Raw genomic sequence first — 139,331 nt, 5'->3', positions numbered from 1 at the left:
CAGAAAGTCACAGCAGGCCTGGGGTGGAATATCCAGCACCCCTGTGGTGAGATACCCTGCTCAACCCCTCACACCAGACCGAACTGGGAAGTTTGTAGTGCTGTGCTCGCCTGTGGAAGCAGAGAGGCTCTGAAGATGGACAGAGCCCAGCTCAAACTGCCACAGCAACACAGCACCAGGGCCTGGGACTTGCACTCAGCTGGGACTGGGCATGGGATGCCTTCAGCAACGGAGATGGGCTCAGACAGCAAGATGGTGCAGCATTCAGGTCCCTTGGCTCCCAGTGTGTGCTGGCCCCAGCAGATGTGTCCCTCCAGGATGTCCGGCACAATAGCTCCGCTCCAGCAGCAGAGTTTGTGTTGATGTTGCTGTTGCTTTGGGCAGCCCTCGGCTTCCTGCGGGCACGTACGCTGTGAGCAACATCCGACTGGGAAGGGATGTAGCTGGGAGCTTCATGTTTTCCGTGCTGGGGCCCGCAGGATGAGTAACAAAGGCAAATGGAAGGAGCGAGTGTGTGTGTGTGTTCAGTGTCCCTGCTCAGGGCTGGCTGGTGTGTGCTAAGTCCCACAGTGGGTCCCCCACTGACCGAGAAGGGACCCCGGCTCTCCTGACAGTGCCTGCTCTGTCCATGACCCTCCCAAGTCTTTAGGTGTATTTTGCTCTCCCTGCAGTTCCAGGGCTGACAGCAGCTGTAGCATGGCTGTACTCGGCCAAGGCTTCTGGGCACCCAGGACAATGAAGGTGTTGGTTTTTGCTCCAGCTGCGTTTTAGGCCTCTGATGATTTAGCAGGTACCTGTTTATCAAAGCATGGGATGACAATTCCCTGCTCTCCCGCCTCTCTGGATTTCAAACAGCTCTACTCTATGCCACAGAAGAGCACTTGCCACTCCCAGGCCTTGAAAAGACCTGGAGCTGGTGCTTTGGTCCTTTAAAGAAGACTTTTTTAACAAGTGTGTCAGACGATACTGCTCTCCTACTAGGCAACTCTTCATTAAAACTTTATACTTTAGCAAGCCTTTCACTGCAGACACACTCCAAGCATCACACCCGTCAAACAGCAGCAGGCAGGACCAATTTAGTAACTCAGAAGGTTTTCCTGAAGGCGGAGAGTATCCAGTCCTGAACACGCTCCCAACTGAAGGACGTGGTGTGCAACCAGATCCCTCTGCAGCTCCAGGATGCCCAGAGCTGAGCCCAGCCTGGCTGCAGGGGATGTGTGGGGATCACTTAGCTCTAGCTGGAGCTCTGCAGGACTCCTCAGGGCACAGGAGACAACAGAGCACAGGAGATGTGGGCAAACTTCCAGCTTGGGAGTACTTGGGCTGCTCCAGGGCAGGCACTCTGCGCTGGCAGCTTGGCCAGCTGGGCTCCAAGGAGGCTCCACAGCTTATGTGGGCTGGTTACTCACACTTTTTGCACAGCCTTAGCAAGCTCATGTGAACCTGGAAAACACTTTTGTTTCCAAAAAAAACCCAGAGCTTTCATAGGTTGGGAGAAGAGGAAACTGAAGAGTTGTCGAGACTTTGATTGTGCACGTTCCCTTCCCCACAGCAGTAATCTGCTTTTCCTCTCACAACATGCTCCTCTCCTTTAACCACCCACTGCCCTCCTGGGTTACTCCATGGTCCTTCTTCCCTCCCCACTCTTGAGTGTGCTCCATTCCTGGGTGGGAGCATTGGTTTTGCAGAGGGACTGACATGAGGCAGCATCAGTCTGTATTTAGAGCTCTGATACAGATCATGGACACTTCCAAAAGCACAAAACCTCGGTCCACAAAATGCTTCTGAAGTGTGACAGCCTGGTGAAAATCGTAACTCCTGGTTTTTTTTTTGTATGGGTCTCATTTGTCACCCTGGGCTTGGCTTGCTTATTTTTTTGACACCATCCCTTCTGATCCACCAAAGTCTACCCGGTTCAGCTGATGCTGACACCAGGGACACCTGCATTCTTATGGGACTATTTCTGCTTTATTTCTCATCACTGAACCTTACAAAAGAAATTAAAAGAGCCAAGAAGAGCCCCAAAGAGGACACCTGCTTCTGAAGGAAAACCACAGGGCATGAAAAATTGGAAGCAATTCCTAAGAGGGGGCAGAGAGAGAGAGGATTTCGATTTAGTGAGAACATCTTGATTTGCCTAAATACGTGAGTCCCTTATTAAATTACTGTCCTGTTGAATAATAGTGTTCAGCAAAGGGTTCAAAACTGTGTCATTCTAGATTGTAAATGAGACTTGGGAATTCAGTGGTGAGGGCTAAGTCAGAAGCCTGAAATGTCCCAGTGGGAGAATGGCAAAGTTCAGGGGGTACAGAGAGACCTTCTCAGGCTGCAGGGATCAGAGACTGGGCTTGTTGGGGTGGAGGCTGCAGCCTACTCCTGAAGAGCCAAAAGCTTCTATGGGAGCAACTGTGTCACCACCAAAACATTCTTCCTCCTGTAAAGACACAGCCCCCTGGGGCCCTGGGCAAGCAGAAGTGCCTGTCCCACCACCGGGATGCAGGGCTGTGCAATCAGGTTTCACATCCTCACCAAGGCTGCCTGGCTCTGGGGCTGGGGCTGGCTAGGGAAAACCAGCAGTTTCCCAAAACTGCAGATTTGCAATGGAAATTGAAGCACCACAACTCACTGGACTGAAGAGAGCAGTGGCCTTGCTGTCCCTGGGACTGAAGAGAGCAATGTCCCTCTTGCCCCTTCTGTCTCTACCATCCCTGCCACTGGCCCCACCAGCAGCTAAAAGCCACCCCAGAGAGACCTGCCAGCACAAAAGCCTTTTCTTCCTTTAGGAGTGGTTTTCCAGTCCCCTTTCTTATAGCAGGACCAACCCAGCTCAGTTGTTCCTCAGATTCCTCTGCTCCTCCCAGCAGCAGCCAGGCTGGGACAATGAGGGATTCAACCTCTTGAGCAAAAGCCAGTAACAGTCCAACCACCAAATCCTCCCAAGCATCACGGTGATGAACTCTGACCTGAACTCATACTTCCACCACTTATTTACTTGCTCTTATATTTTAAGCTTGCATGTTTCACAGACCCAACACACCACCTCCCTTCACAAAACTCTTCCTCCCACCCAGCCCACGTGTGCTGCTTTGAGCCCTTCCAGCCACCTGCCCCGAGGGAGGAGACACCCACGTTCACCCCGCACAGCATCGCTGTGGCTGCTGCAGATTATTCACAATTTCTTGCCTGGGGGAATGCAAGACCTGTCAAAGGTGCAGCTTTCCAAACACAGAAACCTGTGAGTGTGCTGCAAAGCCTTGGCATCCTCCCTGTGTTCAGAACTAACAGCGCTTTCCTCATCACCTGGGAAGAGGATATGGGGAACAAAGTCCTCTCCTTAGAAGGGGATTTAGTGACCTTTTTCTGGAGGAGCTAGGAGACAGCTCCAAGCAGAAGGACCACTGGCTACCAGCTGGACAGTGCCCTGGCTGAGCAGGAACCCAGAGGCTAAATTGGAAGGACTGGAAGCCAGCTCTGAGCTGATATGAAATCCATCCCACAGGTGGGGACACCTGATCAGAAAGGACTGGTTAATGTTTAATCAGTCGCAAAAACATCCTGTGGCAGAGGCTGGGGCTCTTCCCGCCTGCCGGGGGGACTCACCGTCCTCGTGGCCGTGCAGGTTCTGCGGGCTGCGCATGCTCTCGTCCTGGCTGGGGCTCAGGCTGGAGTTCAGGTGCTGGTCAGCTGAGATCCATGTGGAGTCGTTCATATCAAAGTCCTCGCTGCTCACCGAAGTCTCATCCTGGAGGCAAGCAGGAAAGGGTTAACTTGTGGAGCTATTTCCTTTCCTCCTTTCTCTGGCTTTTAACATCTCCTCACCACACTCCTTCCCAAAAACAATTGGGTGGGCAGCTCCTGTTCCCCGCCCTGAGAAGCCTTGCTGGCCCCTTGGGCTTCCCAAGGCCACAGCAAGCAGCCCTTCCCTGTGCAGGGCGAGGTGGCTACCCCAGCAGGGACCAGGGCTCTGCTTCCTGCCTGAAGACTTGCCTGAGCAATGGCACTGTCTCTAATTGAGGACAATTAGAAAGAGCTCACATCCTGTAGGAGCGGATGGCTGAGCCCTGGAGTTTACCCTTTAATCTCCATCCACCCCAGTGTGCTCCTGGCGAGGCAGCTGCGTGGGGGAGCTGAGGACAGGCAAGAAATGGCTCCATAAAACAACTTAGACTTTTCTGAGATCAAATCATCAGCTACACGAGGAATCAGCAGAGCACTGGCAGCAGCAGGAGCAGCTTCGGGGGCCTATCTGCTCACAGGTATGGATCCCCAAAGATCTGCACTGCCTGATGCTGCAGAAGAGGCTCCTCCAGACCTCTCCAGAGGGATATTGCCTCTGTACCCTGATCAAAAACAACAGCACACACCTTGGGAAGGGGCTGGGGGAGTGAGGTCCCCAGTGGGACAAGGACACCCCAGCTCAGGCCAGGGACCCCAGCTAGCCGCCTGTTCCCTGACGATGGCATAGATGACATTCCTCTCTCCCACTTCTGCAGCTCAAAGGACATTTTCTCTCTCCCTCTCTCCCTTCTCACTAACCTTTACAGTACTTCGAGACACAGCCCTTGGATCGCTTCCAGTGCCGGAAAGGTCAGCCACAGGATTTCAAAACCATCATCATAAAGGCAGCACTGAGATCCTGAATGAGAGGAGGGGCTGTGGGACCTCCCCAGGCTGAACTCTCCCAATGCAAAGCTTGGGAGGAAGCAGATACGTGTTCCCTTATGGACACGGTCCTGCTGGTGATCCCTTTATCTGCCTTCCTCTCCCTGCTCCCCTCCCAAAGCCAGGGGCACAGACAGCCCTGGGGTGCAGGGGAACACCGAAAATGTTTCCAGAACCGCTTTCAACTCTGCTTTCCTTTGATTGAAACATTTCAAAGGCTTGTAAACCTCTCTGCTCTTGTTTTTTTTAACCTCCCCCTGGTCCTGAGATAAAATACAATCCCTGCTCCCTTTCCGTGTAAGCAGTAATTGGCAGCACCCCTCCAACCTACGCCTGCTCCTCATAAAAACGGCCCTGTCTGGCTGCCGCTGGCTGATAGTTTTTATTGTGAACAAACAAATGTCTTTAAAGACAGGTTTGTGCTTTTTCCTCCCAGCTCCTCGTCCCTGCAGACACATCTGCTGGCTCAGGGCTCATGCTGGCCCCAGCCCGCTCCCTCCATGTGCCTCCCGGGGAGTTTCCTGGAATTTACGGCTTGTGAAACCCTGCACGCACCAAGGGACGGACTGATGGACAGACGGACAGGGCTCGGCAGCCCCATGCATGCCCCCCACAGGGACACCCTGATCCCAGACCCACCAGGTGTCCCTGAGTAGCCCCCCTGTGCCCAGGTGGAGCTAAGCAGGAAGGCAGAAGGTAGGGACAGGCACATTGTCCCTGGCTCAGCACAGCTCCACTGCCACACCAGCCACAAAGCAATCTTGCCTCTCCAGAAACTCCATCTTGTACGTACAGGAACAGAACTGCAAAGGTCTCCCTGTTGCAAACTATAAATAGTCTCTTTATTGTAAGCATTTGCAGGGAAGCAGCCACCCTAATATCTGGCCTTCTTCACAAGGCTTACTCAAGATTACTGTCAGGCTTAAGAGACAAATGCAAATGCCAAGGTCCTTGCTGCCTACAGCCTCTCACCTGTCCGGTGAGGAGGAGGAGCCCAGGGAGTGACCCATGATGTTTTCAGGTTGTTCAGGCTCAGGTGCAGAGGACATCCAGCCTCAGCACCCAAACCAGAACCCAGGAGACATCACCTTCTCCATGCACTCACACATGGGGGAGAAGCAGGGACACGAAAGATGCCTCACATGCACATGCAATAGAAAGTGCTTTATAAATGTGTTCAGTTCTCTCGAGGTGCAATAACATTCACCTATTATTAGAAATACTCGGGCTATCAAACCAGAAACTGATAAGCTATAAATGACTCAAGTTAAACAAGGCTGTGACATGTCCACCAGTCCAGGATTCAGCCACCAGCAGAAAGTCACCCCCTGCTTTCCAGCCAGAGCTTTCTGCTTTCCAGCACTAATACCCTTGGCCAAACTGCCAACAGGATGAACTTCCCGGCATCTCAGAGCTCCCACTGCACAGCCCACCCCAACAGAATGCAATGCCAAACGTGCAGGTGGCAGCAGGAGAACCCTTCCTGGCAGTGGGAACTGTGGAGAGAGCATCCACTGCCTGCTGAGTCTGGGCAGCCACCCGGCTCTGCCCACACCACAGTACCCCAGGAACTCCTCACACCTTTGTGCCTCTTTAGTAAAGAAAGAGAAAAGCCCCAGCCTCAATGTGGCTCTGGCCGTCCCCATCACTCCCGCTCTGGCATCCTGCACTTGCCCTTGGCTGCATTCCTCACTGCTTGTAGGGACACCAGAGGCCACCAGCAAACTCCTGCCTCAGCACACCCCTCAGAGACCAAAGGCTGAACACTGTGACCTCCAAGAGCTGCCCATGAACTGCTGGCACTGCCTCCTCATACCAGGGACAGTCCCAGGGACAGGAGGCCCCAGCAGCACTGTCTGCCCAGCCACAGCCAGGAGCAGAGAGACAGCAGCACAGCACAGCACAAATCCAGCCTCAAAGCACAGGACACCAGAGCAGGATCAAAATTTCTGGCTAAGTAGGAGCTCTGAATCTCCCTGGATGCCAGTAACCTGGCTGAAGGCTGAGCCTTGCAGGGGGCTCCCCATCCAGCCAAACAAGGAAGCGTTTCTCAACAGCAGCAACAGCCACGACTCGGAGCAATACGGTAAATGTAATCTACCCTTCCACCCTCTTTTGGCTTGCAAGTCAGGCAGCTCATTCTTTTTCCTCTCTGGGTTCTCAGGAGAATTCCCTCTGCTAATTTCTTCTTTCCTGTAAACAAACTTCAAATGAAACTTTCATTAGAAAACAGAATGCAATCCATTACCAGTGCCTGTCTCAGGACCTGCTGCCTTTTCCCCAGTTCCACACCAGTCGTGGCAGAGATGGAAGTGCCAGTGGTGCCCCAAGCAGCCAGCTCAGAGCCAAACCCTGAACCCCAGCACTGCTGCTGCCGCCCTCCTCCTTCCTGCCTTTCCCAGCTCTCCGGAGAGATCTCACCCCGCAGTCAAGTCCCATCGCTTTGTTTCCAATGTTCAAGGGACTGAGCGATCAAGGGTCAGGCAGCAGAGCTCCTCTCTGCAAGGGGAAGTCAGATCCTGCTGCTGCACTCACAGGGCACACCCAAACATTGGAGCAGGGCTCCCGGCACCACTCAGGGTTTGGAAAACAAAATCCTTGCTTCTCTCCTTATCTACAGTCCAACATTCACAGCTGCTCTACAGACATTCACAGCCAATATTTTCTACTCAGCAGAAGCAGACACTCACATGTGCAGGGCTCACACTCCACATTTCTGTCCCACTTTCCATTCACGATCTTCAAGCACTGCGCCTGCAAGTGTCCGCTGAGCTTCCCAACTTTGCTGCGAGTTAGAAAACTCCTCCTCGTACTATAAATCTGCAAACCCCGGGTACCGACAGCCACCCTGGCTGGTCCAAGAACACAACGAGTCGCCGGCAGATCCAGAAACCTCATCAAGCCCCCCGGACTGCAAGGCTAGACAATGTTTCTTCAACAAAGCTCTTCCTCCTGGAGAGCAACCTCCCACAGCACGGGCTGGAGCAGGGCAGGGGGGGAAGCTACTCTTATAACCTCGTAAATATATGCAAGACTATCGGTAACCTGCTTATTTTACAGCCAGGCTCAGTTTCTCGGGGACTGCCTTCCAATCTCTCTCCAGTCATTTACATGCTGTGCCTCACGTTTAATATGCCAAGCTCCGAGTCTCAGGACGGTTTATTTTCTCTCTTTAAGTCCTTTTATTTTAAAGCATGTCCTTTCACGCCACAGCCTACTATCCCGATGGGATTTCCTTCCGCGGAGCAGGAACCGAGGATGTGTGCCGTGCAACCTCCCCAGCACACAGCCACGCTCAGCTTCCCACCACAACCAGCCGTGTTTTTAGAATCAACAAAAGGCAACGCGTGACTGCCAGCTCCCAGAGCTGCTCCACTGCCACGCCGGTGCCGTGCACGACCTGCCCGGCACAGGCAGCCCCCGGACCTGCCAAACCTGGCCAGGGCAGAGCTCCCCACGCCCTGACCCCCGGCAGCGGCGCGCAGGGACGAGCTCTCAGGAAGGCAGCCTCATCTCCGTCTCAGCCACTGTTTAAACCCAGCCCTCTGAGCATGCCAAGAAGGTATTGAACCAGATTTGACCCTAACTTAACCAGTTCCGCGCAGAGAAAGGCTTACTAATGGAAGATAAAACACTCCGGGTCAAAGATTGGTACTGCAGCCGCAAATACTGTGGTGGACATCGCCTCAAAGAGCCGAGCAGCCTCGCAGCACACGGGTGTACGCGGGCTGTGGCGGCGGTGAGCTGTGAATGCGCTGCCTACTCGTGTGTACAATTCCCACACCAAAGAGAACATCCCCGGCGCTCTTTGTCAGGTCACTTACGTCCTTATTTACCGCGATTGCCGCCGATTTCTACGGGACCCGACAAAACCCGAGTAATTTCCTAGTTCCCGAAAATGGGCAAAACAGTTAATTTTAACGGCAAACGGCAAATGGAAGAGGAAGGGAAGCTTATCCCCTTCGCCCCCTCCCCCTTCTCTAAGAGCTCTTCTGGGAACCCCCCGAGCATTCCCACAGCCCCGAGGCGCGGGGAGCTGCCAGGGCGGGGGGCGGCCCCGCAGCCCCTTCCCGGAGCCGCTGCCCCGTTCCTGCTGTTCAGCGGGGAGGTGCTGAACGCGGGGCAGGGGGGACCCGGCTGCACGACTCCCACCACCACCACCCCGGAGCCCCGCACCTGCCTTCCCCGCACCTGAACTTGCTCACAGGCGTTTGCTTTTCCATGCGAGGTGGGGACGGTGACTGATACCGCGCGGTGTGAAAGGGCACTTTGCTCTTTCCCCAGCACCGGGAAGCGAGTGTCGGGGGGGGACGGACCCGGTTTTGGAGGCGGTGGCCAAGAGGAGCAGCGCTGTGGGCTGAGCGGTCGGGGGTCCCCCTGTCCCCACCCTCCCCGACGGCCGGCCATGGGACCCCGCTGGGACGCGGTTCCCACGCGAGTGTCCCCGCGGCACCGAGGTGCGAGGCGCCGGGCGAGAGTCCCCGTCCCCGTCCTACCCCGCCCGCAGGTAAACAGATACACCCGCGATGGAACCCTGCCCGCGCGTGTGCGGGGCTCAGCGTGCGGCGAGGATTGACACGTAAGTAGGGCTTTACCTCCAGGGAGGCGGCTATTTCCAGCACAATCCCCTCCCGGGGTCGGGGCTGGTGGTGATGGCGGCGCGGGGCCGGTGCCCGGGGATGGCCGGGGACGGAGCGCTCCCTCCGCCGCCTCCTCCCACTTTCTTCGGCGCTTTTGTGCTCTTCCGGGCGCGGGGGAGCCGCGCCGGGCGCGGGGAAGGACGCGCCGCCCTCCCCCCCCCACCGCCGGGCAGCCGGGCGGGCGACCCGCAACTTCCCGGGGCCGCGGGGCGGCCGCTCCCCCCGGAGTTGGGGCCGGGCCCCGCGGCCACCGCCCCCCCCCGCCCCGCCCCGCCCCGCCCGCCGGTGGCCCCCCCCCTCCTCCCCAGCCCCGCAGCGCCGCGGCCGCGTGGAGCCCCCGCGCATCTCCCCCCGCCCGCCGCCCCGGGGCCGGTACCGGAGCCCTCCGCGGGCGGGCGCCTACCTGGAGCGGAGCCCGGGGCCTGCCGGCCTGCGCCAGCCCGGCGGCGCGGCGGGGAGCGCGGGGCGGAGGGACGGAGGGACGGAGGGAGGGGGCCCGGGCTGGCGGCGCTCCGGAGAGGCTGACAGCCAGCTGCTGCCCGGGGAGAGGGGCCGGCGCTGCGGAGCGCGTCACTCCCGGCTCCCGGGGGGGGGGGGGCCGGGGAGGCGGAGGGGGGCGAGCGGGGCCCGGCCGCGGGCGGAGGGGGCGGGGGCGGCGGGGGAAGGGGAGCGGGGCCGCGGGGGGCGGGCGCGGCGGGGGGCGCGGAGCCGCGCCTGGAAGAGCACATTGTGGAGGGCCGGGAGGGCCCTTCCCCGGGAGGAGACAATGTCCAGGGCCGGGCGCCTGCTGGAGAGCGCGAGAATGCGCGGCCGGGGCACGGTACGGATGGGTTCGGATCGGCCGGGAGGGCCGCTACCCGCCCGGGCATCCCCTGCTCCGCACGGCCTGGGGGGCTGCAGCCGATCCGGGGACCCTCCGCTCGGCACAGCACCGGGGGCTGCCGCCCGTCACAGCCCGGCCCGGGACCCTGTGCCCGCCCTGCTCGGTGCGGCCCCGGGAGCTCCGTCCCTCGTCCGGCCGTGCGCGGGTGTAAGCGCGGGGCCCCTGCCGCGAGCCCCGGGCACGGTGGGTCCCTCAGACCCTTCCCCGCGCGCTGGGTGCCGCGGTGCCGAATCCTTTTGTTCCCGAGGATTCTCCCTCGCTCCGCGGGAGCAGAAGGACCCCGCGCTGCCGGCAGCCCCATCAGCCACCGCCGCAGCCTCCGAAGGCTGGAGCAGGGCTGTTGGGAAACCAGCGACTTGCCCAGCACAGCTCTGGGCAGGGCACTGGCTGCCAGATCCCTGAGAGGATGGGGATGCTGCGCCCCAGTTCTGGCAGGGCAGTGCTGGGGGTCCCGGCATCCCCCAGGCTGGGACCCGCTCCCGGACTGGGCTGCCAGGGCAGTGGGTCGGTGACCTGTGTCTTAATTGAGATCACCATGATGGGGTGGTGATCCCCACCACAGTGATGGGTGCCAGCACTGCAGCATCCCCCTCCCCAGCCCACCTCATGTTTCACTATTTAATGGTTACAAAGGAAATGGTTTGTGAAATAAACCAAGTGTAGCAGTTCATTGTTGAGCCTGCAATAGGCTGGTACCAGAAATGGTGCCAGAGCCAGGATGGGAACTGCCAGCTTTGGGTTAGTGGGGATGTCCAGTTGTGGTGTTATCTGTTCCAGCGTTAACCACCTCACTGCCAGGGAAAAAGCAAGGGAAGAGGGTGGCTTAGGAAAATCTGAGGCCAGAGGTGAAAATGGGCATCACTCACTACTACATTTCCATCTCCTCCAGGCTGGTCACAGAGCCAGAGGCTGAAATGCAAGAGCGGGAGCCCTGGGGGCCTTCTGCAGGAGGCGGATGGCTGGGAGGCCAGCAGGCTGTGAGCCCCCGGCCACAGGGACTTCTCTACACTCCATTCCAGCTCCATGGCTGCTGCTCCTCCCTGAAGCTAAAATAAAATCCTGACCATTTAAGGTGAACAGGAGCCTTGCTGAGAACCTCAGCAGAGCGGGCTTTAACCCCTTCCCATTGCTGGGCTTTGTTTACTCCTTGCACTTCCTTTGGCTTCAAGCTAGACCGGCTTAAAGCCATTTGAGAGAGCACATCCCCTGGGACCAGAGTGCCTGTCCCTCCATTTGGTGAGCTTGCAGAGGACACAAACTGGCCAGGATGTGAGTTTTGAAGCACAGTCACTATTCCGTGCTGCCTCACCATGTGGACACTCTTATTTTATACTAAGTGCCTTTGTGTGGGTTAGCTTAATCCACTTTGTAAATGGATTAACCTAAATTTCACATCGGCAAACTTAGTGTGGAACAGCCGGGTCCTCGCAGGGAGTGAGGGAGGAAGAGCCATTCAGCAAGAGCTGCTGGGCAGGAGCTGTTCCCTGTGCAGGAGAGGGGTCCTGACCCCAAGGGGGGTCACCGCCGTTACAAGTGGGGTCATGAGCCCGACAGAAATGCAATTGTTTGTGCCAGCACACGGGGTCACGAGGCTGGCAGAAGTGGGGCTCACCAGCGGAAGAGGGGCTGCCTCCAGAAACAGCCAGGGAGGCTCTGGGAAACAGCCCACCAAGCGCCTTTCTAGTGGGTACTTTTCGGATTCAAATTGTCTAGGGGGAAATAACTGGCAATTAGATATAGAATTGCTAATAATAATTTATCGAGTTGTCAGGAACAGGGGTAAGTGCCTTATGAGATTACACATTAAAAAAAAAAGCACACCATAACAAACCAGTGCTGCTGTTACTATATCATATATATAATATACATCAAATATATTATTTATAAGTCACTTCCTTCCCTCTCTCTTCACAATGTGTTCATTACCTCTGGTACCTGCCAGCCCCCTCACATGGACACAGATCTGCCCATGCAGAGAGCCTAGGGCTCCCTGTCCGACTGTGCTGGTCCAGCAGGGTCCTGCTGGATTCCCCCAGAGCTGAGCTGCAGGTCCTGGGAAGAGCCATGTCCCAGCTGTGACAGCACCCACACCACAGAGCCTGCCCGAGCACCAGGCAGTGATGCTTCCAAGGGCATCGCTAACAATGACCTGACCTCATCTGTTGTCATTTCCTAAGGCAAGGCTCCACAAGAATGCCAGGACTGCTGTCAAACCCAGGAATACACGACATTTAAGGCGCTGCAGGAGCTTAATTGAATGGTTGTGGTGCTATGGATTGTGGGCATAGGGATCTAGTGGTGGGAGCAGGGACTGCAGGCTCTGGCCATCACGCCAGAGGAGTCACTGACTCATGGACGACCTTGTGCGAGTCACTTGATGTTCTTGTGCCTCTGAAAAGTAGGTTAAATAACAAACGGGACCTCCTGCATTGGGTCCTCCATGACCATCAAACCCTGCTGAGGAATAAGCAGTGAAATGCGATTCTACCGGGGGTGAGGCCAGGAAGGAAATGGGCAGGAGGGACTGAAGGAGGGCATGGCATGAGGGGTAAACGCAGCTTTTATCCACACTGTACCTTGTCTGCTATCCAGAGCAGAGTCAGGAAAAAAATGGAGGGTAAAGATTTGGGAAACTTCCTTATAAACAAGTTTCCTTGTGGGCTAAGAGCTGTATTCTCACTTCATCCTGATCACTCCTTCCTTAGAAGCAGCAGTAGTCAGCATCTGGCATGGGCATGAATAAAAGGGGTTTTCTCCTCCCAGGAGCCAAGATCAAGAGAAGGAAAGGAAATACAGCCCTGTATTTCACAGGGTACACCAGTCACTGCCAAATACGGGAGCAAGAAAGGAGTTGTTTTTGTGGATAGAATTTTCTTCTCCCGGAGTACAGGGAATGGGTGTTGGGACAGGTCCCTGACAGTCAAATTTCCCCTAACATTCCTTTCCACTGCCCAAATCGACAGACCCAGCACCAATGTGTGCACTACTCTATACAGTGAGGACAGCCCTCACAGCTTATCTCTTGGCCCCCCAAATCAGAATTGAGTAACCATACACAGAACCCCCACTAAACCCATTTCTGGCCATTCTCAAGCATTCCACACAATTCAGAATCCATCCTTGTGAGTAAAACTGACTCCTCAGCTCCTGAGCTCACACCACTCCTGGTGTGGGTCTGAGGGGTGTGTGCAAGCAGACAAGGTGCAAACCTGCCTGTGCAGGTTGAACAGCAGCAGAAACAAAAGCAAGCACACAATTCAAGGTTAAAAAGCTGAACCACACAGCTTCATCTTCTGTAATAACGGAAATCATTAATAACAGTTTGCACTCTCAAAGTAGTTGCCATCCAAGCTCTTGAAGAGCTTTATTAGTGAGCAAGACCTCAGAAGTCTCTCTAAGGTATTATCCCCTTTTTAAAGGGAGAAGGCAATTAAGAAACAGCCATTTGTGTGACTTGATCAAAGTCAGTGTACAGCACATCAGCACCTGAGCTTTGAGATGATGCAGAACAGCCCACCATGCACAGCTTTCCACAGGAACAGGACAGATCCAACTGGATGCATGAGAGTACTCCATGGATGTTGCAATTGTGTTTTCCTCACTCTGAGCCTGACATCTTTACTTTTTCCCCTGGAAATATTTCCCAGCCCCACTTTAGAGGACCTGAACCAAAACCTTGTTTCCAGTTCTACTGGGAACAGCTGCCTTTGATGCTGGTTAACACATAAGGGAATGGGCAGCAGCTCTCCTTACCAAACAGGGAATGTACTGGGAAGAAATGAGCAATTAAAGAGAAGTAGAGGGGCTTCTGGCCCTGCTTATTCAGTGTTCCCAGACACAAGCTCCTGCAGCTTGGCTGTAGCAGGCTTCTACAGGTAACAGGTAACAGGCACCAGGAAAGGTGTGTTTGGTGGAGAGTGATCACTCACAATTTCCCATGGGTGGATCTGCATGACAAAAAGCCAGAGAAACTTCTAAGCACCCCCCAGCCGCTTCTCCAGGACCTTAGCTGAGCTGCACAACACCATAGGGAAGTGAAGAGTGAGTGGGTAAGGGACCACTGGTGCATGAGAACGGACTAGAGCTGTCACATGGAGCAACTAAATACACCTGAGTACCTCAGGGGGGTGAATTGTCTCCAGCACTTCTACAAACAGGCAATGCCACCTCCTTTCTTATAGAAAACAGCATGATTAGCCCCAAAACAGCAAAATGTCAGAGCCTTGGCATCACTTCTCACTGGAAGACAAGAGCTGCAGTGGCAGGACCGACCCCAGCCAGCCCACGTCGGTCTCACTCTGTTTGCTCACAGCACACGTCACTCTGAACAAACACAGAGCTCACCTGGAGCACTGGGAAAAGTACTGACACCTCCACACAGTGGGAAATAAAAGCTGCCGAGTTTTTACTAGCTGAGAATGCCAGTTAATTCCCAGTAAAAAAAAATGAGTTGCCTTTTACTGAAAGCCGCCCATTCACACCAGGGTGAAAGCAGGCTAAATAAATCGGTCATCTGACCTCCTGCATCTCATGAGCCTTTAGGCCAAGGATGAAAGTTTTGCTAAAGCATCTTTGCCAGTAAAGAACGCTGCTGTGACAGCTGGATCTGGCTTTGCCTGGACTAACTCTGCGGTTAAGAGCAGATCCGAAGTTTCCCAGGCAAAGCCGGCTCCCGGCGGCAGAAGCTCTGTCCCCACTAGAGGGCTGTGCAGCCGAGCAGCGAGGAAATCTGCTCCTAACTCGGTGTCTCCCTGTGCCTACGGCCAGGGCTCCCTTCTACGCCTAAGGGTGTGTTTAAGGAACTTCTCTCTTGCTCAAAAATGACTTAAAAATTAGCAGCAGGAAACAAAGATCTTCCCAAACCATAATAAAACTTCTTGGATAAGAAATATCTAGAGCTCAAGTCAAGTTGATCTAGAGGTATTTCTTGTCCCAGAGATGTTTAACACCCTCTTTAATGGACTGGGAAGTACCTTATCATCCTCATGTGATGCAAAGCCATCATCCCACTTCCTGTCAAGTACTGCCTGCTTCTGCCTTCCTCACCTCTGTGAACACACACAGCTCTTCTTCAGGATGCCTTCGTGAAACACTCAGCTAAATCCAGGTCCCAGGTCCAGCAGCTGCCAGCTCTGCCAAATTTGCTCCTGGTCTCTGGACTATGTGGAATGAGATGTCTGCAATTCTCACTACTGAACTTCCAGGCTGAAAATAAAAACCCAGTGTGCCTTCCTGTATGGCTGCAGGCTCCCCTCCCTGCCTTCTGCACCCGCAGGACTGGCTGGAGATGGCTCCAAAGCAGAAGGAAGTGAGTGAGCTGCCAGGGGAAGATGCATCTTAGCTGCTCTCAGAGCCTCTGAGACACTGAAGTGAGCAAGCACGGTAATGGGCAGGCCAGGGAAAAAGGAGGAGGAATTCACATTGCCAACCAGCCTCTGGTGATGAGGCTCTGTGAGCTCTCAAATCCTGCAGAGGCTTGATCCTCACCAGCACCAGACAAGACCAACTCCATGCACATGGGTGGGATTTAAGCCCCTGCACCCCCTTCCAGGATGATCTAGCTGTCTGAGCTAAAACATTGCTTGAAATAGTGCTCTGAAAACCACCTCACATCCACGCACTGTCACACACTCCAGGCTTACAGGGAAATTACTGGATGGATGGGATGTGTGATGGTGCAGGACAAGGCTCTGTCCCTCTCGAACACAAGTCAGTGCAGCAAAGCCATAGCAACAAGGAAAACACTCTTCTTATTTCCCATCCAAGAGCAGCTCCTGCCATTCACTGATTGCGTGACCTTCTGCCAGCAGCCACTGAAGCAATCTTTGAAAACGTTTCTGTATCATTTAAACCTGCTTACTTGGCCCTGGACTGTTCCTGCCAAGGTAGCAGCAACAACTCTGGAGCAGAGACAGAGAGCCTGGCATTTCAGTGCTGAGATCTGTCCTCTTAAAATCTTTCTATTCCTCCTGTCACCAGTGGAAACCCTGACCAACAGCAGCATAAAAAATAAATCCAAGGCTGAGGTTGAGTAACACAGAAAAGATTGTCTGAAAAATGACTGCAATAGAATAACCAATCATTTAAAAATGCTAATATTTAGCATTTGAAAATGAGGTGGAAGGATCATTATAGATAAATATCAAATATCTTCTATTAATTCCTTTTTGCTGCTAGATTGGGAAGGTCAGGAGTTCAGAGATGCTTTAATGCCTTAGTGGATGCCATGAAATGGGGCTAATTCAGCACCCTGGAAAGGGTAAGGGGCCTGTTTTTTTACACATGTGAGAACTGGTAAAAAAATGGGGATAAAGGAAGATTGCCACCCCAGAAGAACCTGCATGTCCTACTGAACCCAGTATAAGCAACACGGGTGTCTGCTGTTTTCCACTGTCCCAGAACAGATGTTCTGACTCCAAAGAACACATAGAAATATGTTCTGTGGGAACTCTTCCTTTTGTGAGCAACCATGTAAAGAGCTTCTCTTCTGACAGTTTTTTGTCCCTAAGCAGGGATAAAATGCTTTCCCTTAAGGTTCTTCTGGCTATGCTTCTTTCTGGAGACACTGGTGCCCTAACGTGCTTAGCAGCACTAATAGATTACACTTACACACACTATTTTTTTTTTCCCTGAATAATGAAGTTAAAAGGCCACTTTGGCATAAATTCACTCATTGTTACCCCAAGTGAAGTGAGTTTCTCCTGGTGCTGCTGCATACAAATAATTGCTTTTGGCCAAAGCCAAGGGAAACACGAGTCCATTGCTTAATTTATTTCTATTAACACCATCAAATGTTAGTGAGAGGGAGGCAGCAAAGTGGCAGCGCTCAGCGAGAGCAGCCTGGATATGCTGGTAGATAAAACCCTTGCAGAGGGTATCTGCATAGGGCAAATTTTAGAAGCAGGTTGTATTTTCTGCCTGTTTTGCATTTGCATAAAAGTCAGAATTATTTTTACTGTCTTTAGAGGGCTCTTTCAGTTGGCAAACACCTGGAACTCCAAAAGCTGCAACACCTGAACTGTGCAACCCTAACCCTGGGGAAGGAAGGGACAGCAGACTGTGTCACACAGCCCTTGTCCCATGGACCATGCTCCACACAGACTGCCAGGTTCCTTCAGAAAAAAAAGGCTGGCACTGTTTTCTTTCCAGAGCAATGTATGAATAAATAGAATGAAACTGGCAGGGGAATGCTTCTGGAGGGAAGTGACCCCTGTTATTTGCATTATTACACACATTATCTTCAGGTAGCCTCAGCATTAGCAGCTCCAGGTCCAGCCACAGCTGCCTCAGGAGTGTGGCACTTGTTTTCATTCAAGTTAACCAGGGGAGGTTTAGGTTGAATCAGGAAAAATTTCTTCACCAAAGGGGTTGTCCAGCCCTGGAAGAGGCTGCTCACCATCCCTGGAGGGATTTAAGCCATGTCAATGTGGCACTTGGGGACATGGTTTAGTGGTGGGCTTGGCAGTGCTGGGGGAATGGTTGAACTCAATGATCCTGAAGATCTTTTCAACCTAAATAATTCTATCGATTCCCCAGGGGAAGACAGGGAATGTCCCATGTCAGAAGGGACTGCACTCAAATCCTGCTGGATTTTCCCCAACCATCTGAATCCTCTCCAGACTTTTGTCATGATGGAAAATTTCAACGCTTCAGAAGTCTGAGCAATAGCACTGATCCTTTTTTTACTTTGCTCTCAGGAATAAGTTTCAGTAACACAGTGAACAGCAATTTTTACTTCTTCCAAACAGGTTTTTCCCTCGGCTGCTGAGGCTTGAAAAGCTTCAAAAGCTGCGCTGCAGTGTAACGACAGGAGCACAGGAGAAGGAAAACTTTAGAGGCAGGGAATAACATCAAACCATTTGATTTATGATCTAAACCAACAACTGCTGGTTGCCTCAGCTGGTCCCTTTTTGTTCCCACATGACATATGCTTCTATTCCAATCTCTGCAAGCTTCAGGAGTATTCATGTTAGCAGCACGTTATATCGATCTAGTGACAGTTCCAGTGCAAACTACTGCACCAAAATTCAGGGTATGAACTCTAAATTACCAGCCAAAGTTCTCAAAACAAGCATCCCTAAGCAGGCAGCTCAAAAACTCAAGATCCACTACTGAAGCCTCCCAGCTTCTGGGTGGTTTGCTATCCTGGGAGTAAGATCAAACTGCAAGGTCAGTTTGCTACCTGGATAAACTGGGTACAGGAGTTTAATGAAGCTTTGTAGCATACTTCCCTTAAGCAGCTTCAGAGCCAAAAGGAACAGGCTGAAAATTCAAAAATGGCTACAAGTCAAACCACTCAGTCCTCTGTATGCAGCAAACTTAACTTGAAGCAACCACCTCAAATGCTGAAAAGCACAGCCAGCTTTCATGAGTCCCTGACCTTGGTGAAGAACAGGACAGCAGGGTCTGCCACACCAATGCCACTCTGCCAGGAGCTGCACCAAGAGCCAGCAAACTGTGCACAACCCAAAGGAACATGCTGGCCTTTTTATCCAGAAGTGGTCCCAAAGTAGCAATCAGATGGCACAAAGGGGCACATCCATCCACTCCATGTGCACAGCCCAGTTCAGCCCAGACCAGTTCAGCCCAGCTGCCCCCCAAATTGTCCACAGTTCTAATGCCTGATCCATCATGAGCACAAAACCTGGCACATCAGCCTTTCATCTTTCAAAACCTGAAACAAATCCTGAAAGTCACTCAAGTGTCAAACAAGTGCAAAGGAAAAAGCTCTGAGATGCAGAAGTGCTTCCCACCAGATGCCATTTTGTCCTCCAGCAAGGTTTCATGACAGAAGTGACAGAGGAGCTCAGTATCCCTCCAGCAAACCCACACTTGGCACTTTACACCCTGGCAGTGATGCTCTAACCCACATCCCTTTAGGAAGTTGCTGGATAAAAGCCCCCATTGGGTGCTCAGGCTCCCAGCAATGTTTTCCACCACAGCACCATGCAAATGCTGTCACATCTTGCCACTGGCAGCAATGTGTGAAATCAGGTTCAGGTTTCAGTGTACTGGAAAGAAAATCCTGCACTGGCTTCCAGTGCAGATTGTGGGGAGCAAGTAAAACATACTTTTCTTTTTATAGACTGTTTCCATGGTGCATAGAGGTTCCCATAGCTAATTCTGCAGCTGCAGAACTTCAGAAAATTGCACAGCCTGGGTATAATCCTGTGGCAGGGTGCCCCATACATTCCCAAAGCAAAATCCAGTGGCTTAACACTGTCACCAAACAACAGAGCCGTGTCCCACTTTGACGTGGGAGCGGAGCGGCTGCAGCTGAGCCCCTCAAGTTGCTGAGCAGTTTAAGAGAGCCCCAGAGCAACCAAAGACAGGTCTGGGCTTCAGACCCCATCTGCTAAAGCTCCCAGACATCAGTGGGAGATAAACAAATTACTACTTGCCATATTTATTTTTAAAACAATTTCATAGAAGAACTGTATGTCTGAAGAACAAGCAGACTGTTATAAGCAATAACTTAATCAACCCCATCTCTGCCTCTCTCCACTGGCACAACTCTTAAACAGCTCAGCTTCCAGGAGACGCAGGATACACTGCCTCCCAACTTGCAGTGCTTGGTCAGAGCCTCACAAGCTCAGACAAACCAGGCATTCCCAAACACATCCTCCTGGAATCCAAGTGCCCCTCCCCATTCTCCGTTCAGCCCCTCAGCACGGGCAGATCACTCACCTGCTCCTGGGAATTCATCACCCGCAGCTTCATCTGCTTCAGGTAGGTCGAGGTGAGGGGCATGTTGTAGTCAATGATCCCAGAAACCAAGGAGGAAGGTGGCTCACTCTCTGAAGAACAGAGGAAAAGCTTTATTTAGATGAGGGACCTGCAGGTACGTTCTCATAACTCAGGGGTATTCTGGAGAACTTCAAATCCCTGGCAAGAGCCACCTGCTGAGAGAAGGTTCCTCTAAAAACAAGACCCCACCAAGAACATAATTACAGAACAGATGTTGTCTTGGGAAAAAAAAAAATAAAGAAAGAAAAAAAAAGCATTGCTGTCACCTGTGAAAAAAACTACACATAATGTGTAATTTTTCAGTGTCCCCCAAACTTGAGGAAGAAATTGAGTCTTGCTGAAGCCTTAGAAGTGCTTCCATGCACATGGGATTTATGCAGGGGTGCTGAACAAGGATCTATTTCCAGCTTGCTTCAGCATTGCAAAGTCTTGCCAATTTTGCTGGGATTCCCTCAGGTAGGAGTTAACATTAAGGCAACGTATTAAGTATCTCTATCTGGTGATGAAGATTATTTTTAACATCCTCATTAAAACACAAACTTAATTTTAGAGATCTTTAATTTAAATTGTTCCTGTTGATTCCTCTGGCTGCTTCACACTGAACTCTAGAGATGGCTCCAGGTTTGGATGCTCCTGCAAATCACTCTGTCTGGCCAGGCTGAGTCCCCAGAGCAAATTCTCAGGGATTTCTCTGAATTCTCAAAGACTTTTCTGCTCTGCCACCACCACTACAGATCCAGCAGGACACAGAACATGAAGGCTGCTGGAATGATCTGTTCTAACACTGAATTTGCAGGCTCACACAGTGGGTTTGTCCAGGAGGAAAGTTGCCATTGTCACCAGGGATGGCTAATGGCTACAAGCAAGATCTCTTTGCCCTCAGCACAGGCAGATGCAAGTCTGGAGAATTAATCCAGCCTTCCAGCACAAGCTGAAGGGATGTGTGGTACCCACTGGACAGTGAGCCTAAGCAGCAACAGGGGAAGAAGGATTCCCAAGAGCTGAAAGTGAACTTATGGTGAGAGATTTCCATTCCTGGTTCTGAATCTCCCTGGCTGGCTTGCATTTTCTGGGGTCACTGGTTTCACAGGCATGTGTGACAGAGCCCCTTGAAAAAGAGCCTTCACAGAATGTTTTACAGCACCTCAGAAAAGCCATCAACCCAATCCTAATGGGCCTGCTTCTCAGAAATGCTGAGTGTAAAAAAATCCTGCTGGAGCTCAGCAGACCTGAAGATGCTCCACACCTCTGGAAACACCACATCTATCATGCCTGATTAGGAAATTACCTGACCCCAAAACTGCCTGTAATAGACTTAAACATCACAAAGGTCTTTGCAAATCTTCTCTATTGAGACATTGACTGGGTCCATGGAAATACAATGCTTTTTTCTCAGGTTCATCTACTCCATTCCTGGGCAGATGGAGCATTCCTGCCTGTGGGTGCAGGGAAGGGTGGTCAGTGCCACTCAAGCCATCAACTTGCCCAAATATGAAGGTCCAAAGCTTTTAGGAACCTTGTAAACTGATTCCTTCAACTTTTCTCATGGCTGCATGTCAGCAGCCTCTGTCACACTTTGACCTACAGATCAGGAGCTCTTATATGTCTCTATAACACCCAAAATAAACCTTTATTGTGCTGTGATGAAAAGATGCTAAAATCCCAGAGCAAGGGGAGCTTTTCACAGGAACTAAACCTGCCACCTTCCCCAGCTGGCTGAGTCCCTGAGAGTTGGGGAAAGCATTTGCTGAGGGTAACAGGGATAGAGCTGCTCTCTGCTGAGGCACAGGCACGGTGAGGTGAGGGTTTGGGATCTCAGGATGATATGTTGCTCTCCTGCCATTCCCCACTCCACTGCTCAGGCTGCAGAGATGAATGAAGCTGAACAGGAGCAGCTCAGCGACTTCAGATGGGGGGGAAGAGGGAGGAAAGTGATCTTTTAGTGCTTAGATTCTCCCTGAAACCATTCTGATGCAAATTTGGAACAATCCCATTAGAGGCCACAAATTTAATGTGAATTTGTGCAACTGCACCACAGAAGGGCTTGAGCCCAAGAAACCAAACCCTTTTTTTCCCCCTTTTTTCTAAGTATCTGAGAAAGAAAGAAAACCTTTGTTTTAAAAGGCCTGGGGGGCTCCACGGGAACAATCCTCACATCCTACGTCACAAGAGGAAGCTCCTGGAACCCTTTAGCTCATTTTGCAGTTATCTCTATCACATGCCCCACATGTTGGACACATAGATGGAACAAGGAGAAATGGTTTTGATCCTGGCTTCACATTTTTATCACTCCACCAGCATTCCTCCTAATTTAATAACACTGTAAAGAGATCCCAGTGAAGTCCAGTGACGTTCAAACTTTCCCACAAGCAAGACAATTTGCTTTTATGAATGATGTGGGTGCCCTGCAGGGTTTGATGTCAGATATGTTTAATTAGGGATTTTTGTGATCACAAATTAAATGTGTTCAGATTTTTTTTCACAGACAAGAGAAGTAGAAAGAGATGGGAACTACTCAAATTTTGTCATCTTCCTGACATAAACTTTACCTGTATGTGCCTCTATGTGTGTATGCATGTGCATACACCTCAGTAATTCTTCTATGACCCCAGTGGTTTTTTTTAGGTGATTTGCTCCTGATAAATTCCTGAATACGTGTTAGTGAAATCAGACACCCTTCCCCAGGAAAAGTAACCTTATCTAATCTACTCAATGCATTTTCACATGTACTTAGTCACTATTTAGGTGCTATTCAGGCAGAGAAGCACTTCTGTCCTTTCATTCATGGTGGGTGAGACTTTTTACCTGTGGGATCCTTTGTATTCCTGATTGATTTATTTTTAAGAGAACTGCTAAGGGCAGAAGCTTTATGAAAATAATCAACTGATATAACTTAATTTATAAATCTGTTCAGGACAGATGGATGTCAGCCTTGATGATGATTCCCACAGCCAGGACTACACTGGGGGGGCTATCCAGGACACACTGGGGGGGTATATCCAGAACCAGGGGCTCCTTGAGCTGCCTCTGCACTGGGATGGGTGTGTGCTGTTGGGAGAGTCACAGGAGATGCAGGATGATGGGTGGGTGGAAGCCCCTGAAGGAAAACCAGGTAGGGCAGGGCTTTGAGCAACCTTTTCTAAAGGAAGGTGTCCCTGCCCTTGGCAAGGGGTTGGAATGAGATGGACGTTTAGGTTCCTCCCAAACCCAAGCAGCCTGTGAAGCTGCTCAGAACATCACCCATGATGGATGCAGTGCAATCCGTGTGAAGGTCAGGGTTGCCCCCAGCAAGGCTAAAGGCCAAAATTTTCTGGATATAATTGGAAAGAGGGATCAGGTCCTTAGCTGGCAGAGTGGGAAGTGCTGTGGTAATGGAACTGCAACTAATAGAATTCACATGGAGCTGTTTGGGAGAGTTTTTGAGAGTTTTAAAAAGATATAACGAGTGCAAAGCATTTCAGTCACTACCTTTGGATAGATGGCACATGATCCACTTACACAAAACCTCTAGGATGTCCATAGCTCTCCTCCCAGCAGTAAACAGTTGGCAATCAGTATTTAATACAAGAAATTCTCTATTATTGGGCCTTTTGTTCCTTAAATTCTGCTTCCCTTCCTGATAAGAGCTGCCAAATGAGCCACTTTGCCTTGCCACCTTTGAAACAGACCAACTCCCTGCAGTTTGCTTGTTTGTTTTTTTTTTAAAGAAGCAATTTTAATGGCTGAAATCAACATTACTTTGATGTTGGTTTCAGCGCTTGCTTTGCACTCGATCATGACAACAAGTTTGTAATTCGGAAAACAGCCACGCAAACATTTAACCAGCTACTCTGGAAGAGAACCTGGTCCCATCTTCTTCCCACTCCTGCTCTCCCTTAGACCTAAGAAGCTGCAGATTGGATCTGTCCACAAACGAACCATAACGAGTCAACCACCTCGGTGGCCACACTAATTGTGTGTGTACATAGGCACAGTGTAACTGTGATTGCCAAACACTTGCCACTATCCAACTCAGGATCCTGTGCTTATCTATTAATTAAGTGTAAATTGCTTCTTTATCAGAAACTTCAGCTATTCAGACATACTCTGTGTCTTTCAATACAAAATTATCCTTTCCAAGGAAAAACTTTAGGTTGTTTTTATGGACATTGAGGTTTCCACCCTCACATATCATGGGTTGATTGCAGCCATATCTGAGGTATTTCTGACCCATGTTTTGGGCGGCACTGTGGAAGGCTCAGAAAGAAAGCCAGGCTGCTTCTGCTCCCTAAGCTGAAAGAAGCAGCTTTAAGCAATTCCTTCAGCTCGGCTATAAGGTGTAAAATATCCAGGTTAGGAAAACCCTTAGGTTACGATGTATCTCCTGGGCAGGACAGTATCTGGCAGCTGTTGGTGGCACTGTGCTGGTGCAAAATGCAGAGTCAGCTCTGCTGGCAGAAGCCTTTACCTTTGGGCTCCAGGCCGTTGGAGTTGAAATGCATCCTCTTCTGGCACTCAGTGCAACTCATCAGGAACCTGGTCACAGCCTCTCTCGGGAGGAAAGCATAGGTCTCTGCAATCTGGGGAAACAACAGAGAGCTGTATGTCCTGGGAGGTGGAGAGAGAAGGGACCAGTAGCCAGGCATTGTCCCCTCCAGTCCTAAATCCCTCCCTCCAGAGCAGCTGTTGGTGGGGGAACACTTTGGGAGGGTAACTGGTGTGCCAGTGAGGCACCAAGACACAAATGAACAGACCTCTGGTATCCCTGCACACCCACACCTTCCCAGAAACTCCTTCCTGTTCCCCCTTGGAGTCTGGGAAGAGCAAAGCTATGAACATGTAAGAATCAAATGTGAAAGTAAGGCCTTGTCAGCTCTGTTTGCATTGTTAATTACCATCACACCAGTAACCTGAAGAATCCATTAATCTTTTGTAAGGGCAGGTCACTTTTTCCCACAATGACAATCAATTACTGTTAATAATACTTTGCACTTCTGTGACATATTTTATCTAGGGAATTGAAAACATTTTTCCAAACAGCAATGAATTAAGTCTCCTGAACCCTTTGTGGGGTATGTATTTTACAGATGAGGAAAAGCTAAGGATAAATATTTAAAACTTGAATGCTTGAAGTTAAACACTAGATCCAGACCTAAGCACCCACAGAAGGCGTCTGGCGATCCCTGTTATTGCAATTAATTCCTGCCAGCAGTAATTTTACAGTATTCCTAAGGACTAAGACTCGGTTATTTGGAGAAGGAATGAGTCAATTTTAATGTAGACTTCTTTAAGGCCATAAAAGACATCAGTCTTGGAGTCTGACCTGTGCAGCACAAGTCACAAAACTTCACCCAGGTTCTCCTGCAGCCCAGTGGCCTGTGGTTTGCCTAAAACATCATCCAGGAAGACATCTGGTCTTAATTGGAAGGCATTAAAAGGTGGAGAGCCCACCTCTTACTTTGGGCTGGCTCCTATGGCTAATCACCCATCCTGTTTGGTCTAAGTGACTTGTCCCAGCACTGCGGTTCCCAAACCCGGGGCCGTGACCCCCACAGGGGTCACAGCACTTACAAGTGGGGTCATAAAGCAGACAGAAATTCAATTGTTTGTGCCAGTCCTCGGGGCTGTGAGCCCGGCAGAAGTGGGGCTCAGGACGGGAAGTGGGGCTGCAATCAGACACCTTGTGGGTGACAGGGCTGAGCTGGGAGGATGGCCCAGGACGTCCTGATCCCCCTCCTCTGGCCACATTGTCCTCCTACCTGACATTGTTTATAAATAACATCTACATTCTAAAAGTCCACATTAAATACAAAAAGACCTAAATTCCAGGCATTGTTGTACCCTGGGGGGTGCTGCTGTGGAAGCAGAGCAGCGGGGCAGGGGCTTTGCTGGATCATGGCTCAGGCAGCGCCGTGCCCGGCTCTGCGGTGGGAGGGAGCCGCATCCCTCTCCACTGCGCGGCAGCAGAGCCCGGGCTTTCACACGCACAGAATGCCAGATGGGTGGAAAGTTCAGGCGGGGACCTTGTCCCAGCGCTCAAATGGAGGCTGCAGTGCCTGGTCCTCATGGGATTCTCCTCCTACTTAGCTGCAGCCCCAGTGAGCTCTGTTGTGGCCGGGCGGATGCCAGCTCAGTCTTTGCCTCTGTGTGGTATTTATCGATGCACAAGCACAAGGGATTCCCGCAGAAACGCTGAAATGAGGGGCCTGGAAATTGCTGGTGGCAGCCGTGATGGGGTGTCACAGGCAGGGAACTGTCCCCGCCTGCTGCCTGCCGGGCTCAGCCGTCTCCCTGCCTCTTTTGCTCCAGCAAGCCCACAGTCTCTGCTGCAAATGTTCAGCTAATTTTAGTGATACAGTTGTTATTTCTCAGCTGATTTGATGCTCTGCAGAGCAGACAGCTTCCTTGATGAGTTATCTCCCATCCAAACTCCCTTTCTGATTGCCTCCCTCCGGAGGTCATGGACAAGGGCAAACTCTCCAGTGTCTGTAATCAGAAGCGGTGGGGAAAGGGAGCAGGAAGAAGGAGGCAGGGGACCCCAGAGCCTCCCAGCCGGCCACCCAGCAGCGTCCCTTTGTGCACGGTGCCAGGCGCAGTGTGTGCTCTGCACCATTTCACCTTCAGCTCAGGCTACAAAGGCGCTCCGGAGAGCAAGGGCAGCGGTGAGGGCAGGAGCCAGGCTGGGCAGCCCAGCCAGCAGCTCCTGCCAGGTCAGGAGGGGATACACGCTGCTAATGTGATGATCTCAGCTCAAGAGGGAGATGAGGGGTGGAGCGTGAAGCTCTCTGACTGCTGTGAGCAGGCCTGGGAAAACAGACGGATCCAGCCTGCTCCCCTGGGGCTGTGCAGGGCACAGATTAGTCCTCCAGAGAGATGAATTGAAGGAATTAGGGAAGGGTCGGAGTGGTCTGCTGGGGAAATGAGCAGAAAGTTTTTGAATTGTGGTCATGCTGGTGGGGCTGCCTCCCCTGGACTATAGAAAGGTCACTTGCCACCAGCCAGGGAGGGTCAGTGCATGCCCCAGCCCCTGGCCCCACGCTCTGCTGCAGGGACAGGACTGGAGTGCTCAGGGCAGGGAGAGATGCCATGAGCTCTGTGTGCATAGCCCTGCTCCCTGGGGACTCCCACCACATGTGGGAGGCTGCAGGGCACTGGGCTGTCTCACCAGCACTGCCAGCACCACAGCATGGATGGAGCAGGGACACAGGCACACAGGACAGACTCCAACCCTGTGCTGGCTCTGACAGCACAGAGCTGTGCAGAACCTCAGGCATCATCACCGAAAGAAGGGCAGCCTTCGAATACCTCTCTGAGACATTGTATACACCAGAGAGATGTGCTGCCAGCAAACCACTCCTCTCTCTAAGAGACCTGGTCCTCAGGGCTGCGGGATTCAAGGGAGTAGCTTGGTCTTGGACAGTAAATTCAGCTCTTCTTGTAAAAGGAGAGCCCAAACGTTTGAATCGAAGGGCTGTGCAGAGTCAGGAGAAACAGCAAGCTCCCTGGAGAAGCACACTTCAAGCTAAATTATTCCTGACCTAACTAGAGTGGTGTTTCAGGGTGGATAGAGCTGGTTCTTGGCATCCACAGAACCAAGAAGCCAAGACAAGACTTAGCTTGGTGCCTGCCTCCATTTTGTAACTGAGGAAACCCAGGAGGGGCAGGAGAGGAGAGAAAGGCCACGGCCATGCCCCAGTCCCCCCCCCCGCCCCCCGTCTGGCTGCTCCTGACCTTCAAGGCCCACAGGAGACATTTCCCTCTGGCTGAGGCAGACCGGGAGGCAGATGACCCAGAGCAAGCACGGGACCGGACAAACATTCTCTCAACCATCACTAATACTGAGTATTTCTCTTCCTTTTCCCTTCAGACATGCACACTGTCTTTGTATGATTCCCCTGCTCTCTCCTCTCCCAGCAGCCGCGCTGTGCTGCTGCTGCAGCCCGGATTCCCCGAGCACAGCTGCTCTGCCTTTAAACCCCTCCTTCCTCACGCCTCCCCGCACAGGCACACTGGGCTCTGCCTCGCCTCTCCTCCCGCCAGTGGCTCTGCTCCTACCTGCCCTGCCATCCCCATTCCCGAGGGACTCTCCCTCCGCTCCAGTGCCCGCCCTGCCCGGGGCACGGGGGGACTCTCACCGCTCGGTAGGTTTTCTTCTGCCCGGCATGTTTGGGTGCTTTGCCCGGCTCCGACGAGCTTTCCACATGCATCGAGTAGATGATGTCAAAGAAATCTTCCACCACAGCCACGCGTTTCAGAGAGATGCCCTCGGGCTCCGACAGTCCATCTGCCCCCTACAACAGTGCAGGCAAGTTGAGTTAGTGTCAGCGATGGGTGACAGGGGTGACGAGATCGGCCCGGGGCTAATGTGGTTGGAGGGGGCAGAGTGGCTGTGCTCCTGCCTCGGGCTGCCTTGGGCACGGGGGGATGTGGGGGATAAATTAAACATCGCTTCAGGGAGGATCCTGCTGTAGCCAGGGCAGTGGCGGCTGCTGCTGTCGTGCTGCTAAAGCTGGCAATGAAATTGGGCCAGGAATAAAAACAAGGGAAGAGTCCAGAGTGGAGTCACAACCGATCAAGAAATTCAATTTCCGTAATGTGGGATGGTTTTGCTAGGCGGGGAACAGGCGGGGGAAGCTCTTTGGACCTGCACATGGTGCTAAACCATCCTGGGAAGCCCTGAGATGTGAGGTACTCTTGCTGGCTGCAGTCCCCGTGGACATGGATTTCAGGAGGACAAGGTTTCACTGTGATGCCAGGATACAGCCCCTAAAGGAAGGAGCCAGCATCCCCTCCTTCCCTGCACTGACCTTTCCAAGGCTCCCTCCCTCTCACAGACGCAGAGCAGCTGAGCGCTGGCAGCAGCAGCACAGCTCTTTGTGTGTTCGGATGTGCTGGAGAGCAGGAGGCAGTAATTCTGCCACACGACAGTGGTGACAGACTGATGGGAGTGGGAAGTGTGGGGAGCAGTGCTCCTCCGAGCTGACTGGCACCAACGGTGTCAGCTCACACTGGCAGGGTATGCCGTGGGAAGGGGAGGCAGCCTCTGGGACCCGGCAGCTGCTATCGGCACTTGGCACAAAGCACCAGGGCAGGAAGGGCTACTGGGAGGTGGTCAGTGGCTACTGTAATGGCAGGGGGGACTGGGAAAGGGCCAGGCTTTGGGAGGTCACTTAGCTTGCTCCTTGAAAAAATGCTATTTTTGCATAGACAAAAAATTTGAAAATATTATATCTATATATACATATATATATATGTATGTATGTATATGTATATATATATTACATCCCTTTAAGGGCTATAATCCAAAAGGAATGCATGGATGCTGTCCAGTGGGTACCCACCAGGCAGCTAAGCAGCAACCTGCACATCTAAATTACCTGCAAACTACCTTTTTCATGTGCATTCACACATCCCTGAGGGCAGGCAGAAGCTGGCAGGGAGCTGTGGGTAGGGTCTGTGGGCAGGGCCTGGCAGGGGTCTGCATGCAAAGGGAACAGCCAGTCTCCTAACTGCGTTTGTGCTGTCCTTGGTTGGGCTCTGTGTATCTTACACAGTCTATAGATTGAATAAATGCTGTTCTTTAAGCCACCAGTGAAGGGCCTCTCAAAAATCAATCACTTAGTGGGCCCACCTTCTGCTAAAGCTACCCAACATCTCAGAGGAGCAGTCATTTAATGTACAGCACTGCCTATGAGAGTTGGCTCCTCACCCCAATTTCAGAACAGAGACTGCCTGTCCTGGGCACAGGCTGCAGTGGGATGGTGGCTGAGCTCACCCGGGACACGGGCACGAGGATTTTCCAACACAAACCACCTCTTCCCTCCCTGGGGAGCCCCAAGCCCGGGCTGAAGGTGGCTGTAACAAAGAGAATATTGAGAGCGAACACAAGGGGCAGGGTGGCAGGGCTGCGTGGTGGGGGTCGGGAAACTTTGCCCCAGGGAGTGTCTTTGAGGAATATAGATCTAATTTCTTCTGTCACCGTTCAGAGAGTTTCAGTTTAATCGAGGGCATGGGTATTCCCCTGCCAAGGAGGAGCGGGCATTAGGAGGCTTCCTACTGACCAATAATCCTCAGAGCAGGGTTGAAATGAGGATAATTACAGAAACAGGACAAAGGGAAATGCAGCAGGGGAAAAGCACAGTCAGATCTAACAAGCAGAGCCCTCAAAATTAAGGCTGTAACCAACCCTGTATGCAAATCATTGTTTCCAACCAGCTAATATCCTCCTCCCTGCACGGCCAGCCAGTCCCTGTTTCCTCCCCGGTTTCAGAAGGAATGCAGTGAAGGTAACCTCAGGGTCTGGGCATTGCTACAGCCTCCCTGCACACCCAGCAGCGCTCTCCTCTCCACCCCGCTGGATCCGGAGCTGCCTCCTCAGCATCCCACTCCCTGCAGCGATCCTCCCCTGACTCCTTGCAGCGATCCTCCATCCCCTCCTCAGCCTTGTGACTGCTCTCCCCGTGATGATTATTTAGATTTGGGAAGCAGGTGAGATGCAAGCAGTATCAAAGCCACTGGGTATAAGAAGCAGTATCAAGTCAGTGCCTCCAGGATTAGGGAGGTTTATATCTGGCAATATATCCAAATGTTGACCTAGGATTTAAGAGGACACGTGTGCTGTAAAGTACCTCTCCGAGGGGCCCACGCCCCTCGGGTTCCTCCTTCCACACCCAGCATTGCTCACCAGTATTCAAGGCATGAGTCAGAGCCCATAATATCTCAGAAAGGCTTAAAACCCCTCAGGTTTAAATAGCAATAAAAATTCAGTTGGGAAGCAGAATGGGAAGAAAGGATGCTTTTACCCTGTCCCGGTGTTGGGGCTTTATTAGAAGTCACCTGCCCCTACAAGGAGTAAAAGATTTCAGGAGCAAAGCTCAGCCCTAACACAGAGGTGCTTGGAAGCAGGTGGCATTTCAGGCGCTGAGGAGTCCCTCTACCACCTTCCAGCCATACTCATTTTCCCTATATTTGCCCAGCACGGCTCTGTCTCTCCCCCTTTCCAGTCTCTCCTTCTCTTTCTCTGTGTACTGTGCCCCACAATTCTCACCACCCCTTTTCTTTCATCCCCCCCACCTTCCCAGAGCTGTGAGCACTCTCAGCTCCTCTCCTCCATCAGGTCTTTTTCCTCCCCAGTGTCCTTTGTCTATTTCCACATCTCTGAGCACCGGTACCCCCGGGACCCTCTGCCCAAGGACCACTCTCCTGGGCCTCGCTGCCCCTGCACCTCCTCTGTCCCTGCTCCATCCCGCCGACCCCGGCCGCCTCCAGCACCCGCGGATCAGCGCCGGGAGGCGCCTCTGCGGCCCGAGGTCGCCTCCGTGCCCGGCCCCGGGCGGCGACAGCCATTTCAGGCAGCAGCGCTGTCCCGGGTGCGCCGCGGGCCGGGCAGCGCTTCCAGGGCCGGCCATGGCGCTGGCAGCGCCCAGCCCCGGCACCTTTGTTCTCGGCAGCCACCCCGGGCACGCTCGGCCCCCGCCCGGCCCGGGACGGGGGCGGTGCGGCGGGAGGGGACAGGGAGCGCCCGGGCAGCCCCGAGCGGCGGCGCGGGGTGACATCTGCCGCGGCGGGGAGGGAGGGAGGCAGGGCCGGGCGAGCCCCCCCGCCCGGGCCGGGCTGGGGCCCGCCGGCAGGTAGCGGGTAACCACGGCAACCGGCGGTAATCCGCTCCCCCGGGCCCGCCGCCGCCGCCCCGCGCCCGCTGCCCCCGCGCCCCGCCCGGCGCGGACCGGCCCGGGGCAGGCACCGGCGGCGGCGGGGCCACTGCGGCCGGTCCCGCACCTCGCCGAGCCTGGGACGGGCGGCCAGGGGCGGGTTCCTACCACCCCCAGGCACCGCCATCCGGCCGGAGCTCTGCTCACTTCTCGAGCCCCACTGCAGCCCTGCCGCGCTCCCACAGCCCCGCCACACCCCCGCATGGAGCTGCCCCGGCTCCCGCAGCCCTGTCAGGCTCCGCATGGAGCTGCCCCGGCTCCCACAGCCCTGTCAGGCTCCCACCCGGACCTGCACGGCTCCCCTGTGGACCTGGTATGTTCCCACATGGACCTGCCACGGCTCCCTCAAGGACCTGCCATGGCTCCCAAAGCCCTCCCATGCTCCTAGGGCGCTGCCTTGTTCCCACATGGACCTGCTGTGGCTCCCACAGCCCTGCCATGGCTGCCATAGCTCTGCCATGCTCCCACACAGCCCTGCCATTGCTCCTACACAGCCTGGTCCTGCCTTGGAGCCTGGCAGCAGCACCCACACATCCCCATGACCAGCCTCCTCCACCCACCCAGCTCCCTCTGCTCTCAGCAACCTGCTGTGTCTCCACTAGTCCCCGTGGCCATTCCTCAGCAGCCCAGCCTGGGTGTGAAAACTGCCATAGAGGGAGATTTTCACAGCCAAACTGCAGCACTGATGAGCTAGCCCTGTTTTCTGTGGGGCAGCAGATCCACAGCCAGCAGCTGCCACCTGATCCAGCCCGTGCTGCCCGCGGTGACCTCCACCCCAAGCCCCGGCGAGCTGCCACCACCCCAGCGAAACCAGACTCCCAACCCAGGCAGCTCCACAGCAGCCTTCGTGCACAGGACTTCTCAACCCTGCAAGCCCTTCCCCAACTTGGAGTTGGGTTTGGGGAATCTGGGAGCATTAAACCAGAGCTCTCCACAAAGCCTGCATGCTCCCAGCTCCTCTTCAGGCTGACTGGGGTAGACGCTGCCAGAAGAAGTGGAAACTGCCCGTTCTGGGCTCAGCAGCATGAAGGGTCTTGGCTGTGCCCTTGCACTGGCTGGCAGGGCAATATCTGCCTTCTCCAGTGGGACTGGCAGTTCTCCTGGGCCCAGGAAGCTTCACAGCTCTGCAGGGAAGCATCCCTTCTCCAAGGGGGTTATGCTGCAGGTCCATCAGGCTGGGACTGCTGAAGCAGGAGTGGGATGGGAAGGAGTGCCGACTGCTTCCCCATCTGCTGTGTTCAACAGCAGATAAAACACTGCCCCGGCCCTCGCGCCAGGGGCGATACCAGCCCAATTCAGCTTCCTGTGAGTCAAAAGCAGCTTCCTGCCAGCAGAGCCCTGCCTGATAATGGCTGTGTTCTGCTCTCTGCCCGGGAGCAGACCCTCTGCCCTCGCCTCTCCTTGCACTTCCCACATGAAAGCGTTCCCTTCTGTATCTCCCAACCACAGCATCTCCCCGCCCCAGCACAGAGGCGCACGTTAAACTAATTTCCTGCTGCTGGCTGGAAGGGCCACTGTCACCCTCATCCCTGGGACAGCCGAGCTGGATGTTTGGGGCCAGCCGTATCGAGCTGTCCCTCAAGGTCACCTCCCTTGTACACAGAGAAAGGCCACGTCGCTCGCTCTGCCTGTGCTCCAGCTGCTGCTGCCTGTGGGACACAGCCACTGTCCCCAGCCAGCTCAGGATCAGAGCTCTCCTGTCCCCTGCTGGAGTCACCCCATGGCATGACCATGGGTTCCCCAGCTGACACTAGCAGCAGTGCCATTCCTGTGGCACTCACCCATCCCTCGCCCTTTGTTCCAGCCCTGCTGGTTCCTTCTGCTGCACAAAGGAGGATCCCTTTTTTGAGATGAGCAAAGGTGAGGTTTGGGTTTTATCTAAGCACTCTCCTGCTCTTTCCTCTTTGAAGTGTCTTTCTAATTTCTAATTAGAAGGGACCTTAAAAACCATCCAATCCCTCTGCCGTGGGCATGGACACCTTCCACTAGACCAGATTTCTCCAAGTCCCACCCAACCTGGCCTTGAACACTTCCAGGGACAGGGCAGCCACAGCTTCTCTGGGCAGTCTGTGCCAGTATCTTGCCACTCTCACAGGGAAGAATTTCCTCTGAACACCAGGATTCCTCTAGTTCATCTCCCTGGGCAGCCCATGGCCCCCCAGTGACCACCTGTGCTGGCACTGTGGCCACCACCGGCACACAGCCCACAGCCCACCTCTGCAACTACTCCTCCTGCACAGGCTTCAGCACCAAAACAGACACTTTATTTCAATATGGACTCTTACAACTTTTGATCAAGAAACTGTTCTTGGTACTTCTCATCTCTGGGAAGTCAGCCCTTGATTGGCTTCTATATTTAGACTTCTCCAGGGCTTTAGGAAGTTCACTCCTCATGGTATTTAGGTGTAGGATGAAAGCAGCTTTTGCGGGGGATATGTTAAACCACAGCAGGCTCCCTCTGCTAATGCTGTGAGGAGAAAGAGGAGCTAGATTCCTCGAACTTCCCTCTTCCTTTTGCCCCTCATGCCAGGGGCACAGAGCATGCCTTAGAAATAGGCACCAGGGAGACACTGGGCTGAAAACAGTATCAGCTGTATTGCTCATAATAAAAGAACCCACAAGAAGACCATGGGAAATACTCTGACAGATTTTGCTCTTTTTTCTCCTGCTAGGAAAATTTTCAGATCATTTCTGGTTTAAAAATGGGAGAAAAGCAGTTGCTAAAATGCTGATGGTGCTTCCCTGTGCTGAGCATTTTGTGTTGTGTCTTGTTGCACCAAGCATACACAAAGCCCCATCCTGCACTTAGAGCTCCAGCTCCTCACTGCAGTGAAAACAGCCCCAGCCCTCCTGAGCATCTGAGCATCCCTCTGGCCCAAGAGGGCTCATTTCTCCTGGGGAAACTGAGGCACAGGAAAAAATAATTTTCCCAATACTCTGTGCTGACTCAGGCCGACACTGGGGGCATTCACATTGTTTCTCTAGCCAGAACTGTACACAATACTTTTTTTTTCTCCCAAAGTAAATACTTCCTCATGAGGGGAGCCGGGTGCTTTATTTTTAGCTGGCAAACACAGCTGAGGTGTGTGTCTTTCACGGGGCACAGGCACCTCCTCAGAGCGAGCTGCTCTTGCTGCAGCTGAGCCATGGGGATGGGTCCAGGCCTTTGCTCTGACCTCGGCTTATTCCTCTCCTGGCTTCCAGGCCTGGAAATGAAAACAGAGCAGCCTGGGAGAGGCGAGCCTGGAAATGGCAGCCCTGCCTCCAGCTGCGGAGAGGGCCCAGGTGCAGGGTGCCAAGGGGAGGTTGGTGTGCTCAGGGTCTGGTGGGCGGCTGGGGATGGGACTGTCATCCATCCCAGGGCTGCCTGAAGGACAGAGGAGAAGCCCAGCAGGAAGAGATTCTTGCTCAGATGCCTGCTTAGAGACTCCTTGGATGCCTGCTCTGCCCGGGAGGCAGAGGACATTTTGCACGGCGCAAGAGAGCAAAGCTGCCTCCCTGCCAGCACCAGGCTGTGCGCCTGCAGGGAGGCTGCAGGAGCAGCTGGATCTGGCAGGCAGAGGCAAGCACAGGGCTCCCCAGTAAATGTGACCCTGCACCTGCTGGACGGGAGCAAGGGGGAGCTGGCTCTTTCAGGGATAACAAAATACTGGGTGCTGTGGGGCAGCCCAAGCACTGTTTCACTTGGGTTTGGTGAGAAAGTTTCCTGCATCCTCATGAATGGAGCACCTGATTGACCTTCCTGGGAAATTGTTCCCGGGGGTGTGGACTTCCCACTCCCTATCAACTGGTGAGAATCACCCTCCTCTCTGAGGTGTGCAGGACCTGGGTGGGAGAAGTGCCACACTGTGGGTGCCAACAGGGAGGAGATCATGAGCATTATTATATGGGGATTATTATAATGTTGCAGTGTTTCTTATTATTTTGAAATAGGCAGGGCTTGCACAGAGGAACTGTGAATGCTGTGTCCCTGCATGTGCTCAAGGTCAGGTTGGACAGGGCTTGGAGCAACCTGGTATAGTGAAAGGTGTCCCTGCCCATGGCAGGAGGTTGGAATGAGATGATCTTTAAGGTCCTTTCCCACCCAAACCCTTCTAGGATTTTGTGATTCTAAAAAGTGAGTTTGGTCTTTTTTTAAAAATATATCTGCAAAGGTGGGCAGTGATTTCTTAATATTGTTTGGATCTTGGTTTTGGTGATTTGAGGGAGAATGCTATTGGAATGGAAAAAAAAAGGGGGGGGGAAATGGTGGTAAACTTCATTAACAATCAGAAGAGTTTTTATATTCCATAGCATCCTGGAAAAATTATAAAACTAGGAATATAAAGAATATTGGCAATATGTAGCTGTAACTCAAACTCAGAACATGTCTAGAGGTGGCTCTTCCTTGAAGTAACTTATCACTGTGAGCGATCTCTCCAGCACCAAGCACTAATCTAATAAGAATCACAAGCAAAGCAAAATCCTTGGAGTCAGAGTGGGGCCAAGGCACTGTAACAAGTGATGAGATGACCTGTCACAGCAAGGTGACCCCCCTATGCCTAGGAATAGACCCAGCAGTGTCAGGGCAGCCAGGTGACATCATCACACCTACAGTGAGAACGTGGTGATGTCAAAATGAAACTGAGGAGGAGGAGATACGGAGCAATAGCAGTTCAGCTCGTCAGTGGTAAGAAAAATTATGTAAAATCAGTTACAAATGATGCTACAGTGAATCAAGGTCAGGCAGGGCTGAGAGGCTGAGCCCTGGATGTGTGGCATCCCGGTGCCAGCTCCCTGTGCCCTGGCAGCTCCCAGTATGTGGGCCACTGTCGGAGACTCCCACAGGAACAATGTGATGTGCCTCTAGGGAAATGCTGACAGCTCAGTGGATGTTGGAGGGGGGGTAAAAGGCCTGCAAGCCCTCCCCTTCCAAACCAGCCTCCTCTCCAGGTCAGGGCACAGCAGGGATTGAGCTGCACCACACCACAGTGGCTTCAGCACAGCCTGGCCCCGACGCCAGAGCCTGGAAACACCGGCTGCCACAGCCAAGCACCACCATGACTGCTCCCTCTAAGCCCACGCTGGGTTTGAGAAATGGGGACATTGTGGAACCATAAGGGTCATGCTGGACTCCATCATACCCTTTCCCAACATGGGAACCCAGGAAAACAGATGTCCACTGTCCTCAGTGAGAGCAGGCACTTGTATTTACCCTGGGCTCTGGCTCTGCAATGCTGGAGGGTCCTGTACATGCAGTCAGGGCAGGGGCCACAAGGGACAGACACAGATGGAACTCTGCTTGTTCTCCCCTTGCATTTAGGTAAACCCCCTGTGTTTTCTGATTTGTGTCCATCATAACCACTCCAGGTGAACCCCAACCCTTCCAAAAGCCAGACTGAGACTTGTAGATAAGCCCAGGAATGATTCCCCACTAACCTAGGATGACCAAGTGGAATTTTTTTGAGCTCTTAACTGAGGCTACATGTGGGGGGGAGCAAAAGTCAAGCATGGTCTTAAAAACTCTGTCGTGGTAATCCATCCACAGAGATCCCCCTCCCAGGTGTGACACTTCATCCCATCACATCTGGTCTCAGTGCCACAGCACTGCAGGCTGAACACATGAGGCATATGGAGTGGCCTCACATCTGGCTCTCCCAGGTCTTTTGTGAGTCTGTGTCTCCAAACAGGGATGCTTTTGGGAGGAAAAGAAAGGAGGGGCAAAGCAAGCGGGGCAGATAAGCAAGACAATTAATACAACCTGCCCTCTGTGTGAGGAATAAATTGGCAGCTGACAGGTTATAATCTGTGCAAGCAGGATCTTCACAGGAGAGGTGAAGGCTCCATTGGGGGCCAATTGGATGGTTAATTAGGAGGACAAAGCAGAGGATTCGTGAAAATGTTTATGAAACAGTGCTTGGCAAGGGAGCCCCTGAGAAACGCACAGCAGAGAGGAGCTGCTTTGGGCTGGGAGAGGAAACACGAGGGTGAAACAGCAGAACGAGCACTGAGAGGGAAAACAGCCATGCAAATGTCTGCGAGAGGACGGGGATTCCCAGGTGCCCTGTGGAGGAGTTCAGGGGAGGACCCGAGGACACCTCATTTTTCTAGAAACACACGGGCTGTGTCCTCCCTCTCGCTCCTCCCTGTGCCGTCCCCACCCCGGTGCGGTGGGGAGCGGGCTCTGGGTGCCGGCAGGCACCGCTGCCGCAGCCAATCGGCGCCGCTGGCCGGGCAGAGAAGTGCACGAGGAAAGCAATTAAACCGGAGCTTTGATTGGGCTCACAGATGACTGCTTGTGCTGGAAATGCCTGAGCTTCTTTAAGCGCCTCGGCGGTGGCTGGAGCTGGCCTGATCCCCCATCCCCTCCTCGGCGCGTCGCTGCTGCGGCAGCGGGAGCGTGACTGATGCTCTCTGTCCCACACACGGCTCCGAGAGCTCAGAGGTAGGAACCAGTTGCTAAGAGACAGGACTGTACTTTCCAGCCCACATCCAGACCTTTGTCACCAGCTCAAGGGCTTTCTGCCGGATCCAAACGCCGGGTGCAGGTGAGCGGGAGAAGCCAGGCCTCCTCCCAGCCTCCTCCCAGCTCTGGGAGCCACACCACCAGCGTTCAAACTGAGGATGAGGAAATGACAGACCCAAAAGCATCCCCAAGGGAGCAGCTTCCCTGGATTGGCTGCTTGTCCCAGTGCTGTGAGACTGCAAACTGGAACACCCTGCGGCACCTGGAACCAGTGTGGGTGGTACAGGCAGCACCGACACCCAGGAGGTTTTGGATGTCACCACAGCGTGGATGAGTGAATGACTCGGTATTTGCTTTGAGATCCCTCCTTCAAATGCAAGCCAGCAGAGGAGTCCCAAACTTTAGTCTCCTTTTTCTGGGGGGGTTCTTGATGAGTTTGGATTCTTAGCCCAAAGACTCCCATAAAAGCAACCCACTACCCACTGGAAAGCCTGAACTTGAGCCACAGAGACTGAGTGACCCCATCTTTTCAGAGCACTCCCTCCCTCTTGGTGAGGAGCAAATCCATCAGAGCCTTTGCCCGTCTGTTGGAAGGGAAATACATCCTCTGGGGCTGCCAAGCCAAAGAAGAGCAAGGACAGAGAGAAACCACTCACACAGCATTGTCTTCCTGGCTGTCACTCCATGAAGGGCCCTGCACCATGCCAGGAAGACACAACCAGGCTCCGCTCCTCTTCCAGAGGCTGCTGCCTTAACCTCAGACATGGACACTGTTACCCAAACCTCTGCTCTGCTCTCTGCTCTCACACACAGCACAGACTCCCTGCAGTTATTTCTCCTCAAATAAATTGCTATTCTTTGGCACCAGCCATAAAAGTGGAAGTCAGTAGCTTTCCAGCAAAGACAATGATTTTGGCCAACAGGTACCTGCCCTTGCTACAATCAGCTAATTAAACCAGACACTGAAGCTCAGGGGTGGCTCTGGCCCATTCTCAATGTGATTCTGTAGAGGTGGGCACAGCTGATGTGAGATCAGGGAAAGATAATTAATGATTTGCACTAAAGAGACATTAATATGCATCCCTCTGTCACGACAATGCCAGAGCATCCATGCTGGCCAGGCAGGGTGGATGGACACTCCACCAAAGCTCCTCCACACCCCTGGGCTTTCCCTGCCATTTGCTTGTCCACAGTGTAAGTTCACAGACTGCTCATATCAAGCCTAACATAATGATAAAACTAAAACTGAACAAGTTGTATCAGAAGGAGATTATTGCTGAGAATGGTCCTGAGAAAGTTCCCACTGAAAGGACTGTGGCTGCCTCTCTGGGCTCTGCTGCAGACTTTAGTCACTGACTGAATTCCCCCTTCTGCCTGTGGTCTGAGCAAGCCCCTCTGAGCAAGGCCCATGAGGAGAGCTGAGAACAGCCATGTACTACTGTCCTTACACCAGTCCTCTCTGCTCCTCATTAACAAGGCCCTGACTGCTCAGACCCTCTTCCTGTGCAAAGGTGGGACATAACCTGGAGCGTGGGAACAACAGCCCCTTGTCAGACCTGGGGTTCTTTACATTTCAGCCTCATTGACCAAAGCCTGGCAGAGCTGTGCTTTGGTTGTTTGCTTTTGGACCTTCTTCACAGTGACACCCTTTGAGAATTACAAATATGAAAACAATTGTAGGTGAAAGAGATAACTTTCAAATACATCTTATCCGAAAAACACTTCTCCTCTCAGATCAGCAAGGCCATGCCTGTTTCTGGAATCATGTAGGATGTGCTGTGTAAATGGCAGAGAGTTATTTTTTCACAAACTGTTTGGTCAGATACGTATTGGGAACTGGAACCTTTGCTGGTGGAGCTCCAGGTCTCACAAGTGCTGGTGACCACAGCCAGCACCCAAGGATGAGGGTGGCTGGGATGATGGGATCTCTGAGGCTGGGACACACAGACTAATGAGCACAGTGGGACTGCCTTTAATCAGGTTTGTAGGCTTGGCAGAAATAAAGCAAGGACTGAATGAGATGCTGGTTTTCCCCTTATCATTAGAATTGGCTTCAGCAGGCTGTCCTGAAAGGATGGAAGTGAGCAGGGAGTGGGCTTTGCTACCAGATCGGCTTCCAGCAGTGAGGAACTTCATCCTGCCAGTCTGTGTAACTACAGATCATCAGAGCTCTTTAAATTCACCTTGCTAAGGCTTTAGCTACTGCCTGGTGAGGCTAAGCCAGCTCTTGGGCCCAGGGGATTGGGTGTCACTGCCCTCTCTGACTCTTACCACGAGCAGCTTCAGATGTAAAATCTGTGACTGATGCTGTGCAAATTTGGAGCTGAATCTGGAGGGGATGCTAATGTGGGAGATTTTCTTTAGATGGGGTTGAATGGGACCGTGCACCCAGGCCAGAATTGTTCCATTCCCCTAAGGGCACATTTAAATGTAAACCTGCCATCGGTTCAAAGCTGGTGCTGCCCCGTGTGCTCAGGGTGGAATCTCTCCACAGGTGAAAGCTCTGCATGCTCTAAGTAAGGCTGGTGCAATGGGAGTAATAGACAATTTCTCAGATAATACCCTCAGGCCCATCTGCCTTGTCTAAGGCTCTTCTGAATGGTCTTGATTTATTTTTTTTATCACTTGAAGTCCCCAGAAAGTCTGAGTGGTTATTCACGCCGTGAAAACCTTCTGTTGACTGATGTTCTTAGAGGTTATAGATGTGCAGCTTTTTGGGGCACTGAATATGGGCATTGAAGGGTACTTGTATCAGGAAAAATGTAGCCTCTATTAGCTGTTGGAGCAGCATCTTTCTGACATGCCTGGCTCCTCAGTTCCGGCATTCTGACACTGTGCTGTGCTGTCCCACGGCCTGGCACCGCAGCTTCCACAGCACAACACTCCCTGTCTCTGGAGCTAAAACAAATTTAAGGGTAGGCTGTGCTGTGAGATTTATCTGCTGTCCCGCAGGATAGTTTTCGGGCTGTCCACTAAAGCCTCCATCCATTTTTGCATTCTGGACTTGCCAATTGTATTTCCAGTGCTCCCCCCACCCCAGCATCGTTCCTCGGATTAGTTTCACCAGGCATCATCATGAAATAATTTTGAACGTCTGGCTCCAGGGGAGCTGGCACAGGTGAGCTGTACCTGTACAACAGCTGCAACCCACTGGAGCAATGCCCTCCTCCTGTCAGCGATGCCTACAGAGCCCCAGAGCCTCATGTCAGCGCTGCGGGGGACGGGGAGAGAGCAGCAAAGCAGAATCAAACGTGGGCAGTGCTGCAGAGGCTTCCTGGTCCCCACGGCTCCACACAGCCCCCGAAGGGCCGGGCTGACTCCAGGCTTGCCCCGCTCATCCCACAGCCCCCCAGCCTGCAGCACGGCCTGCCAGCACCGATCTGTCCTGGCCGCCGTGCCGGAGTTGTGACAGGCTCCCACCACACACGGCCAAGTACAGCATCGATTTAGAGAGCAGCTAACGCCCGAGCACAAGTCTGAGGAGAAGCCTCCCCTGCACACCCGCTGCTCCGGCCACAGCCATCTGCTCCGCCGCTTGTCACCGAGCGCTGTCCATTTCCCTGCACCCTGACTCCATCTCGCTCCACGTTTGTCTGGGAAAGACTGTCTAAATGATGCTAAATGCTTAGGACAAGAGGGACATGAGATTATAATGAACTGCATCTTAGCACCTTGTCATGGACAAATTCTCCCACAGTTCTTAGCAAAGATGGGGAGAAGGATGAGTGCTGCCCATCCAACACCAGGATTTGGTCCAGCCCATGGATAACGAGGGGGTTCACATCCTAGAGTGTGTCAGCCATAGGAAAGAAGGGCAGATCTGAGCACTTTGGGCTGTATCCATTGTCTGTGCTGCAGCAGCACACAAAGATACCCTCCTCCTCCTCTTCAGTACAGCCTAAATGTATTTTTTTCCAATACCCTGACCTAAAGGATGCAGAGTCCAGCCCAGTGTGAATAGGGCTGTCAGGCAACAATGTCCTACACCGCTAAACTGCCTGTGTTTATCTGCGTAGGGCTTTTTTAATTGTATGTGTTAAACGTCCAGCATCTTTGGGACGTTCATCTGGGAAAAAGAAATGTGAACAGTCTCTGTGCCAGACATCCGTCCGCACTGCTGTTCCTATTCCCAGTGCATTCTTTGAGAAGACCACCATCTGCTCTGACCACCACCTAAGGCAGATGCCCCCTTCTCAGTGCACAGTCCCTGCTCTCAAGCCACCCAAATCTGATTAGGCCTGTTCTGATGAGAGGCCTGGAGGAGGGCAAGGGAAAGTTACTCAGGAGAGAAAATAATAACCACATGTTAATTAATTTTTGACTACGGATGCACAGAAAATACACAAACCAGCTGAGGGTGCACAAGCCAAAAGGAACAGCTCAACTGGCTAGCTGGGGGGGGGTGGTGGGTTGTGATTATTTTGGAGGTTTGGGATTGTCATTATTATTATTTTCCAGAGGAGGAGTGGCCCCAGCCCTGTCAGGGAAAGGAAATCTTATCCCCCACTGCTGCCCTCTATGCACTCTTTACCACCTCTTTTCCAGCTTTCCCTCCTGGTCCCTTGGATTTCCTGTGGCGTCCTGCAGTGAGAGCAGAGCGAGATGCACCCCCTGCCACCCCCTCACTGCACCCGGGGTGGGGCTCTGCCTGTCCCTGCAGCAGGGGACATCCCCAGAACGGTGCTCGCCCGGCAGATGTGCTTGGGGAAGGGTGAGCGGACAGGACGAGCGGGATCAGATTGCTGAGGAGCACAGCCAGGGGAAAGCAACCAAAGCACCGCTCGCTCCAGAAGTATTTGGGAAAAGCAGCTGAACAGACATTAGACCAGAATCCAGGCATTACTGTCCAGCAAAAGCCTCATATCAGCTTCATGAATTATTTGACTGTGTGCCTGAGAGCAAGGGAATACACCCCAAACCACCAAGGATGCAGAGAACACTGAATTGAAAGGAGCTGAAGAAAATCCCCGACAAGTTATCTCTAAATTTGAGAGCCACTTCAGGCAAAACCAAACTCTCAACTGCACTAATCTGAAATGGTTCATGGGATCCCTGGCCAAGGGGAGCCAGGGAGGCGGGGACCAAAGAAGCAGCAGGCAACAACTTCTACAGACCCCACTCTGGAAGGTTTTGGGGACGGTGATGATTGGTCTCCCTTTGCAGTGGCTCTGCAAAGCACCCCCAGTCCTAACATCTGGCTGGCATCTAGGCACTGGCAAATAAGCTGTATTGCCCCTTGGAAAATTCGGTTGTCCCCTAGGGTATATCTGCTTGTGTTTGCTGGTTTAGGGGAGTCTGGGTGTAACGCCTGTCTGTAGCCTGCAGGGACTCTGCCAGGGAAGATGCGGGGGCCTAGGCATGCTCCTCGCTGAAACTTCATCTGTGCAGAGGCCCTTTGGGAATATGAGGGCTTGTGCCGGCCTGGTTGAGCCGCTGACCCTCGGGACTCCCTCCCGGACAAAGGGGAGGGGGCATCTAGCGAGCAGCGGGATCGAGGGAGTCTGGCTCGGCCTCTCTGGGGTACCATGACTCTGCAGCATTTGGAAGATCTGGGATAGAGTCTCTGACTGCATGGAGAGGACCCAGGAAGGAGTGCAGGATCTTTGGAAGGGGGTACAGCTCCTAATCCGCCCTCCTCAGGGGCTCCTGGCACAGGGGGAGTGATAGAGGAGGGCTGCTAAGAGGTTTTTAAAAAAAAAAAAATTGCAAAGAATTTTTTTTGGGGCACTGCATGGGGGAGGGGGGCTGAGAGGGGAGAAAGAAAGGAGCCTCAGAGCACCACGAAGGGAGAGGGAGAAATAATGACCCTTCCCCCTCCCCCCAATAATCAGGCGGACCAGATGGGAGGTAAATAGTGCGTTTAGAAGCATTTGCCACAGATGGGCTGCCCTCAATGGAAGCATCCTCCAGCCACATCAATGCTGGAGTCTGTGTGCACAGAAAACACTGCACCCTTCAGAGCAGCAGCAGCGGCAGCAGCAGCAGCAGCAGTGGGAGAGGCGGGGAGGGACAGGGGGAAAAAAAATCCCTGCCAGAGCCCTCCGGTGCCCGCGGTCCCGGCGGGGCGGAAAGGGGCGCGGGGGATGGCGGGGGGCGCGGGGCCGGGGCAGCCCCACCGGGCGCTCCCTGCTCGGGTCCGGGGCCGCCAAAGTTGCGCGTTTCCCCCCGCGCCGGGGAGCGGGACACGCTCGGGACGGGAACAATGGGGCGGCGGGGCAGCCCCGGGCGGCGGCGGGAGGAGGGAGGGAGGCGGCGGCCGGTGCCCCGCTCCCCGGCCCGGCCGGGCGCCGAACAATGAGGCTCCGGCGGGGGAGTTCCCGGGACAGCGGCCCGCGAGCGGGCGGGGGGAGCTGCCCTAATCCGGGCTCTGCCTCTGCCCGCACCCCCCAGGGCACCGGCTGCGGCGGCCGCGCCGGGCGGGCAGCGCCGCGGGACGCCGGGGCCGGGCTCAGCGCGGCGGCCGGGCTCGCCCCGCTCCGCTACGCTCCTCTCCGCTCGGCACGGCGCGGCAGCGGGGCGGGCAGGGCGCGGCGGCGGCGGCGCTGGGGGGCGGGGGGTGCCGGCGCCCCCTCCCCGCCGCCCGCTGCCCTTGACTGCAGCCCTGTCCCCGGCCGTGGGGCGGATGGGAAATGCCGGGCGAACGTGATCGGACAGGGCGGGGGGGCGGCGGGGCCCGCACCGGGCGGCGGCGCGGCCCCCCCGCGGGGGCAGGTGCACGGCGGCGGGCGCGGGGCACCGCCGCCCCCCCCACCTCCCCCGCGCCGGCAGCGCCCGGGGAAGGCGGCAGCACCGGATGGGACGGGGACGGGGATGGGGATCGGGGGGGCAGCGGAAGGTGCGAGGCTCCGGGAGGGCGCCTCTCCCCATCCGCATCCCGGGCGGGTCGGGGCGGCGGGGGCGCGGCGGCTGCCCCGGGAGCGGCGGGGGCTGCGGGAGCGGCCGGGCCCCGCGTCGCGCCCCGCATGGGGCATGCGCGCTCCCGGCGGCCGGCGGGGCTGGGCCGCCCGGTGCTGACGGGACAGGGCCGGCGCGGCGGTGGAGGGGACCGGGGCCCCGGGGGTGCCCGCCCCCACCCCGGGCATTTCCCCCCCCCCTCCCCGCCCGCACCCCCGGGGAGGACAAACAGACACGGACAGGCAGGCAGACAGACAGACACAGAGCCCCCGGGGCACGGAGCGCACTAACCGTTCCCGTTTTCACCGGCACATATACCACCACTTGACCCATCTTCGTCGCCTCCCTGGTGCCGTTTCCCAGGCGGAAGCCCTTGGACCGGACCCAGAACTGGAACTTGCCTTTCTCCCCCCCGCCGGAGCCGCCGCCGGAGCCGGTTCCCCCCTGCAGCACCTCGGCGATGCGCTGGTACTTGCTCCGGGTCACCGTCTTGGTTTTGGCCGAGTCCCCGTAGGTGCGCAGGCACCAGTCCCGGAACTGCCGCCCCAGCTCGCTGTCCCCGGGGCGGCTCCCCCGCAGCAGTAACGGCGGCTTCGGCATCGCCCGACCGGCGGCGGCGGTGGTAACGGCGGCGGTAGCAGCAGCGGCGGCGCCCGGCCCCGCGCCCTGTCCCGGAGCGGGCGGAGGGGCAGCGGCGCTCCCGGGACGGGCTGCAGGGGCGACGGGCGAGATGGAGCGGGGAGCAAGAGGCGCAGGAGGGGTGGCGGCCGCTGTAACGGGGAGGAGGGGGGGAGCACCGGGGCTCGGACAGCGACCGGAGGGAGGTACCGGCGGCGCCAGCAGCAGCAGCAGCCGCTCCTGTCACAGGATCACAGGCGGCTCCGGCTCGTCCCCCTCCCTCCCTCCCTCCGCCCGCCCGCCCGCCCGCCCGTCCCTGCCTCCTCCGCCCCCCTCCGGCCGCCTCCTCCTCTCAGCGGGATCCCACCTGTTAGAGCGACCTCGCCGCCACCGACGGGTCGTTCCCCCCCCACTTCAACCCCCGGTCCCGGGGCAGCTGCTCCCCCACGCCCCGGCTCCGGTGGGATGCGCTCCCGTGGCTGGGCCGCCTCTTCCCCTCCCGCTTCCCCACACCCCGGCCATACGGCCCCGTACAGCCGGGGAGCGGGATAGCGGAGCGGGGGGGCGAGCGGCCGAGGCGGGGTAGGGGGTGTTGGTGGCCGCGGGTCCCGGTGCCGGTCCCAGACAAAGGGCCGGCGGGGCGCGGGCGCACGTGTGCGGCGGGACGGGCCGGCGGGGGCGGAGGCGGGCACCTGCCGAGCCGCCGCAGAGCCGGGGAGGAGCCGCGGGGGCAGCGGGAGCGGCGGTGGGAAGGTGAAAGGGGGGGGGTGGTCCGCCACCCGCCGCGAGGACCGGGATCGCCCCGCAGCGCCCTCGGTTGACCGGAGCGGCTGCGGCTTGTCCCGCCGGACCGGGAGAGCCGCACCCTGCCCCAAGCCCGGCCCCGGGGCAGCCGCGGTCCTGCCGGCCCCTGGAGCGGGAGACAAAGGCCGGACCCCGGCCCCGGTGCCTCGCTCCGCTCCCCCGCCCTCCGCATCCGCCGCGCGCCCCGCAGCCGCGGCTGTCCCGCGGCGGGACCGAGCGCCGCCACTGCGGGGCGAGCGGGGTGGGGGGGGGGGGGGTCGGGACACGGTCCTGATGCTCCGGCCCCGAGGGGGCGGAGGCGAGGGCGGCCACGGCGGGCCCCGGGGGGGTGAGATGGGGCGGCCCGTCCCGGCCGGCGGCTGCGGCTCGGGCTCTGCACGGCTCTCACACGCATGTGCCGAGATGCTGGTGGTGCCACACGTGTGCTCGCGGTCTGTCCATCGGTGTCACATGTGTGCTCCATGCCCACCTGGCAGCGCCACGCGTGTGCTCCTGGTCTGCCCATCAATGCCACACATATGCTGCCGGTCTGTTCGCTGGTCCCATGCATGTGCTGCTTGTCCATCAGTGCCATACGTGTGCTCCTGGTCTGTCCGTCAGTGCCACATGCATGTTCCGTGCCCACTCAGCAGTCACATGTGTGCTCTTCTTCTGTCTGTTGGTGTCATATGTGTTCCCTGTCTGTCCATCAATGCCATATATGTGCTCCTGGTCTGTCCATTACTGCCACATTCCTGCTCCATGCTCACCCAACAGTGCCACATTTCTGCTTCTGGTCTGTCTGTTGGTGCCACCATACCAGTTCCTTGCCTGTCCATCACTGCCACACATGTGGTCCCAGTCTGTCCTGAGTGCCACACGTGTGGTCCATCTGTCCCATACCTGTGCTTCCTGTCCATCAGTGACCTGCATGCTCCCAGTCTGTCCATAATTGCCATACATGTGGTCCCAGTCTGCCCATTGGTGCCACCTCTGTGCTCCATGCCCACCGGGCAGTGCCATTCCTGTGCTCCTGCTTTGTCCACCAGTGCCACACATGCTCCATGCCCACCCAATAGTGCCACACGTGTGCTCCATGCCCACCTGGCAGTGCCACACACTTGCTCCATTCCAAGTCAGGGGCACAGTAGGGGTCTATACGAGGGCTCCCTGCTTGGTCAGGAGTTGTATGGCTGGCATGAGGATGTAGGAGCAGGAGCAGGGAGACTGTTGGAACATGGAAGAGGAATTTGATGTGTCAGGGAGTTCTCTGAGGTCAGTACTGGAGGTGCTGGGCATGGCATTGGAGCAGACAGGGCACAGCCAACAGCAATGCCATGTGCCAAGGCTGGAGACAGGGGAAGGTGAGGGCACTTGATAGCTGAAGGGCAGTTTTCTTCACTGTCCCTTGCCCTGTGCCAGTCAGATGGTGCCCATCCAAAAGATCTTGAGGTGAGAATGGAATGCTGCTGGAGCTGAGCCATGGGTTGGCCATGCCAGAGGGGGTATGGTGAAACCAGGGGATGTCCATGACGCCAGAGCATTGGCATTGCTTGTTGCAATATGCCAGGGTAGATCCTGTTGACTGTCCCTATCCCACTGAGTGTGTGGACAATTCTCAAAAACTTCTCAGTGCCACCATCCAGTTTGCTCTGGACCTAACTGGATGCCATTGGAGAGGGGCTTGGGCAGCTCAGAGGGTCTTCCCTGTTGTGGATTTTCATCCCCAGGCACATTGTGCAGGATGCCCACAGGAACTCACTGGTGTGCTGCAGCCTCTGGAGCCTCAGCCAGCTATGGAAGCGTGGCTTTTTCCAGAGATGGCCGTGAGGAGCAGTGAGTGGATGGAAATGGAAGAGAAGAAAAGGATGTTCTGCAGAATTTGTGTTCAGTGGTCAACTTTCTGGCCATGAATTTATGGATAAAGTAAGGCTCAGCTCTCAGCCTGCTCCAGCCCCTGGGCATACACTTGTCCCAAACAAAGCAGTGACTGGCTGAGCTGTTGTTCAGAGCTGGCTGGCACAGGAAAGCCTATGGGGGATGCTATGAGAACTTGAATCAGCATTGTGAGAGATGTGGGGACCATTGGATGGTCAGGAGAGCCAGGGTAAATCCCATTTCTGGAGTCCAACCACTTTGGAGGAAATGTTGAGCAAGGAAGGGAGTAAAAGAACATTCTGCTTCTGCTGAGGAGCTGGTTCACCTGGGAGGGATGCTGCATTTTTCACCATGCCCAGACTTCCTCACTGAGGTCACCACTGAATTCCTCACCTTGCAGTTGAACTGCTGAGGAGCCAGTGCAAAGGGACTGTCCTCTTGCAGCACCACAGGGGCAGAAGTCTTTTCCTACCTCAGCCCAACCATTGGAAGGTTTGGGGTCCACTTATAAAGCAATGCAGAGGGTCTTTGGTGAGCATGGACATGAGTTTCCCCAGTTTGTGGATGCAAGATCAATCACACCAAGAACTGATGTCCTCTTCAGATCAGTGTTTTAGATCAAATCCAGCATGGATTCAACGAGGGCTTAACTTGCACTGCATGAGCAATCTGATGACACTCCAGATTAGAATGCATGATGTTGAGGCACTCTTGTCCTGAAAGGTAGGGGAAGAAGAAAGTGGAATTGTTTGGTGGCACTGGACCTTCAGCTGTTGGTTCAGGTTGTCAGGTACTGGGTGTGTTCAGTACAGGGTCTCTGCTGATGGCTTTTTTAATAGACAAATGTGGTGACTCCAGGTCCATTTCCATTTATACTGCATTAAAAAAAAAGTTGGATTTGGTTTCTATCTAAGCACTCCGCTGCTCTTTCCTCTTTTATGTGCCTTTCTAATTTCTTACAAGTTGTGTTTTGTTCTAAAGAAATGTTTGGTCTTCTGACAAAAATGCTCAGCTGGACCAGGGATTGGACATGCACAGGACAAAGCAGCTGGGACCTACTGAGGTCAGCACAACATACAAGATGGGAAGAAATCCTGTCATGCTGCCAGAGACATCCCATCAAATACTCCAGCAACCATAGAAACATGGAATGGTTTGGGTTGGAAGGGACCTTAAAGACCATCTTGTACCAACACCCTGCCCTGGGCAGGGGCACCTTCCACCAGACCAGGTTGCTCCAAGCCCTGTCCAGCCTGGCCTTGGACACCTGGTCTTGTTGGCCAGCATCTGGACTCGTACTCAAGTAGAGCCAAAACTGGAACTATTTACTGGCTGCCCCTGAGAGCTGCTGGGTGGGATCAGAGCCAGGCAGAGGGGAGGGCACAACAGCACCCAACCCATCCTTAGACATTGTCAAATGCCAAGCCCCACAAAGGGAACTCAGGTGCTAATAACCATCCCTTCTGCTGGCATCCAGGAGTGCTTCCTTGGGGAGGGACAGAGAACATTGAGGTACTTATGGCATCACCACAGATGATAACTGGTCACTTTACATTCACAGCTGGACAGCCAGTGGTACCTGGGTGTCTCAACTGTCTCTACAGTCAGCACACCCACAGAAACCATTCATCCCCATCCTCTGAACACTCCCTGTGGAGTGAGATGAATTGCTCACTGGAACTGCCTTATTCTTCCCATCAAACACAAAGGAAGCCTGTGTGTCTCTGTCTGCATCTGAGATGCTCACCTGCCCAAGGCTGGGTGGGAGATCTGTGATCCACCAACTGGGTAGCTGTGATCCACCAGCAGGATGGAAAAGGGAAATGATCCCAAGTTGTCTTGGGAGAGTCATTTCAAGGGAGGCACAGAAAGTATGAGGGCTCTGGCAACACTTTGGACTGCCACCTGGTACTGGTGAGCCACACTGGGAGAATTTAGTCTGAAACTAGTGCAGGGAGAGTTTGCTGGATTGTTCAGGAGAGAGGAGAGTGTCTTACAGAGATGACTCAGCTTCCTGATCTCTGAGAAATGGATGCTGAGAGAAGACACATTTGTGGAAAACCAGAGATAGACACCAGGGAAGGACATGGGCTAAACCCTGGCAACACCTTAGGGCAAGATGAGTAAGAATGAACAGACCATGAACATCCCTGTGTCTGAAACAAGGAGATGCTGACCAAGCATTGGAGCCATCAGGGCCCACAGGAGTGACCTCAGAGAAGTATTGGGAAGAGAATCTGGTGGCTGCAAAAAAGAGCTTGGTCAGGTTCTAGGTGACATGGCCCAACGTGGCTGCCTCTCACAGTGGGCACTGCCAGGGGTCCCATCGGAGTCTCTGTGCCCAAAGTGAGAAATCTGATTTAATTCTCCTGTAACTTTTGCTAACTCTGAGCCTAAACAATGAGGTTTCCCCAAGTAGAATTATTCTTGACTTTAATCAAAACCCAATTTAGATCCAGGTCAGATAATAAGTCAAAGCAGCTCAGGGAAGTCAGCAAGGAGCTTGGATTCCTTCTGGAGTCTCTTGGATTTCTGTCTGTATCACAGCACCAACATCATTTGGTCAGACCTTCTGCTTGGGAGAGGCCTGGGACTAAGAGAAACAGAGCAGCCAGAGTCACAGATTGAGAGGGGATTTGTGGAAATAATAGACAATTTCCCCACCTTCCTATTCAGTCTCCAGCGTGCCTTCAGCGGGCTGGGAATCCAACCACGTGGCCACTGGATTGATGTGCTTGGGGGAAGAGCCACAGAAGGAGTGGGGTAGCCTGGCACTGTGGGGAAGAACCGAAATACCCAGCAGCTGCCAGAGCTGTGTGGGAGCCTGGGCAGGAACAGCCAGGGAGCTGCAGAGCAGGGCTGAGCTCCATTCCCAGAGCTGCGTGGGGAAGGCTGATGGCACCTGCCCACATCCTCTGTGACTGCACATGATGCCACGTCTCCCTCGGTTTCAAGACCAGCAAATTCACCCTTCCCTGCTTTTTCTCTTCAGGAGAAAGAAGGGGGGAAAAAAAACCAACCAGGAGACCACAGATTTGCAGGCTGGGCTGTGCTAAAGCGGCACAAGCTGTCAGCAGGCGCCGGGAGCAGCCAGGAGGAGCTGGGGTGCCCTCAGCAAGCTGGAGATCTCATTGTCTGCATGGCAGAGGACAAGAGGGAAGGAATATGAACCAAAAATAGTCTTATAGTTTAAGAAGTAAGACTGTTCCTGTGACCTCTCACAGTTGTGTTGGGTTAGCAGTTGGACTCGATGATCTTAGAGGTCTTTTCCATCCTTTGCGGCTCTGTGGTTCCTTGATTCTCTGATTCTGTGCTGGGGGGGCTGACTTCCTGCACCAGTCTAGAGCAGGGTCCTCTCCATTTTTCCAGGTGTGATCTGTTACTCCAGGCACATCTGCTCAGGCTGTCCTACCCAGCCCCTTCACCCTCCTTTGAAATCCTCGCCATGGGTACACTCCAGCAGCATCTGCAGCTGCAAACATCTGGATGGAGCTTTCCAATGAGCCTGCTCTGAAATCAGGCCATTGCTCTGCTTTCTGAGGAATCCCTGCTGCTTCTGCAGGACCCCTGGGCACAGCTGGCACAGGAGAGGAAATCTGGGGTGGGCAGCTCTGATCCTTCTGGAAGACCCCTCCTGAGGGTCTGGCCTTTACCTTACAACATTTAAATGCCAATGCTGGCAGGAATTCCTGGCAGGTGGAGAAGACACCTTGTGCCTAGGGAGTGCTGCCTGCTCAGCAGGTCCCAGGAAAAGTTGGGTTTACATTTTTGGTGTGTTGGGGGACACTGTGGTGGTATTTCTGGGTGAGATTTAATGGTCTCAGGACAAATCCTGGGAACTGGTACATCAGCAGGATAATGAATTGCCAGCTATTCCTCAGTCTGGCTGCATCCCACCTCTGAATACTTTAAAGACTTTGACCCAGCTGTTAACTCAGAAGTGGACACTGGTCCATGTGGCTCATCCATCCCTCCTGCCTAGCTGGCTGCCCAGCAGGGTCTGTGCAGAGGGCACTGTGTGACTGTTGATGGCAGAGCTGCTTGTGGCTGTCCCTGAGCAAGTTCCTGGTGACATCCATCCCTCTCCAAAGGCTGGTTACCAGCAGAGCTGAAAAGCCTCACCTGCAGCATCACCCCCAGAAGATGGTGAGCTTCAGCCAGGCTACTTCCATGTGGGACAGGAGACAGCAGGGCCCTCCCAGAACCATTCCCCATTCCATGGGATGCTGCTGATTCTCATCCAACTTTCTGTGTCAGACAGCACTGGGGCAATTTCTCCTGGATTAATTTGGGCACTGTGAGATTGGGTTTTTCCCTGATTTCCTCAGGGATGTCCCAAGTGTGGGATGGTCCCAGGATAAAGTGGATTCTGTGCCATCCTAGGGCTGAACGGGTTAATTTTTGTGCTTCCCTCCCCAGCTCGCTGCGGACTCTGGCTGGGACAGAACATCTGTCTGTTGCTATGGCTGCAGTACACTTGAAGGGGATGACTGGATAATTATTGCAAACATCCATCCTGCCTGGTGTGCTCCCGGACCCTCCCTGCCCCAGCCAGGGCAGCAGCCGCCGCTGGGGCACAACTTCCCTAGCAGGGACCCTGCCGAGGAATGGTGAGTTGGCATCACCTTTTCATTTGCATAATTAATGTGGCCGAGGCTGCAGGGCTCCTGGGAAATCCGACGCAGAGCAGCAGAGATGAAATGGCACGGAGGGCTCCAGCCTTCCCTAGGCTCGTTAGAACTCGGCTCGTTGCTGACGCCCCTCTTTGGAGCTACCGGGGAGTGGTTCTTCCTTTGCGTTCATTTACCACCCACCTCTAACCGAACAGATTGCTCTGGGCTCAGCCTGCCTGCCTCCTCCAGGCACAGGATCCCAACTGGCTGCTGCTGAGCAGGACCCTGCCAGCTCAGCACAAACCAGGCTGCAGACCCCTGGGATTGTCACACCATCAGGGGCTTGGGGAGCAGCAAGGTCCTGGGTCACAGGGTGGACCCAAGGCTTTCCCTGGTTCTCCCCTAGGTAGGCTGCAGCTGCTGCTGGCACTGTTGCCTCTGTTCCCTGCCTGCACACGCTGCCTCTGTTCTCCTGCTTGTGCTCCCTGCCTGGGCTTCCTTCCTGCTCTCCCTGCCTGTGCTGCTGCTGCCTGCAGCTCAGTGACTTGCTGGTTTCAGCTGTGCCCAGTGCTCACCCTGCAGCAGCAGGGCACTGTCCTGTGTGGACTGTCCTCTGGCTGTGGTGCCAGAGTTGGATCCCCAGCCTCCAGCAGAGCTTGCTGCCAGTTGCTGCCTGGTGATCCAGGCAGGATCCCTGGCCTCTGTGGAGCCCATTGCCACTCAGTACCTGGTGATCCACCTGGGATCCCTGGCCTCACCTTGCAGCTGCATGTGCTGGAACATGGCATGGCCCAGCCCCACTTCTCCCAGTAACTCCTTCCCCTGCTCCTAGGAGTCAAAATACCCATGTCCCCTTTGTTCCTGGGGTTGTTGCTGTTCTTCTTCCTGCTGACATTTAACCCTGCCTGTGATCTCACACCAGGGGTGTTCAAAAATCCAGATCTTGCCCTGTGGATTGTCCCTGTTTCAGGAACTCCCACCTCTGAATTAAGAGAGCAAAAGATAATGCAGAAGTTCCCCTTCTGAGCAGCCACTGCTGTTCTGTTTAACTGGGAACTTCAATGCAGCCATTGTACATTTTTTTTTTCTGTTTATCAACATGTGGTGGGTAAAAAGCCCAAGTGGAGCTGGGACCAGGATGAGGGCAGACCTCCACAGCCACTGGTCAGCAAACTGCACCACAGCTGGGACCCTCTGCCATGCTCACTTTCACTCTGCAGGGATCCAGGTAGGCTGGGCAGGACAAGGCTGCCTCTTGCTTTTCTCATTACCTGTAACATTGTCAATAAATAATACTAATTTCACACAGTGCTTTGGATCTGCAGAGCAGCTGTCAAGCACTCATTGGTGTGGAGCATTCCCAGAGGATCCATAGTTAAGGTAGAGAAGATGGAGCCAGGTCATGGGAGCATAGATAGATAGGGATGGAGCCAGGTTGTGAGACACTCCATCAGGCAGTGCTGCCTCTTTAAAGCAGGAAGGAGAATGGCACAGAGATGGAGAGATCTGTGGGCTACTCCTGGGTCCTGTCTGATCCTTATCATCCCAACATTTTTGTGTATGATTCAACAAAGTCCTTTGCTTGCACAACTTACTTGATTCTCATCTCTGTGACTCAGGTGCAAATGATCTGCTCACATTTGCAGTGAAAGAGTTGAGCCCTGTGGCTACAAAACCTCAAACACAAAAGAGAACCTCACTTTGATTCAACCTGGAGGACAGGGCCAGGTGCTTCACTCTTGGAGGCCCTTGCAGAGAAAATGGGGTGAATGAGGGTGGCAGGTGGGTAGGTGCTCTGTGACCTGGCTCCCAGGCACAGACAAGGCTGTCATCTTCTTGCCACACATGCAGAAGGTCTGTTAGAGTGTGAAGGGCTCCTGGAGTCCCCTCTTCCCCCAGGAGCTCATCATATCCTGCCCCCAAGCAAGCTCTGGGATCTGCTCTCCTGAGTCAGGCCTTGGGCAACCAGGGCAGACTGGGTTTTTGGAGGGAGGTGCTCTGCTCCACAGAGCAGGCTGTAGGGAATTGCAGGCGCTCAGCACCTCTGAAAGCCCTGCCATAGGGTGCCCAAATCTCCTGGGAGGTACCTCACTGCTGGGTGCCTGTGCTTGGAGGTGACTCTCCTGAAAACACACAGGGGATCAGGAGCTGCAGGGCTGTGGGAGGATCCAGGCAGGAGGATTGCTGTGACAGGCAGAAAGATGGTGCCACTTTCTTCTTGCAGTGGGGTATCTGTGGCATCCTGGAGCAGGTGGGAAGCTTCTCCTCCAGCCCCTGTGGGGACAAGCTGTCTGTGGTCCCCACTCCTGTTGGTAATTCTGGGGGAGAGGTAGCAGAATGCCCTATCCCATTGCAGGGTGCAGGGCATTATCTCCTGACAACAGTGTCAGTCCAGCGGTGACACCTGTGTCCCCGGGCCAGCCCTTAGAGGAAAAAATGCTCTCGGGGACAGCTTTGGTTTCTGTGCTCCCCCAGGACTGCAGGCAAAGCCATGGCTGAAATGCAGAGCTGTGCCTGGCAGCGGGGCAGTGGCTGCAGGGGGAAGGAGGAGGAGTGGGCACAGGGCTCCCCCAAGGACAGCCCCGGCTTGGAGCTGGCAATAGGGACTGGTGTGGGGATGGAGCCTTGCCACCTCCCCTACCTCCTGGGCTTGGCCCCATTTCCAACGTGTCTTGGCACCATATGGCGCTTGCTTTATTTGTTCTGCTGCGACTTGGGAAGGAGGGCAGTGTTTCATTGTCTGGCAGAGGAGGTGGGACGCAGGCACAGGAATATGCCCGTGTCCCGTGGGATCGCTGCCTGAGCCAGGCGCTCCACATCTCGTCCGAGCCGCAGGTCGGTGTCCTCATCCTTCCAAACAGAGGGGTTTCCCCGGAGAGTCGCTGCCGGAGATTCACCCACCCACGTGGCGTCGGAGCTGAAGCAGCACCGCGTGTGCGGGCGCGTCCCGGTGCGGAGCACGACCGACCCGCCACGGGACGCTGCCTGTAGGAGGAAAACGTGGCAGCGCTGCTCCTGACTCATTGCACAGGCAGCAATCCTGCGACAGCGATGCCGGGCTTGCCCAGCACCAAAAAGTGACAGCATGCTCCACCCACCCCGGCTGCGGGAGCCGGAGCCTTCTCCGCATGCCCGCGGTCTGGAGGAGCCGCTATCCCGTGCACATCTCCCCGTCCTGCTCCGTGACACACCAAATCTCATCCCACTGCTTCGCCTGTCGCCCCCGCGCTCCCCCGGCTCTGCCTTTCCCTCCCCTCGGTTGCCCAGGGCTCAGCTCGCCCCACGGAGCTCTGGGATGGGGAGGAAGGGGAGAAAGGCTTCTCAGAGGCTGAGGCCCAGCCCTCCCAGATTTGCATATTTTTTACTGGCTCCCAAACAACACATTTCTCCGGGGAAGTGAATGCGTCGCCTGCCGTCCCCGAGGGTGCGGTGTGCTGGGACAGCAGCCGCTCTGCGTGGAGGTGCCGCGGTCCCGGCACCCACAGCGATCTGCTCCACACGCCCGCACTTCTCTGCTGCCGCAGAAAAAGCCTTTTCCTTGGTGGTTTCAAAATTCACGGGCTTTAATGCTGCTGGCCTGGGACTCGGTCCGGTCCCTCTTGGTTCACAGGAGTCCCGGAGGCGGCCGGGCTGCAGCCGCCTGCGCAAATCTGCTCATTTCTATTTTGTCACTAGAATTTCCAGCATGTCCCTCCTCTCGTGTATAATTTAGTCTCATGAAAAAGAACCGCGCGAGGAGGAGAAGAGGATGGGGAAACTTGCAAAGTCAGCCATGGAGAGGGAATCTGTGTCAGGAAGCATCACAAAGGGAGCCGGGGGATTGGCTCCGGTCGCTTCCAGCGGCTGTGTGTGTGCCAGCCCCTCAGGAATCGCCCGGCGGCTCCTTCCCTCCCTGCGTCCCTCTCGCCTTCATGCGCTGCGGCCGGGCTGGGACAGCCCATCGCCGTTGCCATGGCTGCGGTGTGCGGAGGGGGGGCTCGGCCGGGTGCCCCCGCCCGAGCATCCCGCGCCTTCCTCCCCGCCGGCCCCATCGGGTACGCTCCGGCCCCGCCACGGCCAAAGCCGCACCGTGGATTTGACACCCGTGGGATTAGACAGGGCTGTGCCCGCGGGAGGAGGAGAAGTAGGAGAGGAGGAGGAGGAGGAGGAGGGAGCAGGGCAGCTCCGGGCTGGGCGGCCGCCAGCCGCCCCGGGGAGGGCCGGGAGGGCGGCGGGCAGGTAGGGCGGGCAGGGCGGGCGGTGCGGGGGGAGCCAGGGCCGCTCCCCAGGGAGCGGGGGGGGCCCGGCGGGGCGGCGCGGGGCACAGCTGATTCCCGGCTGCAGCTGATCCCGCCGGCCCCCGCCAGCTGTCGCAGCGTGGGCGCAGCCGCGGTCCCGCGTGTCCCCGCCGGCACCGCGCACCCCGGCCCGGCCGAGCGTGGAGCCCCCGCGGCGGGGGGAGCAGCGGAGCCCCGCGGCGGGGAGCGGGTAGTCCCGGTGCCCCTGCGCTGTGCCGGACCGGCGGGGCGGCGGCGGGAGGGACCGTTCGGTCCTGCCCGCGGCCGGGGCCGAGGAGGAGGGAGCGAGGGCTGCTCCGTACCCGCAGCCCGGACCGCTCAGCAGGGAGCGGCCGGAGCGGCTCCTGCCCGAGAAAGGGGGGCCGCGGGCAGCAGGGAGGGGGAGGCCCGCGCTGCGGGCAGCTGCCTCCAATCCCGCCAGCTGCGGCCCCGGGAACGGCCCTGCCCGGCTGTGCCCTCCCCGAGCTCTCCTTGGGGCGGCGGCTGCAGCCCGGACACCGGCCTTGCAGCGAGGAGGCTCGGGGAGCGGCCGTGGGACCGACATCTCCCGAGCCGGGACGCCGGGAGCGAGGGCTGCAGCAGCACAGCGGGCCCAGGACCACGGGTGTCGGTTCACCGAGCCCTCGGTGGGAGCCATCCCCCACTCACGCCCACGGCTGCGGGGGACGGGCAGTGGTGTGCCCCAACGGGGCTGCACCGAAGTGCGGTGTGTTCCCTGCCGCGGGGACCCTGGGCACGCACTCGGGGATAAGCGAGCAGCGGTTCCGCCGGGGGCGGGGAGCTCCCGTTCTCCCGGGGCGCGCTGGGTCGCTGTGCTGTGTGGGGTCGGGGCGCAGCGAGCCTTGGCAGTTCTGCAGTGCAGGAAGGGGTGTCATGGCCCCTGCGGTGCCACCAGGCTCCCGGTGCTCCCCGCTGTGCAGGCAGGATGCAGGCAGGGTGCCTCCGTGCTCCCGATTACCATCTTGTTTGGAGCCGAGGCAGCGGCTGTAATCTGATGCTCTCAAAGTTGGTGTTTACAAGGGACATGGCAGCCATCAGAGGCTCTTCTTGTTCTCCTGGTGAAAGCATATTCCTGTCTCCGCCGCGTGTGGCTGCTCCGTGTGCCAAGCACTGCCCGGGTCACACTGAGCATCCTGCAGAAACACCTTAGAGGGTCAGAGCCTCCAGAGCTGCTCTGCTGTCCAGCCCGTGGGGTCGGGGCCCCCACACTGGGGGCTTTGGTGGGACGGTGGGTTCAGACCCTCTGGTGCAGTCGGGCACTCGGGGCCAGCTTGCTCTGGTTGCCTGCAATGGCCGTGTGCCGTCAGGAGCCCACCTGCTGGACAGGGGGTGCTGGGAGGAGGGCGAGCTGGCTGCCCGAGGGACTCATCAGCTCCCTGTTGACAAATCCTTTCACTCTCGAGCAAGCAGAGCGGGACAGCGCTCAGCCCGAGGCTTCCCAATGCCACTCCAGCCCTGCAGCTACTGTGTCCTTGCTGGGAGCCCACAGGGCACCCATCTCCCCAGCTGGGGGGTGGTCTGGCGAGATGCCCCCCACCTGAGCCCTGGCACCTCCCCCCAAGCTGCCCCCACAACCCGAGCACCCGCAGCCCCACCCGACAGGGCTCATCTCCAGAGCCAGGAAACGCCGCTGGCATCTGTGCCCTCCTCTTTTCACCGGGGCTGCAAATCGCATCGGTCGCGGCACTCAGAGCCTGGTTCCAGTGCGGGTGCTCCAGCAGGGTCCCAGAGCTTTGGCACAGCTCCCACAGCACAGCGTGACACGGGACTGTGCCTGACGAACAGATGGCACCAGTGCAGCCACAGCCAGGTTTGGTGGCAGAGGAGAACCTGCTGCCCTGTATCTGGGCTGTCTTGAGAGTGGGGACCTGTGCCCCGGCCCTGGGGAGGGCCCCGGGGGTGCTGTTTGCAGAAAGCTGGATCCAAGGGAGGCTCTGCTCCAGGTAGGTCTGGGGGAGCCATGCAGGATCAGCAGCAATAAAAGCTCCATGAGCCTTTTGTGCTTCACCGTGTCTGGGTAGCACTGCCTGTCACAGGGCAGCAGAGTCCCTGTTTGGGGATTTTGTGTCCCCAGTCTGTGGGGGTCCTGCTGGGAGGAGAACACTGGTCAAAGCGAAACCAGCTACAATGGGGGAAGTGCTGATGGGAGCTTGTGGGTGGGTGTGGGGACTGCGGATACCTAGGCCAAGGCAGGAGGTTATAAGGCAGGTTGGAAACCAGGGCACGTCATGGCAGGGAACAGCCTTGGGAGGGGATGAGGCTGGAGCTGGAGCACACTGAGCTTGGAGGCCACAGTGAGTGAGCTGTGGTTATTCACGGCGCCATTATTACAGCCACCCATCTCCAACACCCTCGGCAAGGCGGGAGCACAATGTGCTCCAAGGAAATGTGATTGTGGGTCCTGCCCCTTGGCCCGGTGCTCGCTGCACTGTGCAGATGGAGCTGGCAGCGCCTCGGCTCCGCTGCCTGGAGGGAGAGCGAGCGAGATGGCGGAGGGGAGGCAGGACTCGTCCTCACGGGCACAGGCAGAGCTCTGCGGGAGGGGGACAGAGCTGGTGCCATGGGGGACAGAGATAGCGGCAGAGAGAGGAGAGGCGAGGCAGCCCTGGGCTGGCCACTCTCACTAATGATCCCTGCCCCAGCCAGGAGTGCTTTCTCCTTCTTCCTGGAGTGGAAGGAGTGATGGGCGCATCACCTGCACAGGCTGGATGTGTCACCTGCCAGCTGCTATGGTTGACAGTGCTGTGCTTGCATCTTTGTGTCCCACAACTGTCCATGGCTGGCCTGGCTTTCCCCTCCGATCTCTCTGCTCCTGGCTCAGAGGTTGGTTTCTAGGCAGAGCCTTAAAAACCACATGCATACAAGTACTAAAAAAAGCATAATTTTATTCAATAACTGCATTGTGTGCTCAGAATTCGCTATATGTGAGATGGAGCAAGTAGAAAAACTGGTGGAAAGGTGGGTGCTCCCCCTCTCCTTCACCTGCTCTGCTCTGTCGAGCTGCTCCACGCCCGCAGCCCAGGGAGGGGGGGCTCTGGCTCCCCCCCAAGTCCCACCCCATGCAGCCGGGCCAGCACGTTGTGCTCTGCCTCTGCCAGAGACCGGGTTTTTCTGCACCCAGGGGGGCTCCAGAGAGCCCAGCATCCCCTCCTCCTGCTGCCTCCCTGGAACCTGGCCCTGCTGAGGCCACCTGCAGTGGGACGGGCACCCTCCGGCATCCCCCGGGATGTGTGGGGGGGAAAGGGGGGTGGGCTCACATCGATAAATCCATAAATACAGCTAATTCCTCGGGAGTGGAAGCTGAAAGTCCCAGCCTGCCTGGCTGGGAGCAGGCGCCGTGAGATGCCCCCCAGAGATGTGACGGGTCTCCTCATTATTGTTATGATTATTTTTAATCTGCTCTTATCACAGCCAGCCCGACTGAAGAACTGCCTGACCCAGCGCAGCACAGGGCGTGTGCGGTGGGACGGGAGCTCGCTCCAGTACGAGCCGCGTGTTACAGAACGGAACAGGAACGCTTGGGTTCAATTTTATTGCTTTTGAATAAGTCCGGGGGCCCCGGCCCCCCTCCCGGAGCTGAGCCCTCGCGGGGAGATCTGCCGGAGGCGGTGGAAGCCGGTGCTCGGGGCTGGGGCTGCTGCAGGGGCAGTCCAGGGGCGGCTGGGGTGGAATGACGGGGGTGACGCCCGGCTTTGGGGTGGGCGAGGAAAAGTGTGGCTCCGGGGCTCCCGGCTGGGAAAGCGCTTGTGGGAACTGCGGGGGAGATGGTGCTGCTGGCAGCGAGAGGTGGGGGGGGTTGAGGTCGGGGGGCTGCCTGCCGTGTGCGGGGAGGGAGGGTCCGTGGGGCCAAGAGGAGGATTGGGGCTGAGGAAGGGATGAGGGAGAGGAATGCGTCGAGGAAAGGGGACGGGGGAGGGAGGGATGCTCGGGGATTGAGGATGAAGGGAGATATCCTGGAGGAGGGCGGGCAGGATGCCCCGGGGAGAGAGGGCGGGGGACGGGAGCGGTGGATGCAGGAGCGCAGCCCGGAGAATGGAGGGCGCGGGGCGGGGTGTCCGGAGGGTGGGACCGGGAGGGTGCGGGGAGCGATGGGGGTGTCCGGAGGGTGGGACCGGGAGGGTGCGGGGAGCGATGGGGGTGTCCGGAGGGTGGGACCGGGAGGGTGCGGGGAGCGATGGGGGTGTCCGGAGGGTGGGATCGGGTGGGTGCGGGGAGCGATGGGGGGGAGCGCGGGGCCCTGCGCGGTGCTCTGGCGCCCTCTGCTGCCCCGCACGGCACACCGCAGCGGGGGCGGGCCGGGGGACCCCGCCCGGCGGTGCCGTGAGTTTATCGGGTCTCAGCAGCGGAGGTGGAAAGAGAGGGGCCCTGCCTGGGGATCCCACCTCAATCCCCGCCCCGCGGGGGTTGCTGAGCCGGACGAACAGGGCTGCCCGCGTTGGTGGTCCCTGGGGACCGTTGCCAGCACCCACCCGTGTCCCAGCCAGCCCTGCAGATGAGGGGCAGTGGGGTGAGGGTGTAGGGACAGTCCCCAACCCCGCGGGACGGCCGGTCGGGCCACCCGGGTGCTGGCGTGACGCCGAGTTCCAGCAAGGGAAGGGCCCTTGACCTTGCTTGCAGCCTTCACATTCTCCCGCAGGAATGTGAGTGGTGCTGTGTCCCTGTGGGCAGCAGTGGCCTCGGCCCCCCAACGTCTCCTGCCTGCACCCTGGCTGCGCCCTGCTCCTTATCCACATCCCAGCTGTCGATGTGAAACAAAGCTGAGGGATGGGGACATGATGGGGGTCATGCACCGTCCTTTCTATGCTGCTGCCATGGACACCGGCTGCAAGGTGTAGCCTCAGGGCTTGGTGCTGCTGTCATGGATATGGGGCTGCTCCGAGAGGAGGGATGCTGAGGTGCTGTGGCTGGCATGGGAATGGCACAGGAATTCTCCCCTGGTGTTTCACAGCTCCCCATCCCCTCTGGGGCTTGTTAAAATCTCGTTTCCTAGCAAAGCTGTTCCCCAGTGCTGTGGGATGTATTGGTGGCACAAGGGTTAACCCTGCTTTCCCTTTCTGTCGGTGCCTGGTCTGGGATAACCTCGTTAGCGGTGGCAGTGATGCCCCTGGGACAGAGCAGCCCTATAAACTGGGGCTGAGTGCTGGGAAATGGGCTGAGCTGCCTCAGCGGGGGGCTGGTGGGTGCTCCCCCCGCCAAGCACCAGCCCGTGGCTGCTCAGGGTGTCATGGAGAGGAGAAGCTGTATCAGGCTCTTGGAGACAGGATGGATTTGTCACTGCAGGGCCTGGCATCCTTTGTGAAGCTGTGCCTGCAAGGGAGTAAATGCCATCAGCTCTGGATAGGACACCCCAAAGGCACTGGGTGTTTAGAGGAGCTGGCCAAGCCCTGATCCCACAGCTTAGAGGCTCCTCTCTGTCCCCCAGCACCCAGCTCTTCCTCCTCAGCCACTTGCAGTGCAGGACCACACAGGGACCTTGTCACCATGGCTGTGCCAACCGTGCCACCCCCAGCCCCACGTGAGGCCTGGGGATGCCCAGCCACTCCCTCCCGTTGGGCTGTTCCTTGGATGGGCTGGGGAGCACTCACCCCCTTCCCAAGGCTGGCACTGGCGTGGGTGCCCGGGCATTGTTTCTGCCTGTGCTGTTGTGCCACAGGCTGGTTTCTGGTGGCCACCTCCCCTTGCTGTGGGAGAAGATGGGATCCGTATGCTGGAGCATTCATTCCCTCTGCTGATCGACAGCCTGCGGTCTGGCTGAGCAACCCCAATTGTTCCCAGTGTGCTTGGACAAAGAACTGCCTAGAGAGATGGCAAGGCTCGGTAGCAGACGACATGCTAGGAATATTTCCACTGCCTTGGACACCACCAATCTCTTCCCCCACCTCCTGCAAGAATGGGAAGCAGCAGCTCCATTTTGCAGGCAGGGTGGGATGCCTTCCCCCTGTTCTGAGCAGAGTGGGTGCAGAATCCTGTCCCAGGAAGGCTGAGGACTCGTCCCTGGGAGTGTGTCCTCAGCTGCATGGTGCTGTGTCCAGTGCCACCCTCGCCTGTCTGCTCTGCTGAGGAGACAGCAAGTGCCATAGGAACCCCAGGGAGCCCCACACAGCCCCTGAGGGTCCCTGTCCCCAAGGATCCATGTGGCACAGCAGGGTGGTGCTGCTGCCCTGGGGCCCTCCAGTGTGCTCAGGGCTGCTGTTCCCAGGCAGACAGAGCAATTTGGGGAGCTGCAGTTCACAGCTTGTGTTTTTGCTGGGTGCTGCATGACCCCAAAACCTGGAGGAACTGGGGAGTAGGATGGCATAGAGTGAGGAAGGGCAGGATTGCCTTCAACACTGGGTTGATCTCCAGATGCCTTGGGGCCCTCACCTGCCATTTCTGCTCCCTGGCTTGTTTCACCTGCTATGGCTCTCTCACAGCTGCTGGTCAGCCTTGAGATTTGTCACTCTGTTTTGCAAATGGGAAACTTGGGACAGGGATAACACCAAGCTGAAAGTCCTCGGCACGGAGCAGCTCCTGGTGAGATCTGTGGAAACCAGGATATCTCAGGGGAGCCCTGTCAGTTCCCACATGACCTGCTCAAGGTTGGGCAGAGCCAGCAGTGAGGAGCCCCAATTCCTTCCTTCCCTGCCTGCCCATGGGCTCACAGGCATGATCAGAGCTCACATCTGATCTGCTCCCTCAGAGCAGAGGCTTTTGTTCTCAGGGTTTGGAGGATTCCTTCACATAGGAAAGGAGCAGCAGGATTGGCATTTCCAGAAGGGAGAAGATGTTTCATTTGAAAACATCCCAATTCCCTTGGTCATTAGCATCTGACATGGCTGAGAATCACAACAGCATTGAATCCATGCTGGGAACTGACAGAGCCCAGAGTGCAGCCCCTGTTCTCTGCTGCCTGCTGGTGCTGGTGGGGGTGAGCAGAAGGATGCCTGGGAGCACAGGATCCCCACTGCAGCCTGGCTGCTGGGGCCACTCTGCCATCTCCTCTGCGCCCAGGAGACACTGTCTGGCAACCCAGGGTGTGCTGAGGTGGCCCGAGGCAGCAGAGAGTCCATAGTACTGCGAGAGGGAGGCTGCACAGGCAGGGAGGTGACCGCGTGTGGCTTCGGCACGGCCGCACTGCCCCTGCCCTGCTGCAGCCGGGAGGGCCCACGCGTCCCCCGCAGCAGGGACAGGGATGGGGGGCTGTGGCAAGGCCGCCCCAGAGGAAATGGGCTGAGAAAGGCCTCGGGGAGGCAAACGGCCGTGGGAGTATGGTTAGCTGCACCCCAGGCTGGTGAGAGGCCCCTGTTTCCCCCGCGCCCGCTGTCCCGCCGAGATTAGCGCTCGGCTGGCTGGGCTTGACGGGCAGGCGGAAGGGGCCGCGCACATGAGCACGGCGGGGCCGCCCGGAAACACGGGCAAAACGGGCACGGGCCGCTCTTTCCCTCTGCAAAACAGGCACGGGCCGCTCCTTCCCTCTGCAAAACGGGCACAGGGCCGCTCCTTCCCTCTGCAAAATGGGCACCGGGCTGCTCCTTCCCTCTGCAAAACAGGCACAGGCCGTTCCTTCCCTCTTCAAGGGCACGGCCGTCCTTCCCTCTGCAAAATGGCACAGGCCGTTCCTTCCTCTGCAAACATGCACAGGCCGCTCCTTCCCTCTGCAAACAGGCACCGGCCGCTCCTTCCCTCTGCAAAAGGCACGGCCGTTCCTTCCCTCTGCAAAACAGGCCAGGGCCGCTCCTTCCTCTGCAAAACAGGCCACTGGCCCGTCCTTCCCTCTGCAAAACGGCACAGGCCGTTCCGTCCTCTGCAAACAGGCACGGGCCGCTCCTTCCCTCTGCAAAATGGGCACAGGCCGTTCCTTCCCTCTGCAAAATGGGCACAGGGCCGCTCCTTCCCTCTGCAAAACAGGCACGGGCTGCTCCTTCCCTCTGCAAAACAGGCACAGGCCGTTCCTTCCCTCTGCAAAACAGGCACATGCCGCTCCTTCCCTCTGCAAAATGGGCACAGGCCGCTCCTTCCCTCTGCAAAACGGGCACAGGCCGTTCCTTCCCTCCGGGCTCAGCCCTCCCTGTGGCTGTGCCAGCTGTGCCTGCTGCCTGCCAGCTCCCAGCGCAGGGCTCTGCACATTGGCCATCACCCCCTGTGTTGGTGGCGAGGCCGGGGCCATGCTGTGCAGGAGGGCCATGGCTGCCACGGCTCTCCCAGAGCCGTCCTTGCTCCTGGCCGGCCCCATGGGGAGAGTGACCCGATTCCCTCACGGTTGGCGTCACCCCGTGCCGCTGCCACCGGAGCCATCTCCCCCTCCACCCCTTCACCACAGGGCTGCCAGCTCAGCTCATGCACAGCCAAGCGCGGGGGATGAAAGGGCGCTGGCGGGAGAGCTGGTGGCAGCAGTGAGGTCAGGCCGCGGCCCAAATGCCGCCGATCAGAGCTGCCCGTGGGGACCGCGGAGCAGCACGGAGGTGACCCCTGCACTCGGGGTCAGCGGGCTCGGCGTGCGTCAGCCCTGAGCGGCTTAATCCCAACCGGGCAGGGGGAGGAGCGCGGGGGGACGGCGGATTCCTGACCCACAACCGAGCCTGGCATCTTCCCCTCAGCGCCGTGGCCGCTTCCCGACAGAACCGGATAGGGCTGAGCGGTGCCGCCCTGGCACTGGGAGGGTGAGGAGAAATAATGGGAGCAGGCAGCAGAAAATGTAAAGCAGAAAAATTGCTTTTGTCTTGAGAGAGCAGCAGCCATTTGGACTGCTTCTTCCTCCCTGAAATAGCTCTTCCTGCCACCCAAAAGGAGAAGGAATATTCTGTAGAACATTATTCCAGAGGTTTTTGGTTTTGTTTTTTCATTTTTACAGTAAGCATATGACAAAGATTGAAATGCTTGTGATTGACGTGATATATGGGAAAATAAATAAATCCGTTGGCGGGTTTGCCAGCAGGATTCCCCAGTTCCCAAATATATGGCTCAGCCTGTGCCCGCTGTTGCTCCCAGTCACTCCTGCAGCACCGCAGGAAATGCAGTGCAGGGACACTCAGTGCTGGGTTTGCGGCAGCTGGAAACCCACGGGTGAAGCTGTGAATTACAGGGAGCTTTGTGATGCTTTTCTCACAGAAATGATCTGTCTGGGATGGTTTTAACTGGAAGCAGCTGCTGCTGCAGGGAGCCCCACAGCAGACTGGCCAGATACCATGGCACAGTGAATCCCTTCAGGTGGAGGCTGGAAACACAGTATCTTACTGGGATATTCCCTGGTAATGTGGTTTATTTCCTTCTCTGGAACTGCTAAGTGTGCCAGGGACACAGAGATGCTTTGGGACGTGTCCTGTAAGAGGAGCTTCCTTCATCCCTGTTCTGTGGGAGAGGCTTCAGCCAGCTCAGGACCACTCAACAGTCTGGACATGAGAGGAACCTCAGTGACTGTAATAGTGCCCCAGGTGGGTTGGAGCACCCCTCTGCCTCCTGATGAAGAATTCATCCCCACCCTCAGACAACTGAAAAGTGGAGCTAATGGCACTTCATGGGGTTTGGACATATGTCCAAACGGGCTGGGTCTGACTGTGCCATGTCACACAAGCTGCAGATTAAAGAGCAGCACATCCAAATGAGATTTATCTCGTCACCCCCTGAGATGTCCCCCCACCCCCATGCACAGAGGCAGCTGTTTGGTTAAGATTTAAAATCACCTACCACTGAGATACTTTCCCGTAATGAGGCACAATTGGGAAGAAGCTAATCAGCGTTTCTTAATACAAGAGAAGGGAGAGGCTTGAAGGGAGCACTAAGTGATTCCCCACACTGGATGCTCTCCTTGCTTTCATCATCCTCTCTGCTTAATCCTTCCAAGTTTCAAAATGATTCTTTGCTCCTGTTTTTCTTTTTCTCACAAAATCAGATTCTTATACAAATGGAGAAGGATGGGAATGGGTTTATTTCTTTGCTATTTTAGTAAAGGTATCCACATTACTTCTGACCACAGTTTCTCATAATAGTATAGTAAAAAAAAAAAAAAAAAAAAAAAAGATGAGTGGACTTGTAGGTGCTTTGAAAAAGCTGAAACTTAGCCCAAGTTTCAGGTTCTAAAGGACTGATGGGTCCTGCTGGGCCATGACACCACTGCTCATTGCACAGCTTGTCTTCTCTTATCAGGGTGTGAAGAGTCAGCTGGGAAAGAGCAGATCTGCAGGCCCACGAGGAGGAATTAAACATCCCGGACAGATGTCGGCTCCGGCCTGTGCAGTTTCAGCTGAAGCTTTCCAGGCTGGCTTTGACCCGTTCCATTTCATGCAGAAAACTGTAGAACTGGGGCAAAGTTAACTCTGCAGGGAAAAAAAAAAAAAAAAAAAAGCATCAAATCTTAGATTTCAGGTTACATTTCCAACATTGGCAAAGCTGTTCTGGTGCTACCACGGAACAACTCATGTTCACCTAAGCTGGCAGGATTAGCCACTGTGATTCCCAGCAGCTGGTTCCTTATGCTAGCCAGGCTGCCAGGGGGGCCAGGCTGGGATTTCCCCCTGGAATGGGATCTCCCCACAGCACTCCATGCTTGGGAATAATTTCTTTTCCTCCTCTGCCCTGCTGCTCTGACTTCTCAGTGTTTACTGAGACACAGATGTGAAGCTGCCCAAAAGTCAGTGTTCTAAACAGTTCTGGAGTGCCTGTGGGGCAGGAACAGCCACAGTGCTGGAGAGGCTGAAGCAGGAGTAACACAGTGATGCTTTTGCAGTGACCTCACCCTGGTTCTGCCCCCAGACTCCCCTGCCCCCAGCAACATCCCAAGCCCCAAACTGCAGCTTTCCCATCCTTCCCTCTTGTCAGAACTGTTAACTCACCAACATACACGTTTTCCAACTGGCTCCCTTTTTTAACCACCAGCTTCAGCTTGGGGAAAGGAAAAGCAGAAGTATTTTAGTTCAGAGACCTGTATCTGAGCACCAGGAGAGGACAGCAGAGCAGGAGTCTGCTGTGAGTTTGACTGCTGCACAGCACACGCATCTTTGACAGGCTTTTCAAGAAGTGTCACTGTAGGAACAGATACCCTGGGCATTGGGAAGATCTCTGGAAGTCCTTGATCCCACTTTCCCTCCCTCCCCAAGAAGGTTGACCTTTGCTAAACTGAGCTTTTTGAACAGCTGCTCAGAATGGGCCAGGTTCCTGTGATACCTCATGTCTTCAGAGGAGAAACAAACAGCAGTGTGTCTGCTCTCTGCTGGCAGCAGCACTTGGAGACTGACGATGCAGTCACAGAGCCTGTTCCTGTGAGACCCACAGAGCTTCCCTCTCCTTCCCTCACAGCCAGTGCTTCCCACATGCCTGGCTGGAGCTTGTTCCTCAACTGCCCTACAAGCTGAACTCTGTGATGTGGGAGATTTACCTGTAAGAAGATACTTCCCACTTTTTCCAGCTCGCTGCTCCCAGCAGTCACTGTGAGTCAGAAAGAAGAGAAGGCAGATAATCTGTTAGTTAAGTGGTGAAATAAAACGTTATTTAGCCAAGAGCTGCTGCTGGGTTTCCCAACCCCTCCAGTTTATGCTGTAGCTCTGTTACCTCCAAACTTCCACTCCATGTCTATCAGCTGGTTAATCATCAGTGTCTGACCCACAGCCAGGCGTGTTAGGGTGGGGGAATTCACCTTCCACTACAAGAGCAAAAGACACACTAGTAATTAATTCAGAGAGGCCTCTGTCTGTACCTGAAACTTCAACAAGAGTCAGAATGAAGGCAGAGGATGGCAGAAGCCCAGAGTAAAGAGAGAACTAATGTGGCCAGGAGGGCTTTCAGAGGTGTTTTGAGTCCTGCTAGGATTCCCATCTGCCCTGTCACTTCTGTAAACGAAACTCACTGGTTTTGTTTTAGCACTGGTTCAGTGTAACAATATCTGTGCAAAAGCCATGTGTTCATGTAACTGCATGACCTCAGGGCTCAAAGCATGGGAAGCACAAAAACATCACATGAAAGCCACACAGCAGTGCAGGAACTGTGACACTGATGGGGGAGAGGCCCTGGCAAACCAGAGGTATCATCAGACAAAGTGCTCCTTATTAGTTCTCTGAGGATCTTCAGTTCTAAATCCCAAGCTGGTTTTGAAGAAGATACCCAACGTGCTGATGTGTCTCAGGAGCACAGTGGGGTTTTATGAGTTCCCACTCAGAGAACTGACATTTTGTTAGCTTAGAAACAAGCAAAAATATATGAGTACCTGTTCTGCAAAATAACTGGCCTTCTCTTCACTGAGGCCTGTGGGGGGAAACCATATGAGATTACTATATGTGATAAATATTAATTATCTTTTATTTAGTGGAAATCATGTGACATACCTAGAGCAATGAAATCTGCTCTGACTTGTTCAGAAGACAAATTCCTCTTCAGGGCACCTGAATAAACACCACAAAGAAGAAAAGAAATCACTTTTTAATGAGTCAAACCAATTTTTACTGAGTCAAATAGAGGCAGGGACGGGACTTGACGCTGGAAAGCCTCTGTTTCTGAGCTGTGTTTTGAAGCAAACCACAGCTCCTCGGAGATTGGAAACCCAGTCGTGCCTGCCAGTATCTCTGCAGATGCCCGGTGCTTTAAAAGTCCGGGCTCTGGGAGTGCCTGGGAGAGGGCGAGATCCCATTGCAGGTATCCATGGGAACAGCGACAGCGGTTATGTTTTGAAGCTGCTGCTTTCTCTCCTGTAGCCGCTTTGCTTGTTAAAGGAGAACTGTTAAGGCTGGCGGGCTGCTAATTTGACCTACCTGCTGTGTTTGGGATGATGGGTGTGAACGTGTGCATATAACACTTTCCCCCGCTGCGCCTTCCCCCTTTGTTCTGGGGCCCAGGCAGCACAGGGACCTTTACAAGGATTCTGCTCTCTGAAGCCAAGAGCAGGAATCTCGTAAATTCAAGGAGACTGCCAGCCCTACGTGGCTTTCCGGCTGTGTAGCACAGAGGCAAAGTTATCTGCTGTGATCTGTTCTGATCCCTGATATCGTGGCATCCCGGAGCTGAGGAAAAGTTACAACGGGATTGAAGCCAGTGCGCACACACAAGAACGACAAGATGGGGGCACCAAGGCCTGAATCAGGATGGGAAAAAATGCAAAATCTGCATTAAATCCCCACAAGACGGTTGCAGGAAAGAAAATTATTGTACTCCTGGATAGGAAAAGTTGCTTGAAGCAGTAGGACAAGTTCAAAACAAATTCTGAAAAGAGTTGTGCTCAGCATCAGGGCTATGAAGGAAGCTACAGGGAACCCAGGGCTGAAGGGTAATAGCAAGGGACTATTAATAACAGGAAGGATCAATGGGATGAACGTGCCGTGGAGTGTTTGATGCATTATTGTGTCAAACGGCAGCCACAACATCACAGTAATCCTATAAAGTGCTGGAGTCTGGGGTATTCCAGTGGAATCCCCCCAAACCTCTTCATCACTGATTCTGAACGAGAAAGAGCCGGACACGGTGAGTGTTTCTCTAGAACTGCAAGGTCAGCTGTCTCCTTCACATGACCTAGAACTGCAGCAGTCCCAGCCCACTCCAAACCCCTGTGCACTGTCTTATTTGTCTCCTACAGCCCTTGGCCTTGGAGGAATTACAGCACTGGGTCACTTGGGTGGAAGTTCCTGCAGAGACTCGGTGCCAACACGAGGCTGCCCTGATCTGGCAAAAGGGATTTACTGGTCCTGCTTAAACCAAGATGTTGTGCTGCATTTAATGCACAGATATTTGAGGGAGTTTACTTAAGCCCGTGAAATGTGCATGCAGGCAGGGTATAAAGAATACAAAGAGTCACCAAACAGGAGAACGTTTGATTCTTAAGTGCTAAGCACTGTATTAGCTACCATTAACACATTGTGCAAACCAAGCCCTGCGGGAATGGCTGGGACAGATTGCCCTCAGGGCAGGATATGCAAATACATCACTTACCGTTGGGTACCAGAAGAATACTTTTGACAATGTTTTTCAGAGGTCCCAAGCTGATTTTATTCATGGTGGCAAAGTCTGAGAGCTGCGTCAGAAATCTTTCTACCTGCTCAAGAGAAAGAGCAGTGATAAAATCTTTTCTCTGTTTCTGACCAGAGCTGCACTCACACATCTCTCCAGTTCTGCCTTACCTCCTTGGGCTCTGTCAGAAAGCGGAAAAGCACTTCAGTCAGCGCTGAGAATTGCTGTGAAGAAACAGGAGAGTGTTAGACTCGGACATGAGCACCTCACCACCCCACCAGCAGCAAGATGAGGCGGTGATGTACCCCCCTGACCCAGCTCCACCCGCCTCCAGCACACTGGTCCCAGAGCTAGACCTGTGCTGGTGCCCTGTCCTTGGCATTATGTGATGCTTGTAGATGGGATTTGCCCAGGATGCTTTTCAGAGCCTCCCAAGGGGTCTGTGCAGCTGGTAGCTGGCACTGCACAGGGCTTTTGTGACTTGTGGCTAATCGGAAGCTGCTGTTCTATCTTGTGCAATCCAAAAACTGCGAGTGGGAAAAGTTGTGAACATCCAGCCTCATGTTTCACAAACCCCATAGGGTAACCAGAATAACCAGGGAATGGAAGAGAACTGGTTAAGGGTCTAGTTGCTGCTTTCAGCGTTTTGGGTGTGCAGCTGGCAGGCAGGGATGGAGAGGCTGCTGGCAGCAGCACCAGCGCTGGCAGTGACCTTCTGGGCATGGCCAAAAGTGGTATTGGCTGCTTTGTGGCTGCAGATCATGCCCTGCCCTCAGCCTTGGCTATGTAACAGAGATGGCATTGGGCTGTCACCAGGCTGTTACCAGGCTGATATCCTCAGTCCTGGCAAGCTGGGCTGGAAAAACCTCAGCGTTTCCAATAACTTCAGTCCAAGCTGCACACCCACAGTCGGTGACCTGGAGGCAGATGGTACCAATGACCAGGACCATTCAGCTTGAGGCAGGAAGTGCAGGGTGGGAATCTGGGGTGGGATCACAACCCGAACACTGTGTGGTCCCACCACAAATCCCAGTGCTTGACAGGACCCCAGTGCCCACCAGGCACGATCTGAGCCCTCCACCAGAACTCCATCAGTGTCCCTGCCCATGGCAGGCGGGTGGAACTAGATGGTATTTAAGGTCCTTTCCAGACGAAACCGTTTTGGGATTCCATGATTCCATAAACATCCTTCAAACAGATCCGGCGTGCACGGGACTCACCGGGCTGGATCGGGGCTGAACCGCCGTGCCCCGGGCACTCTGCCCGCCCTGCCCCGGGCACCGGGCCCAGCAGGGACCCGGCCACGTGGGCCTGGAGACGCGGTGGGACCGGCACACCCGGGAGCGCTCCGGTGCTGCGCTGCCGGCCGGGTCCTGCTCCCGGTGCTGGCCCGCCCCACCCGGCCGCCGCCGCCCCGCCGGTTCCGTGTCCAGGCGGCCCCCGCCGCCAACCGCGCCCGTCCCCGCCGCGGCGCACCTGGGCGCTGAGCTGGTTGAGGTTGTGCATGTCGGCGCTGACCGCCTCCGGCACCGGCTCGCGGGTGAAGTTGAGCAGCCCCATGGCGGCGGCGGCTCCGCCCGCCTGGCCCCGGCTCCGGCTCCAGCCCCGGCCCGGCCCTGCTGCCGCCTCAGCCTGAGCATTGGCGGCCGCACTTTCCGCACCGCGCTCACGGCATCCCGGGGGGCCCGGCCGGCACAGGCAGCGCCCCGGAGTGGCCCCTTGGCCCCCGCAGCGGAACCAGGGGTCGGTTGAGACGGGGGCTGGAGTGCTGGCTGGCAGCTGAGTACTGTACGATTTTTTACAGTACAAAAACCTTAAGAAAAAAAAAAAAAAGAGAGAGCTTAAAACGATGGTTTATAAGGTGAATAATGGGGTTTTTACTTTTTTTTTTTTTTTTTGGTTGGTTGGTTGGTTATTTTTGGTTTTTCCTCCAAAAATTCCACTTGGGAACTGAAACTTCGGCATGCTTTTCCCTCTCTGACTGCTGTTCCCAGCACTGCTCACTGCCTAGCTCGGCGTGATGGGTGACCCAGGGATGAGCAGCCCACATCCCAGGACTGGGCTCCGTGGAATGAAGAGATGTTGGGCAAGGAAGCAGCAGCCGCGGGATGAGCCAGCCTATGGGCAGAAAGTGCCCAGATGTTCATGGGTCAGGGTTCCGTAGGGAGATTTCAGCTTGATCTCGACATAATCTGTATGCAGGAGGTCTCCTTGACTCAAAGATGAGTTGTAGGAAGGCAGAGGAATTGCCTTCTCATGCCCTGTTACACAATCTTGTTTCTGTTCAGTCTTGGGAGGAAGGCCTTGGTCCAAGAATATTGAAACTTGATTTATTTCTGCAGAGGACAATGGAACTGATTCCATCCTGAAGGACTCTCTTGCCTAAAATTGCTATTTCACAGCTTCCCTTGAGCAGGAGCAAGAGCTCTCCAGGATTCCACTATCAGTGTGAATGTGTCTGATCCATTTTATCAGGGAAGGTGTTCCCTGTCTGTCGGGCCAGAAGATGGTGTGTAAAAACCTTTGTGGGAGGTAAAACCTCGACAGCCCACAGGACTTCTGGTTTATTACTGACACTTGCAATTGCAAATGAGAATACAGGAAATTTTATAGTGTTTTCATGTGAGCCTATCCTAGCAGTGATTTATAAAAAAGGAGATAAGCAGCTAAGTAGCACTAATGATGGGGAGTTAAGAGATATTTCCTGGCTGTCTGGATGGAAATAGCTTCCAACTTCCTTTTCTTCCCCCTCTACCTCCCAGACCAGCTGGGAAAATTTCTGTTTCATAGATCCAAGGTGGGGCTGTGCACCTCCTAGATTTTTGGGGGTGAAAAAATTTGATCCTAAATATTTAGGACGCCTTTAAACAAGGTAGATTTTTCATATTGGAACAATGTATTCTGTATTCATTTCTGTGGTGAACCGTCCAAGTCAGTATGTTTAAACCATGGGAAATCCTTGCATCTAAAAATGAGTTAATCTGAACTAAAACTCCTCCAGGGAATGGGATGCAGGGGGTAGCAATGGATGCCAGTATGTGTGAACACAGAATTCCCTTCTGGCTTTAAAATGCTGCATACAGCCCTATTCAATTTTTCCCAAGTGTAAATTAGTAGTTGCAGTTAATTATCGCACATTGTCACAGCTACCACATTTCCCCCTGTACTTTGTGTCCCAAAACTTGAAACCAGGCAAGAGTCAGCCTTCTGCCTGCTTTGCAGCCGAGGTCAGCCGTGCAGGAGCAGTCTGTGGTGGATCTTTCCTTGCCCGTGTCTTCCCGGGGTGATGCTTTAGGAGCTAATCAAGGGCGGTCTGGGTGCGCGCGTGTGCGAGCACACCGCAGCTAAGGCAGGACGGTGACGCCAGCCCTGTTAAACAATTTATCAGGCAAAGAACCTAATTCTTGAGGAAAGCTGAGTGACGGGATCCAAGAAGAAGAGTCTCGGCTGACGTACATGATCACAACATCCTGTTCAAACAATCACCAGGAAATTCGGTGGTCCTTCCTCCTGGGGTAGGAGCTGATGGCAGTGCCATGAACCCAGCTATGGCACGGGCGGCTCTGCGCTGCCAGAACTTACTCAGTTCTCAAACCAAGAAGGATTTACTCGAATAAAAGAACATGTTGCAGGGTGATGGCCGTAGTTATGGGGGTGTCTGGCGGGGGATGGTGCGCAGCGTGCCGGGCAGAGCCCCAGGGCTGCCTTGGGGGTGCAGGCAGCCATCAGCCCATGGGTGCTCCTGCCAGGCCATTCTCATGCAGAGCGCGTTGCTGATGGACTCATCAGAGCTGAGGACAGGCCAAGGGCAGCAGTTTGGAGTTGCAGGTATGTGCCCTTGTTCACCATAAATACCAAAGTAAAAGCAGCAGCCAAAAAGCAATGGGGACATACACATACACAGGAAAAGTCGGAAAAGGGTGCTCTCCAAACGGAGCAGAGGATCCATGCACTCTACTTGAGATGCAGTTTTCAGCTTCATTTCACATGTCAACTTGAAAAGCTTCCTCAGCACTTGGAGAGTGTTACCCCGGGAAGAGTCCTTATTATGTGTTCCCTAGAGATCACATCCTGGGGTGTCGCCATCCTGTTCTCTGATGCCATTATCTATGCCACGCTCTCCCAGCCCTTTACAGTTGCTCCCAGGTCAGCCTTGCAGCTGATGTGGGGAACATTGCCTGCATTGCCAGCCTGAGAAAGGCCTGGAAAAGGCAAGAGTGTATGAAAAAGCCAGGGGGGCTTTCACTCAGCTGGTCAGAGCCAACCTGATCTCTGGGTGTTCTGCCCACCTGCAGTGTCTGCCTTGGGCTGGAAGCACTAAGAGAACATCTCTAGACTCAGTCTGAGGGAGGCTGTGACTCCTCCCAGCTGCCCAGCTGAAACTTCTGAGGAGTTAGTTCTGTCTCTCGGGATAAATGAGATCTTTGAGACCAGGAATTCAGTTTCTTATGCAGTTTAATGCCCCATCACTCTTGTCAGCCTTTGGTCCCAGGCAGACACTGCTGCAGAAACAGCTAGCTGCCAGCCTTTGGTGCAGAGGTGGAGCAGGGCTGGGAGCTCCACTGCTGGGCTCTGGCACACTCCTGCCTTGCAGCCACAGGCAAAACACTCCCGCTCTCCACTGGCTCCTGTGCTCCTGAGCAGGGACCATGAACCCTGACCCGGGCAGGCAAGAGCAGCTCTGGAGCTGGCCTGGAGGGAGGGAGCTCTGCAGGCAGCCACCCCCTGGAGCAGCGTTCCTCTTGATAGAAGTATATGTGCTGAGGAGGGTGGTTTGGGGAGGCCTCGTCACTTCAGATTAGGCTGTAGCAGGCGTATCCTGTTTTCTAGGAAAAAGAGGATTTTGTGGCCAGCTTTGTTAGAGAGGCATTGAAGATTTTTCTTTGTGTGCCTTGGCGTTTGAAGTTTGCAGGCGGTAGCTGCAGACTTTCTAGATGTTCTGGTTACACGGATGACACTTATTTTTAACCTTATTTTTATTAGAGGTTTGTATCATGTGGGCCTGGCCAGCCCACAGGAAAGGCTAGAAACTTTTTGTAGGAGGGATAACATTTCCTATCTCTGTGTAAACAGCAATTCCCCCCAGATGGGAAAAGCTAGCCCAGCTGTAAGGCAGGCTTGGGCTGCATTCCCACATGTGGCAGCAGGATGAGGCTCTCCCACAACGGGAACTGACCTTGCTTCCAGCAGCCAGAGCCCTGCTGAGTGGCACAGCTCTCCTCGGACTCAGGAGAGGTGCCAGGAACAGGAGACCTGCTCTGGGGAGCCATGGTGAGGAGGGACTGGCTGCTGAGAGCTGTGGTGGAGCAGCACTGGTGGAGCTGGTGGAGAGGCAGGCAGCCAGCGCAGGGCTGGGGTGAGGGCTCAGACAATGAAGATACTCATGGAAGAGGAGGAGACATCCTGTGGGATGTGCTCTGATGGGGTCTTGCAGTGAAGAATGCTTTGCAGTGAGAATGATATTACTGTGGGCTGGGAAAGAGCCTTTGAGCTGTGTGAACATCAACATGGGAACCCCAAAGCCTGAACGCAGCAGGAGCATCGCTGCCGACTTCGGTGGAAAGAGAAGTTCCTCCTGCTCTCAGCCCCAGCTAGCAACTGTCCAGGCTGATTTAATGGTGCTGGTGCTCCTCCCTGCCTGCAAGAAGACTGAACAAGTGCTCAGCCGTTACTGGGACGTGGGAATCTGGGACCCACAAGATCCAGAGGTGACGAGGTTACACTGCTGACAGCTGTAGGTAATGACACATTTGTTTATTTGTGGAGGATCTCCAGGAATGCTGCTGTGATACATGAAGTAGGTCCCAACTCAAATTCTTGGGTGCAAAGCAAAAGATGGGAGGTGGTTGGCAGACAGAGCAGAGGTTTGGGCAAGGAGTGGCATTAGTTTGCCTGGCTAGGGTGCAAAGGATAATTTTAGGAAGAAATTAGAAGTGGGAGAATTGGGTGGACAGAGAGGAGCTGGGCCTGGTGCCATACACCAGGTGTACTTCAGAGAAGGCACTGACTGAGCAGCCTTCAGTGAAGAGAAGGGTTCAGGGTTGGGAGTGAGGAGTTATGTGTGGAAGAGCTGGCATGGTTGCTGGGAAGCATGTGAAAAATGAGGAGTCACTTCCAATGTGAATGGATGTTGCCAGTCCTGACTGTGTGACAGTGACAGAGAATGGCTCCTTCAGCTGGTCGGTCACTGGCTCCATTTGGCTGAACCTGAGATGCCAGCCAGCCAAAGGAGCACAGCCAGATAGGGGAATAGTTCTGTCTGGAATGACATTTTGCAGAAGCTGGGCAGCCCAGTGTTGCTGCAGATGGGAGTTCCTCCATCATGGGCAAGGATGTGCTGGAAACTGGTGGGCAGAGATGACTCGGTGGGTGAGAGCACTGCCCGGCCCTAGGGTGCCAAGGGAGCCTCCTCTGCCTCAGGGGTTGAGCTGCGTGGGGCTCCACGGTGTGCAGAGGACATGCTGCTTGTGCCCAGGGGTGCTGAGGGACTCCCCAGTTCTCCCTCCCTGCTCACATGAGCCCTGGCCAAGCTGTCTGCTCCTTGCAGCTGCTCCAGTTTTGGAGTGGAGGAGCTTTGCCCAAACAGTTGTGTCCCATTACTGCTCTATGCTGGGAAGCCACAGGGCTGGTGGGAAGCAATGAAGAAGCTGCTTTGGTACTCTCCTGACAGAGATTGCTGATGCCAGCCCTGGGTCAACAGGAGAGCTTGGTGCAGATACCTGGAATGTGTGGCAGGAGCCTGGATATAAAATCCTCTGCAGAGGTACCTTGTATCCCATGAAATGATGTGCACATTTTCTTGATTGTTATCAAATAAACTCCCAGCATCTCTCTGTGGTGTGTGTAGCAGAGACAGGAAAAGGATCAGGCTGTGGCTCACTGTCTGCCACAGCTGCTTTGTCTGGTACCAGACCTTTCCCACAAGCAGTTTGCAGAGCCTTGCTCTCCTGAATTAAATGATAACTGAGGGGCAGAGAGGGAAAGAGGGCGTTTCGGCTGGCGGGAGATTGATGGCAGGTCAGTGAGGCCAACAGCAGCAGGAAGGTTTCCGCAGAAAGGGAGAGGAACCCATGGATGCTGGAAGGGCTGATTCTACCCTCAGAGTGCCCTGGAAACTCTCATGAGCACAGCTCTCAAAAGCATTTCCCTTTCCTTTATCTAGAAAAACAAATGGGAGTAAAATCTATTTGTTTGTTTTAATCTACTTGCCCGAGCTGCGAATTGGCTTTAGGTTTATGTGGTGCCTGTTTGTTTGAATGGTGATGTTTAGTATCCCCAGGGGCTTATTCAGAGTGGGTTTCTCAGCTCCTCCTGTTCACTTGCAGAGCATTTTTTACATTTGCTGCCAAATTTTTCATGCTTGTGTTCTGCTGGGATGGAGGTGTTGTTTGGGGGAACCTGCTGTACAGGCCTGGGGCTAGTCCTGCAGATTTCAGACACTTTGGCTAACTAAGATTTCCTCCTGACCTTGAAAGCTCATTTCTATCACACCAGGATAATCATATTCCTTTTCTTACTGTTATACACTTTTCTGCTGAATCTAGAAGTAATAACAGGCAAGCAGGGAAGATTATACCCCACGTGGACTCCGGATGCTTTGTCTGGGGCAGGGGAGGCGCGGGCTGTGTCCCTGGCCCCGGGACAGCCCTGCAAGTGGCTTGCCTCTGGACGGGAAAGGGAAAGAACAAACAAAAACTGAATGTAAAACTTGTGAGGCTTTGTCTGTGGGGTTGTGCTGCATGGGGCAGTGTGGGGCACGGTGCTGCTGGAAACTGGTGGGCAGAGATGGCTCGGTGGGCGAGAGCACTGCCCGGCCCTGGGGTGCCAAGGGAGCCTCCTCTGCCTCGGGGGTTGAGCTGCGTGGGGCTCCGAGGGCCGAGCCCCAGAGAAATGATGAACCCTGCGGGATGCTGGGCAGTGGAGCTGATACCAGGACGCCAGCGGGTACCAGGGGGTGGGGAGCCCCGGTAGGGTGTGAGACTCCGGAGGAACGTGCAGCCTCCGGAGAGGGATGCTGAGCCCCGCGGGGGTGATGCAGAGCACCGGGGAGGGTATGCGGGGAGCCGAAGCAAGGGGAATGTGGGGTGCCAGGCGGTGGTCCCAGGCGATGGGGGGCAATGGATGGGACGCATTGGGGCACCGGGGGGTGTGGAGTCGCGGCGGGGGAGGATGTGGCGCCCCGTGGGATGCGGGCCCTGGGGGAATGCGGGGCCCCGAGGGCTGCGCGCCCGATGGGCTTGGGGGACCCGGCGGGTGCGGTGGTGCTGCGGGCCCCGCGCTCCCCTCCCCCGCCGTGGGGCGGCGAAGGAGGAGGAGGAGGAGGAGGGGCTGCCCAGCACGGGCAGGGTTAAAACGCCATGTAATCGGAGCGCGGGGCTGTCGGGGGCCGGTCGGGGCGCGGGTAGCGGCGAGCGGCGGCGCGGCCCCGCTGGACGGCGCGTCCCGCCGCGGGGCAGGTGAGCGCTGGACCGGGGGAAGCGGAGGGTCCGAGCCGGAGCCGTGGCACATCCTCGTGGACGGCTTTGTTGTCCGCGGCGGTGGCGGGGGACAATGAGGCGGGAGGGGAAGGCGGCACCGGGCGCACCGGAGCGCCGTGGCGGGAGCGCCCCGGCCGGTCTGGCGGCCCCGGTGCCCGGTAACCGGGGACTCGCGGCTTGGCCCCGGGGGCTGGGACAGGGGGCAGGGGTGGTGGACGCGACCGCCACTTGTTGCCGGCACTCGGCTCTGGAGCGTGTTCCCACAGCTTCGGGCATGGTCCCCTAAGTCCCCATGGTCCCGCCCACCCCTCCGGTCCCGTTGCAACTTCGGGAGTTTCCCGCGGAAGCCCCGGGGGCGCGTCCCGGGACTGTCACGGCGGAGCCTGTGCGGGACCCCCCGCGACCCGCGGGGCCGGGCCGGGGCTGAGCCCGAGCCTGCGGCGGCAGGGTCCCCTCGCTGGTACGGCGAGTGATGGCTGCAGGGCGGGGGTGGTTCGGGGGGGCCGGGGTCCCTCTGCCCGGCTCGGTCGTTCCGGGCAGCGCCGCCTCCAGGCCGGGGGCACCGTGGGGAGCTGCCGGGGGCACCGGGACACGGTGGCGCTGCTGCCCCGGGCCGAACACCTTTGTTTTCGGTTCTCGGTCGGGGATCTGACAGCGCATCTTCCTTCTCTATTGGCAGGAAAAGAGTTTCCCGGCTGCGCCTCGGGCGCGAAGCCTCCCCGGGGCCAATCCGGAGGAACAGGGTGGCAGGAGCAGGTATCGACCGGAGGGCTGTGCTGGCATCCGCCTCCTGGCGAGCCTGCGGGGAGCCTCCGGGGAGAGGAGATCATCGGAGAAGCCGGAATGAATTCTTCGGCGTGGCCCCAGCGTGGGGCACAAGTCCCGGGAAGCCGGGAGAGGGGAGCGGCGGGGGGACCCCTGGGCGAGTGGTGGTCCTGGGGCAAGAGGTGGTCCTGCAACGACCTCCCTCGGAACGGGAGAGGGCAAGGAGGGGGTGGCTGGAGCATGCTGCCCTGAGCAAGTACTAGTACTCCCCTTTCCTGCCTCAGTTTCCAGTTTCCAAATTTTTAATCAGCTGAGGAGGAGTGAGGCCGGGTATCCCAGCCCCACCTCTGGGGCTGCACGGGGCTGGACCGGCGGCCATGGGGACAGCGAGGTGTCATTGTCATCTTTGGTCCTCTTGTTCAGGGGGAGAATGAAGAGGTGACGACTCCGTACAGAAGACTGGCCACCTCTGAGCGGGCCCAACCTGTGCACCAGAGCCCCCAGAGCCTCCAGCCCTGCCCACAGCTACTGCCCGCCGGCAGCCCCTGCCCCAGGCCGCGGGGCTCGGCGGGATCCCACCGGGATGAACATGGTAAAGAGCCCGGAGCCGCTGGAGCAGCGGTTGGCGGGGATGGTGGCTGTCCGGGAGACGTCTCCAGCCTGGTCTGCGCTGGGAGAGGAGGGGCCGGTTTGTGTTTTGTTTCTTTTCTATAACCCAGCTTTGCTGAGAGGCAGCGGGGAGAGCCGGGGTGGGCGCCGAGGGCTGCGGGGGGAGCGGAGCGGGGCAGGAGGAAACCGGGGGAAATGGAGGGAAGTGCAGGAGCGGGAGAGCTGAGAGGCCAGGCACAGGAAGCGGGCAGGGGGAGCCTGCCCTTCGCCCCCTGCCCTTCCCAGCGAGCACATCTGCGAAATCTGCGCCTTTCTTACGGAACTGCCAACCCAGCAACTCCTTTCTTTCCAGGATTAGAGGGAAATATTCGGTTTGGGGAGACTTAAAGGCCGTTAGTGTGCACCACAGCCCAGAGCCAGTCCGGCCATTAGGGTCCTTTATTTCTTTTTGTTATTCAAACAGGGCTTGGGCGATGGCTCCATCCCAGCCATGGGTAAAGCTTCCCTCCAGCCTTTTGATATGCATGCCCCTGTCTGGAGGCAAAGTCCGAAACCTCCCCACCTCCTGGGGACATGCACCTGATAACAGGGCGGCCTCTTTTCCCAGCAAGGAAAACTGAAACCAGCCTGGGCCAGGCTGGAGGAGCAGCCCCGGGAGCAGGGGCAGGGGTCCAGTCCAGAGCATGGCCCGGCCAGGTGAGCCCTGCCCACCCTGCCCTCTTTTCCAGGTGAGCCCAGCCATCCTGCCCGCTCTGCCTGCTCTGCCCTCTCCAGGTTGGCCAGCAGTCGTGGCCAAGCAGGGACCAGAATTCTCTCTAAGCAGTTAATACTGTGGCATGGTCTTTAACCAGTTTGGCAAATCTTAAAGAAACTGGTATTGCAAAATGAGGGCGGGCTGTGGAGTCAGCGGGTTCATTGTCTTCTCGGGTGGGATTTGGCTGCAGGGCACGTCCTGGTCACCAGGCAGTGCCGGGGCTGTCGCTGGTGCCGGGCTCTCAGCAGTGGAGCTGGAATTGTGCATTATTTGCCTCCATGGATTCCTGTCTCCACATGGAGAGCATGACTGTGGAGCACCCGGGTGTGTTTGCAGGGCGCTGGGCAATGCAAACACTGCAGGGTTGGTCTCCCGTGAGCCAGCCCATGTGAGGGCAGTGCTCTGTTCCTGATTATTAATGCCCTGAGTGCACATGCTGGTGTGTTTTTGCGAGGGGAGGCGAGGACAAAGAACCAAGCCTTCCTCCCGAGCAGGAGGGGGTGAGCTCACAAGGATGTGGCTCCTGCAGGGGGCCCTGGGTGGTCAGTGGGCAGCAGGATGGGCTCCTGTGGCTTCAGCACTTGGTGCAAACAGCAGGAGAAAGGGTGGGAATTGCAGTCATGCTGCATAGGTTTAGGATTTTGGGAGAGGCACTTTAATGAGCAGTTTATGCCATGGTCTGCTGTTCCCTTTCCCGTCAGAGGATGGTGACAATGTCCTCAAGTGATCCTGGGCAGTGCAGCTGGAGAAGGGCATGGACCAAGCAGGGAGCTGACGTGCCTGTGCTCACGGCAGGGCCTGTGGCTCGTGCCATGGACCCACAGAGCTGTGACCTGTGCGTCTCTGTTCTGCCAGCAAGCAGTTTCTTCCAAAGGGATAACCCTTTTTTCCCCACTTTATAACTGGAATAAAGGCCATGTGAGAGCTCCCTGAGCACATGACAAAGCTCAGCTTGGGGAATCAGGTGTTCAGTCCTGGCTTTGTCTCTGGGGAAGCCTGGCCACTGTGTCACCTTAGCCCTTCACCGCCTCAGTGCTGGGCTGACAGCACACCCTTGCCTAGTGTGCTGAACATAAGGCAGTCTGGGGCTAAGGAAGGAAAAGCCATTTTGAAGTGCAAGTTTGAACTTCCTGGACTCAGGTTCCTGACAAAGGAATGAACGCTGATGTTGTCTGTGAGTTCCAGTGGAGTTCTGTGGGTGCAGATGTTTGGAAGGGCTAGGAGATATCCTTGCCTGCTTCTGTTCTCCCTGAATCTTACCTACCTCATGCAGCTCCATCTCCTTTTACCCTCTGGTTCAGATCACCCTCATGCTGGGAGAGCAGCCTCCCTGTAGGGATTCCCATGAGGGATTCACTTTTTGGTGAGTTTTGCTGGTTTTGGTGGCAGCATTGCTGCCCGCCATGGCTGCTGCTGCTCTGCAGCACTTTGGGCTGGGGAGGGGGAGCAGACCAGGAGGAGCTGGCCTTACCTGGCTGTGCTGTGCTGTGCCGTGCTGGATTCTGCATCCTGGAGCATCTGGGGCCATGTGGGACCATCCGCCTGGGCCGGGGGCAGGCGGCGAGTCTGGGCAGCTCCCAGGAATTGTTTGCCGGGTCTGGGAGCAGATGTGCTGCAGCACAGGGATTTCTGCACACACAGCTGTGGGGGGTTATGCTGTGTCTGGTGCCATTCCTCTCCTCCTCCCTTTGTCCAGGGGGGAGGCAGTATGTGCACCGAGGTTTCTGCCTGTGGAGGTGGGCGCTGGACACCTGTTTTCCTTTGTGTTTGAGCGTTACCAGGTTTCTAACTCTGCCCTCTGTGTCCAAAACATCAAACTCCAACTGGTCTTTGTTTGTCAGAGGTGCTGACAGATGATTTCAAAGCAGAAATCTCAGTTGTTAGGGCAGTGGTTGGAGGCGATGCAGAACGAGAGTGACACAGAAGGGGTGGTGGGCTGGAGCTGGGGTCTCTCTGGGGCTGGGGGGGGCGTGTTCATTTGGCTTCCTAACAGGGCTGTAGGTGGGCAAAGCCCTGCAAGCTCCTCAGCTCTTGAGTTACGTGCTGCTGAAATGACTGTGCTGCTGAAGGGGCAAGTTGCAGCACAGACCCACAGCCCGGCAGTGAGGCAGCATAGTTCATGGCATCCGGATGCCTCTGGGAGAGCTGGGAGCTTCCACTTTGGAAAACAGGAGCCAGGGAGGGCACCCAAGGGAAGGCAGCCGAGCCCCAGCTCTGCTGGGGACACCAGGGCAGGGGCTGCCAGCATGCACAGCCCCCTGCTCTGCCTCTTCACCCTGGGGCAGGGCAGCTGAGGCCAGGAGCAGGGGGCAGGAGGAGTTTTCTCCCTCAGAGAGAGTTTAATGTAGGTTCCAGGACTTTGCCCCCCCATAACAGGCTGCCTGCCTGTACTGCTGCATGAACAGCCCACCCACCTCTGGGCGTGCTGGGCAGCTGGAATACAGGGAGGCTGGTGGCCCAAGGGTGGGCTCTCCCCAGGGGTGGGCTGGCCTTAGGGGTGGGCTGGCCCTGATTTCTACAGGGTGGCCGGGAAGTGCAGCTCCCCTCCAGACAGGGTCTGTCAGAGTGAACTGGGGCTCGGCAGCTCCGAGCCAGCTTACAGATGTTGGGGGAAAACCTGGTGTTCCCTAAGGAGAAGTGGGTTGCATCTGGGACCTTTTTTAGATGGAGCTGGTTGACCTTTAGGGCCACCACAATTGTGGGGAGGTTATGTGCAAGTGCTGTTTATTTCTTTAGTTGCATCTCCAGTCAGACCCCTCTGCTAAGGGCACAAAGTTAAAGCTGCCTCGAGGACCTCACTCTGCCCTCCCTGGAGCTTCCTTGCACAGCTGAATTTCCTTTCCATTCTGGCTTCTACAGGCGACCATGAAAAAGGAGAAGAGCCATGGGCAGGATGAGGCAGACTGTAGGGCAAAGCTGATCCTCATCAACGGGGACAATGCACCTGGTGTTGTCCTGGAGGCGAATGGGAAGCCCAGCACTCCAGGTGAGGGTCACCACGCTGAGCCCAGAGTGCTCCCAGGATGCACAAGGTTGGGGATGTCACAGCCTCTGTCCCAGGCCTCGCTGGGGGATGAAGCACTGTGGCTGCGGCCAGAGTCCCCCCGTGACCCCACTGGATTTCTGTGATCCAGGAGCACACCCAGGCCATGCTGTTGTTGTGGGAATGGGTGCCACACTGGGATGCTGGCTCTGCCTCTCAAAAGTTTGACCCCCATGGAGTGAGGAAAGCAGGGGAGCCCCTCCAGCCTGAGGGGTGCCATTGACCTGAGGGGCTGCATCGCTGCTCCTGGGATTCTCCAGTCAGGGTTCCCAAATCCCACCTCTTGGGTTCACAAGGTCCTGCTTTAAATGACCTGGTGACAAGCCCAGAAGAGCTGGCATGTGGCCTTCTTGTGCCTCTGAGCTTTCAGGAATGAGGGAGTAGATAAGAATGTCCCCATTTGTGCTGCTAGTCCCTCCCAGTTTTAGGGACAGGTGGGTGATCTGGGGCTGTGGTGCCACAGTGGGAGCCCTGGGGACACCACTTGTCTCTGCCCCCACCCTGTTTCTCCGATATGAGCTTTTGGTGTCTCTGGTTGGTGATGTGGGAGCAGTGGGAGGCTGAGGCATGCAAGGACAGGTGGGCTTGCACAGCCTGAGGCTGCTCTGTCTTGTCTCTGCACAGATTCCAGGGGCCTGGGGCTGCTGCCCCTGAAGAAGGAGAAGGACAGCAATGGAGACCTCTCCAAGGAGGACCTGGCCTGGCCACTCAATCTGCCAGTGCAGAGGGTAAGTGAACACTGAAGGTGCTTTTTGGGGGGCTGTCTGTGGGCAGTATCTGGTGCCAGGATCCTCATTTCTCTCCCTCTGGGCTTCTCTTGTGCTCAGTGCCAGAGGAACAGTGCAGTGATGAATGCAATACTCACAGTGTAATGTTTTAATTTTTAAATTCCTGCTTCTTGTGGTACAGCAGTAGGAGGGGGTGGTGTGGATGCAGCAATGCCCATTACATGTTGCAGAAGCCTAATAAAATATGCTGATATTTTCTTTAAAGTCTTGGCTGTATTGATACACTGAAGCATCTCATGCCTCCCACTGTTGGGGTGAGCTGGACCCCAATTTCACCCACTGTCTTTTGTTGATTAGATTGACAAACCTCCAGGGTCTGGAAGCATTTTTGCCTTCTGGCTTTATTGTTTTGAGTTTGAATTAAAACCCAAGGCTGGAGATCTGCCTGAGATGAGGCAGCTTCCAAAAGAAAGAGCCATAAATCCAGTGGGTGAAAACTGATCTTTCCCACTGTTTAGTTTGGGGGCTCTTCACTGCAAAATCTCATTTAATTTTGAACCTCTGCTATGCTGGATGCAGGCAGCAGGTCTGGGCTGGACCTGCAACTCTGGCTGCAACGCTGACCACCAGGGCAAGGCTGCCGTGGGTGCTGCTGCAGGGCTGCTGTGGGAAAGAGCACCCATGGGAGTGTGAGAGCATCCAGGGTGTGTAAATGGGTCCATGCCTGGGATGGGTGCTCTGCTGTGGTCTGTGGTTCTCCTGGCATCCCAGTCCTCCCAGCTGTGGCTCCTGCTCTCTCTATCCTTCTGGGAGCAGTGGGCTGCAGCAGTGTGGCTCCTGAGCCTTGCAGAGATGCTGTGGAGCAGAAAGTTGCCCAAAGGGACTCTGCTTAAGGTGCCTCCAGCATCCATCTGTCTCCTCTCACCCTCCCCAGGGCACTGCTGATGGTGCTCAGCCCCATGAGGCACAGACTGTCCTTGTCCCCGTGTGAGGAGGGCACCCATGCTGTGGCCCCCTCTGTCCTGGTAGCAGGTGCAACCCTGGGCAGGGCTGGGTGGGAGAGCAGCCTCAGGCAGAAGCCCACCCTCTGCCTCCTGTTCCAGGCAGGGCGGACCCGGCAGGAGATGCGGCTCAAGGACTCAGCACGCAGTGTGGAGCCTCTCAGGGAGCTGCCAACTCCCATGCGGGTGAGGGTCTGGCAGGGCCAGGGCTTCCCTGGGGCTTCCCTTGGGCTCCAGGGACTTGCACTGCTGCTGTGCCCTGGTCAGGTGTCTTCAGGGATGGTGCAGCCTCCCCATGCCTCGGTTTCCCCTGTGAAGGGATGTGTTTCTGCTGTATTTTGCCCCTGCTATGAACTGGGTGCACTGAGCACTCTGGGGTGGATTTGGGACAGGAAGATGGGAGGGGGCAGTGGTGCACCATTTGGCAGGTAAAAGCACAGCAGTTCTGCAGATGCCCCCATGAAGGGCTCTCCTCTCTATTCATGGCTGCCGTGGTGTCCTCACGCCCTGGCTCCCCCTCTCTGATCCCCACTGCAGGGCTGGGGTGATGTGGGGAATGGGGGTGATGTGGGGCAGGTCTCTGCTCCCCCTGCCCCTCTCCCTGCTGCACTCACACTCCTCTGCCTCTGCCATGCAGAGCTCCAGGCGTCGCTCTGCCGTGCCCACACCCATGACCATCGACCTGACGGAGGAGGACTCGCAGGACTCGTCCCAGAGCAGCAGCACACTCTCGGGGAGCAGCTCCCAGGAGGGGCAGAACGGCTCTGCTGACCTGGGGGCCGAGGAGGCAGAGAGCAGAGACATGGGCATGGCGCTGGAATACCAGGTACCGAGGGGCTGAGCTCTGCTCCTGCACCCAGGATGGTGTGGGGCAAGGATGAACCTCCATGACTTGTCCCAAAACCAACTTGGAAACCTCAGTGCTGTTTCTCCTGCCTACCCTTCCCTGCATGCCTGATGGTGCCAGGCTGTCTCCATCTATCAGGCTTGGATGCTCTGGGGACCAGCCCTGCCAAGCTGCCACTGGTGCCACACGTGGGCCCCCCGAGACACACATGAGTGTGCCGTGCCCTGCTCAGACAGGCAGTTGCATGTGCAGAAAACATTTCTGTCGGGGATGCTGGAGAGAACCGAAGCTGCTGGGGCTGCAGAGCAGGATTTGGTGCCTGCGGGCCGCAGGGCAGGGCCCCAGACTTGTAGGAATTGGGCAATTGCATCTTGCTGCATAATTAAGTACGTAATTGCAGAACAAAGCTGGGAAGGAGGGCTCTGCAGGCAGAGCAGTGACTTTTCTCCCTGTGAGGTTCCTTGCTGTGCACAGCACCCAGCATGGCCTGCGACTGGTCACACCAAAATTCTTGGCTCTTTTTTTCTTCTGTGCTTTTGCTCTGCCACATGTCCTGCTCTCCCCAGCAGGAACAAGAGGAGGGTGGGTGGGTGTCTTCTTCCTGGGGTGCAGCCACACAACACAGGCTGAGCTGTGAGCCCTGTGAAGGGGCTGCCCTATACCAAGGAGGAGCCTCATCTGCTGAGGGCACCCAGGGAACAACCTGGGTGCAAGACTTCCCCGTGTTTGCAGAGACCCTGGCAGGGCAGGCAGGAGTGGACACGCACGGGCCCCGGTGCCAGGTGCGCTGTGCAGGATGGAGCTCACACCATGCTGTGTGCCAGGCACGGGCTCAGCATGGGGCTGGCACACACAGACCTCCCCACCAAGCTTCAGTCTGGATTAGGGCTGGGATACTGTGCTGCCAGGGGGGAATGGCTTGGCCCTGTGATTGAGGGTGGGGTTGCAGTTTTTGGAGATCACGGCACTGAGGTTCTACATGTGTGACACACATGGTGACACACCAGGGCTGTCCCAGGTGCTCCAGGGCTCTCCTGCCCAACAAAATAGGGGAGTTTTGGCTGATCTGTTGCGTTGTGCTTTCAGGATGGGAAGGAATTTGGAATTGGGGAGCTTGTCTGGGGAAAGATCAAAGGCTTTTCCTGGTGGCCTGCGATCGTCGTCTCCCATAGAGCCACGGCCAAGCGCCAGGCGGTCTCAGGCATGCGGTGGGTGCAGTGGTTTGGAGACGGGAAGTTCTCCGAGGTAAGAGAGAACTTTGATTCTGTTTTGGCCCAGCCCAAAACACCCTTCCCATCACGTTTCTGCCCCTCTCCTGAGGCTGACTGTGGGGGGTGGATGTGCTCCTGCAGCCTTCCAGGCCTTCCCTCCCAGTGTTAAGCATGGCTGGGCCCTGGCAGGTTCTTATGACTCTGGTGTCTGTAACTGGTAGGTTGGTGGCAGCATCCAGACATGGGGACATCTGCCTGGCCACTTCACAGCGTTTTGTCCATGCTCCAGAGCTTTCCCTGTCACTCCCTGCCTGGGGAGGGGTGTCCCCTCACAGAGCCCCTCCCAGAATCTAGAGTATCCTGAGCTGGAAGGGACCCACAAGGATCTCCGAGTCACACTCCTTCCCTGCACAGGACAGCTCTAAAATCATACTATATGCCCAAAAGTGTCATCCAAATACTCCTTGAGCTCTGTCAGGCTCCTGCCATGGCCACTTTCCCTAGGGAGTGTGTTCTAGTGCCCAACCATGAAACTTTTCCTAATATCCAACAAGGATACCAACCCCTCCCACGCTGCAGGCAGGAGGGAGGAAGTGCTGTGCTGGTGTCACGCCAGCAGTGCCGGCAGAGGGTGCAACCCACCCGTCCTTGTCATGCTGCTGCTCTTGGCTAAGCTGCCACTGGGCTTCCTCCTGTGGCTACAGTGCTGGAGCTGGGGACTGCACAGTGCTGGGGGATATGGCCTAGCAGGGCATTCCCATCTCACAGCTGAGATATTGCTGCTCTCTCCCAGGTTTCTGCAGACAAACTGGTGGGACTGATGGCTTTCAGGCAGCATTTCAATTCCTCCACGTTCAACAAGCTGGTGTCCTATCGCCGTGCCATTTACCACGCTCTGGAGGTAACCACCAGGGTGGGGGGGTTGGGGTGAAGAGGTGCCAGCTGAATCAGCAGGGCTGGGGGACCAGTGGGATGGGATGCAGTAAAACCCTCCTTTCACTGCTGAGATTATTTCCAAGTGTAGCTGTGGGGCCAGGCTCTGCTTATCCTGAGGGTTTAGGGGTAGCTGCTGCTGCTCCAGAACCCCAGGCCAGACTCCCTGTGAGGGCTCAGATGTGGCAGCATCATGACAGCGGGGCAGTGCCAGGCTGGTCAGAGGTGTCCCAGGTCAGTGCAGGATGCCCTTTGAAGTGCAGACCCACAGGCACCTCTTCTGCCTTTTCTTCCTGCTGCCTGCCATGGAGCAGAATCTCGGCAAGAGCTTTAGCTGGGCAGTTCTTCTGGCTCCACTGGGGCTGGTGGAGGACAGATGGGCTCATTGCAGGAATGGAGTCACAGGGCTTTGGCCAAGGGCACACCCAGAGTGGGAATCCATCAGCTGCCACCATCCCAGGACCACTAAGCCTTCTGTGTGTGTGTGTGTGCTGGCTGGGGAGGGGGCTTGGAGCTGTGGCCCTAGCAGGCTGTGGCTGCTGCCCTGACAAAGGCCACCCTGTCACCCTGTCCCCTGCTGCCCATCCTCATCAGGTGGCCCGGAGCCGGTCGGGGAAGACGTTTACAACTGGCCCCAGGGAGTCACTGGAGGAGCAGCTGAAGCCCATGATCGACTGGGCAATCACTGGCTTCAAACCTCTGGGGCTCAAGGGACTGCGGCCACCCAAAGGCTCAGGTGAGGTGGTGGCATCAGCTGGCTGGGGGCTGGTGGGGGGCTGGCATGGGCAGTGGCCACTGGGGGCTGCCCCTGGCTGAGCCTGCTCACTCTGTGCTGTGGCCCTGCCAGTCCGGTCCCAAGGGGATCCTGGGGCTTCTCACTGGGACCCTCAGTGGCATTGCAAGAAGCTGGAGCAAAGCACCCTCCAAGCCCCATGGAAATCACACCTGGCAGAGCCTTGTGTGCCATGTGTGAGGACCTGGGTGGCCAGGAAGGGTCCTACTGTGGCTGGGGTGAGACCTGACAGGGCATGGCAGGAGGTGCCCTGGGCCAGTCCTGAGGCTGGAGGCTTGTCCTTAAGGAGGTTCCTTTTCCTTGCAGAGAATGGGGTGCTGAGGAATGGGACAGAGGAGGTGGTGTCCCTTGAGCAGTGCCCCCCCACCAAGAGGCTGAAGACCTACCCCTGCAACAGCAGCAAGGAGCAGCGTGTGGAAGAGGACCAGACCCGAGGTAACCAACAGAGAGAGCTGGGGAGTGGCTTGGCCTGGGCTGTGCACCCCAAGAGCCCTGGGAAACCATTCTGGCAAAGAGCTTGGCGCTTCCCAGGAGCCATGAGCCTGGTTTCTGAAGGCAAAAACTTTTGTGGTCTGGTGCTGACTTGTGCCTTACAAGACACCAGCAAACCCAACTGTAAGACATGGGCTGGGCCTCACCAGTGGCTCAGCTTGGAGCATGACCATGTGCTGCTATGCTGAGCTCCAATATCTCCATCAGTAAAAGGATGTGGGCTTTGCACCAAAATCTCTCAGCAAAGTAGTTCTAATGCAAGAAATAAGGCACCTGTAAGCAGACTGCATTAAAAGTTTGTAACACAAGGAATGATAATGTCTTTTTTTTTTTTTTTTCAAATTTATAAAGAGCAAATGGTTTCTGAAGTTACGAACAACAGCGGGAAACTGGAAGGTAAATGCTGGTCCTGTCTCTCCTTGGAAGAGGTGTGAGGTGCTGGGCGTGCCCAGCAAGGGTCATGGGTCCCTTTTCAACTGCCCCATGCAGGAGGGGGGAAAGTGCTGTGAGTGCAGGGTGCTCAGGGGGACGGGGTGCTGAGGGGGATGGCGTGCTAAGGGGGACAGGGTGCTGAGCAGGTCCTCCATGGGAGTCACAGCTGGATGCAGTTCCAAGGGCAGGCCCCATTTGGGTGCAGTTCTGAGCACAGGCTTTATCCATACACAGCTCTGAGGCAAAGCTTCAGCCTCTGCAGCCTGTGGTGGGGTGTAAGAGGGCCCTGCCCTGGGTGCTCCCTGCCCTGGGTGAGCGCAGCTCTCTCTGCCCCACAGATAGCTGTTTGTCCTGTGGGAGGAGGAATCCGGCCACCTTCCACCCACTGTTCAAGGGGGGCCTCTGCCAGACATGCAGGGTAAGTGCTGCTGTGCTGGGGCTGAGCAGGAGCCTGGGAGAGGATGGGGCTGGCCATGCTGTCCCCCACACTGAGGGGCTGTCCCTCTACGTGTCCTTACCACCTTGAAACACTGAGGATGTGCATCTCTAAAATCTTGGCATGTACTGAGAATGCCAAGTAAGCATTCTGGGCAAAGCTGTGTTTTCCACTGTCCTGGAACGGTTCCTGATCCTCTGTCCTTCTCTGCTCCTGATGTCCTTTTGCTAGGATAGATTCCTGGAGTACTTCTACATGTATGATGAAGATGGGTACCAGTCCTACTGCACCGTCTGCTGCGCAGGCAAGGAGCTGCTGCTCTGCAGCAATGCCAACTGCTGCAGGTGAGCCCCATGTCTCTGCTCCTGGGCTGCGGGCCTGGCATCATTCCCAGGGAGCTGCAGGAAGCAGGATCCTCCATGAGCCTGGGCAGGGGCTGTGCTTCTCCCCAGTAAGCAACCCTAAAAACCAGGGTACTGCCTGGAAAAATATCCTGAAAAATGGTGGGGGCTCTGGTCCTTGGCAGGGGAGACTCCAGGAGAAGTTGGGGTGACCCAAAGGGGTTGCTGGGGTGACAAGCACAAGCTGTTGTGGTTTGGGCAGGTGCTTCTGTGTGGAGTGTCTGGATGTGCTGGTGGGGCGAGGGACATCAGCCAGAGTGAAGGAGCAGGAGCCCTGGAACTGCTACATGTGCCAGCCCCAGCAAAACCGTGGCGTGCTGCAGCGCCGGCAGGACTGGAACACTCGCCTGCAGGACTTCTTCACCAGTGACAAGGGACAGGAATATGTAAGGGCTGGGGACAAGGAGCCTATGTGCTGGGATGTAGGGAAGAGGGTCACTGAGGGCAGGGTGAGCTACCTGGACTTCCTTTTCCCTCTGCCTTGGTCTTGTTCGCCCACCCTTTCCAAGGGTGCCAGGCTCTTGGTCCCGCAGATGCTCTCCTGAAGGTGGAGGTGCTGCATTCAGAGCATAATGGGCAATGAGGCTCAATGCAGTACTGCCATTGGCTGTCTCCATTGCAGGCTGCACCCAAAATCTACCCAACAGTTCCTCCAGCGAAGAGGAGACCAATTAGAGTGCTCTCGTTGTTTGATGGGGTGACAGCAGGTGAGGCAGTAGGAAAGAACTGCTGAGCAGCTCTTAGCACTGGGCATTGGGGATGAATGATTCAGTGGGCTCAAACCTGTCTCTAAAAGCTTGGTGGGGAGGAGGGGGTGAAAGCAGGGAGATCCCCATCAGGAAAGGGATGAGGGTAGAGTCTCCCTTTCCTGCTGCACAGGGTTGTGGAGGAGGGAAAGGGATGGAGGGAGGGCATGGAAGGGGAAGGGATAGAGGAGAGGTCATGTGTGGGCACCTCACAGAGGTGTTCCTGCTATGCCAAGTGTGATCTGGGGTGGCTGGTTCCCTTGAGAAGCCAGAGCTGTGGGGACACCAGTAACCTGTACTCTGAAGTGCCTGAGGGCACCTGGTTTGGCTCAGTTCACTCAGCTCTGGCATTCTACTTTCTGGGAGCAAGCCTGCCTGGAGGAATGGGTCAAATAAAAGTTTACTCACCCTGAAGTGCTGTTTGACTACACCCACCTAGGACATCCAGGAGCAGCCACATCGAGCGGTGCTGACGAGGGAGACTTGGAGGCTAAAGAGAGCAGTGGCACCTCAGACCTCTGTCCATTGGCAGGGTACACAGTGCTGAAGGACTTGGGCATCCAGGTGGAGAAGTACATTGCCTCAGAGATCTGTGAGAACCCCATCGCCGCAGGCAAAGTGCGGCCCGAGGGCAACATCACCTACGTGCATGATGTCAGGAACATAACCAAGAGAAATGTGAGCTCTGCTTCTGTGGGAGCCTGAGGGACAGGGCACCCTGGGGGCATGGGTCTCACCCCGCCAGCTCCAGGACAAGCTTGTGCTCTGCCCCATCAGGGAGGAGAGACCTGTTTCTATGGCATCCCCTAATGGTCTGGAGTGTCTGTTCTCTTAGATTGAAGAGTGGGGTCCTTTTGACCTGGTGATCGGTGGAAGCCCCTGTGACGATGTCTCCCTTGTCAATCCAACCAGGAAGGCGCTGTTTGGTAAGGCTGCTTTGCCTCTTCTGGGCTGCATACCTTGGGACGCTCCTGGGCCGTGCAGCCACCTTCTGGGTGGTGGTTCTGTCCCAAGCTGTATTGGTGATGGGCTGTCTCCATACCCATCTTGGTGGGGAGGGCAGCCAGGCCCCCCAGCCCCACAGCCCAGCTGGTGCCAACCTGCTGCTCGGCTTTTTCCTCGCAGAAGGAACCGGGAGGCTGTTCTTCGAGTTCTACCACCTGCTCAACTACGCTCGGCCCAAGGCAGGCGAGGAGCGGCCCTTCTTCTGGATGTTTGAGAACGTGGTGGCCATGAGGATCAATGACAAGAGGGACATTTCCCGGTTTCTGGAGGTAGGGATTGCTGACAGCTGTGGGAAAGGCGTTGGAGCAGGTGACATTTGCTGGGCTGTGCAGGGCGTGCCAGGTGTGAGGGTCTGGCTATGGTTTCCTGTGGCCCTGATGCTGGAAACCCCCTGCCTGATGCACATGCCAAGGAATCAAGTTTAGTCTTGGCTCTGGATCCTCCCCTCTGGCTTTCATCAGGTCAAGCCCAAGCACAAGTCCTCTGGGGGAGGGGTTTTGCCAGCATTGCAGAAAGCATCTGTTCCCAGCAATGCCTGTTATTTCTAGGGAGAGGGGGGTCAGGGACTAGAAAGGAGTTTTAACTCTGTGGTAGCCAGGGTGGGTTGTGGGTAAGCAGGGATCCCTAGTGTAAAATCACAATTGAAGGCTGATCCTGGTCCGTGGGACCCAGCATTGAGCACCCTGAGATGATCAATAGCTGCTGGCCATGGCCTGGGTGCTTATGTGGCCACCCAGGCCTTTCTCTGGTGTGAAACAGGGTTTGTGGGAGCTGCAGCATTTTGATGATTTCCTGACGACTTGTTACTCCCTGCAGTGCAGTGGGAAGGGCTATTCATGCAGGAGAGAATCAAGCCCAACATTTCCTCTTAACTTTTTTTTCTCCCTCTTTTTGGCTCGCAGTGTAACCCAGTTATGATTGATGCAATCAAGATATCAGCTGCCCACCGAGCTCGTTACTTCTGGGGCAACCTCCCTGGGATGGACAGGTAGTCAGTCAGTCTGCTGTCCTTGGATTTCTCCCAGTAGTTTTGGTTTGTTTTGTAGTGCCCATTTGGTTTTTTTTGTCTCTTTGGCTCTAAGCCCAGATCCTTGGAGCCACAGCTCCCATATGGGGCAGCTTCCCGGCAGTGATGTGCACATGATAATTAATGCTCTTACTAATAAGCAATGATGACACTGCAGGGGAGAAGTGTAGTGTAGCAGCATCCCCTGCCCTGGCCCTGAAGGTTTTGGAGGGAGGAGTGATGGGGCTTGCTCAGGATGCTCTCCTGGGACTGGCTGGGGGTGCACATGTGGATTGCCTTTGGGGTCAGGCCCAGGCTGATGTGGGGTGCTATATGGCAGCCCTGTGCCCCAGTCAGTGCCATGGCTGTGGCTTATGGAGGGGAACTGAGTGGCTGCTGTGGCTGTGCTGGATGGTGTGGGGGGAGCTCACACCACAGGCAGCAGCTGCTGTGGCAAAGCATGAGTGCACCCTGCTTCACACTTCACACCCTGAATTCATGGCAAAACACAGCAGAATGACTGGGAGCAGATAAATCCAATTACAAGCAGTCCATTACACCAAGTATGTGTGACAGAACTTGAAGGGTTTGTATCATGGATGCTTCTGGCCAGTAAACACAAGACTGGAGTTAAATACTTTTGCTTGCTTATATTTTAATTGCCATTATTTGTTGGAGTTAACACAGAGCTAAAGGCATTTGAAAGTAAAATAACAATCCCAAGCCTTTGTCATGTGAAATGGCTGTTGGACTTTCATCTGTCTGATTGTAAGGGAAGTGCCCAGCCCATGACTCAGAGCTACTCAGTCCTATCTCCTGGAGTAGCCCTGGGGCAATGCTTGCAGAGGTGCTACTGAGTAGAGGCAGGCTAGATGCCAGGCACAGGAGCCTTGCCAGGAAATCCTACAAGGTGCAGGGCAGTGGGAATGGTGGGAAGCCCCATCCAGAACTGCTTGGGTTGTGTGGGGCTGGAGAGCTCAATCCCCTCCTCACAGGGACTCCTGATGCTCATTGCCTTTGGGTTGCCTGGGAGCAGTGCTGCCCAGGGAAAGGGATTCCTGCTCCTGCTCTGTCTCACCTGCCCTCTCCTGCCTCTGCTCCGCAGGATCTTTGGCTTCCCCCTGCCCTACACGGATGTCTCACCCATCGGCCGCGGGACTCGCCAGAAGCTGCTGGGGGGCTCGTGGAGCGTCCCTGTGATCCGGCACCTCTTCTCCCCACTCAAGGATTACTTTGCCTGTGAATAGCAAGCGGAGCATCCCTCGTCTCTCTGGTAACGATGCACAGCACCGCTGCTGTGGCGGGAGAGGGACGGGCACGGCCACCAGGCTGCCAGGGCCCCGTCCCTCCCCGGGGACGGCAGCCTGGCCCTGCTGGGAGAGCCGAGGAATGTCTGTAACCAAAGAACCTGGCAGGGCAACTTCTGTAAAGGGACTAACAGTGATCCGTAGTAGGAAATGATGGACGAAGCTTTAATTACCCAGCACACGAAGCTCTATGCATCACTGATGAGATGGGAGTCTCATCCTCCAGAGCATTAACTATTCCTGTTTAGCCTGGAGCTGGGAAGTCACCACTTGCTGAGCAGCCAGTGTGCGGGCAGCTGCTGGGGAGCTGCAGGCAAACCTGAACTACAGTGAATTGGTGCTTTTCCTAAACAAACAAAACCTCTTGAAGTAACTGCCAAAAACCCCCAAATCGTAGCAGCAGGTGTAAGGGACCCTGCTCAGGTTACACACTGAACACAGGATCAAGAAACCAAATCTTTTATTTTTTTTTTAATTTTGTTGTTTTAATGTCTATTGCTGCTTTAAGGCATTACATAAGAATGTGGAGATTCCTAGACCTGAATGTAGCTGAAACTGAACTGTGAGGTGATAGAATTACTTTTCTAGCTAGAACTAAAGAAATGTTGTTTTATATGTCTGGTTGTAGTTTACAAATATTCACTACTTCCTTTTTAAAGCATCTAAAACCTCTCCTTACATTTTAAAATCCTGCTGAATGGTTTGAAAGCTTACAGTAACTGGAACAGGGAGGATTTGGGCTCCAGGGTCTGTAAAGGAAAATATTCTTGGAGCATCCATTTCCCAAATGAATGTGGTATGTCAGCAGGAAGGACAGTGTAATGGTCGATGGCACCCTCAAATCTCAGCACCCCAAATGTCATGTAGGATGTCGTGAGCCCAAGCAGTGGTGGCAGGGCATTCCATCCAGGGAAAATCCCACCCAACCCATGTGGAGTGCAGGGACCAGGAGTGCAGCACTGCTCTTGCCAGTGCCCATCTCATGCTGTGCCCAGGGAATGGGACAGTGAGGCAGGAAAGCACTGCCATGCTGGGGGCTCTGGGGCTGTACCTCTCCTCCCCTATGCTCCCATCTCCTTGTGCATCCCTGGGCACACAGGTGGGATTGTGTGCCCAGCCCCAGCCTGGCAGCGACCTGGGGGCTCCTGGGCTGTACTCCCAAACTGGGAGCTCTTGTGGCCACCACTGATTCACTTTTGATTGCCTTCCTCTACTCCCCAGCTTTGCCAGAGTGATTGTCATGCTTTCCCTGAAGTCCCGGGCACACTGAGCCTGTGGCCAGAGGGAAGGTGCAGGTGTCCGTGGCCATTTCAGCCAGGTTTTCTGTAGCCACCGGGCTACTGTTCCAGCAGGCATCTCTGGGGATTCTGAATTCCAATGCACACTTCAATGCACTGAAACCACTCCCCTCCTTGGTTCCTCTGTCCTCCCCTACCTCTGCTGTTCACCTGCCACCTGGCTCTGGAAGAGCCTTCTCAAAATGATTCATGTTCAAACCGTGGGCCAACCCTCCACCCAAGCAATGCCAGGCTGCCTTGCTCTCCTGCAGGGTGCTGTACAGCATCACTGGGAAAAACTTCTCTCCCAGCTCCTCCTACCTCTCTGGCACCCCTGTCCTTGTGGTGGAGGACTGCAGCCTCCCATTTTCCACCCTCCCAGTTTTCCATCCCAGCTCCAAAAACCATCTTCTCTTTTTCCAATCCAAGGCTGTGCTTAGGAAGCAAGGGAACAGCAAGGGAAACCCAGGTAGTTTAAAGGCTTTTTTTCCCTGTTGTAAGCTGGAGGTTACTCTTTAGAGAGAATCCTTGGGGGTTCATTCTCAAGCCACATGCCTTAGTTAAGAATACCCTGAGGAAAGCCAAGCAGGCTGGTCCAAGTCACTGCTGGCACCTCCAATGTTTGACAAGTGCTTGGGGACATGTAGCACCTTCTTGCCACCAGTCCCTGGACTGGGAAGATGGCATGCTGGAGGTGTTTGAGAAGCCTTGGCACTACCAGCGCTGCGCCAGCTGCTTTTGACTCTTTGCCAATCTGTGATCCTTGTGTCCAGCTGGACCCCAGCCACAACACTAATTCCTCATCCCAGGTCCTTGGAGTCCCTGTTTGGAGCCCAGCGTGGGGCCTGAGGGCAAACAACCATCAGTGCAGGGGCTCAGGGTGACAGACATCCTCTGCTCTGATGGGTGACTTTTCCAGACTGGGCCAACATGTGCCCTCCACTCCATGGCATCCCTGATCTTACATACTCCAGATCTCACATCCTTTCCTATCTGATCAAAAGGAAAACAAATAGATGAGGAAAAAAAAGGACTTGGGGAAAGTAAACAAAGATAAAAGAGGAATGAGAATTGTCTTGGCATTAAGCTCTCTTGATGAGAATTGTAGTAGACAAGTCTTCCTTGAAATGTTTTTCCCTGTAAGAGCTGCCTTTTATTTTGAGTTTATAAAATGTTAAGGGAGGGGGATCTCAGAAATTCCTTTTTAATACTTTTTAAAGGTTTTTAACTCTCCCTGGTGCTATTTTTTTAGGTTAAGAATTTCTAATGTTGAACATGTTGCGGGTTTTTATACAATCTTTTAAAATTGAGAGAAATGTATAATTTTTAACACATTTTCACAGTTTTTGTATCCTGGAGTGTGGAAACTCACAACTCTGCCTTGTCCACATGATTTCACTGGTTTCCATGTGGGAAAAAAAATGTCGACAGTTTACCATTTATCATGTCTGATTAAAAACGAGTATTTTCTGTATGGCTGGACAGTCTTATTGGGTAAATAAAGGGGGTTCACAGTGGGAAGATGGGCACAGCCAGGGACCCGAGCTGCCCCTCTCCTGCTGCCGCTGTGGTGACACCAGTGACACCAAGGTGGCCGGGGCTGGAGAGCTGGAGCTATGTTGGGCCGTGCCGCTGGGTTTGGGGTCGGTTTGTGCTGCTGGGTTCGGGGCAGGGCTGTGCCAAGGATCCAGGGCCGCGGCTGTGCCGGGGGTTTGGGGCTGGGCAATGCCGGGGGTTTGGGGCTGGGCAGTGCCGGGGTCCATGGTCCGGCCGTCCCGGTGCTCGCGGCCGCAGCGGCTCCGTCGCACCCTCAGGCCCGAGCCCGGCACGACCCTCGGGCACGCGGGACCCCCGGTGTGGGCGGGGCCAGCGGATCGGCCAATGGCAGGCGAGCCCTCGGGCGGAGCGGGCGTGGCATCTCCGTAGCAACGCGGGAGTTCGCCCCGCCCCCTGACAACCGTTCTCCTCCCCGTGCCGGCGCGCGGCGCTCCCCGCGCGGGCCGTGACGTGCGCGTGACGCAGGCGCGCAGCGAGCGCGTGACGCGGTCCCGGTCAGGGCGGGCGGGGCCGGTTTGAACGCGGGGCCGACGGGGCGAGCGCGGCGCAGGTACCGGGCCGGGGCCGCGGCGAGGCCGCCGGGCGGCAGCGGGGAGGGCCCCGGGCTCGGGGAGCGGCCGGGCGGGGCGCCGCCGCCCCGAGGGCGCTGGCGCGAGGCCTGCAGGGCCGGGCCGCGCCCCTCGGCGGGCGGAGGTGCGGCGGGGACCGGGGGTGGCGGGGCGGAGGGACCGGCGGGGGGTGGTGAGGAGCAGGAGCGGGGAGAGCGCGGCCCGTGCCCCGCCCGCAGCGCGGGCGGCCCTGCCCGGCGGCAGCTGCACCGGCGGCTCCGCTTTGTGCCGGCGGGGCTGGGCGGGGACCGGCCACTCGGTATTGATCCCCGGGGAGATACCGCGGCCGCGGAGGAAGTGCTTCGGCCGTTCCCGGTAGCGTGGGGGAGAGGGATGAGTAACTTGCCGCAGCTGTGATTCCTTTCAGCGGTTCCCACGTGAGCGCCTCGGTGCTCATTTTTCCTCCGAAATCCCCGAGCCGAGCCCTTGGCAGGGGTGGTGCCGGAGGGTCCTCCCAGCTGTTGGCAGCGCGCGGTTGCGCCGCGATTCACTCGCTGATGGCTCGGGAAGGCTCTAAAGGAAGCGGCTCCACCGCAGCCCGGCGTCTGTGGCGCTTACACCTCTGGTTCTGTCTTTCAGAAAATGGCAGTGAATGTGTATTCTACTTCAGTGACCAGCGATAACTTGAGCCGACATGACATGCTGGCGTGGATCAATGAGTCTCTGCAGCTGACGCTGACCAAGATTGAACAGCTGTGCTCAGGTAAGGGGGTTCACCCCGAGGGCACTCCACGTGGGATGTGCACCCTGGTTCTGTAGAGATGTGGCTGCACCCTCTGTGCTGCCCTGCTGCAGCTGTGCTCCTGGCTTAGTTCCTGATGTGAGCAGATTCGTGGTCAGTGTTATGATCCAGATATGGTTGGAGTGTTATTGAAGTGGTTGTTGATAATGTCAGTGTAATGAAAAGGCACGTTCTCATGACTCACTACAGCAGAGATGCTATAAGCAATGGGTGTTAATGTGAAAGGAAAACTCTGAGGAAGAGGGTGTTTGCCCATGAGGAATTAAGTGTTTAATCTTCATGGACAGAGTAAGTTTTACAAGTGTAACTAGCAAAAACAACTGATTTGTTCTGGAAGAGTACTGGAGTGTGAGGAGGACAGAGCAGTGACTTGCTGGGTCATGTGCACCTTTACGACTCCTCTTGGTCCTAGAGCACATCAGTCTGTGTCAGCCCAGCTTACCTGGGCTTGAACTAGCTTCAGCACAGCTGAATCTCCTATCTAGTAGTAGGCAGGAAAGGGGAAGTGTCTGTGGTACAGAAATGGAGTTAAGTGTCATCGTAGGGAGGAGTGTGTGGGAAGAGGAGGCTTGTAAGAACAAATAAAAGATAATAGTCTGTGGAATAAGAGCTGAAAAAAAAACCCAAGGCTAAGAATGCAGCTTGGGTACAAGATAATTTGGATAACTACAGCAGGCAGTCAGTGAAAAGTGGAAGTTTGGCTCATGCAGTGACTTTAATATAAGGTGTTGCTCATGGCAGGAGAGGTGTGGAAATTAGAGGTGGAATAAGAGGAGGAATTAATTAAAAGTTAGTTTTTGGGCTCTCAATACAGGCTGTGGCTGAGTCCATGGAACAAATAATTCCAAAGATTACAGAAAAGCAAGGGACTCACAACAGGTTTTTGTAGTGGCTTTTGTCTAGTGAGATGATGGATAAGAACTGTAAGGGTGAGGGAACTAAAGACCTAAGACACAAGAGGAAGGGAAGTGATAAGCACTGTCTGCTTTCAGATAGGCAGGTTAAGCCCTGTGGTGTGCAGGGTTGATTTGCATGGGATTGGTGTGAGGCTTGAATACTGTGAGAGCTCTGTGTTGAAGTGAGGATAATTAGTGCTGGCTCTGCAGAATTCCAGCTCACCTCTTTTTGGGAAAAGACTGAGAGCTGTTGATGTGGTATGTCCTGAGTAATGTCCCTTTTCTGCATCTGCAATAATGCTTCGTGCCTTGGCAGGGTGAAGTGGCTTTTGCTGTCATAGTCCTGTGGAAGCTGGAGCTCCCAAGCTTGTTTTGCTGTCTTTGGCAAGGGCAGCAGTGACAGCAGCAGTTTGAGTTTGCATAAATGCACAAGAGCTGCCCTTTGACTTATGCTGTGATCCCTCTCTTTTCATCACGCTTATCGCTCCGACTGCCAATAGTGAGCAAACCCCTGGTTTCTGGCAAGTCCTCTGTGTTTGAGTTGGGATTGGAGCTCTGCAGCAAGTGAACTGAGACACAATGGAGAGCAAACAGCAAGAGCTGGTTTGTTGTCTTTATTTTTAATTTGCACCAGTGAATGACATCAGTCTTCTGGTAGCAGGTGAAAGTGGGAGTGCCTGCAAAGTATTTTGGACCAGTTGTAGGATGTGGTTGAGATGAACAGAGTAGTTGAGGGCAGTGCTCTTCTGTATTCCTTCTTGGCCTTCAGATAGCTCCCAACAGCTTTTTGTGTAGCTGTTGGATGGCTTTGGTTAGGGTTTCCTTTACTCCTTGATTCATTGGTGTTGGTGTGGGAATAATGCTCTGAATGTTGTGCTTGTGCTTTTAATGGTTGTGCATCATCACTGCAGAGTGAGGATCTAGTTTAAAACTACCTTTTTTTTTTTTTTTTTTACTGTGTATATTCTACAAATATGAAGGTGGTTGTCCACTCTGTGGCTGGACCGAATCTCTTTTCCTCTTACTTCAGCTAGTGCTGAGTTGGAGGACATGAAGGATTTAAATTATTAAGAAGAAACACGTATCTTATTTTGGTTCTTTAATTAAGGCCTACTTTAAATATTATTCAGCTTCATTAGCCTCTTATCTTGGAGAGCACCTTGAATTGTGTATAGGTTCTGTTTGTAAGAGTAAATGTATTACAATTTCAATAATGGTTAAGTACAGTTTTTAGAATAATGCTTTTTCTGATTTAGTTCAATTAGTGTTGTTAAGAGAAGATTGCATGCCTGTTAGACACATGTAACATCTCAGATCTGTACTATACTGATATCCAGGAAGAAGAGAAAATCAAGTTATTAATTAGATTTTTTTTCTCCCCTTGGAATTCTGGAGGCAAGTTTGTTCTTATTCATAAGAGTTCAAGTCATGAGCCCAAAAGTTTGGTTCTCCAGCTCCTTTAAGCTTATTTATGGCCATGTTGCACCAAGAAGGAGACTGAAGGTTCCTGTTTTCTTGCCTTTGTTGCCTTTAAAGGGCCTATGTGACTGAGGAGTGAGTCAGGTCAGTTTGCTGACCTGACTGGAAAGAAACTCACAAAGGTTAGTGAGCTGAGCTGACTTAATTAATCCCAGGATTTGTGTTCTTTTCCTTTTGGCAGGTGCTGCATACTGTCAGTTCATGGACATGCTCTTCCCAGGTTCTGTAGCACTCAAGAAAGTGAAGTTTCAAGCAAAATTGGAACATGAATACATTCAAAACTTCAAGGTTCTACAAGCAGGTTTTAAACGAATGGGTGTTGACAAAGTAAGCTGGGCTATAACTGACTCTCTGCTTTTAATGTTAATGTAGATGAGATGAACTTTCAGATTTAAAACTGAGTAAATCTGAGAACAGAGTTTGATTTTGGTTTGTAAATCTCAAAACCTTTTGTTTTGGCTTGCCTTGGAGGCCTCACATCCGTTAGGACACATTTTGCTTTGCTCCAGCCAAGGTCAGGTTTCCAGTTCTTAATGATGAGATTAATGTTACCTTTTTAATGCTGGGAAACTTCTGTGGCACAAAATAATACTGGAATTTCTATGAGATAAGGTTTGCCTGAGCTTCCTCTTTTGACCATCTTTGTAGGAGGTATGTTCCCATAACCCACTGCTGTGAAGTCCTAAGGCTTCCAAATTCCTCTTTACAAGTGTATAGAATTACATAATCGTTAAGGTTGGAAAATCTGTTTGAGACCATCAAATCCAACTGTTCTCCCAGCACTGCCAACGCCACCACTAAACCATGTCCCCAAGTGCCGCATCTACATGGCTTTTAAATGTCTCCAGATATTAAAATCCATGGTTTTTAATAGTGAAAATGAAATTGTGAAAAAGCTTGTTCAGATGGAATGACAGTTCTGCTGATGGAGAGGGGATTTATTCAGGTAATAGTTACAGACAGTGTTTGGTAGGATGCAGAACATCCAGGGTTGACGCTTTTTCCTTCTTTAAGATGTCTTATTCCATGGCTGGCAGCTCCAGCATAGAGTTAGTCTCTGCCTGGGGACAGTGGCTTGTGCAGTCTGTCCACACAACCCATCTGGACAACCAGCCTGGCTTCCAAATGCCTTATGAAAAAAATATTTCTCTACAAACAAAACTTCACTATTTTTTCCAATTTTTAATAGTCTTTAGTTATACACCTCATCCCAGAGAAGCTGGAGTCTGATCTGACAGTGATGTTTAGCTCTTGTAGCAGTTCTGGAGTTGGTCAGTTCAGATCCATCAGAGCTATCTTCATGTAGACAGGAAGAAGTTTTGTCTGTAAACTTGGTCTAACAGAAACTTTGCTGCAGAATTATTTAAAATTATTTGGACCCTCAAAGGCAAAGCATGATTGGTTTTTCATTCCAATAATTACAAAAATCCCGTTATTTGATAGTTGTGGTCAAGGGTGGTTTTCCCTAGACTGGATGAGAATTAAATTTTCATATCTTTTGAGTGCTTTAACTTTAAAACTTTATATAAAAACACAGACAGGTTCTTTACCCTTAATGAGTGTAATTTTTTTTCTTTTTTCCCCTCTTCAGATAATTCCTGTGGACAAACTAGTGAAAGGAAAATTTCAGGACAACTTTGAATTTGTTCAGTGGTTCAAAAAATTTTTTGATGCAAACTATGACGGGAAGGAGTATGATCCTGTTGCTGCTCGACAAGGCCAAGACACAATAGCACCAAACCTTGTTGCTCCAGTTGTGAACAAAACCAGGAAATCTCTCGGTACTGGCAGTGCAGGTAGAGAAAATAGTTAAAAGATGATCTAGATCATGAAAAACTCTGGGGAAATGAAGACTGGGTTGTGATTTAAAATAACCGTATGGGAATCTAGTGCTTTGCATCTTGTTTCAGAGATGCCAGGCTCAAAGACTGAGGCTGCTGTAGTATCCAGGTGTCTGGAGGCTACAGAAAGAACAGTCTTCTATAAAAGAGAGAAGGGCAAGGATTGGTGCCAAGTGTGCCAAAAAGAAAGGGCATGTTACATGGAGTTAAGGAGAGAACAATCTCTTTCATGCCCAAGCATGTTTGGAGGGGGGATAGTACATTTATGGGAGGGAGAATTGGAATTAATTGGTGAATTGATCTTGCAGCGCCGCAGAGGCCCATTGTTGCACAGAGAACCCCAGCAGGTCCCAGAGCTGGGCCTGGGATGGGCAAAAAGGGTGGAGGAGACGATGAATCGGCAGGATTGATCGAGCAGGTGTGTAAGGACAGCCCTGTGACTCACCTCTGCTTGATAGAGTTGTGTGCAGGTTTGTTTTTCCAATACCAGGGAATGTCTGGGTCAGGCAGATGGAAGAAAATGATCTGAATCAGGTCATTTAAAATCACTTAATTGGAGCTCTTCGTTATAATGGTCTTGCTCTCCTGATGGAAGCAAAACCCCTCCTGTAGCACACGAGTGGCCAGACATTTCACCCCAGTGTGGGCTGTGTCACACATAGCAGGGTCTGTAAGTATTCCCACAGCTGTGTTGCAGCTCTCCCAGCATTCCAACAGAGCTATGAGCAGCTGCTCCCTCACTGAAATCCAGAGTGAGTGCAACACAACTGAACCTGCTGTCAGCAGGAGAGTTGTCGTGAAAGAATGTGTTAGCAGAGAGAACTGCAGGCAGTCAGTGCTTTACCTATTTCATGGAATCAGCCTTTAATCTTTACAAATGGGTTTGTGTGTATTGGACTGGATGTTTGTTGTGGCAGTGGTACTAAAATTTGAGAAATGGTCCTTTTCCTCCTCTTACAGTCCCCCTTCCCCCATATCTTGGTTACTGCTGAAGTGCTTTGCATATCAACACCCTTCTGAGAACTTTTGGGACACCCCTTTTGCATAGATCCTACTGAGTTCTGTCTCTGGTTTATATAATTATTATTGATGTCCTTTGGCAGATCAACGCATTGAAACTTACTGTTGAAGATTTGGAGAAGGAGAGAGACTTCTACTTTGGCAAACTGAGGAACATTGAATTGATCTGCCAGGAGAATGAAGGGGAGAATGATCCAGTGTTGCAGAGGATTGTGGAAATTCTTTATGCCACAGATGTAAGTAATCTGTTATAGACTGGGTTGCACAGTTCTTCCTGCCCTTGTAATTGGAAGCTGGTTTGCTTTCCCTGCCTCCCTCCAGTTCTACCTTTTTTTTTTCCCTGTGAGGTTTATGGCCTAGCTTTTTCCTGTAATAAAGCATCAGATAATTTAATTCTAGTCAGACAGCAAACAAGGTAGACCTTTCATGAGTAGTCTGTAACAGATAGATCAAAGATGAGGAAAGTACTTCTGGTAATACATCTTGACACTGTAAACAGTGACTTAAGGGTGTCTTACCTGAAGTAAGAGATAAAAAAAAGTACCTAGAGAGTAGCCAGGAACTGGTTTGACATCAGATTTTCATTAAAGCACTTGTTTTCTTCCCCTTCAGGAAGGCTTTGTGATACCTGACGAAGGAGCACCGCAGGAGGAACAAGAAGAGTATTAACAGACCACATACTGTACCAGCAGAGCAGCAACATCAGAATTCTTTGCCCCAGATCATGTGCTTAACTGTAAAATACTCCACTTTATTCTTAGAGGACTCACTGGTTTCTTTTCATAAGCAAAAAGTACCTCTTCTTAAAGTGCACTTTGCAGAAGTTTCACTTTTACAGTGGGTTTGAGTTAGGAGCTCTTTCTCACGCTGTAGCAGAGCAGTATTCACATCGAGGTGGTATATTTAGGGAGCAAGAGGCTGAATATTTGGAACTTGTTGCAGAATGGTTTGCTGGTAAAACACTGGTTTGTGGGAAGACTCTTTTTGTATCTAAGGCGGTGTGCAGTAGAGAAATTAAAGACTGACTCAGAAAGATTGAGTTAATGTGAAATTGCAGAACAGAAATTATAATAAATGCCTTAAGAGTATTTAAAATATGCTTCCATATGCCAAATTGAAGTAATGTGATGGGAGATTTTATGTGCTTCATATTGGGGTAGACATTTGTTTAACTCCATTCACTGCTGTCCGAGAGGCCTTGCGTGGCAGTCTCACTGTGTCAGCAAGTGCTCAAAAGGGGCTATTAAAACAAAACTCCATTCCTATGTAAAGCTGCTTACTAAGTGATTAGTTCTCGATGAAATGGGCCCTAACGTTGCCTGTCACAAGATTAGAGGGAGTATGAACAGCTGAGACACATAAATTACCTTGAAGAGTGCTGAAGCCTTTTTCTGTGGCATTGTGGCTTTGCCAAAACGTACTGTGTTTTCTGTAAGAAAAGCAAAACAAAGCAAAGGGCACACAGTCTTACTGCCTAAAATGTCCTTCAGAAGTGATTTTTCATCCTGGCTCTTGTTTTCATTTGTTCTGTTTATTTTCATTTCTGTTGGAATCCCTTCTGTTCTCTCACTTTTCCCTTTCCCATCCCAAGGAATGCTGAACATGCCCAATAGTTGTAACAGGACTTGCACTGTGCAACTGGCTTTGAATGAAAGTGAATTGAGCACATGAGGATGATATTTTTCTGTCTGCTTTCTTTTTTTTTTTTTCCCTTTGAACCAGGGCATATTAGTAATAACACTTGCCAGTTCAGTAGTCTTCTGGGGTAAAAACTAAAAGATGCTGGCTAACAGAGCTAATGTTATTGCAGAAAATACAGTACTGAGACTAACTTAAATATTAATATTTAAAATACTTTCCTTAACTGTCCTTTTTTTTCTATCATATCCCTCATTACTGTTGTGTTTGGCAAGATCCTGCAAGACTTCTGACCCCCTCTCACTACTGAGATTGATCAGTCCTGTTGTGCTTGTATTCATTTGTTTCTGGTGGTAGCTTGTCCTAAAATGTGTGTAGGAGAGCATTTTATGGTAATTGTGTAGTGCATGAATCTTTGTGAAGTTCAGAGAAAAACCCAAATTCAGTGAATGCCAAAAATGCAAGTATCTAGCCATTGTTTAAAATTGCAGTGGTGCTATTTCTCTTGTGGCCTTTTAGACTTCTGTTGCCCTAAAACTCCATTTTACTGAGAAACCATATTTGACTTGGATTTTTCTTGACAGGGTTTTTCTATTTTAAGCAGTTTCTAAATAAAGTTCTGTATTTCAAGAGTGTCATGTCTGCTGGAGTCTCTAATGCTTTCAGATACGATTAGGCAGAGCTGAAGCCCGTGATAGTTTCACGATGAAGCTTGCAGGACCTGGAATTTCAGCTTCCATTCCCCAGCCCCAGGCATTGCTAACCTCAGTAGCAGCAGTATTGGAACTTTGTTTGGAGTGTGCTGGCACAAATGGTTGTTTTATTTTTTGGGTTGTTTTTTTCTTTCTGTGTTTTCCCTCCCACAAGTCAATGGGATGTGACTGTGGTGTTGACTTCTCCTCCTCTTGGTGTGGGAATAGGGATGTGTTACAGGAATGCTGTCACGTGACTTTATGTGTGTTTAACGTGTTTTGAAACTGCTAAAACACTGGTTATGAGTTACAGACAAACGAGATGTTAATTGTTTCTGTCACCAGGCTCTGTGAGCAGACTGACTGTAAACTGAGTTGATTTGTTTGACTTGAATTGTGTTTCTTAGATGAGTTTAAATGTTCCTGTCACAGCTGTGTGCACAGACCAGCATCTGCAGAGAAGTGCTCATGGAATGGGAAGAGATCCCTGCAGGGCTGCTCCTGTACTGGGGAGCACCTTCCCTGCCCCTGAGGGCTCTGTGTGTGCCTTACTGAGGAGAACAGGCACTGCTGGCACTGCCTGCTGGTGTGGCACAGCTGGGGCTGGACATAGAGCCAGGGTTTGATGCACATAAAATCTTCTTTCCCATTACTTCCTTGCTTTGAAGTCGGAAGCATATTTTTTTTCGACTCTAAATATTCCATAATTCCAGCAACTCAAAGCAAAAGGTGGCAGCAGGATGTGGCTGAAGGTGAAGATGACTTGTGGGGTCAGAAGTTGTGCACTGGGACCTGGTTGCTTCAAGTCTCTTTCCAAGAGGATTGCATGTGTGGAACTGAGAAGCAACAGGTCATCAGATGGGTTGATTTTGGTCAAAGCAGGTAAATGGCCTTTCCTGCTAAGAGAAGGTGGAGTCAGAATTGCTGCTGGTGTGCCTTGGGAGGCTCATGGATGTGCATTATAAAGCTGAATTGCAGTGGCAGCCTGGTCAGCCACACACTGCTCAGATTCCAGGTGCTTACATCACTTCTTTGCTACCAAGATGAGTCGTAAATAAAATGGGGACAAACTCATGCAGCCAGCTTATGGCTCCATTATAACATCTTGGCATAATCTGGTTTTTAATGTCCTTTTTGGGAAACAAATTACAATAGGCTCAACTCAAACCCATAGGCTTAACATAGCTACTCTGTTACCCTGGTACAGTATATGCTGTTAAATGCTCACCTGCTGGAATGATTCTGATAGCATCCAACCTTTCCTAGTATCTTAGTTCTATCAGTTCTTTGAAAAACAAACAGAATGGAAGAAGCAAAAGCTCATGTCTCCTTTCTGTACCAACATGTCTTACTTGCAGGTGGACTCGTGGATGTTTTTTTTAACTTTTATTATTCATTTTTTAAAAAATTCCTGGTTTGCAATGACAATTCTTACTGTAACTGGTAAAAAGCCTTCAAATAAAGGCCAGAAACTTTCTTGTTGTCATATCATATCACAGTTTAATGTGGCTGCTTGAGCACTCAGTCATCTCGTAGGCTGTCTGGTGGAATGTCCTTTCACAGGAATAGGCTCGGGTGGGAGTTGTCAAGGATAAGGCTGGAATCTGCTGCTCACAAGGGAAAAGTATTTTTTGCAAGATGGAGTGTAAACTCGAAGGGCTGTACCATAGATTTCAGGGCAGTCTGATGGTGCACACCCTGTGCCTCTAACCCTGTACTAGTACCAGGAAAAGGGGATAATAATGTGGGCTGTTATTGCAGGTTACTGGCAGAGGAGAGAGCATTTGTGTCAGGACAGCTGAGGAATTACTGATCTTCTCATGTGGAGAAAGTGAGGTGAGATGGAGCCATTGCCAATTGATAATAAGCACTTCTGGTTGATGGCAGTGTGGAATGGCAGTGGGTGGGGAGGGAGGGCAGCTCTGCTCTGGTGATGCTCTGAATGCAGGCAGCAAACCCAAAGCATCATCTGCAGGATGGGACCTGAGTGGCCTCGTGAGGGAGATCTCTTGGGGTCAGAGGTGTCTGGGCCTCTTGGTTCCTCACAGAAATTCCATTTGGAGAGTTAATGGGCTTGCAGTGAGTGGAAATATGGGTGTTAGATATGTGACCAGAGAATGTGGTGGGTGTGTATGGGAGGAGAAATTCGAGAAGGCTGGGGAAGAGGATAAATGGATGAGAACAAAATGGTGCTATGGAGTGGTACAGGGACAACTGCAAAGTTGTCTGGTGTGGGAAAACAGCCCTAGGGAAAGGAAGGAACTGCACTGCTGTGGGGCTGGAGAGGAGGGATGGGTGCAGCTTTGGGCAGGATGGAGTGGTCTTGCTGTGCTGCAGGAAGGGAGCTGGGTTTGATCCAGGCAAAGCCCAGCCAGCAAAACAAATGGGGTTTCTCTTTTGAGTAACACCTGTTAAGCTGATGAATCAGGCTCTCTGGAAAAAAATGGTCTTTTTGAGGCTGTGCAGATGTAAACTGTCAATAAGGCAACCTTTATCTTCCATTTAACCTTTTCCTATTAATAGAGAAAGAACAAAGTTAAACTAAACCAAAACTTCTAAGGCCAAAAAGGAAGTTTTCAGAAGGCAACCCCAGCTTTGAGGAGGCAAAGGCCACTCTCTGTAAAAATGATTCTTCTCTTTTTCAACACAGCTGGCTGGCTTTGTGAACTGTGGCCTTTAAAGAATATATCTTTAACTTTGATATATATTATTATGGGTATAAATATTTATTTAAACAATATATAAATATTGAAACAGTATGACAACATACAATAATATTAAATATATATAGCTATGTTATATAAATTTCTATTATTTATACATAAATATATTTGTATTTATATATAAAAAATTATTTTGTCTGACCTGTCAGAGCTGTAGGACACAAGAACTGGTGCAATTTTTGTTTTCAAGTCAAACAGATGTTTTGCAGACATTTTCCTCTTGAAAATATTTTGTAAAATGGTTGCCTGTCAATCTTCTCTGACTCTGATTTTGTCCCCAGGGTATGCATAAGGATGAATGGACATTCAGGAGGCATTAAATCTCAGGGGACAGCATGGATATAAATCTTAACGTGTCCAAAGCTCTGCAGGTTGATATTTATGGAGTGATGAGCAGATGAGATTAAAATGAGGGATGGTGGAGGTGGGTCCGTTTCCAAGACCTGAATATAAACCTGTGTTTAATCTTGGCTTTTCTCTCAAGGAAGGGAGTTCTGGGAGGGTGGGGAGGACATGGCAGGAGAGGTTTGTGGCCGTGGCTGTCAGGAGTGGGGAGGCCCCATAGCAGAGGTGGGGCAGCCACCCTGGAGCCTCCCCCTGTGAGCTGTGGATGCACTGGGAGGTGGGAGCAGATGGAATGTGAGGCTCCAAGGGTGAGTGGCACCACAGCAAGTGACAGCCATCTCCCTCTGACACTGCTGCACCGTGGGACACAAAGAGCTGGTGGGAACTGGTTTCCCACTGTTTCAGGTAAGGCTGTTCTGTGTAAAGCATCTTCAGGCTGGCAGGAGCTCTGAGGGTTTACCTGGGGTGGTAAAGCTTTGCAAGCAGAGGCCTTTCCACAGAGAGAGGGTCAGAAAGAGTGACCTTGGAAAAAACACTGAATTGTTTGGGTGGAAAAAGCCCTCCAGGATTATTGAGTCCCCCTGTCCCCGTGGCACTACCAAGGCCACCATGTCCCCAAGTGTTACATCCACACAGCTTTTAAGTTCCTCCAAGGATGGGGACTCCACCACTGCCCTGGGACCACCAGTGTCAGTGCCTGGCCACCCTCTCAGGGAAGAAATTTCCCCTAATATCCAACCTAAACCTCCCCTGGCACAATTAGAAGCCATTTTCAGCACATTTACTGTACTGCCCCTATTCCTCCCTTTCTGCAGGATATAGTGATGAGATTCCCTGTGCCATCAAATTCCAAGTAATCCATTCAGGAACCAGACTGGTTTTTAGTTAAAGAAACTCTCAGACAGGTCAGTGACTGCCTTTCAGAGCTACCTCTCATACTCAACAAGAGGAAAATACTATTTCTGATCACTTACAGCAAAAAACAAACTGGCTGGGAAACATCTCTGGAAATACTTGAGGAAATTAATTTCCTCTCCTAATTTATTACATTCTTCTTATGAAAAATGTTCCTTTGCTTCCACCTTCAAATATTCAATGTTTAAAGGCAATAGCATTAAGGCTCGAGGCTTCCAGTAGTAAGCAAGGTAACAGCTGCAACATGTGATTCCCTTTTAGGGAAGTTTTATTAGTGAGCAGTAATCACAATGCAAGTTTAATACTTCAGAGTTACATACTGGTTTTTATAATGTGCAAAATCACTGCAGATATGTGTGCAAACTGGAAAGCAGCATGTCCAAATAGCCAATTTTAAAATAACTGTTTTTCATACCTGTGTAGGTGTGTAATGGCCATGAACTGCCCCATTCAGGCTTCTAATAAATGGTTTGGAGACTCTGGGAATGTGCCATAGGGCTCTTTTGGGGTTCACCTTTGATTCATCTATTACAGCCAGCCATGTCTATGATCTTTTTTTCTCAGTTATGAATTACCTGGTTAAGTCTAGGTGGGAATTTACAATGCTTGTTTTCACAGGTTTGAATGGGTTCTGCAGGCAATGAAAGAAATTATAGATAATATTAATAACGATAGAGACATCGATGGCACTTTCTGAAGGCTGACATTGACTGTGATGCTTCACAGCCTGGCTAATGACACTGTCCTCTGGAATGAAAGATGAAGCTGAAGGAGTAGCAGTTGCAAAAGTAATTTCCTGATGTATTAAAAAAGAAAAAAAAAGAAAAGGAAGAAAAAAAAGTAAGAAAAGGAGCACGATTTGTTACCAGGGCTAGGCAGTGTTTATTTTCATGGCCATCTTCTGTAGTTCCTCCTGTCAGCACCACGGAACCTCAGTAATGAATTCTGCTCCCTTTGGTGCTGTGCACATGATGCCACTGTCTGTCCTGCAGAAAGGGTCTGGACTTTGTGCAACCCAAATTCAGAAGCAGGGATCCCATGCTGGAAAGCCATTCTGACTCAAAGGTATTTCTGAGAGCCAACCCCACATCCAGAGCTGCTGGGATTTGTCTTCCACTTTAACTGGTTCTCTTGTGCTGCCAGGAAATATGTCTGCTCCTTAAGCATTCATTTCTCCACCAAACAGAAAACATGAGCATCTTCCCTGATGGGATTGGCTTAATAAACCAGTTCTTCATTTAAGAAAGTCTCTTGTAAAGTAATGGATTTGGTGATAAATGACTCCTTCAAATGGGTTCTCTTTTGGGTTTAACCAGTCTGACTAGGCTATTGTATATGAGACCATGAATGTAGAAGATTGTGCCTGTTACAAAGGCAAATCAGGATGTAAGTTATGACAGCTATTCTCCTTCATGGGGTCTGGATTTAGAGGTAAAATGGTCTATTCAGGAAGATTGAAAGAAGTGAGGTTAATCCAGCCTGGAGAGAGATTGCACTGGGGCTGGAGGAGGAGACTGAAGGTGTAAGAGCCTCTTGCAAAAACAGTCTATGTCCATGGTGAACTAATGAACTCCATGAGTTTTTCTTGAACTTTTAGTTTGTCTCTAAAGGTTATTGTGGCTGAAAAACATTTGGCATACAGCTCTTTTGGGACAGAGCTCATCCAGGAGCAGAGGCACGAGGAAACCTGTTTGTCACTTCAGGTGACAGTGAAGTCTAGAGAGGCAGATGGTGGCAGCCTTTGCCTGAATTCTGAAAGCAGCCTATATTGCTTCTCTGCAGCCTGGGGATGTTAATCAAGGGCTACATCAAAAGATGTGGGTGTGAGCAATGTCAGTTTGCTGGGTGGAACTATTGCCCACAGAGGCTGTGGCTGCCCCATTCCTTGAAGTGCACGAGGCCAGGTTGGATGGGGTTTGGAGGAACCTGGGATAGAGGAAGGTGTCCCTGGCCATGGCAGGGGTGGGTGAAACTAGCTGAGGTCTAAGGTTCCTTCCAACCCAAACCAGGCAGTGATTCTGTGATACTTACAGAAATTTCTGCCCGTTCTGGGGCCATGCAGTGTCCTTTTCTTGGAAGTCAAAGGAATGTTGCCTTTGTCAGTGGGTTTGTGATTTAGGGATGTCACCAGCACACCCTGCATGCTCTGGAAATGGCTGTGGGTGCCTGAGGTTAAACCTGTGTGAAGCCACCATGGTGTTACTCCTGTCTCATGGGATCTCCCTCTGCAGACCTGGCACCAAACTCTTTGATATCTGTGACAACAAATGTGTCAGGATCTCCTCCCTCTCCGTGGGACAGCTGTGCCATGGCCTTGCATTATGGGTGGATGCTGCTCCAAGGGGGTAAATGCCTCCTTTACTCCAGGATTTGGGAGTCTGTGCCTCCCTGCTGGAAAAGGGTCCCTGGGAGTGCCCTGAGCATTCCTTGGTGTAAAGCAATTCTGGCAGCTCCTGGGAACTCTGCAAATTTCTTACTCATGGACTATTTCAGGTCACCACTCATTTCTCATCTGTGCTTTGCAGGTTATAAGTTTATTTAATTTTTAACTATTTTCTGTGAAATTATATGTGGAGACAATTTAATATATCTAAAATATATGTATTTTATGCAGAAATTATGTTTATCAACCTTTTGTAGCTTTCTTCCAGGCTTACAGCTATGCATTTATCTCTGGCCAGGAGACATTCTTTCACAGATTCTCTGCAAGAGCTCTGGACTTTGAATGCCTCATGTAAGACAGTGTAGCAAACTGTTATTGTGGCTGTGTCTCAGATGGGCTGTGAATCTGGTCTATAAAATTGTCCTTGGATATTTTTATTGCTCATAAGCTACTGGCATATTGTAAATGTGGACAGCAGTGGATCAGTGGGACTCCTACTGCTCGCCTTGCCCTGTACCTTCCCATATCAAAATGGGAATTTTACTTTGCTGCTGCTGCTCCTGCACCTTCTGTGTCCCTGGGAGATGGTGGCTGCACCCCAGGACAGCAGGGACAGCAGGGCCTTGGTCATGATTCTTCTGTAGCTCTGGGCTCTACCCAGCCTTGGCAGTGCCCCTGGAGCCTCGTGGATCCTCACACAGCCTTTGCTCTCTGGGCTGTAGAGGGGAATCCTGGGGGAATGTTGCTGCTCTCATGGCCTTTCTTCAGTGCCAGGGATGCACATTCAGCTTGTGTCAGTCCCAAACCTCTGTATGCACAGAAACAATGGAGCTCCTCTATTCCCCTTTGGCTTTTTATTCTGCTTTTCCCTTCTCCACCTTTGGTGGTCAGTCCCCTCCACTCCCTCCTGTTTCCTGCTTGCCCTCAGACTCCCCCTGTACTGTTGATGTCCCACTGGACTCTCCTGAGGAAGCAGAAGCAGTGGACTAAACCAAATGGCTTTTCCTGCCACATCCTCCCCTGAAACAAGGCATTCCCAGGCTGGGGCTCCAACCACAACATCCTTCTGTGGGATCCTTCCTCTTCTGCAGGCCTTCCTTGGGACTGGCACCACCAGATAAAGTTCATTCCTCAGCTCTGCCTTGTCTCCTGCTCAGCCACTGATAAGATCCATGGTGCTTCCTTTGCTCCCATTAAAATCTCACAGGCAGGCTCCTGCAGGACAGGTCTGTGCTCAGATCTGGGATTTCTCCATTGCACAATGGGATCAGGCTGTGCTGCTGGGATTTTCACATTATCCTTCTTCCAAGTCCAACATTCTCATACCAAACCTTCCCACCATTTGAATTTCCCTTTTCTTTTTCTTCCCATATTTTTTTTTCCAATTCACACTCCGTGATTGTGTCTCTTTCTTTGCATCTCATTCCTATTTCTTATTTTTCCCCTCTCTGGCTCTGCATTCTCCCACTCCCCTTTTGTGCTGTTTTCAGCCATCCAGCAGCTCCCAAACACTGATGAGATCCAGCAAGGATCCAGCCCCATGGCTGCTGTTGCAGATGCTGGAAACATCTGGGCTCTGTATCTGGGCTGCCATAAAGCTGGGAGATATCTGACTGTTTTTGTATCTACAGCTGTATTGTTTGTGCTGTTTCCTTCCCATTTTCCCTCTTTGGGCTGTGCTCTGCTGTTCAGCAGCACAGTGTGCCTGGGGATTGGGGGTCTCTGCAACAGGGGGTTCTCCTGTCCAAAAAATTTTGCAGTAACAAAAGATGTAATGTTAAATCACTGCACCCAAGAGTCCAAAATCCTGATTGCTGGCACCTGGGCTCCTAAATGGCTGGGTTTGATGCTGGTGGATAGGATAATGTTGAGTCTTCTGTGGTTGTCATGATTTATCTACCTGTAAATTTTGTGTTATCTTACTAAAAAAGTCCTTGTGCATCTTCTCTGGCATGCATAGATGGGCTCAAGGGAAATGGGCACATGGAGGCTGCTTTCCATGTGGACTTGCTGCCTTTCTCTCTGAAAAAGTAATTTTTCTGTGCTGCCAAACTTGTGTTTTTTTAAACCCACAGCCCCTGGTGGGCCCTTGGTGTGCAGGACTGAGCTCGACATTGGTGTAACACTGCCACTGTCTAAACCCAGCTTCTTTTACTCTGCTAAATGAATTTAATGATTTTTCTGCTCGTGGCTGTAGCAGAAGAGGATTTCCACCAGGTGGTAATGTTGGGCTTTGCTTTGTGCTCTGACCAGCCTGGGGTTTGTGCAAGGCTTTCAGTGAAGGAGCTGGGAAATGGGATTATATGGTGGGATTAACCTGGGGCATCTCTGAGGAATTTTGTGGGTTTGTTTTGTTATTTGCACAGGAGCTTTGCATATGGGGGAATTTCAGCCCATGAGTGCCTTGCAGATTCTTGACTGCTCACAAATATTTAGAATTTGGCTGTTTAAATTGTTTCTTTGGGCCCCTTTGCTGCTGTTAATGTGTACTCCTGGATCCTTTCGAACCACAGGTTGTTTTGGGGCTCTTTGGAACTGAGCAAACCTGGGAGGGGCTGCAGGGCCAGAGCTGCTCCTCAGCCACCCCCACTTTGTGCTCCAAGGCAAGGGAATGGAGGAAATGTCAAAAGAGGTTCCTTTTAGAAATGCCTTTCCTGTTTGCAGAGCAGTTTTCTCCAGTACAGGGAGGCACCAGTTTCCAGGTATTTCAGTACAGGCTAAGGTGTGAGCTTCTTGCCTGGGCCCCTTTTCAAAGCCAAAATTTAATCTTGGTTTTGAATCAGTTGTCCCTGTACTTCCTTCTCCACCTGTGCTTACAGCATTCACCTCATTTTTCACTGATATTCTTGTTAGCAGGAGCAGTGTTTCATCCATTAGAGTACCAGGTGCTGATCTCCAGAGCACTGCTGGCTGTCTGAGCATCCTGCTCAGGGGCTTGTCCAGGACCTGTAAACCAGAGAAATCCCCATCCCTCCTGGCAGAACAGCCTGTTTTCTCCTGGTCATTCCCATTCCTTGGCAGGTCCTGGTGAGCAGCTGCTCCAGGAGGCTGGCAGGCCCCTGCAAGCACCATCACTTACACTGACAGGCTGTTATTTTTCTATTAGGACTCTCTGATTTTAGGCTGTAAATCACTGACTTGCCAGAGCCCAGGCCTGGCTGCTTTCCTGTTCAAGGGACTGTATGAAGAGCAGCTGCATTTGACTTCTGCTTCCCAGATTTTCCTGCTTGCAGGAAGAGCACATCCTTCTCCTGAGCAGCCCTTTCCAAATCCTGTTTCTCTGCTGCCTTTTCTGTATGGATTATGGGGTCATGCATCTTTGCCTTTCCTTCTCCTTGCAATTTTTAACAGCTCCCGAAGTTCTACTGCCTCCCACTGCAAAAGGAGATTTCCTCTCCCCCATATTCCTTAGAAAAGAGTGCCAGCTCTGTGCCAGGTTCCTCTGGTTTTCCTTCTGGAAGCAGAGTGGAGGATTTGCTCAGCACTTTTGTGTAGCACTGGCTTGGCATGAAAAGGAGGCCAGGACTGGCCCTTGCTCTTCTGAAATCTTATTTAACCTGCATGTGGATCTAATTTATTGAGCTTCACCATCTAAATCTGTTTAGGTCAGGAATTTGTCTGTGACCACTGCAGAGGATCAAAGTTTGGATATTTTTATAAATTCCTCTCCTCTGATCCTTTCTTTGCCTTGCCTTTTTTTAATCTAACTCTCCTCTTTAATATTCTCTGATTTTCTATAACTTTCCTTATTGTGCCCTCTTTATTTGCCCTGGAATTCCTCTCTCCCATGCAGTCTGTCAGGCACAGGGACCTGTCCCACCCAGGCTTGGCTGAGGCTCATGCCTTGCTGTCATTGTCATGCAGAGCTGGAGATTTTCTCTGCTCAAAGGCCATCAGTGATTGCCTTACAGAAAGGCATCCTCTGTTTTGATGGTTCCCCAGAGATGAATTTATTGGCAAGACACCATAAAAGTTCTTTTTTCTCCATTCTGCAGCTGAAACTGAACATGCTCATAGTGCCTATTATTTCTGGCACTCGCTGTTTTATTAGTGATATTGAGATTTGTGTCTTAATCAGTCAGTTGATGCTGGTCAGCATTCATGGCTGTACTGCTCTAGTAGGAGGGCAGAATTGTGATAAGATTGACAGAAATTTCTGCAATGCCTGCTATATTGAGCCCATACTCTGTCAGGCTTCTCTTGTAACCTTAACAATAATTAAGCAGCATTCATACAATTAGTTTTTCTGCCTCCTGATTCCTTGTCTTTTTGGCCTCATGATGGTTGTTGCATGTTAATGGGGTTTTTCCTGGGCCGTGCCTGATGGATCACATTTGTCTGCAAATAATTCCTGGCAGGAATATCTTGGATCACTGTCCTGTTGTTGATGCAGGTTCCAGTCCAGTGAGCAACTTCATGTGCCACACCTTCCTGGTGGGTGAGAGGAGAAATCCTTTTCAGTGTGCCTGCAGGGAGATGATTCAGACTCTGCATGACCAGGATTTCAGTCTGTGCTGGGCTTTGAGGGTCTTTTCCTCCTCACAGGCACAATGGGTGGCCTTGGGGCATTGTTTCCTTTCTCCTTTAAAATTGTCAGAGAGCTCCCAGTCCCACCAAGCTGCATTAGGGCTCTCCTAATCCAATCACCATTGTGCCCTGCACCTCTCTGATGGCTATCACAGCCTGTCCCCAGCAAGAGCCACTGATGGATTTGCTCTTCTTGCACATTTGTCCAATGGATGGTTCTGAAGTTGTACCTTATAAAGAGTTGGTGTGTAGCTGATGGGATCATGCTCCCTCCTCCTGGGCATGGCTCACCTGAGCCCCAGCCATGATCTGTCAGAGATGCCAAGGCATCCTTTGTTACCTGGATGAGCTGTGCAAGGGGCAGGTTTCCCAGCACTGGCAGCATGAGCTGATCTCCTGGTGGGATCAGGTCTGTGGTGACAGGCACAGGCACCTGCTCCCTCCCTCCCTGGGCTGTGGCACCACCAGCTCTGCTGGAAGCCTTGCTTGGTTCAGACACTCCAGTTGCACATTGTCCAGCTCACCAAATTACACTGAAGGGGTCTGAAAAATGCTAAATTTGTTTTTCATCAGTGCTGATTAACACGTGGAGATGAACTTTGCTGCATTATGCTTTATCACTGTTTTGCAGTCCAGGCTGTCTCTGGCTTCTCTGGGCTGGGACCTCAGGGAATGTTTGTAGAGGTATTACAGAATCACAGAATGTTTGGACCCACAAGGATCATGGAGCCCAGCTCTTGAGTGAATTGCCCATATGGGGGATTATGATTTTGGAGAAGTGCCCACTAAAAATGAGTTGAAGAGTGATAGGAAGGCATCCAAATAAAAGCAGCATGCATTTTAATAGTGTTCCAGCAGCAAAGAACAGGCAGAATTAAATGTTTCTAAGAAATATTTTGACTTGTAGAAGACTGAAACATGAGCTAAATCTACTCACTTGCACATCGAAACAAAAACAACCTGGTGTGGAACAAATCTCCTGCCTCATCAATGGAACAAATTTAGATTAAAACTCTGATCATGATTCAATGCTCTGATGTACATGTTCAGAATCTTTTCCAACTTCCAGAGGCATTGCCAGCACCTGGGTGGAGCTGTTATTTACAAATGCATCATGCTGTTTGCCATACATTTCCCCAAACTGTTGATTTGGAGGAACTGGCGGGGGGGGGGGGGGAGTTTGTGTTTTTGGTATTTTAATGAATGTTGCTTGGATGTGGAGCCTGTGCTGAGCTGATGGCTCTGTTCTGTTCCCTGTGGAGTCATCAGAAGCTGACTCCAATGGAAATGCTGCAACCATCCTGCCACACATGCCCCTAAACAAGGGATTTGACTTTTCTGAGTGCTTTTAATGGTGGATTCTGTTTCTCTTAGGGCTCTTGGAGCCAATGGGTGGTATTAAATGCAGCATGCTGAAAAACAGTAGAAAAAAACAATAGAGGCTTTCATGATGAAACACCACTTATTTCCAGTGCTCAGACAGTCACTGAGAATCCAGAGGAATCCATGAGAAGCATTCAAAGGAAACAGAAAGTTTTTGTGTGAGCTGCAAGTGCTCTGGGATGAACATGTGCTGGGTGGGCTCTCACAGCCAGCCTCCCATTTCCTGTTTTCCTGCTGCAGGGACTTGGCTTCCCCTGCCATGGAAAGCCCAAAGGAGGGCACTGTCCAGGCCAAAAGGAATTGCCCAGTGTGGTTCTGGGCTTGGGAAAGTGCTGGAGCCAAGACAGGCTCAATCCAAACCCGACTGACTCTCCCAGCACTGTTACTGCTTCTCCATGAGTGCTGCTCCAAGGCAACAAACCTTTCAGAAGTGAGGAAGCATCACCTCCTGGTGTCCTTGCTTCTCCCTCTGCCTTGTCTTGGACAGCAGGATAACTTTCTAATTCTGGTTATTTTATATCCCTGTAAAGTTGCTGCAGAATCTGTCTTTGCATGACATTCTCTTGTGCTTAATCTTGAAAAGAAGTAATGCCCCTCAAGAAGTGCTGTCAGACTTCAAACATGTTGAATGTACTTCAGATAAAAGCAGGACTGTGCTGGTCCATGGGGTGTGATTTGAAGTGTAGGAGCTTTAGGAATGTGATGATGCTTCTGACATTTGCAGACAACCCCACCAGCAGAAGGTGAAAAAGTCAAGATAAGAGCTGATTCTCTCAAGACCCAGAGAGCTGCTGCTAAAATTTTAAGTTGTAACAAAAACAAAATGAGCAGAACTGGCAGAAAAGTCTGAGGAGTGAAGTAGCAGCTATACAAAAGGTGGGAAGTGCTGGTCCTGTGCTTCAGCCCACCTGCTGGGCACAGAGGAAGGAGAGCAGACAGTACATGAGTCACTGTGTCCTCCCTTCCAGGTGATTTTACAAAAGACATGTGAGCAAAATCCTGGCATGACCATCCTCATTGTCAGCACTGAGGAAGGCTGTGGTCCTGCTCCATCAGTGGAGGAGGAAGGAGGAGATCCAATATATTTGGTCTTATATTTTCTGCAAACTACAATTATTTGATATTGCTGTCTACTGCTGAAGTGATAAAAGTCTTCATTTTTATTTTTTTTCTCCCTGCAGATCACTTTCTTGCTGTTTCTTAAAGTTGCAAAGGGTAAAGTGTCAAGAACCCCCATAAATCATTGAGCTTGTCCTTAGAGAAAATCTTAATGAATTAATTTTATTTTATCTGTTCAGCAGATTACCAGTGGTTGGATTTCATCCCTTCAGAGCTCCTGAGATCCTGGAGAGTCACTTGAAGAACATATCACACATTTTGTATGTAAAAAGTCTCAGGCTTATCATTACTTTGGCAGCAACTGTGATGTCAGGAGGTGGAAGCTCCTGGAAAGAGAGGCAGGTCCAATCCCATGGAAAAGTCACCTGTTAATGGGAGCTGGCCTTTTGTGGAGTAGGACATTGGTTCTGTGGCAGAATTATCTCATCTGAGCAGATATTTACCTTCCAGTGTTTTCTTAGCTGCTATGACCAGGTTTATAATTAACTTGTGATTTGTTTGTACTCTGTATATTCTCATTTGAAAGTGTGGGAGAATGCCTGAGTCCCTAACAGACCTTACAGCAGGTTAAAAAAAAAACAACCAAAACCCCATAAATACTTAGCTCTGCTTACTCTTATTTGCTTTGTCCCCAAAGAGTTAGTTATTTTGGCTTCTAGCTTCTGATCTCCTAAGATCTTGCAAGATCTGTGCTCAGGAGTTAGCAAATCTGGGTTCAGCTCCTTCTTAGAGGCAGACACATTTTGGAGTTATAGCAAATAAAAATTAACTTCAGACCGGCCAAAATACTATTAAAATCAGTGTGAGAATGCTGCAATTCTTGTCAGCTCACACTGTAATTTTTAACCAGGAGTACTTTCAGCCAATCCTCACGTTTGCAGTAGCTGCAGCTGTTGGTGAGCGTGCCCTGACCTGGCTGCTGAGCCCAGGCTGCAGGAGGGGCAGGTTCCTGGAGCCCCCAGCACCAGCAGACCATTCCCAGGCTGCACCACAGGGCAGGAGCCACTGCAGCCTGGCTCACTCCTGGCAGGGTTTTCGGGTGCCTGGCGTGGGTGGTGCATCCTTCCTGTGAAAGCAGAGACATTTCTCAAAATAGATGATTTAAAAGCAGAACTCATTGAGAACTGGCTGAGCAGGTTGCTCAGAGCTGTGCAGGCATGACTCTGCCTCTTGTCTGAGAAGGAATTCTGTTGAGGGCAGGCACAGGATTGCTGGAAAGAGCAGAGATCTGAGAGTAAGAGAAGGATGCAGGAGCTTTGTTATTTTTATCAGTGCCTAAAACATCTCTGCAGTCCGCTCTGGCTTCGTGCCCTTCTTCCTTTTGGTTCTGTGGCTGTTGAGGGTGGTTGTCTGTCACAGCTCCATCTCATGGCCCTGGCTCTGGAGCAGGATGGGGCCACAGGATCTGAGGGATGAGACCCACAGGTGAAACTCAGGGCAGTGGGGAGCAGACCTGGGCAGACACATTTGTGCAGGGGAGCAGCTGGCATGAAGTGCAAATAAACCATTTGTACAGGCTCATCATCCTTCCTCTGAGCACTTGATCCTTACCATGCTGGCAGTTTGTTATTTTTATGGCCTAAAATCCCAAGCAGCTGCTCTGGTTAGAGGAAGGAGGAATGCTGGGTGCTGTTCTGCCAATGCCTGTGGGATGCTCAGGCTTTGGGAGGAGGTGGCCGGCCAGGGACCTGCAGCAGGAGATGCTGGCAGGGCTGGTGGCCCTCCTGTGCCATCACCCTAATTGCCAAGGATGCAGTCGTGCTCCCAGGCATTATTTGGTAATTATACTTAGTAGGCCACAGGGGATAATTAGGAAAGCTTAAACATGTGTCAGCTTCCACTCCATCATTTCTGCCAGCACCAGCAAGGCTGGGATTGCAGCTTAAAAAGGGGCAGAGCAGGGGAAGGGGGAGCAGCTCCCTCAGCCAGGCAGAGAGGGGCAGCTTTTGGGGAGCAGGTGGTCACCCCTGGAGCCTGAGTTGTCTGTATGGTTGTAAGGAAATAAATAAAAGGATGCCTGTAACTGCTTTTAACAAGAAATTCATGTTGCTTTTTCTAAGCCTGAGATTTGCTTATGTTGAACACAAAGGTAAACACCAGTGGTGGAACAATGCTGTGTACTGTGCCTTGGTTTTTTATTAATTCCTGTTTATTGGCTCGTTCTAGTGGGAGAGGACAGGACTTTGGCTTGGGGGTGCAGCTGGGGAGGTTGGCAGGTGACCTTGGCCTCTGCCTGGAGGAAGGGGGGCCCAAGAGGCACCTCTGGGAAAGGTGCATTAGCTCATGGGCCTTGCATTCTACTTTTCCTAACATTTCAGGGCACTTTCCTGATCTTTTTATGTTCCTCATTGCACTGTGGGGCTGTTTGTATCCAGATCTCATCACTCATCTTCCCAGCACTAAAACACATTTTTTTTCAACCTTAGAGGTATGAATAAAGCAACAGGGTGAGGTCTGTAGTACCCTATAATGGTAACTATATTATTATGAGTGTTTTGTACATAATGATCTTCCCTCCATGATTTGGGGAGCTGAGAATCACAGCAGCACACGATGTAAAAGCTGCACAGAGGAGCACGGGTTGGGTTTTACACACCCTGAGTGTCACTTGGGTGGCTGCTCTGGGAGCAGCTCCTGCCAGAGCTGGATTTTGGAGGAGGTGTCTCAGGGAAGGACCTCTGGCTTTCTCCCTCCATAAGGGAGTGTTCCCTGCACAGACTGGAGTGTCTTAAGTAAAAATAGAGCCTTAAACATGTGCCTCAAAAAGCAGCTCAGGGCGGCCCTGTGAACTATTTCAGTGCCTGAAATCACGGCTGTTGGGTGGGTTATTCCAGAGGAAAGCTGTGGCACAGCACCTTAGGGAACACACCCTGGCAGTGCTGGTGAGGCTGGATCCAGCCCCTGGGCTCGGCAGCAGGCTCTGGGCAAGGATTTGGACCAGGGTTTTTGGCTGTGACCTTGGCTGGCCACGAGGGCCCAGAAACAGAGCCTGGTGTGCTTTGTGTGCCCCCTGCTCGGGGAGGGGAGCAGCGCCCATCTGCTCGCTGAGGCAGCACTTCAAAACACCAAACTGAGTTCCAGTCCTCTGCTGATGATTTCTCTAATTGCTCTTGTCTGGTAATGGTTTGTTTTGTTCCACAGGAGTTTCACTTTCTGCAGAAGTGTTGATGCAAGTGCGGCAGCACCAACATCCCAAGTAAGGTCCAAAGCAGGGCAAGGCTCGTTTCTGATGGCATTCCCTGGGGCCAAGAGGAGGAGAAGAGGGATTTTTCCCCCTCAGCTCAGTGATGCAGCCATGGAGTGTGTGCTCCTGAGACACCTTTTACAAAGCCTCCACTGAAACAGGGGCAGGACCTGGTTTGTCTCCCCAGCTGTGACAATGTCACAAACCAGGCTGCATCAGGAGGGTCCCCGTGGGAGCTGTAGATGTGTCACAGCCTGAACCCTCCGGGGCAGCCTGTGCTTGAGCAGTGTGCTACCTCTGCCCCAGCTCTGCAGCAGGAGATCCCCACTCTGTCTGCACTGCTAATGAGTAACAGCCTCTCTGCAGCCAGGTGTGACAGCACAGGTGACACCCTGCCACCTCTGAAGGGAAAACAATTAGGCCTGGGTTTCTCCCTGACTTGGCTTAAATCTCTGAGCCTGAAATGCAACAACATTCTCATGTTTCCAGCTGCTTCTCCATTGGACACAGGAGCTGCTGTGCCATAGAAATTGTAAAGGATGCTTCTGTTCAGGTGTCCTTGTGTCCCCGGTGAGGCTGGTGGGGAGGTGCCCTGGTGCCTTCCTGACCTGTTGGGGTGTTTGTTATGGGCTGCAGTGGTGTGGGCACCCCATTTACAACACGCCTGTTCCAGCTGCACTCACACCTGTCCCCAGCTTCAGGACAGAATGTACCACGAGGAGTGCTCCCTAACTGTTTAGACAGGTTACTGTGCTTTGAAATGCTGCCCTAACGTGAAAAACTTACGGAAAAGGAGGAAGGAGGGAATGGATGAAGTTATTTTTATTTACATATATAAAAATAAGCATATATATGAACATATATAAACAGATATATAAAACATATACATGAACATGTATTCATATACATATATTAAAATATATTAAATATAAATAAATACATATAAAATAAACATATCTAAAATATATATGTGCATATACATATATATTAAAATATATAACTATATATACATAAATACATATACATAACACATATATACATATACATATATACACACATATATCTACATATACATACATATACCTATATATATATATACATATATATAAAATATAAATATAAACTATATATACACACATATATATATACACACATATATACCCATATACACACGCACACATATATACATACATACATATATATATATATATAATATTTTTCAAAGTGGCTGTCAGCATCCAAATATGTGAACAGCTAATTGTGGCAGTACTGAAGCTTAGGCATGTAAAGGTTACCTTTCATCCTAGACTGCCTCCTTATTTTCTCTTGAATCAGTTGGCTGATATTTCTGATTTGATTTTGTCTGTAAATTGCTGAATGCCTGTTATCTAAATATAACTTTGAGATGAGCTATAAAACGTCTGGGTCTCATGGTACATGGAGTCTTTAAAAGTTGATTGGAGGAGCTATGCTGATTGAGAGCTGAGCCTGCTTTTTTAAACTGAACCGAGAGGTTTTTTAAAACAAATATCTCTTATATATCAAGTAAACATGTTTTGACACATAATTAAGTTAATTTAGGTGCTTTAGTGTAGTTCAGCAGCAGCTCAAAATCATGGTCTTCCACCTGGGCTGATATATTGATTCTTCTGGTGCTCCCTCCATAAATCTCCTCCTGTTTCTCTGCAGCTGTAATTGCGTTTCAGAAAGGGGGAAGCACGTGTGTGCCCAAGCCACCCGTAATTACTGCTCTGAAACGCCTGGGGAGGTAAATGTGAGCTCAGTGCCTGTCTGAGGCTGAAGTTTCCCAACAGTTCCCTGACATTTTCTGCGAGCAGCTGTGTGAGAGCCGCTCCCAGAGGCTGGGGCAGGAGGGGACAAAGCTGTGACAATGCCAGAACCGCTTCCACACCAGCTCCTGCTAACGGGGCAAGGATAACGGGCAAAGCCTTTCTGCACAGCTCTCCTTCCCGAGGATGAGAGGGGAGGACTGCAGCGATGTGCTCTTGTGACTGGCCTAGAAGGTCATCTTTTGTTTTTCAGATCAACCTCCTTCAAGATCCCTTGGGAGCTTTTGTTCTGGAAATCAATTGCAAGTCCACAGGGCTGTTTTCTTCCCTGACTGCTCCTTATACAAAATTGAAATTATACAAGCCAAGAGGGTTGGGTTTTTTTGGTTTTCTTTTTTTTTAAATTTTTTTTGGTTGTTTTTCTTTTTTAAATTCCCCTTATGTAGCAGTCCATGTGCCTGTTCTTTGCTGAAGCAATTGCTTATTGTATTTCTGTTGATTTCTAAAAGTCAGGCTAGGCATTAGGAACCTTGCATATACATAACCATCAGTTTGGCTCTTAGGCTGTGCTGTTCATGTGCCAAAACAATGTTTATGTATATTGTATGAAAATGTAGTTGTCTGGGGGAGTGAGCAGTAAAATTCCAAACCTGACCCGGGTCTGTTTTTCTCCAGATGATGCACCAAATCCATCTGTTTCTCCACATTGAAGTAAGATAATTTTACTGAGAGTTGACTAAAGGCAGTCTGTTGTCACTGGGTAAGAGTTCTGTGTTGTAACTGCACATCTGCTTTAGCAAATACTAAAGAGTTTTGTTAAATATCTTCAGTGAACCTTTCTGGCTCTTCCCTGTGCACTTGTTCTTATGAAACCTCGATGTGAGGCTGGGGAGGCCAAATGAGTGAAGTCTTTTGTTGGTTAATTCTCAGAATCTCAAAGGTGGAGAGATCCCAGCACTCAGGATCTAGGGGTATTTGCTGCCTCCCCAGCACAGGTCATCCTCTGGGATGGAGGGTGAATCTCCTCTCCTTCTCTCTGCCAGGGGAAATGGTATCCTGGGAAAGCTCATTTCATACAGACTTTAAATCAAGTGATGGGTGAATGGAACTCCAGGATTTAAGTGCTCTCCCCCTCTGGGGTATCTGGCATGTCCACTGACATGCTTCCAGCATCTGTGTGCCCAGCCAGTGCAGGACCAGCTAGACTTGGGAATGCTTACTTGCATTTATGTGGGCCTTGAAAGGCTTCCTGAATTGTGTGAAGTTAATACAATGGGAAATGGATTTTTCCTGCCCACCTAAGCAAGCCTTTAGTGATTAATGCTGTAAAATAAAAACAACAGCAACAAATTCAGTTTTATAATGCGCTGTGGATTTCAGGTCTGTGAAAAATGTGTTTCATAAAGGAAATTTTTCCTCCTCCTAGTACTGTTTCAAAACCACCTTATCTCCAGAAAAACCCCTTGCCTCCACAGCTGCATTTGGATGCTAATGGGATACATGGCTTCATAATTCTTTGTCTCCTTTCTTGCATTTGTGCAAAGCTAAACTCTATTGCAGCTCAGAAAGGTTCTGCTGGAGAAAAGCTGAGCAGAGGAGCGGCTCCGCTTCTGGCTGTGAAATGAGTTGGGTTTTCTCATCTGTTTTTCTCAGAGAGATGCATTGTGTGCCACAGCTACAGCCAGAAAAAGGGAATCCTGAGGAGGAGTGTGAGTTGCCACAACCTGCAAGAGGCAGCTCTGTGGGCACAGCAGGATCCAGGGGCTCTCCCAGCCCAGGAGCCATCAGTGACCTCAGTGCTCCTTAAGTGACAAATGCCCCAAAAGCCCAGCCAGCTGGGTCCCTGCCCTGCCCTGCTCAGCCCTGCCCGAGCTGGGGGCTTGGCCCAGCCTTCCAGGGGTTTATCCCTAATCCACTGGGCTGGATGTTAGCCAGGGCTTTGTCTGAGAGGTTTCAGAGGCTCTGTTCCAAGCTGTAGCCAAGCACGCTCCTACTTGGCAATAATGGCACGCTGGGATATTCTTGCTGCTTATGGAGCCATCCAGGAATGGCAGGCATGGATTATATGACTTGAATGCTGCACTATTTATGATGTGTGTTCAGCCACCTGAATCACGTTGGCAGTGTTCGAGCTTTGCCTGGATAATTGATTCAAATGTAAATTGAATGAATAAATCCTGAACAGCTAAAATATGCCCTCTCTTTATCTTGATTCTTTTTTCTTCTTTGTGCTGAATGGCATAGAAAATAGGGAGTTAGAATCTCATAAATAGATATTTGACTTCCTTTGTTGGAGGCAGGTAGAGTGAGGTTTGTATGGTCTGTTTGGAAATGCTTCACAGTTCTGTTCATTGAATTACCAACCTGTTTATAACTTGGCTTCTGTATTTCTGGTCAATAATCTGCTTGTGGCAATGTTTGTGCTGCTCTTCAATGGCAAGACCAGGTGGTTATTTATTTCAGTAAGTGCACATTAGTCAAGGGCAAAGTATCAGAGAAATTATTTTTGTTGTTGTTTTTATAGCCTTTGAGTGAAATATTGTGGGGAATGTGTGCCCAGCTGGCATCAAAGGCTGCTTTGGTTTGGGAATCTGCTGACAGGGACTTGAAATGGCATCAGGACAAGCCTTTGTGAGCTTTTTGTGAAGGTTTTAAGCTGTTTTCCCTTAAGGCTTCCCTGTTTCATCAGACAGGGCTGATGTGCTGACTAACACCAACAAAGCAGTGCTCTGGAGCTTTCCCCCAGTCTGGGTGTGTTTAATCAGCAATTCCACAGATGGGAGCTCCTGGGACTGGTGTCCTCCCCCAACAGTCTGGAGGCCCTTCACTCCCTTATCCCCAGAGAATGCTGCTCCTGGTTCTGCTCCTGGAGCAAACATTCAGCCAGCGTGTGGAATGAAGTGCTTGGCATTCCTCAGGCTATAAATATTGGGACATTTCTCCTCTCTCAGGGTAGGAATCCCAGTGGTGCCCAAACCAGGCATTTGCTGCTGCCTGGTCAGGATTTTGCTCTGCCCTCCTCAGCTTTCCCTTTGCTCTGGCATTAAAAGAATGAAAACACCCCAAACTGATCACCTCTGTCCCTTGGCTCTGTCATTCCTGACTGGCAGCTCTTGCTGTCAGGCCCTTCTGAGGCACCAGCACTTTGCAGCACGTGTTAAAACACCCCTGCCTCCCTCCCTGTTCTGGTGTTGGAGTCTCTGGGAGCAGAGCCCACTCAAGTGAGACCTCCATGGAGTGTGCTGCTGCTCCTGCAATGCTTCCCTATGTCCTTAGTGTCTGTGTGAATATCCAGACCTGTGTTGCATCTCATCAACTTCTTGGCTTAGGAGATGCCCTCTGGCAGAATATCCCACGTTTTAATCGCTGATGTGAACATCCATTTCCTCCTGCCAGTTTTCCAGAAGCCCCAAATCCCACTTCAGCTGTGGCTGCCACAGTCCTGTTTGCTGGAGGGCTGGTGCCTCTGTGATTGTTTGATTTTGCTACTCCTCCTGCTCACCTCACTGTGGTGCTGCTCTGGGGTGATGGCTGCGGGGACCCCCTGTACCCTGGGGTGTCTGCAGTGCTGGGATGTGCTGCCTGTACCACTCCCAAAGATATTCCATCTTTCCATGGCCCCTCCACCCTTTCCTTTTCCCCATCCCAGTCTCCTGGCAGCACCCAGAACACCCAAAGCTCCCCTGACTCTGTTGGACTCTGTTGTTTCTGCAGCTGTATAGGAAGAGTTTTGTCTGTGCCCTGTATCTGCTGCCAGCTGTTGCATCAATACTTATAGATTTTTTTAAAAAATACAACTTCTGGTTTGTGCTTTTTGTTTATAGGGGAGAAATTACAAATAGAAGAGTTCATGTCCAAACTTGCCACTATCCAGAACTTGAATGTCCCTCTCCTATCTCTCCTGGGCTGTTAGGAATGGGAGATTTGGTGGCTGGCTTCAGAGACCAGCTTTGGCTATTTAGAAAACATACATTCAATAAATCATAAGGGGAGCAGCTGCCGTTCTCTGCTGAGCCAAGGCACATCAGATAAAATATTGCTCATTTATTTGGTTTGGTAGAAATAAAGTTGCTGTAGTGGAACATCATTACAGACTGTTCTTAATTCACCTCAGGGCTATTTCTAATAGCAGCAGACAACTCTCCTGTGACAGCCTGAGTGAATGAGATGGGTGTTTTGATGTCAAGCTGAATGTAAGAAAGGTTTTAGGAATCAAAGCTTTGAGAGAGAAATAACCACTGTTTGTGCTGTGATACTGGAAGAGGTCCCTGTTTTATTATTAGCACTATAGCTATTGAAAGCCCTGACACTTGTTCCTGGGGGATTTGAAGCAATTCAAGCCGTGAAATACTGTTTCAGCTCAGCCTTTTACAAGTCACTGCGTGTCGGTGAAGCCGAAGGTGGCTTTGATCGCTGGTGGAGGCACCCAGGGCTGGCGTTAACTTAATAATATTAGTTTGATTTTCTCAGCTGTGTGGCAGCTGGGAGCCTTGCAACCACCCAGCCGTGGTGCACAGCAGAAATCTGCTGCTGGCCAAGCTGGAGGGCTGGGGAGAGGCTGTCCAAAGCCTCTGAATTCAGACCTGCTGCTTTGCACAAAGGCAGTCGGTGTCGTGCTCAGTAATGGGGCCACAACATCTGTAGGGATGGTTCCTACTGGTCTGAAAAGATGCTGGAGGCTGTTACTTTAAAAAAAAAATAAGTCTCAAGATGTCTCATCTCCTTGCATCAGGGCTTGGCAAAAACAAGTGAGAATCTTGTGGCTCTGAAATTGCCAGTGTATTGCAGCAGGACAAATGGCCACTGCCATGGTGTTTGCTGTATGTCCCTAATGCCCACTCACCTGGGTGAGGCAGCAGGTGCTTCACCTTTGTTTGGTGTGGAATGCTGTAGAGGGGAGCCTTGGATCCTGCTCTGCCACAGGGTGTTGCTTTGTCCTTGCTTGTCTTACCTATTCTCTGAAAAATAGAGGAAATTGATGGAAAATGTGTATTTTCTCCAGCTCCCAGAAAAACAGCTTGTGTTTCTGAGAGTGTTCCAGCTCACAGAGCAGGAAGAGGGCTGGATCCCTGTGTGAGAGCTGTGTTTGGCAGCCAAACCCGTGCCCTCCACTGGGATGGAGGTGCAGTGCTGCCCTCGCTGACACTCGGTCAAGGCAGCACTGTCACCCCTCAGTCCTGGGCTTTCCTCACCTGTGCCTTCCAGGGGTTTCCTCTTCTGCAGTGGCTCTGGTGGGCCCTGTGTCAGAGGCACTTGGAGAATTCTGTGTGAGTGACAGGGAAGAAATGGACAAGAGGAGGGAAGGGTTTGCAGGGTGCTGGTATTACCAGAGTTTCACACACAGCATATTTCTCGTGCAGCAATGCTCCTGCTGCCCACGGCCATGTTGGGCACACCCCTCCTCTGACAGCCCAGCCTGCCTCTGCTTACAAGAACTTCTGCTGGAAGAGAAAAACCAATTGCATCCTGAAACAGCAAAGCTGAAGGAGCAGAGCTCTCCTGCTGACTGCTGCCAATGACCTTGATTCCATGTGTGAGGCCTGCAAAGTGCCATAATTCAATGAGAATATTTATACTGAGCTGCACGGCACAAGCTCAAAGATTCCCAGCTCCTCATTTCCATCTGACTAATTTCACATGGCCAATAGGGGAGTCAGTTTTTTTATTCAGACTCTCTGCTCTGAGTAAACCTCCAGAGCGCTCATCTCCTCTACATAAAAGTTGCTCATAATAGTGGTGATGGAGCTGTTTAGTTCAGCTGTATTTCCATGCTATCGGTGACTTTGTTAACAGCAGGCCCCTGCAGATGCTGTCCCTTTGATGCTGGGTGCTGGATGGCACATTAAAAATCCTTAACTTGGTTCTAAAGCCTCACTAAAAACCCTACTGGGACTTTGATGTTGAGAAGATTCCCCTCAAAGCACCCAAACCCTGTGAAGCTCCCCAGCCTTATCTCGGAGGCAGGACAGCGAGCGGCTGCCTCGGGCGAGAAAATATCAGTGGCAGCAAAAACGTGTAGTGATTATTTACAGTCTGAGCATCTGCAGTCAGGAGAGGCTGTTGGAAATTACAAGATCCTGGTGATGCTGTGAAAAATCCGCTTCTTCATTTTGAAGGCAGTCTGGAGGGCTGCACGCTGAGGTTCAGTGTTTGGGTATCAGGGTGATCCAGCTGGAACACCTTGGTGGAGCACATGGTGATTTCACAAATTCTACTTGTAAGCACCTCTGCCCCCAAATGTTTACAAAAGGGGTTTCTTGCTCAGTGATGGGATGCTAAAAGCAATTGTAGAAGCTTATTTAGGTTTTAATTAGTATTGCAGTGGGTTTTGCACCCTGACACTTTCCTTGCTGCTGTGCAGGTAAGGGACACGTGGTTCTTTCCCACAGAAGGTGGGGTGGCTGGGGCCTTTGGCATGGCTGTGCCAATGACTGATCCCTTTGTGCATGTGAGAAGCTCTGCTGTGGAGCTCCTTAATGGATATTGTTAACAGATCAGTCTGTGCTATCAAAGTTTTGCTTTACTGTGTGAGTGAAATCATCCTCGAGCCACATTGTTTTCGTAATTTAGAATCATAGAATGGTTTGAAAGGGACCTTCCAAAATTATCTGGTCCAGACTCTCTGCCATGAGCAGGGACATCTTCCACTACATCAGGTGGCTCCAACCTGACCTTGAGCACCTCCAGGGATGGGGCAGCCACAGCTTCTCTGGCCAAGCCGTGCCAGTGTCTTACCAACCTCATTGTAAAAAATCTTCCTCTTTATTTCTAGTCTAAATGTTCTCTCTTTTAGGGAATAAGCCCTGCTAAAATGTCTGTTCCCATCACTCTGAGTGTCTGTGATGCTGTAGTGTGAGTTACCTGGCCCTGGCATATGCCCCAAGCCCCTGGGTTCTCTCCATGTTCATGACTGGCATTTTACTCCTTGCCATGTGTCAGGTCGATATCAGATAGCTCTTCTTAGTGAAAGGGGAATTAAATGGTCTCTCTCTATTTTGTCTTTATTGAGTTTGGTGCACAGGAATCGATCTGCCCGCACCGGGAGTCACTTTAAGCAGCTTTATCCCCGTCATGAACTTTTTCCTGTGGAACCTTCCCAACCTGTGCATTTTCCGTTCCAGCTCCAAACCCCCAGCGTTCCATCAATGCCCTCCTGCACTGCCCCGTGCCCCCTTCGGTCCCTGGTCACCGGGGACAGCCGGGACTCTCCGCCCGCACCGGGGGTCCCTGTCCGGACCAAGGGTCCCCGCCCGGACCGGGGGTCCCTGTCCGGACCGGAGATCCCTGTCCGGACCGGGGGTTCCTGCCCTGACCGGGGGTCCCTGTCCGGACCGGGGGTCCCTGCCTGAGGGTCCCTGTCCGGACCGGGGGTCCCTGCCTGGGGGTTCCTGCCCGGACCGGGGGTCCCTGCCTGGGGGTCCCTGTCCGGACCGGGGATCCCTGCCCGAGCCGCTCCGGACTCCGCCGCTCCCTGCCCCGGGGGCCGCCCGCCGCCAGCAGGGGGCAGCACAGCCCAAGGGAGCCGCCCTGAGCTCCGGGGGCCGCAGGTTCGAGTCCCGCGGTTCCAGCCCCGCGATGGGTGCCCGAGCCGCTCTCCCTGCTCTCGGTGTGTGCTCCGCGGCCTTCCCCTGGCGCTCCTCTGCCCTACGAGGGTGTATTTCACCAGAAACCCTCCAGGCTTGTCCCCACATTAGCTCTGGGCCCGTGCACCTCCTGCACCGCACGGCTGCCGCTCACTCCCGTCTTTGCTTCTTTCCCCTTGCGGGAGCCGAGCTCCTCCTCATCCTTTGCTTTGGAATGGCTCTTCCGTGTGGAAGCTTGGGGACCCAGGGAGGATGTGTGAGAAATGTGGCGTCTCCTCGGTGCATAGGACACGGGATGGGTGCTCGTAAATACCGGCACTAGCTGTAGTTCACTGGCTGTGAACCGGGACGCTGAGCCCCACGGGGTCGGAGGCAGGACAGCCGCCTACCTGTATGGTGTGACCCTGTTCTTTGCCCTCCAGCCTGCTCAGGATTTTAATGCCTCTTTGTCCTTCAATGCCTTTTTGTCTCCTTCTTTCAGAATCACATTGTTTGTTTTGATGTTTCTGCCCCAAGACATCACCAAACTGATGGAAGGGAAATGGCACCGGAGTGAGTTAGACCTCACCCGTGCCCGTCAGGCTAATTAACTCATCAGCAAGGTTTGTTTAACATGAACTCACTCTCTGGTTTCAGCTGCAATTTCTTTAGAGCAGTCGGTGTCTTCCTGGATATAAGCATTTATTTCCATAACGCTGACTCCAAACCCTGCCTGCCTGCAGGGCTGTAATTTATCCCCCGAGGAGCATCTGGACAAAGCAGGGTACTAATTCTGCCACCTGTGCTGATGATGTGTCCGAAGAGACCGTGTCAAGTCTCTATTAAAAGCTGTGAATAAGACAGAAAGCCTGAAATCTTTGCTTCCAGAAGATGTATGAATGTAATATAAAGCTGCTGCTAATTCTTCCCAGGGATTAATGGAGACTATCAAGGACAATTTCACTCAATGCTGCTTTTCTTTTTGTAAAGTAAAGCTTCCCCAAACCTCAGGCAAGGCAGAAACATGACTTTGAGTCTATGTCGCTATCCTTCAGTCAAATAGAATTAGCTGTCTTTATTTAAAAAGTCTTCACTGGCACCACAGTGCCAACACTTTCTGAGACAACAAAACGGACAGAAATCCATTTTCCAGCCTGAGAGGAAGGCAAAAAATAAATTGGAAGAATGAAGAGTGAGGAGGAATTGAGGCGTTCACAGCACTCACAGTGCGAGTGATTGGAAGTGATGGGAAGAAAGCAGGAGAGGGATTCATTTGCTTAAAACAGAACTGGAATTGACTCTGAGGTGCATGTTGCATGACTGAGGAACCCAGGCTACTGTGGCTCTGCTGGGGGAGTGCTGGGCAGCAGCAGGAAGGGAGGGAGGGATAGAGAGATGGAGAGATGCTGGTGTAGCTCAGCTACTGCAGAAGCCCGGGATGGCTCTGGCCATGCACCCCAAACACAGGGCAGACAGCTGGTGTGTGCCCTGTGATCCATCACTGGAGGCTCCTGGCAGTCCTTCAGGAAGGTCACAACCTCTGCTGCTCACCAAGTGTGCCTTGTGTGGGGCCAGCTGAGAAAGGATGCTGCAGGGAAACCCGAAATGGGCCAAACCTGAAAGTCCAAATGCAAAACACCCACCCAGAAAGGTGCTCAGGGCAGCACTTTGGCTGCACTTGGCTCTTTGCAGTGACAGATTCTGATAAAATATTGCAAAACTTGGTGGAGTCAGTGCCTGCCCAAAGCAGCTGGGAAGGGATTTGCAAGGCTGCCCGGGCTTCCCTGTGTGTCCCTGTGAGCCCTCCAGCCCGAGCTGCTGTCAGTGTCGTGTTGGGGAGCTCTGGGCAAGGTCTGAACACCCATCTGCAGAAGTGCCTCCATTTTTGCTCTGCAGAGTCCAGTGAGTGACGCTTTTCTGTGCGTTTCTTTTCCGTCTCACTGCATCTGCCTGATGAAGTTTGTCCCTTTTTGCAGGCTGATAACATTAGGCTCCTTCTGCTTCCCTTGGCGTCTCAGAAGAAGAAAATTTCCTGTCTATAAAATTCCTGGAGACATCGATTTGTGCTTATCTCATGGCAGTGATTTTACTTGGCTTTGCTGTTTATGCTCAGCATTGCAGATGCTTCCAGAAATCAATGCTGCTGCTCTGCCTCCCCCTGACAGGCAGCTCCTAGCAGCTGCTGCCCGTGCCTCTGTGTCCTTCTCCCTGTTTTCCCTGCCTGGGCTCTCTGTGTGGCCCTTGCCTGAGATTCTGTTCCTGCTTCTCAAGTTGCCCGTGTAGGAAACTGCAGGGCTGAGTGATCAGACAGGGGTACAGCTGCAAAGGAGGGCTCTGACGTCTGCCCACGCACGCCCTGCCACGGGGCTGGGGTTGGTGTGCCAAGCAGCAGCCCCAGGTCAGCCTGAGCTTGGCAAGGCTGGCTGTGCTGCAGGAGTGATGGGTATTAATTAAGCTGCTCTGCCCTCCTCGGCTGCTGACAATGGGAGCTGCTAAACCAGCAACTGTAAATCTGGCCCTGGGGATTGTGGGTTTCTGTCAATCCTGGGCTCAAGTCCCAAAACTTGAGGAGGGTTTGAGTCCTTCGGTTCTTACTAAAACCTTCCAGGTCCTTTCTCTAGTTTAAGTTTTGGCAAATCCTATTGCTCAAAATTAGTTTTGGAGCCTGGCTCTGGGAAGATTAATCCATCCCAAACCAACCAGAACACAGGTGACTCCACAGAGACAGTGCTGCACTAATGCCGTGTTTCTGGTGCTGAATTCAGCGTTTTACACTGCACTGGGGAGCTCAGAGACAGCTCCTTCCTTCCACTTCCCTGAGCAATTTCATTAACAAGAGTGGGAAGAAATCTCCCCTGAACAAGCCAGCTCGTAGTGAGGCAGAGGAATCAGGACAGTGAGTCACCCTTTTCCATGTGCCTGTTTTCCAGGCTCTGGGCTGAGCTGCCCCTGACCGAGGTGCCTGACCCTCTCCCAGGGCAGATCTTGCATGCTGCCACATTCCCCAGTAAAATCCTGGATGGGATAAAAAATTCATCAGCTGAACTTCAGCATTCCAGAGACCAGGCTGTGAGTTCACAGCCCAGCTGCAGTCAGCCCTTAAAACCTGTTTTGTTCCCCCTGCCCTTTCCCAGTTTCTGTTCCAGCACAGCAATTTGCTGTGTCATTTTCCTCCCCAAGTGCTTTCTCCTTCCCCTTGGGCTGCTGCCTTCTTGTTGGCACCAGGGAATTAATTCCATCAACATCTGGGCTGAGCAGTTCATTAATGTTCACAGCACCCGTTTGGAAGCAGTCACGGACTCCTAGGAGATGTCCCTGAGAGGGGAAAGGCTGAACATCTGTACAAAGCAGCTCCATCACAGGCTGCAAGTCCTGCCACCAGATTTAGGCTTTTTACCTCAAGAGAGAGTTTATGTATACTCTAAACAAGGAGTTACTATTTGCCCCTTAAAGAATTTTAACACTCTGAGGTTACTCCTTTTAGTTTTAGCTTTAGTTTTTATTTGTCACATAGCAGTGAAGGAAAGCTGTGCTTCTCTAGCCTGCAAACCTCTGGAATGTCTCAAAGCTGCCATCTGTCATTAAAATATAGAGCAAAAATTCTGATTTTATGTAATCTTTAGCATTGCTCAGCATTTTAATTTGACCTGTATGGTGCTATCCTCCTAAGTTTTCCCTAGGCTTCCATGGTTCTGTATATTAGAGAAAAAAAATCAATTTAATAATATCTAATAAATTATTACATTTAATTACTTTAATATTACTCTTCTAAAGATCCTGTTGCTTTTCAACCTGCCTTCTTGCAGAACCCCAAGCCTGGGGCAGTGCAGGATGCCAGAGGCTGCTCTGGAGCATTTCTTCTCTGTGGGTATTGGTCTTTCCTTGAGCCCTTCTGCTTTCCAGCACTTGTGTTGAGACAATCTCTTCTACAATTTCTTGCAATGCTTTATTTTAATATATCTTCCCCTGTCACTGCAGGACTGGATCCAGCCTCCTGGTAAGTGATATCTAAATCACTGCTGCAAGGAGAGGATGAAATATGGGTGCATGAGAGGGGAGACAAGGGATGTGACTGAGGAGGAAAAAGACACAGAGCAAGAAGAAATACGGACAGGGTGTGTAAAATGGGCTGTGTTCCTCAGAGCTGCTGTCAGTGCCATGGTTCAGATGTGGTGCAGGACGTGAGGGTGTGGACATGGATCCCATGGAGCAGCGAGAGGATCCGATGGGAGCGCCTGGCTCTGCTGGGCACAGCCACTCAGGTGCTTATTGCACACACAGGGACACTCTGAAACCACCTGGAAATCCACATTTGTTCATGCTCAGCAGCTGGCTTTTGCCAGCAGTGATATTCCTGTACACTGGAGCAGTGTCATGAACACTTCACTGTGGGTGTGCTCATGGTGGCTGCTCAGCCTGGTGCATTTGGATCTTTGAAAGGGGACAAAAAAGGAGCAGCATGGATAGATCCTGTTAAGAGCATCTAGTTCATCCTCTGGTTTTGGGACTAGACTGCCACCAGCACACCAAATGCAGTGCTGGTTGGGTGTTAAACAAAACAAGTTTCTGTGACAGCCAAAGTTTGCTCCATTGAGCAAAGGGCAGCACATGCTGAGGGACCCAGTGCAAGCACTTTGCTGCTGCTGCAAGAACACACCTCGTGGAGTATTGAAGAGAATCCTGAGTATATTTTTCTGCCATCTGTATTCCCAGGGGAAAGCTATCCTTAAACTCACTGTGGTGGTAGCAGCTTTCTCCTAACTTCAACTTAAACATATCAGCTTTGTCTGTTCCTGTGCCAGCCTTGTCCCTGAGCCCAGGCAGCTCTCCTCCCTCTCTCCTCTCCTTCTCCTCTCCCATGTTTGTGGAGAATGATTGTATCTCTGCTGCTCCCTGTTCCATGAGGCTGAGCACACCAGCCCCTCTCCAGCTCCCCAGCTCTCTCAGCAGCCCTTTGCTGCCCAGCTTCCCACACGTCCATCCCAGCTGAGCACGGGTGACCAGACCCAAACAAAGTGCCCAGATAAGATCTTCCCAGGGCCCTGCACAATGGAAACTTCTGCTAAGCCCAGCCAAGGCATCTGCTGAGGGGTGAGAGTCATTCCTGCAGGATGAGACTTTCCTTTGAAATCCATGTTGCTGCTGCCACTGTTCAGCTACCACAAGTGTTGCTTATTCAAAACTATGTTAATAGTTGTCTTTGTGCATTTCAAAACAACTTCACATTTTACATGGCACTTTACAGACCCATCTGAAATCAATCTAAATGCCAACCTTTATCAGATCTCTGCAACTCTCAGTATTGCTGTTTGTCAAGAAAATATTTTCCCAGGACTGCACTTGAAACAGGAATGAGTCTTAAATCTTACACCTTGCCAAAAATAGATATTCTAGGTCTAAGCCTCCTGGAACCCTATTCCTGTGCTCTTCCTGTGCTGCTTTCCGGCGTGGGAAGTCCCATCAGCCTTCTGGATGCTTCAGTAACTATTTCCTAAAAAGGTTGGGTTTAGGGTCACAGGTCCCCACTGGATGCACTTGTGCAGGGCACCCTTTTTGGAACAGACTGGAGGAGGGGGCAAGGCTGGAAAGCCAAGTGAGCAGTGACTCAGCAGGGTGAGCCAGTGGTGTT

The 139,331-nt window shown here is 53.0% G+C and overlaps 4 protein-coding genes across 7 annotated transcripts in view; 2 read left to right on the top strand and 2 right to left on the bottom strand.

Moving 5' to 3' along the window:
- Positions 1-45,582, bottom strand: part of NOL4L (nucleolar protein 4 like) — a 62,388-nt gene extending 16,806 nt beyond the window's left edge. Inside the window, exons 1-5 of one of the 3 annotated variants that reach the window (XM_050982236.1) lie at positions 45,253-45,582; positions 28,047-28,202; positions 24,380-24,491; positions 19,873-19,982; positions 3,601-3,742 (exon numbers count right to left, since the gene is read on the bottom strand). In XM_050982236.1, the coding sequence (XP_050838193.1) occupies positions 3,601-3,742; positions 19,873-19,982; positions 24,380-24,491; positions 28,047-28,202; positions 45,253-45,561 (829 nt within the window). In that variant the 5' untranslated portion in view covers positions 45,562-45,582. Of the gene's footprint in view, positions 1-3,600; positions 3,743-9,257; positions 9,424-9,705; positions 9,751-19,872; positions 19,983-24,379; positions 24,492-28,046; positions 28,203-45,252 lie in introns of those variants that run through there. The other 2 variants (XM_050982238.1, XM_050982237.1) reach the window with 2 other exon arrangements.
- A 21,433-nt stretch (positions 45,583-67,015) lies between these two features.
- COMMD7 (COMM domain containing 7) lies at positions 67,016-72,643 on the bottom strand. The gene is made up of 9 exons (XM_009093026.4): positions 72,512-72,643; positions 71,206-71,259; positions 71,018-71,120; positions 69,424-69,480; positions 69,306-69,343; positions 68,654-68,744; positions 68,481-68,530; positions 67,939-67,987; positions 67,016-67,422 (listed from the first exon to the last, which is right to left on the bottom strand). Exons 1-9 carry the CDS (start codon positions 72,593-72,595, stop codon positions 67,346-67,348), a joined length of 603 nt encoding a protein of 200 aa, XP_009091274.1. The 5' UTR covers positions 72,596-72,643; the 3' UTR covers positions 67,016-67,345.
- A 6,777-nt stretch (positions 72,644-79,420) lies between these two features.
- On the top strand, positions 79,421-98,766 carry DNMT3B (DNA methyltransferase 3 beta). Its single transcript, XM_030232975.2, has 21 exons — positions 79,421-79,491; positions 80,192-80,268; positions 80,701-80,965; positions 84,500-84,626; positions 85,308-85,411; positions 86,515-86,598; positions 87,050-87,238; positions 88,346-88,504; positions 89,264-89,371; positions 89,998-90,139; positions 90,503-90,631; positions 91,040-91,084; positions 91,459-91,538; positions 91,788-91,900; positions 92,160-92,343; positions 92,580-92,664; positions 93,143-93,381; positions 93,539-93,629; positions 93,829-93,977; positions 94,611-94,696; positions 95,820-98,766. Exons 3-21 carry the CDS (start codon positions 80,861-80,863, stop codon positions 95,959-95,961), a joined length of 2,361 nt encoding a protein of 786 aa, XP_030088835.2. The 5' UTR covers positions 79,421-79,491; positions 80,192-80,268; positions 80,701-80,860; the 3' UTR covers positions 95,962-98,766.
- Positions 98,767-99,263: 497 nt separating this feature from the next.
- Positions 99,264-107,714, top strand: MAPRE1 (microtubule associated protein RP/EB family member 1). 2 transcript variants are annotated; one of them, XM_030231792.2, is made up of 7 exons: positions 99,264-99,405; positions 100,043-100,166; positions 102,762-102,907; positions 104,172-104,376; positions 104,730-104,839; positions 105,525-105,677; positions 106,054-107,714. In XM_030231792.2, exons 2-7 carry the CDS (start codon positions 100,046-100,048, stop codon positions 106,108-106,110), a joined length of 792 nt encoding a protein of 263 aa, XP_030087652.1. In that variant the 5' UTR covers positions 99,264-99,405; positions 100,043-100,045; the 3' UTR covers positions 106,111-107,714. The 2 variants fall into 2 exon arrangements, with proteins under 2 accessions (XP_030087652.1, XP_030087653.1); XM_030231793.2 differs by having other exon boundaries at positions 99,368-99,405; positions 104,172-104,361.
- Positions 107,715-139,331: the final 31,617 nt, after the last annotated feature.

Source organism: Serinus canaria, chromosome 20 (genome assembly GCF_022539315.1).
Source record: "Serinus canaria isolate serCan28SL12 chromosome 20, serCan2020, whole genome shotgun sequence".
Classification (NCBI taxonomy): domain Eukaryota; kingdom Metazoa; phylum Chordata; class Aves; order Passeriformes; family Fringillidae; genus Serinus; species Serinus canaria.
This window is presented reverse-complemented; position numbering and strand designations above follow the sequence as displayed.

Bases quoted from the DNA above. Each gene is read 5' to 3' on its own strand.
- DNMT3B (XM_030232975.2), top strand. From the start codon at position 80,861: ATGAACATGGTAAAGAGCCCGGAGCCGCTGGAGCAGCGGTTGGCGGGG. The intron at 80,966-84,499 runs GTTTGTGTTTTG...TGGCTTCTACAG, and splicing joins CGCTGGGAGAGGAGGGGCCG to GCGACCATGAAAAAGGAGAA. The intron at 93,630-93,828 runs GTAAGGCTGCTT...TTTTCCTCGCAG, and splicing joins AACCAGGAAGGCGCTGTTTG to AAGGAACCGGGAGGCTGTTC.
- COMMD7 (XM_009093026.4), bottom strand. From the start codon at position 72,595: ATGGGGCTGCTCAACTTCACCCGCGAGCCGGTGCCGGAGGCGGTCAGC. The intron at 71,260-72,511 runs GTGCGCCGCGGC...GTTTCTTCACAG, and splicing joins TCAACCAGCTCAGCGCCCAG to CAATTCTCAGCGCTGACTGA. The intron at 69,481-71,017 runs GTAAGTGATGTA...GTGTTTATTCAG, and splicing joins TATTCTTCTGGTACCCAACG to GTGCCCTGAAGAGGAATTTG.
- MAPRE1 (XM_030231792.2), top strand. From the start codon at position 100,046: ATGGCAGTGAATGTGTATTCTACTTCAGTGACCAGCGATAACTTGAGC. The intron at 100,167-102,761 runs GTAAGGGGGTTC...TCCTTTTGGCAG, and splicing joins GATTGAACAGCTGTGCTCAG to GTGCTGCATACTGTCAGTTC. The intron at 104,840-105,524 runs GTGTGTAAGGAC...GTCCTTTGGCAG, and splicing joins CGGCAGGATTGATCGAGCAG to ATCAACGCATTGAAACTTAC.